This window comes from Ipomoea nil, unplaced genomic scaffold (assembly GCF_001879475.1).
Source record: "Ipomoea nil cultivar Tokyo-kokei standard unplaced genomic scaffold, Asagao_1.1 scaffold1936, whole genome shotgun sequence".
In the NCBI taxonomy this organism is placed as follows: domain Eukaryota; kingdom Viridiplantae; phylum Streptophyta; class Magnoliopsida; order Solanales; family Convolvulaceae; genus Ipomoea; species Ipomoea nil.
Genome location: NW_017618364.1, coordinates 385,852 through 530,030, shown reverse-complemented (window position 1 = coordinate 530,030; position 144,179 = coordinate 385,852). Strand labels below are relative to the sequence as shown.

General features: G+C 36.0%; 9 protein-coding genes and 2 long non-coding RNA genes across 18 annotated transcripts; 4 read left to right on the top strand and 7 right to left on the bottom strand.

Annotated features, from left to right (window-relative positions):
* Positions 1-11,741: 11,741 nt before the first annotated feature.
* LOC109146656 lies at positions 11,742-12,599 on the bottom strand. Its single transcript, XM_019294309.1, has one exon. It carries the CDS (start codon positions 12,597-12,599, stop codon positions 11,742-11,744), a length of 858 nt encoding a protein of 285 aa, XP_019149854.1.
* A 1,722-nt stretch (positions 12,600-14,321) lies between these two features.
* LOC109146800 (S-adenosylmethionine decarboxylase proenzyme-like) lies at positions 14,322-17,018 on the bottom strand. Its single transcript, XM_019294445.1, has 4 exons — positions 16,912-17,018; positions 16,661-16,730; positions 15,964-16,124; positions 14,322-15,877 (listed from the first exon to the last, which is right to left on the bottom strand). The coding sequence occupies exon 4, from the start codon at positions 15,644-15,646 to the stop codon at positions 14,591-14,593; it is 1,056 nt and encodes a 351-aa protein (XP_019149990.1). The 5' UTR covers positions 15,647-15,877; positions 15,964-16,124; positions 16,661-16,730; positions 16,912-17,018; the 3' UTR covers positions 14,322-14,590.
* A 21,092-nt stretch (positions 17,019-38,110) lies between these two features.
* LOC109146749 lies at positions 38,111-58,546 on the top strand. Its single transcript, XR_002048499.1, has 3 exons — positions 38,111-38,120; positions 41,524-41,531; positions 58,450-58,546. It is a non-coding gene; the product is annotated as an uncharacterized LOC109146749 (long non-coding RNA).
* Positions 58,547-74,480: 15,934 nt separating this feature from the next.
* On the top strand, positions 74,481-101,191 carry LOC109146753 (putative F-box protein At1g47765). The gene is made up of 2 exons (XM_019294397.1): positions 74,481-75,812; positions 100,927-101,191. Exon 1 carries the CDS (start codon positions 74,509-74,511, stop codon positions 75,757-75,759), a length of 1,251 nt encoding a protein of 416 aa, XP_019149942.1. The 5' UTR covers positions 74,481-74,508; the 3' UTR covers positions 75,760-75,812; positions 100,927-101,191.
* On the bottom strand, positions 76,130-77,675 carry LOC109146759. Its single transcript, XR_002048503.1, has 2 exons — positions 77,610-77,675; positions 76,130-76,280 (listed from the first exon to the last, which is right to left on the bottom strand). It is a non-coding gene; the product is annotated as an uncharacterized LOC109146759 (long non-coding RNA).
* Positions 81,971-83,395, bottom strand: LOC109146758 (zinc finger BED domain-containing protein RICESLEEPER 3-like). Of its 2 annotated transcripts, none has more exons than XM_019294403.1 (2): positions 83,309-83,395; positions 81,971-82,752 (listed from the first exon to the last, which is right to left on the bottom strand). In XM_019294403.1, exons 1-2 carry the CDS (start codon positions 83,342-83,344, stop codon positions 82,186-82,188), a joined length of 603 nt encoding a protein of 200 aa, XP_019149948.1. In that variant the 5' UTR covers positions 83,345-83,395; the 3' UTR covers positions 81,971-82,185. The 2 variants fall into 2 exon arrangements, with proteins under 2 accessions (XP_019149948.1, XP_019149947.1); XM_019294402.1 differs by having other exon boundaries at positions 81,971-82,755; positions 83,312-83,395.
* Positions 99,664-100,932, top strand: LOC109146655 (F-box protein At1g30790-like). Its single transcript, XM_019294308.1, has one exon. It carries the CDS (start codon positions 99,664-99,666, stop codon positions 100,930-100,932), a length of 1,269 nt encoding a protein of 422 aa, XP_019149853.1.
* Positions 101,192-101,322: 131 nt separating the features above from the next.
* On the bottom strand, positions 101,323-104,631 carry LOC109146756. 4 transcript variants are annotated; one of them, XR_002048501.1, is made up of 9 exons: positions 104,206-104,631; positions 102,706-102,786; positions 102,549-102,608; positions 102,443-102,452; positions 102,309-102,352; positions 102,102-102,144; positions 101,936-102,007; positions 101,728-101,829; positions 101,323-101,641 (listed from the first exon to the last, which is right to left on the bottom strand). XR_002048501.1 is itself a non-coding variant. In XM_019294401.1 (8 exons), the coding sequence occupies exons 1-8, from the start codon at positions 104,560-104,562 to the stop codon at positions 101,522-101,524; spliced, it is 879 nt and encodes a 292-aa protein (XP_019149946.1). In that variant the 5' UTR covers positions 104,563-104,626; the 3' UTR covers positions 101,323-101,521. The 4 variants fall into 4 exon arrangements, 1 of the variants encoding a protein (XP_019149946.1); XR_002048500.1 differs by lacking the exon at positions 102,443-102,452 and having other exon boundaries at positions 101,985-102,007; positions 104,206-104,630; XM_019294401.1 differs by lacking the exon at positions 102,443-102,452 and having other exon boundaries at positions 104,206-104,626.
* Positions 104,632-121,211: 16,580 nt separating this feature from the next.
* On the bottom strand, positions 121,212-124,556 carry LOC109146654 (putative late blight resistance protein homolog R1B-14). Its single transcript, XM_019294307.1, has 2 exons — positions 121,688-124,556; positions 121,212-121,571 (listed from the first exon to the last, which is right to left on the bottom strand). The coding sequence occupies exons 1-2, from the start codon at positions 124,554-124,556 to the stop codon at positions 121,561-121,563; spliced, it is 2,880 nt and encodes a 959-aa protein (XP_019149852.1). The 3' UTR covers positions 121,212-121,560.
* Positions 124,557-127,717: 3,161 nt separating this feature from the next.
* Positions 127,718-129,120, top strand: LOC109146754. 2 transcript variants are annotated; one of them, XM_019294399.1, is made up of 2 exons: positions 127,718-128,780; positions 129,031-129,120. In XM_019294399.1, the coding sequence occupies exons 1-2, from the start codon at positions 127,745-127,747 to the stop codon at positions 129,066-129,068; spliced, it is 1,074 nt and encodes a 357-aa protein (XP_019149944.1). In that variant the 5' UTR covers positions 127,718-127,744; the 3' UTR covers positions 129,069-129,120. The 2 variants fall into 2 exon arrangements, with proteins under 2 accessions (XP_019149944.1, XP_019149943.1); XM_019294398.1 differs by having other exon boundaries at positions 127,718-128,801; positions 129,031-129,115.
* Positions 129,121-138,123: 9,003 nt separating this feature from the next.
* On the bottom strand, positions 138,124-143,451 carry LOC109146751 (putative late blight resistance protein homolog R1C-3). Of its 3 annotated transcripts, none has more exons than XM_019294395.1 (4): positions 143,365-143,451; positions 143,213-143,278; positions 138,669-141,599; positions 138,124-138,547 (listed from the first exon to the last, which is right to left on the bottom strand). In XM_019294395.1, exons 3-4 carry the CDS (start codon positions 141,529-141,531, stop codon positions 138,537-138,539), a joined length of 2,874 nt encoding a protein of 957 aa, XP_019149940.1. In that variant the 5' UTR covers positions 141,532-141,599; positions 143,213-143,278; positions 143,365-143,451; the 3' UTR covers positions 138,124-138,536. The 3 variants fall into 3 exon arrangements, with proteins under 3 accessions (XP_019149940.1, XP_019149939.1, XP_019149941.1); XM_019294394.1 differs by having other exon boundaries at positions 138,669-141,578; XM_019294396.1 differs by lacking the exons at positions 143,213-143,278; positions 143,365-143,451 and having other exon boundaries at positions 138,669-141,268; positions 141,370-141,493.
* Positions 143,452-144,179: the final 728 nt, after the last annotated feature.

Genomic DNA, 144,179 nt, shown 5'->3' with positions numbered 1-144,179 from the left:
AATTAATGTCTAACAACAACAATGAACATTTTTTACTTTATACTACTTATTCCCTTTCAATTCTCATGTATACCAAACATTGGAATTGAAATTTCCAGTAATTCTATTCCTGTAAACCAAACACTGGAATTTAAATTCTCACTTTATTCCCAGTAATTCATCTCTCATGGAATTGCACTTTCTTTCACACGTAACTCCCCATCTCCAACCAAACGCCCTGTAAGTTACCGTGATTTATATTCTCCCAAATACTCTGTCGAGCCAAGGGTGTGAGGAGTCCTTGGGTTGGGGATTCAATCTTTAGGGGAAGACGAAAAAAAATAAAATTAAATGTATAAATTGACACAAGGATCTTAATCGGATATGATCATATTGTTACCTTAATTAGTACATTGTTACTATAAAAATGAACTTATTAATATTATTATTATTATTATTATATTAATAATTAATAAAGCTAAGGTTGGTTTAATGATAGGTGTACTGGCATACACGTGTTGTGTGAACGTCGTCATCATAACATTGACCTGGTTCAAACCTTATCTTCCATCGGTTCGATTACACTTATGATGTTGTTGTTTCTTGGATCAGCAAGGAAGAAGGAATCCATAGCAGTTGTGTCTGTTAAGTGATGATCATGAATCATTGTACTTAAACGCTCTAATGGATCGGAACAACAAAAAGCTGCCAATTGATTAACAATTTGCACTTTAACCATGCATGACTCATTCTTGATTACTAACAGATACAACAAGTGATTGAGTGAGTGTAATATGATTTCTGTACTAAAAAATTATGGATCTAATTTTTGTTAATATTCTCTCGATCGAGTCCGTCATACAAGACATTTCTAGTATATTTTACCTCTCTTGTGCAATTTACGAGTTATTAAACATGAGCAATGTTTACTCAATGCATACCATCTTGAAAAAATCGCTAGGCGCTCGGGGGCGCCTAAGCGGCAATTAAGTGTATTTTTTATTTATTAAATTTTTTTAAAAAAATTTTAAACTTTTTAAAACTTGATAATTATAAACTATTTAATACTTTAATATATGAATCTAAAAACATATACAGTTTGAACAATTTAGGATTATTTCGCTCAAAACGATGTAGTTTTGAGTGAAATAACTTATTTAAAAAAGAATGGATCAACAATAGCTAATCGGCCGACTAGACGACTTAGTCGGTGCCTAGGATGCCTAGTCGGCGCCAAGGAGGCCTAAGACGGCGCTTAGGCGGTCTAGTCAGCTGCCTAGACTACCGATTACGGTGATACACTAGGCGGCCGGCTAGCGCCTAGCGCCTAGTTGCCGATTAATTTTTTTTTTTTAGTTTATTCATTTTTACGTTATCAATATTACAATTATTCGGTTAAATATCTTTTACATAATTAGTAAGTTTTTAAGTTCAAAATTACAAACAAATGAATTCGTTTAACTCGAGACATGTAATACGTACTTTTTAGTTAAATATAATTATCCTTTTATACAGAATTATAGATATGTATTATGTGTCCCGAAAAGATTGACAGGGTGAGTAAGACATGATTCTCATACTAAAAAGTCAAAAATTTAATTTTTACTGGATTGAACACGTACTAACACTATCTCGGTTGAACTCGTAATTTTTGGTAGGGTTAGTGAGCTTTCAAGTCTATACGGAATCTTTCAGCAACGATGCATGCACTTGGACGACTGGTTTTGGTACGGTTAGTGCTCTTCTTTCTTCACACATCCATACACCCCAATAAGCCATGCATACCCAACAACAAAATTATTAAAATTTGAAACCCTGACAAATGTTTATTGGTTTCTTTTCCTTGTCAATTCTATGATGCCTTTTTTTTTTTTTCATATTTACATTGCTATCTGAATGTATGTCGAGTTTCGATCAGATCTCATTCAGTCTACTTCAATCAAGACAAATCAAGATAAATCTCTCAACAACGTAACATTGTTACATACACATGAGTTTGAACTCCTAACATCATATTTAAGCGATTCAGGCTACTTCAATGATGCTTTTAGGCTATTGTTCATGCATTATTTTGTTTCTCTGTCCTTGATTAGATGATATTAATGCCAATCAACTCAATCAATTCAATGTAACGTAATTTCTACTCACTATTTTTTTTCTTATCAAAGCAAAAAGGAGGTCAAAAATGGGGTAGGACAAATTGACCATAATCTTAATGAAGATTTTGCTCTTAGTGGGTGGCTGGGTGGTACCCAAATGAGTGGGAAATTATTGTTCTTTTACTATGTGGGTTTCTTTTTCTTTTCTAATAAACAGGGAGTGAGCTTGTAACTACACAGTGGTTATACATATAGTTAGAGATGAAAATGGGTCGAGTTGGTCGGATGACTACGTTTACTATTTATTGTGAGAACGTGAGGACTATTCTAGATTATTAAATAAAAGTGATGTATGATTGAGATTAAAAGGAACAAATCACACTGATTAAGGAAATAAATCTCTTTAAAATATTATAAAATATATGATTAGGGGTAAATCAGTCTTATTAGAAATTGTACATTACTATATATACAGAATATCGTGCATTCTTAAATCAAATGTCATGCATCGATAACTCTCTGGTTGTGCATTTCAAACGTCGCCAAAAAATCCTATGATGCACCGCATTAATGCACATCTCTCCAACCTACGATGCACAACTCACAACACACCCAAATGCACAACCGTACTATCCAGACATATGTACATATACACCAACATCCAAATATAGGCAATATTATTCTCAAAAGAATGAGCAAACAAAAAATATTAATCACTTTCCATGGACGAACACTCCATCGATGATGAAGAAATCGCGGCTCCAAATCTCAACGATGATGATCCAAGAAAATAGGAAACAAATTTGGCCAAGCATTACCCATGTGTTCACACTTTAAAAGACACTATTACCCCCACTTTAATAAAAGAATCAATCCATGTCATCCTAGGAAATCAAATCTGCGCCATCCAAATTAAAAAATGACTGCACAAGATTAGTCCTTACGTTCTCATATTAAGGAATTAGATGGCTAAGATCTACCCGTGAGAATCTGTGATCTAATTCAGGTTGTCCATTGGGTTAGATCTTATGGCTAGGATTTAATATTTTTTTCAAATAATTTTTTCTTAATTTAAGTGGCAGGGGTATGAGAGTAATTTTGTTCAGCTTTTCCTTGCATGGAGTTTCGAAATATGTTATGCTCCTTGATTTTAAGTCGTTTTTAAAGTTTTTCTGGTCGTTTTTCTTCTTTTGGTTTTTTCGGGCATCGGTGGTGACTAGTCAGCATGACTTTTTTTTTTTTTTTTTTTTTTTTTTTTGCGGTGGTTCATTAGATTATGCTTTTGATTAGGTTTGTTGATAAATCAATGAATTTAGTATGGTGTGGATCGTAGGCTATTGAGCTATGCATTGGGGCGCTAGGTGTGATGCATCATAGGTTTGTTTTATCAAGATGGAGGGTATGGATGTATGTGGATGACAATTTCAATCCGCCCTGCGGATATCCATCCGAATCCACCCCCGCATGGATCGTTTTTTTTTTTTTTCTTTTTTTTGTGATAGTAGATGGTGGGTCGAGAATAAGTCTTAAGTAAACCCGTTGTGGATCGGGTTGGATTCAGATTCTATGTACAAAACCCGCCTAGAACCCCACCCAACCCACCATGTGTGTGTATATATATAAAATTGTAAAATAAGTACTAGTATATAGTTATTTATAAAAGTTTCTATAACTTATTTGGTAACTTTTTACTATTTTTATATCTAAATTACTACGTTTATTTTTAAAAATTAACAATTGAATTATTATATTTAAATATTTCTATTATTTTATGTTTTAATATAACTAATGAATTTTTTGATGTGTAAGAAATTTTAAATATTTTTTTAAAAAAAATTACAAGATGATAAGTGGTGGGTACCCGAAGTGGGCACCCGCACCTGGTGGGGTGGGGGTGGGTGTTGAAAAAGTCCATTGTTGAACATAAAATATAAATAAACATAAATATGCAATCCAACTATCAGCTTAGGCTTTTAGTTGAGATGAAGCACATGCTTCAATTTTCACCCGATGTGGATTGTGGTCGGGGTGGGTAGAGAAAATATAAAATGAATCATGTGATGGATGTAATACTCCCCAACCCACTCTCGACCCATTGTCATCCCTAGATGTATCCACACTTTAATATATATATATATATATATATATATATATATATATATATATATATTTTGGTTCCTGTGAGGTCAGATCTTCCCGTGCGGTCAGTGCGGCATACACCACTAGGTATGCATAAATGCACCATACAGTGTTCTAAAATACACCAGAATGAAATGTCAAAAAATACACCACACAAAAAAAAAAATACACCACACATAATGGTGTATTTACGAACACTGTATTAAAATACACCACACACACACACACACACACACACACACACACACACACATATATATATATATATATATATATATATATATATATATATATATATATATATATATATATATATTGAAAGGTTCCCGTGCGGATGTGCGGTGGATTAATGTGCCTGAGATTTGTACTCAATGTGCGTGAGTGTTGTGCTTAATGTGCCTGAGATTTGTACTTAATGTGCGTGAATGTGTAAAATGCAGCAGAAAATATTGATGTCAGCTTCTTCCCCATCCCCAGTAGCCATTTGCCCCCTCCCTGATGATGATGATGCGGAGGCGAGCTATGGTGGTTAAAAATTATGGGAATAATATAACATAAATTCACACTTAGCTGCTGTGCAAATTTTACTGTGCGTGCGTCATTTATATAAACATTCAACTGCACTGAAGGTAGCTGATAATCCAGAATCCATGGCCAAATTGAAGGAAGAAGTAACATGAAGCTTGGGCGTTAATGTGCGTGAGTTTCTGTTCTACTTCCTTCTGAGCTCGTAATTCTGAAATACGCACACACATTAAGCACAAATCTCACGCACATTAAACACAATACTCAGGCACATTAAGTACAAAACTCACGCATATTAACATGACGCAATTAAGTACAAATCTCAAGCACATTGAGTACAAATCTCACGCACATTAAGTATAAACTTCACGCACATTAATCCACCGCACATCCGCACGGGAAGCAACAAATGCACCTGATCCCTTCCCTATATATATATATATATATATATATATATATATATATATATATATATATATAAAGAGAGACAAAGAAGGGGGGTAATGCTTCACATTATATATTAATATTGCATGTTGTTGCTATATACACCACTCCTATATATTAAAAGGTTGTACAAATAATTCACATGATTCTTGGCTTTTGGCAATTTAAAAAGAGGAACATATATAATACAAAGCATCCAATCTAGTTGACACTCCCCAACCCCACATTGTCCCTTCCCATTTTCAATCAATAAAATGTTAACCCCTAGTGTAGCATGCCTCATCAGAGGTCTTGTACTTGAAGATGTTGAGAATCTATCATCAATCCAGGCCACCACTTTTAGTTTGATTGCCTCTAATATAATGTAGCCTCAGCCCCCTGGAATTCAATATCATCCACTCATTACTTGGGATATCATGAAGGGAGCCCTCTTTAATTCCTTTGGGTACAATGTTGTTATATTATATATTCATTTCACTCGCCATATATAAGCGGATTTTGGGCAAGTTGTCCTATTCTTATTGAGATGTAGTTCTCATTTGGAAACAAAAGAGCATGAATGCATGATAGATGTTGGGTGGTTGTTTTGACTGTTATACGAAAATAAAGTTGCATATTCACTACTAGCTATACATTTTAGTGTAGTAGTAAGTACTTGATCTGGACAATTAATAAAATTTCATTAAATACATATTGCTTTGAGAATATATAAAAGTTTTATGATATATAATGTATTTGTACAGTTTTTTTTAGATACAAAGAAGAGAAATTTTTTTTTTAAAAAAAAAAAAAAAAAAAAAAAAACTATATGAATAATCTAAGTGAAACAACTCTCATATGGCATCAGATGCCAATCGAGAGCGAATTCCCTTAGAGAGTTCATCATCAAAGATCGGCCTTCATGCAAGTCCTGCAACCCTAGTTGAGAGGACGCAAAGTCAGAGACCATCCAATCTGTAAACCTATTTGTCTCATATAAATTAAATATGATTAAATGGACCAGGCCATTTGAGCATATCAATTTGAGTTGTCAAATTATAATTTGAAGTTTCACAACCCACTTAAATTAAATATAATTGAAAATTCGCATAGAATGAACAATAAAGTTAGCTATTCGTGAACGGGTAAAAATCCACTAACTCACCAAGAGATAACCCAATGAGGCCTCGTGCGTCAACCTCTATAGAGGTGTATACAAATATTTCTATTAAGCATATTACCTTTATGAAAAAGTAATTGCCTAATTAATTAACTACTAGAAATAAGAATTAGGCGTACAAATTAAAATAATCTAAACCATTCAAATTCACACCTCTTATGTATGTAAGAAGATGCATTCTTGGCTATTGCCAGAGGGAAGGGGTACATAAGGAATCAACAATAAATGCTCAATTATCCATAGGTACTATCCATAGTTGAATTGATGAAAAAGCTAAGGAATCTTGAATTGGTTACCTAAGTAAAATATAATGTGTTTTTGGCCTTCCAATGTGCTCATGCCCTGCATGTATGTGACCAAAGTGAGTATATATTCCCATGCCATTTGAACCTTTCAAGAAGTCTCCTTTAAAAAGCTTGGAAGATGCCCTCATCACAAGCCTAACAGTCTTCACATTTTATTCCTTTCTAATATATATATATATATATATATATATATATATATATATATATATATATATATGGATGCACTCAGGTGCGAATAAGTGCCCAGGAAGGAATATATGGGAACGAATCAGCACGCGATACGTGTCCAAATCTAATAGCTTAAAAAAATGCGGTGGCATTTTCGTAAATAATTGAACATCGAAGTGCAAGTAAAATCACTTACAAGTGCACCTACTTTCACCTATAAGTGCATGTAATTTTGTCTTGTTAACATTCACTTCCCGCAAACATTCATACACCTGGGTGAACCTACTTATAACTATAGGTGCAACTATTTATAACTATAGGTGCAACTACTTATAACCATAGGTGCACCTATTTTCACCTATAAGTGCATATAATTTTTCCTTGTTAACGTTCATTGATCTGAGTTCAGCGGGTAGTAATACCCTTGAAAACTACACACAAACATTCATGCACCTAGGTGCAACTACTTATAATTATTTGTGAAACTACTTATAACTATCTGTGCAACTACTTAGAACTATAGGTGCAACTACGTGTAAATTTTTACTTGCACCTATAATACATTTTACATGCACTTGTAATACATTTTACTTGCACTTAGATGTTCAATTATTTACGAAAATGCCACCACACTTTTTTTTTTTTTAAATCATTGTTTCTCCTCCATTAGATCTGGACATGTGGACGGACATAATCTATTCCTATTTCGCGCCTGGGCGAAGCATTCGCACCTGAGTGCGATTCTATATATATATATATATATATATATATATATATATATATATATATATATATATATATATAAGTGTATTCAAATGCGTACAACTATATTATAGAGGACCGTGAGAACAGATGTAGTCGTGTGCCATTAGTCTGTATGTCGTGTGCATGACCAAATGTAGTTGTGTGTCATAATTTTTATGTCGTGTGCATAGATTTGTTAATTAATAGAGTATGGGTTCGAAGGCTGATGTTTACATGTATTCTAGTGTACCATTGTGTATTAAATTGTGTGCATGCGTGATACTAATTTGTGGTGTGCCCGTTATCTATCCGCACAATCATAAAATATATATATATATATATATATATATATATATATATATACACCTCACCACCTTGCCTTTATATGTAATCCCACCTAATAAAGTTGAGAGAATACTTCTAAACACTTGTAATAATTCCCTTTTTTCTCTCCGCAAGAATTTCATGCACCTTTTCAAAACCTAATGTCCAATGTAGATGACAACAAATGATATTTATGATGTGTAGCTTAGATAATGTATAGATAATGTATTTGGTGAGTTTGGTTTGTTTCTATGGACTTGGTATAAGTAGGCCAGTCAAGTTGCGTTGAAGGCTTCAACTAAGATCATTGGATCGAAATCGTTCTAACGACTAATTGTAATTTTTTTTTTAAATTGTTATGCTGAAGTCATAAGTCAATGAACTTAGCTAGCTTAATTAAGTCACAAAGTAAAGAATTGATATACAATATTTATAGTACAACAAAAATAAATAACACACCGAGACAAAGAGAAACTCAAAAGTAAAACGTATAACATTAATTTAGTTAGACTTAATTTTTGTGCACTCATATTAAATTATTATATTCAATTATGGAACTCATTTAAGGAGTAAAATTTGTAATGTTAGTTGTGCCAAATTATTTATATTAAATTATGTATCATTTGACATGGTGATTAATTCTTAGTAAAGTTAATTAATTCATAAAAATAGACAATAAATGAATTGAATATGATAAATTGTGATTTTTTTTTTTTAATGTAACATGAGGGGGCCGGGTTACCCCAAAACACACAGCCTAACAATAATGCAACATATATAGGCACCCTCCTAATCTGAGGAATGCCCAAAACATTATCTGATAAAGGGTCGTAGCTTATAAGGACAACCAAACACCTACAATCACCAATCATGCTAGAGCAAAAGGTATATATATATATATATATATATATATATATATATATATATATATATATAGTACTGCTGACTCAGTCACAATATATATAGTACATGTTCATACTTTTTCAATCTATTGAAGTAAAAAGAGTCAATATTCCATTTAGAATAGAACATGTGACCTCCCATTGGGAGAGCTACATTCATACTACTCGACCACAAACATCCACGGGATTCTATAAAAGACCCTAATGGATAAAATAGATTTTTTCATAAGTAAATATATATATGAATGATATATATAAGGTGTTAGGTATTTGCAAGGAATTAATAAATAAGCAGGACAACACAAGGATTTACACGTGACATAACTATTGATTTCATTCATTCTTTTTATTCTCTTATTTATTTATTTTTTTATCATACAATGTCATAGAAACAAAAATTTAATTAAAGTTAAATTAAAAATGGAGAAAAAGATCCCATATTGAGTGCACTTGATCAATAATTTCCAGCTGTTACATCTCAATAATAATAATAATATTAACTAATCCACTATTTAGTTTGATTTAACGTCCATTAAGATATTTGCATGGATTCCAGCACTGCCTATCCCCTTTAAGAATGTGATTAGATGTATAATAATAGCAAATCATTATTAGTCAATGGATTCTCAACAGTAGATTATATAGTGGCAAATGTTGTTAATAGTGGATTAGTGCCCGGAGACGATTGAATAAGGTAACTTGTGAAACGTGTTACAATTGGTCTATAAAAGCAAACATAATAGTAGTTTTTGCTCAGCTTTTGAAGAAATCATAACTTATGTTGAGGAGAGAGGGGAAGGAGAGAATGTTTGGGAACTGTCGTCGGTAAAAAATGATTTTTTGTGGGGCCCACATGAGAGAGAAAGTGGAAAAGAGATGCGCAATTCCGTACGTGAACTGCACAGACCGCGTCCAACCGGGCGCATGCAGTGCACGCGCCAACTGACGCGTTAATTGCTCTATTTTTTTGTTTTGTTTTATTTTTTTGTTTTTTTGTTTTTTTTTTGTTTTTTGTTGTTTTTTTTTTCATTAGACGTGCTTTTTTTTTTCTCCCTCTCTCTCCTAGTCGGCACCTCAAAAACCACCAAAAAATCATTGCTATTGAGGTTGCCCTAAGTTTTTGCATACTTTTTTTTTTTTTGTCTTTAGTAGGATTTGAATCTTTCAAACCCTACACCCTACAACTGCAAGCAAAGTATTAATTAGAATCAAGCGTTTGCAATTACGCCAAAAGTTATATAGCTAGTAGCGCAGCAAATGTGTAACTTTTTATATTTGCGTAGAAGTCAGCGTCACGTTTCGATAGCAAGATTCTGCACTCGGCCCACCAAGTCTCCGCTCAACCCGAACGAAACTTATGAATTTATTTTGAATTGGTTGACCAGTTGAGTTGTGTATCAGGACACTACATGTGCAAATATGGAAGCTTATAAGACAATCATTTGTGAAAAATAATAATGATTTAAATATGTAGATATTTAATTGGTTGAATTAATAATTAAGACCGTTGGTCATATGTAAGTACAATATTATCCAGAAATTAAGCCCTACTTCGCTCATCACTGCCTCTCGAGGGTTATCCCTGGAGTTAGGCACATGCACATACATTATTGATGACAGATCTATTTTTCTACTTAATTTGGCTCCAAATCTTGTCCTAAACGATGTGATTTAACCTTAATTGATGGAAATGAAGTGATTTAAAACATGATGCTTGGGATAAGGATGAATTGAGAGAATAAGCTAAGTATCCAAACGGGGTTAGTTCTTTTGCTTAAAACTTAGCATAACATCCCATTAGTTTGCGAGCAATAGTTATGCTATGCAATCATGGTGCACACAGTTGCAAAACGACGTCGTTTTGATAAAATACGCGCGTCCCATTTAAAAAAAAAAAAAAAACAGTTTTGATTCCCCTCAACAGCATTATTGTGGATATATAGTTATGAATTATTGTGGATATATAGTTATGAATTTGTGGATATACAGTTATGAATTTATGGATATTTAGTTCATTCATTGTGGATGTTTAGTTCATTCATTGTGGATATTTAGTTCATTCATTCTGGATTTTGTGTTATTCATTCACTGTGGATATATAGTTATGAATTTGTGGATATAGTTATGAACTTGTGGATATATAGTTATGAATTTGTGGATATATAATTCAAATTATGCACACAAAAATGTTATTGTAGGGAATCGAACCTGAATTTTTTTTTTAAAAAAAAAAGTGGGACACGCATTTTTAGTCAAAACGACGTCGTTTTTGCAACCGTGTGCACCATACATGGTACACACGGTTGCATAGCATAATTTGCGGTTTGCGAGGCCCGATCAAAGATTTTGTAGTCTAATAGTATAAATTTTAGTTTTTAAATTTGAAGCTGTAGATTTATTTATTTATTTCTACAGATCTAATAAAAATCAATAAAGTTAGGCCCTAACGGATACTAAAAAATGTTGGTGTAATTGTTTATTGAAATGAATAGTTTATATTGTTTTGATTTTAGTATTTTTTTTTCTACTTTACCCTTTATTATATCAATTACTTTTCCTAAATGCCCCTACATTTATCCGTGTAAATTTTAGTAACAGAATATTTCGTTAATTATTTATTATTCTTTTTTTGAAAACCAATCTGCAGATTGTATTAATGAATCAAAGTTGTAATAGCGCCAGGGGGAGATAAAATCCCAGTACATAGCATGATCCTGAGTAAAAGCTAAGGAAGCTAAAGTGTGAGCATGTAAATTAACCTGTCTATAGAGACATAATTTAACAAAATACGACTAAATAAAGACATAAGTGTTCTGCATTGGTCAATTGTGACCCCAACATATACGAATGAATTGGTGAGTCTTGTTGCCGCATAGTAGTACTTAGTACCATGCAATCCGTGAGTAGACATACTGATGTGTCGTTCCTTCCTAGCAGCCAGGACAGTGCCTCCTTATATGTCTATGCCTCCGCCATAAATGGTGAGAAAGAGCCCTCTGGTGAAATTAGTACAATACCGTACGTGGCCTCTCCAGTGTCCCGACGAAAACCTGCGTCCACATAGCATCTGAGGCTGCTGCCGTTCATATCCGTTCCGGTGGGTGGCGCCGGAGACGGCGGTGCCTGGCGGTGTTGCGCAGCGCCCACCGCCGTACGCCTGCAAAGATACAGCAGCCACTCTCCCGACATCGGCTGGCCGCATCATAGACCCCGTCCACACGGCTGAGTTGCGGCTCCTCCAAATATGGTACAACACGGCTACCAATAACCGGGTTTGCTCCTCCGTTAAGACCGCCAAAGCCCCCATTAGCCATGTTGAAAAAGAATCTGTAATAATATTAGTGATAGGCGATTGTGTTATATTCCAAACAAGTGTAGAATATTCATAGAGCACTAAAGCATGTAACACATCTTCATGATCTAAAGCAAACATTGGGCATGTTGGGTCCACCTCTACCCTCTTTATAATCAAATTAGTGGTAGTGAGTAAAATATCACATATGGCTCTCCACAAAAATGTCTTCCACTTGGGAGGGACCTTTAATTTCCACATCAAAACCCATTTATCAAACACCGCTAGGTTACTCTCATAATACCCCACAATACGCCTATAGGCGTTCTTCAGTGTGTATGTCCCTTTTGGGTCACTCATCCAATACCATAAGTCCTCGTAGTCAGGACCAATAGGAATCATACTTATCCGGTTCACATCTTCAGGAATAAATAGAACACATAAAATATGTGGATCCCATGTATCTGTTTGTAAATCAATCAACCTGGCCACTCGTGCTTCTCTTAACTCTTCTGGCATATCTGTTTGAATTAAGGGGCTAGGATTATCCGATAACCACGGATGTCCCCATATTAAAGTCGTCTGCCCATTTCCAATTATTTATTATTCTTTACTTACTCATTATATTGATTTTCATAAGAAAGGTGTTACGTTCGAACCACATCCCAATCAAAACTGACATAATTATTAAACATATACTATGAATATGTTAGAGTGTATTGAAAGAATACAATATAAAATTTAACATGAGTTTTGGTCAATAAATTAGAACACCTAATTTAGGGGAAAGAAGATTTGGTTCTATTTTTTAAGGTGCATTGCGCCAATGCACTAAATTTATAGTGAAGCACACTAGGTGACTATATCAAATGAAGAATTCATTTTTTACAGGTGTGGCAACAAGAAGAAGCATGAATCGCGCCAATTAATAGAGTTTTGTATTGCAAAAAATATGCTTAGTTACTATCCAGTGAGGGTGCTTCCCTCTAAAACTGTTATTGTACCAGTTAATCTAATATTTCTGCCCCAGGCCATAATTATGCATTCTTGAAATATTTACTTTTTTTTTTATTTATTGATATGTATCATCTAACAAGAGTTCTTAACAAACTTGTGAATTGTATAAGCAATATGAAACGGGAGATCTCTAACACTCTTCTGATTAGTTACCTTCTCAACAGCCACTCTCGAGTCCCTCTCAAGCATTACATCACGACAGTTTTTGCTCCAAACATGTTTCATCAAATAGTAGATCTAATTTCATATGTACTATAAAACATTTTGTATGCCTCTTTTTTCCTGTCCTTCATATTCATTTTCTATAGTGAGGGAGAGGAGGGGGGTGGGTGTATTGACTAGGACGTTACACAGACAGGTCTGACCATTCTGCCTTATATGATATATATATATCTCACTACTCAATAAAACTGAGATGAGCATTTACAGGCATTTGGCTACAAGCTTCTGGCTTTCTTTTGAGTATAGGATTGCATAAAACACCAATTGGTCTCTCTACCACCTCCAACCCCCCCCCCCCCCCCCAACACCCACCTACCCACAGAAACTGCCGTTCAAAATGCATGACAGATATATATCCATAATGGTCAAGCCCATCGCATACAATTTTTCTAATGCAGCTTAAATCTTATGTGTAATTTGTAAAATATTACAAATAAATGAAATTTATTCAGTTTACACTTTCAAATATGACTACGAGTGAAATTTATTCAGTTTACACTTATAAATAATGGCTACGAATTTCTATCATCACGGGAAAAAACAAATACTTCATCCAAAATGACAAATTACTGTGTGGACCATAACAAAAAATACATTTTTAATATATTAAATGTACATTATTTTTGTATATGTACATTATACAATATAATGTACATTCAGTACAAAAATAATGTACATCCCTGAATATAATGTACATTATTTTTGTACTAAATATACATTACTTTACAATATACAAAATATGATCCATACAACTTATGTGGATCATGGTCCACACAATAATGATTGATCCAAAATGGATATATATATATATATATATATATCACATTTACCCACAAGTAAAAGTGAATCAACATAGAATCATAACCTTTGACAGTGAAAGTAAAAGGTGACAAAATGTAGTCTTTTCACCTCAGAAAAGATAGTGTAGTCACAATACACAAAAACTCACTACTTTCACGGTTTCACCACCCCCCCACTAAAACTCTGCAGGAATTTTGAGCCTCAGATAACATTCATCACCACTGTATTGGAAATTCATTGAAGCAAAAGCCTTGGATTAAATGTGAACTATGCTTGGTATATAGGCCCAACAAGAAGCCCATGACAGGTATACCAAATACAAAGAACTGATGGGCTAGGCCCATTATACAGTCTAGATGAGCTTATGAACTCTTTATTTAACTGACAAGACAAAAAAAAAAAAATAACAGACAGTAAAAAAAATAAAAGAAAACCCAAAGTAATCACTCCTTTTCATCTTTCTCTTCCACTTAAAGGGAGCAGCCTTTCAGAACAGGCCTGGATGAACAATAGGCATAAGTCCTAATGAACTTCTGGTAGACGATGGAACCGCCAGTTCCAAGGTTTTCACTGCATTTCTCACCGAGCCAGTAGCCGTTCAAGTCGATAGAGCAAACGGATTCGAGTAGGTTACCAGAAACATCACTGTGGACAGCGATGGAGAATTCCTTTGGCATGAAACAGGCCAACACTCTCTTGATCAAGAGCGCCAGGTTCGCAGTTTTCAGGTCATATCCAACAGCTTCAAAGCTAGCATAACTAAATCCATCTTCAGGAGTAACGTGGATGGTAGAATGCGCGGGTCCTTCAATAGAATTCATGGAATACCCGCAAGGGTCAAACTCAAAATCGCATATGTCAGAGCGAGGGAGGATCTTCCTAATGCCGGATTTAACGGTCATGAGGGCTGCAGAGCTAGATCCATGCTTGTAAAAGACAGAAGCCTTCTCCTTATCCAAACCAGTCATGCACATTTCCAGAGTGTAAACAGGGTTCTTGGCCGGGATAGTTTCATCCGAAGCAAAGTAAACGTGCCATTTCTGTGATATGGCAGGACTGCCCAAAATATAAGCCTTGCTTCCCGATCTAAGCTTTCCGAAATAGCCATCCAGTGCAGCAACTTCTTCTGAGAAGCAACGGTGAGGAGATGGCTGAGCCCCTGGGAAAATGAAGCACCCACGGGTGTATCTAACAGTTTGTACTTTCAGAGAAAGGGAACCCGCCAACTTCAGGATGTTCGGGATTGCTCGAAGCAATTTGGTTGTCCCACAGGTTTTGATAATTATCTTGTGAGCATAAACGAAGAGGCTTGATTCAGAGAGGACATAGGAGTCCACATACTTATTTGACAGTGCAGAAACTATTGTGCACTCAGCAGGTTCCAGGAATTCATCCAACTGTGCTTTGGAAAGAGCTCGAAGGCCCTTCCAATTCGGATCATCAGCAAAGACGCCATGCTTACAAAATGAAATTTCAAGCCTCTTCTCGTAACCTTCAAATCCAATAGCAGAGACTGGCAAGGCCATTTCTAAAATGCAGTTGTTTGCAACAAGACACAGTTTCACCGAAGACCAAGTAGAAAGACACCCAAAAAAACAGAAAACAAGAAAGTAGCACGAGAAAGAAGAAAAGGAATGCGGGTTGGAAAATAAAAAATAAAAGGGAAAAATCGAAAAAGAGAATGGCTTTAGTAGCACCACGTCAAGAGACGTGATCACAACACCAGTCTAGAAATATCAGGATGGTTTGCGAGCGCACTGCAGAGAAGGATCAAACAGAAAAATCAATATCAAACCGAAAAACAAAATCAAGTGTCATTGATCAAGTAAACCCAGACACTTACGTTGGAGTAGGCAGCACATCTGAATTTCTTGATTCCTCCGTGTGGTCGAACGTCTTCAATGCTGTAACCGAGGGGAGCTTCGTAGAACAACGATTTACTACTACTACTACTACTAGATATCTTCTTCCCACCTTTGGATTCCATTAGATCATTCAGTCTACCTGTCAATGTTCATTTCAATTTATTAATCAGGTGTCATTAGATCATCCTCGAAAAATAACAATACAAAATGCTTCTAACAATACATAGTGAAATATAAACAAGACAACAAAATGCTTCTATCAGTTCACATTTACATCATTCATATTAGGGCTATATGCCTACATGTATGTATCATATATTTATTCAAACATCTCATAAACAATACATGATCACCTTATAGTCAAGTCTAATTTCTCAATTCAACCACATAAAAATAAGTCTAATGATGAAATATAATAATCAATAAAAATGAATAGGAATCATTTTAATTCAAAGAAATTTAAAATCAAATCTCAGTAAACTTCAACTATCCAAACTAAAACATCCAACAACCAAATCTAAAGCCCTACAATCATCTTTTTACATACCAAGGCATCAAAAAAATCCTAAAATTGAATAAAATAAAACGATCAAACACCAACCCCTGAGATAAACAAACAGCATTTAAGACAAAGCCAATCCACAAACCAAATAGAGAAGCAGAAACAATACTTACAGAATTAAAATTTGAATGTTTATGGAAAATAATCACTCCCCAAGGCAATTACAGGTGCACCCCAATCAATCTGCAACAACAAAAGATTAAAATCAGAAATTATACCCAAATCCACACGACCCACAAACGCAAGAAACACGCATTTCTCGTAATCAATCACGAATCACAGGAGAGATTAAAGTTCAGGCAGAATCGTGGCAGAGAAAGATGTTATAACAATGATTGAATCAGACAGAGAGTAAATCGGAAACCTAGATAATCAGGGTCGCGGCTTTTGGAATCGCGGAAAGACAAAGGAGAGAAGGCAGCGGGTTTTTCAACTTTGGAGTTTCGAGAAAATATAGAGAGTATCGCGTCAATAAGATTCGTAAATTATATACGGATGCGAGAAATCTTCGGCCCTTCTCTTGTTTGATATTGCAGTTGTGCCCCTTGCCTAGCCGCCATTAGCGCCTACAATGAATTATTGAATTTCTTAATATTATCTCTTTTGTATTGACTTCAATGCCCTCCGGAGATTCCTTATTATCCAACACCATGTCTATGTGCATGTGACGTGGCGGGATAAAAATAAAAGGCAAAATATATTTCATTTAATATACATTAAGTATCTCATGGCTATGTTAAATAAATTTTAATGTGCTATAACTCGAATGCGGAAGCACAATTAAGAATGAATTATAGAATGTGGAAATACAATTAACAATGAATCGTAGGTAAATTAAATCAATCAACTAAACAATTGTCGTAGGTAAATTAAATCAATCAACTAAACAATTGTCATGATCATGGATTTTTCATTAAATAGAAAAGATAGAACTTACTTGTTCTATTGGAGATGTAATCTTAGAGACTTGAAACCGTAAGGATCCCTAGAGTTTTCTTGAGTATTTATAGATGTGATGAGAAATCCTCTTTCAAAAGAAATGGGTAACTAACCAATAAGGTTGGCGTGGTGGTTCAGCACCTTGTCCCTTAAGCATGAGGTTGGGAGTTCGATCCCCACCCATGTGAATGGAGCAAACCATCACTTACTGTGCGTCCCGTAGGGATGGGGGATTAGTCTTCTGGCTATCGGCTGGAGGGATACCTTTGGGTAACTTCTTTTTAGAAATAGATGGGGGATTAGTCTTCTGGCTATTGGCTGGAGGGATACCTTTGGGTAACTTCTTTTTAGAAATAGAAATCCTACCTTTGGGTAACTTCTTTTTAGAAATAGAAATCCTACCTTTGGGTAACTTCTTTTTAGAAATAGAAATCCCTGTAGGAATGTGAAACCTTCTTTTAGGAGACCGATAACCTTTTTTTCCCTGTAGGAATGTGAAACCTTCTTTTAGAAAATCGATAACCTTTTTTTCTATTATACATCTTTTAGGAAACCGATAACCTTTTTTTCTATTATACATCTTTTCTTTTCTATCTACATTTACATCTATCTATCCACATCTACATCTACATTTACAATCTACAATCTACAATTCTAATAATCTACAATTCTAATAAGAGCCAATAATATTAGGCGTTTAACTGCAACAGAAAAAATGTCTTTCTTAAAATGAATGGTTTATATTATTTTGATTTTAGTATTTTTTTTTAATGATTTTCCTTATTTACCCTCTATTATATTATTTTCTTCCCTCAAATAACCTAAATTCCGTTAGAGTTAATTCCATCAAAGGTCCCTTGTCTTTGGTGGCAATTCCAATTTTAGTCCCAGACAATCGATTTTGCCATTTAACATCCTAAATTATTATTTCTTGGACACTTTTAGTCCTTTCGAAAAAAATTTCAGTAAAATCCTATTTTTAGTAATGGCATTTTAGTTTCTTCATATTTTGTTTTTAGGTTTACCGGTTTTCACCGGTTTTATTTATTGATTTGTCATAAACAAATCGGTTCTTCTAATTTTTAGGATTCCATCACACAATTCAAAGATTCAAAAATAAAACGTGTTCATTTAATTAGATGTATTTAATTAGACATCTAATTCTATAAACAAAAAACTTAATATTTCAATTATACTTTTGCATTATTGGTATAGAATTAGATGTCTATAATGCCTTTATTTAAAAAAAAAATATTCATTATAAAAAATTTAAAAGAAATATAATTTCATTAGTTATATTATCTTTATTTTCTACAATTCAAAGATTCATTATTACCTTCAAATTTATTAATTTATTATATTCATTACATTGTCCGGTCTTATTTTTACATTATCTTGTAATTAGATATCAAAGTTATAATACAAAATATGTTATATATATTTAGTTACCAAGTATTTTATATAAATATAATAAATATTAATATTTTGTTCAGTATTTTCACATGATAACCTACGACACACATCTCACAACGCATGAAACATGTAGGAGAAAAACTACCACTGCCAAATATCAATATATGCTTGTAAGATAAAGAGTTAATAGTCCAACTAAGATCTCATCATATACACAACAAGGCAAATCTAAAGCTTCATACACCATAATCTCATTGCACCATGAATCCATCTATACTACCACCAGTAACCCAATTGCACATGACGCACTACCAAAAAAAAAAAAAAAGGGACATGTACTGAAGATGAAGACAATGACAATGCTACCCAAAAGAGAATTAAGAAGAATTAGAGAAATTAAACTAAGAGTAGTATTTATTTAGACTATCGTTTTTAGACTAAGTATTTAGACTAGCGTTATTACAAAGTTGTAAACATTTATTTTAGTGACAATATAATCAATCTCTCATATATTATCTTGCACTTATATACTTTAAATTACAGATTTAAATAAACAAATTCAATATTTATTTATCTATGCATGAACATCTCCGATATAATATTGCATTGATATACTTTGAAATACTTATTTAAAAATAATCATTGGGCATTATTCAATGCGCGCAAAAGATCTAGTAACCCTTATAAACTTAAATTTTAACAGAATGAGAGGGGGAGCATTTCACCGTGAGTACCTTATGGAATTACAACCTTTATTATATAAATCAGTGTTAAGAAATAATTATTTCTAACACGCTAGACTAATCTTAAACTCGTAAAGCCTCTGCATAAATCACTAAAAGAGATAAGTCGCGAGTCGTTATGTCAATTTACAGATTTCCAGCCCGCATGGGTAGTTCAGTTGGTCAAAGAGGGTGAAGTTCGGGAAGAATGACCAGGGATCGAGTCTCACTAGCGGCAGTGTGGGATCAACTTCTCAAAGTGAGAGGGTCTCAACTAGTAAATTAATAACAGTCTGTGCATCTCACTTACTGCGCTTCACTGCTCGACAATAATTGACACTTAGTGTGAAGTTTTTGAAGAGTTTTTTTAGGTGTGACTAGAAAATAGAAGAAGAGAGGGGAAGGGAAATTAAAAGGAAAAAGAAAGGGGGAAAACTAATATATGAAAAGTAAAATTAAATTAAAAATATATACTTGCAGTTTAACGTGCCCAGAGGGCCCCCATTTGGGCGCAGAAAGTGAAGTTAACGCATTATTAGGGAGTTGCTTTTTGTTTTAGTGGGATCCATAAATTTTGAAAAAAAAAAAAAAAAAAAAACTCAACTCCTCCTGCCACACCCCCACTTCTTCTATCTCTTCAATCTCTCTCCTCCACCTATGCACTCCCAGCAAAAATCATGTAAAGTTCTTCTAATGTGGTTGCTCTTAGTATTGTTTCATTTGACTTTGATTTACGAAAAAAATGTAAACTAATCTGATTGTCTGATCTATAGCTGATTTGTGATTTGTTGAGGCCAATAGGCAATTTTATATAGAGTTGTGGTTACTAATCTAATTACATGTCTTGTTTTTATAATTGTTTTTATAATTGGTGTCTAATATTATTTTTATTTATGATAAAATATTATAAATTTATGAAGTGATAATGTTATGCGATTGATTTATTGAATGAATATGCAAAAGAAATAGAAAATAATAATTTTTTTTGTATGTTACTGGCCCTATTACATTGTAGTATCTGTTCATATACTTTCTCAACCTACTGAAACACAAAGAACCAATAACGCCTCCACTGAGGCTCGAACTCATAATCTTCCAAATGAAAATCCAACCCGGGTACCATTAGACCACATAGTCTTGGTAAATAATAGTATTTTTTTAGTTTACGAGTTATTAATAAATAGATAATTCTTTTTTGAAAGTAAACTGCTGTATATATTAATCAATCAAAGCCGAAATAAAGGAGGGCGGGTTATCCTCCCACAACATCGAGTTTGCCTGCGCAGAGGCTGTCTGAGCTAACGAATGAGCTAAAATATTTAAAGAACGAGGAATTTAAATAACAGTGCAGGAAATTAAAAAAGACATCAAATCCCGACATGCTGAAACAGCTAAACCATCATAAGTGCGATCCTCCGTCGCTGAATTGCCAAGTGCGTGACATAAATTCGAACAATCTGACCGTAATTCCACGTCCGTGACTCCACGATCCCTAAGCCAGGACAGTGCCTCCCTACATGCATACGCCTCCGCCATAAAGGGTCCATGACAAAGTGGCAAGGGGCCATTTTTGGCTGCAAAAAAATTTCCATTTGCATCCTGGAGCAAGACACCGTACGCCCCCTGCTGTGTTGTGGCCGAGAAGACTGCATCAAAGAAGCAAAGCAGCCGCGACCCGGACTGCCTAGCGTCGGCAGCTTCCTGCCGTGAGTCGGACTGCCCGACGGTGGCAGTAGCAGCGCAAGGTGCTGCTGTCTCTCCCTTTGGTTCGTGGCCGAGTTCCAAGCCGCCATCGTAGCCATTGCTCGTTCATACACAAGCCGTGGTCTACCCACCTTATACTCCCACACCGCCGTATTCCGTTGCATCCAAATATTGTACATAATGGCCACCATGCAAGAAAATTGTTTCGCATCAATATTTTGGAGCAATAATTCAAGCCACACACCAAAGTCATCATCCACCATACTCTGCACAACAAATCCCGAAATATTCCACACACTTTTAGAAAATTCACATTGTACCAAAGAGTGTAAAACATTTTCAGAGTTTAGAGCACACAAAGGGCATGCTAATGGGATATCTACCCTCCTATTATATAGGTTCATGGTGGTGGGTAATACTCCTCTCACAGCTCTCCACAAGAAAACTTTCCATTTCGGGGGTACTTTGAGGTTCCAAATTTTATTCCAAGATGTGAACCCATTTTGGGTATGTCTATGGTTCCCATTAAATTACGATAGGCAACTTTTACCGTATAAACCCCTTTGGGGTCCCCATGCCAATACCACATATCATCATAGGCTGGGCTAATTGGAATAGCCAAAATCTGCTCCACCTCCACCACCGAAAATAGCTCATTAAGCAACGGTGTGTCCCAGGTAGCTGATGCTGGATCAATTAATCCTGAAACTTTAACTTCCCCAAGGTGAGCAGGCTTTTCTGATAATATTCTTGGCTCAGATCCACGCATCAACCACGGGTCTCCCCAAACTAAAGTTGAGTCTCCATTTCCAATTCTTCGTCTAACATTTCCATTAATGAGTCCCTGGGCAGCCATTATACTTCTCCATGGAAAACTTGGGTTATTCCCCACTGAGGCATTCAAAAAATCTGTATTCGGGTAATACCTTGCCTTAAAAATTCTTGTGACCAGAGAATTGGGATCTGTCAAAAATCTCCAGCCCTGCTTACCCAGCATAGCCACATTAAAAGCTCTCAAATCCTTAAAACCTAGGCCCCCATATTTCTTTGGTACACTCAACTTGTCCCAGGCTAGCCAATGTATTCCCCCTCCATCCCTTCCATTGCGCCACCAAAATCTATTCATAACACGTTCCAGGTTCTTGCATAATGAGTCAGGTAACAAAAACACACTCATAGTAAATGTTGGCATTGCCTGCGCCACTGATTTGAGTAAAATTTCTTTACCCGCCCGAGACAAAAGCTTTTTATTCCAAGAGCCTATTCTTTGCCTCACTTTATCCTCCATATAAGCAAACACTGCCCGCTTATTCCTCCCCACAAAAGCCGGCAGCCCCAAATATTTTCCAAAGTTATGTGCCTGATGAACCCCAAAAACCACCGCCACCACATTTCTCTCCACTTGTTGAGTGTTCTTACTAAAACATATATTCGACTTATTATAATTAATAGTCTGGCCAGAAAGCTTCTCATAATCAGTAAGACATCGTTTAACTGCCTGTGCCTCACCAACATTTGCCTTAAAGAACAGGAGGCTGTCATCCGCAAACAAGAGATGTGAGAGAGCTGGAGCACCTCTCGCCACCCTTAAACCATGAACCTCTCCTCTGTCCTGGGCCTGGTGTAACAATAATGATAACCCCTCTGCACAGATAAGAAACAAGTATGGGGATAGAGGATCTCCCTGACGGAGTCCGCGAGATGGGATTAATTGTCCTCCAAACACACCATTAATCATAATATTATACGAAACAGTAGTGACACATTCCATGATAAGATTTACCCATCCAACCTGGAAGCCTAACGCCAACATCATGTTCTTCAAGAATGTCCATTCCATCTTATCATAGGCCTTTGCCATATCCAGCTTCAATGCTCCCCATCCCACCTTACCCAGCTGTTTCCTATTAAGGAAATGTCCAACCTCGGCAGCTATCAAGATATTATCAGTAATCAACCTGCCAGCAATAAAAGCACTCTGCGATACAGAAATAATATCGCCTAACAGGGGCTTCATACGATTAGCAATTACCTTTGCAATAACCTTGTAAACAACATTACTCAAGGCAATCGGGCGTAGATCCGTGACTATCTCGGGGGACTGTGTTTTCGGGATTAGCACAATATTCGATTCATTAAGCCCAGTTGGCAAAGACCCCGTATTCAGGCACTGCAACACACAACTAGTCACATCTGGACCAACTATGTCCCAAAATTTCTGATAAAATCCCGGATTCATTCCATCCGGTCCCGGAGCTTTGTCTGGGAACATAGCAAATAACGCATCTTTCACCTCTCCTGGGTCAAACGGCCGGTTCAGCCATTCATTATGGGTGTGGGTAACCCGAGTTGGGATAGAGGCAAAAAAGTCCGCTCCATTACTCACATCGGGGTTAGCAGCAAAAATATTATTAAAGTAATTCATCACAACTGCTTTCATAGCTTCACCATCTACCCAACCCCCCAACTCATCTTTAAGGCGTAAAATAGTATTCTTTCGTTTACGGGCAGAAGCATACCTGTGATAGAAGCGAGTGTTCGCATCCGCCCCACGAAGCCAATGTTGCTTCGCCCTCTGCCTCCAGAATACATCTTCTTGCTTCTCCAATCTTACTAGTTCAGACTCAAAAGTCAATGGAAAATAAGGCTATTTTTCAGGAAAATGACTTCCCCTTTTTTTGAGGGGAAGTCATTTTCTAAGCCTCACATCTGCTCTCTACCAACACCACGCTGCCACACCTCTTCTGCACTCTCATCTTCTTTCTAGTTGGTTCTTCTTCATCTTATTGCCATCATCTCGTCGCCGTTCACCACCACCAAAATATGTTTCCTTTTTTTTTTTTTTTCAGTTTTGATTTTTTCTCTCCGATGGCAGATCTGGCGGATCTCAGCCACCGGAGATGGTTTCTGGTTGTGGGAACGAAAACCCACAGCCGGAAGCCTCCTCGCTGCTTTTCGCATCGTTGAGCTTCTGAAGAAGCTCGTCCTTCTTGACTGACAGTGCTTCGTGCCCAATTGCCTAGCCGACCAACCATTGAATGCCTTGGAATTGATGAAAGAGAATCTGGTGGTTGCCACCATGAAAGGTAGTGGAAGCAACCGGAAATTGGGGATGAATGGGTTTGCAGCAATGGAAGAGGACATGATAAAAATCTAGAAATTAATCTTTAAATTTGTGGCCCAAACTGTAGAAACCTTACTTATGGAGTTTTATAATAATAATAATAATAATAATAATAATAATAATAAATCATTATTATTCTAAATATTTAAAATTAAAAATAATTTTACTCATTTTTCATAAAATGAACCAAACACATCAAGACAATTTTTCAGAATACAACCAAACACTAGAAAGAAAAATGTTTTCCGGAAAATGACTTATTTTCTAGAAAACATTTCCAAAAGTCATTTTCCTGCTTCCCAAACGGACCCTTAGTTCTACAATCCAAAGCGAAGTGGTCAATGAACTATTATGGTGACAATCCAAATTGCCATTTTGCTCATCTCTAAATTAAAGAAAATAAATAAATAAAGGGAAGCCGTTTTAAAGCTAGGACAAAAATCAGATTCGAATTTATCATGGAGGTCTTGTAGGACAGGACAAAATTTTGGTGGGTGTGGGTCAAATATGTGACAAAAAGAAATAGCCTGAAGAAGACCACATTGTCCGCAAATTATGATGTGGAAACGTGTTCACGATGCGCATGGTGAACACAGAGGTATATTCATAATTTCTATGCTGTAAATCTATGATTTCTATGCTGTAGAAATTATGAATCTACATTACGGTATAAAAATTATGAATTTACAGTTTAGAAATTATGGAGATCCATAATTTCTATGCTGTAGATTCATAGGATCTACAGCTTAGAAATTATGGATCTATCCCGTGTTTACCATGCGCATGGTGAACACTATTCCACAGCATAACTATTACACTTTGTCCTTGAAAACCTACCTGAGTATTAAAATGCAGTTTTTTTTTTTTTTTTTAAAATGACATTCACATTCTAGTGAATCAAATTAAGACCTTGTTTAGTTATTGATGGATCTCTTAAAATTTAGTGAAAGTAGCCACTCCCAGAGTCCCAGACCCTAGTGTTATATTCATGTCAAAATGTTAGAAGTAACTTTTATAATTAGTAATTTAGCTCAATTTTTTTATCGTTCTTTTCAGTAATGTTTTGAATTTTACATTTTCAAAAGAAAAAAAAATCTTTTCAAAATACAGATTTTTTAAAAAATTTAAATAAAATAAAACTATTATTATTTGAAGCCTTAAAGGCTCCGCTTATGTGCCCATCCAATGTGGAAATATCAAATATGCAAGGACAACAAGAGAGAGGGGCATTGAGCTCCTCTTATAATGGAGTTCATCAACACCCTTCTTTCATTTTGTTTTTGATGTGGGATTCTTGATCTCATACAAAGCGACCAAGTTCCCTTTTTGTTGTTACTGTTACTGTTACTGTTATTATTACTATTACTATTACTATTTATCAATGTTGCAAAACACGCTAGGCGTCCCCTAGGCGCCGATTTTTATTTATTTATTTATTTTTATTTTTTTAATTAAAAATAAAATTAAAAATTAAAATTTTTTAAAATTTAGTAATAAAACATAAGGTTTCCATAGTTATTTCTTAGAAACTATTTACGAAAGTGGTTGTAAAAGTGTTCAAAAGATTGTTTAAACCATCTAAACAATTAACTTTTATCAAATGTCCTTTTACAAACGAACCACAAATACAATTCGCTAGTCAAAATTATTATACACAATATACTATCAACTAATTGTTAACTGCTTGTCGAACAATATCTAATTCAACCGAGTTTCAGTAATACCTTATTTGAAAATTCTAGATCTCATGTTTAAACGACTTAAACTCCTCTTACTCTAACCAACACTAATTTCAATAATGCTTACTCCTCGGCATAATTTCATCGAATACTCACTTAGCGTATGACATGTCAACTCTCGTGATGAAATAAGCGGGGCTCAAATACAACTCTTTCTAATGAGGTATGGATTTTTTTTTTTTATTCTTTTTTGCTTCACATTTCCTCCCAAAAGCATCTTCTTCCTAAACCCCTCTCCTTCACCTATAAAAAGGAAAAGATTATTCTATTGTTGTGCTCATTATTAATACTACTACACTACTAGTTCTACATTTTACGAATGTGGAATGCGACGTCAGAAAGAGATAACATTTGAGCAAAGGTTGCTTTCTTTATTTAAAATAATAATAATTAAAATCTTAAGTAAAAGTATATATATGTATGGTACTAATATTAAATTTATTATAGTAAACATTATATTATTTGATTGGATGTGACTTAATTCCATCATTATTGTATGGACCATGGTCCATAAAGCTGTATGAACTATACTATCAAATAATGTAATATAAATAATGTACTTTTAGTATATTAAAAATGTACTTATATTCATAAAAAGTACATCATTTGAGTACTTAAAGTACATTATTTTGTATAATGTACATTCAGTACATGCATAATGTACTTTTAATATATAAAAAATGTACATTTTATTATGATCTACACAGTATTGCGTGGATCATGATCTATACAATAATTTACCGACTTAATTTGATAACTCATAAATCATAATGTAGTTATAATGTTATATATGTAGCAAGTTCATGGGTTTCAATCGTTATGCTATGGACCCGTGTCCAGCATGCATGGTGGACACGGTAACGGTGTCGTTAGTGGCACAGTTATCTTCTACTTTAAAAAAAAAAAAAAATTCAGACTGCTTCTTTATAGGAGTATATGTTCATAATTTTATCACTATATGTTCATAATTGTAAGTTCATAATGTCAGAACTATGTGTTCATAATTCCATAACTGTACATTCGTACTTCCATAACTGTACATTCATACTTCCATAACTGTACATTCATAATTTCCTAACTGTACATTCATAATTCCATAATTGTACATTCATAATTTTCGAAACTCTATGTTCATAATTTTATCACTATATGTTCATAATTGTAAGTTCATAATGTCAGAGCTCTGTGTTCATAATTCTATAACTTAAATTCATAATTCCATAACTGTACATTCATAATTCTATAACTGTACATTCATAATTCCATAACAGTACATTCATAATGCCACAAACGAATAGCGCGGTTAACAGTGAGACAAAATCATTTTTTTAAAAAAACTGAAATGCTGTGTTTTCCCTAAAAACGACATTGTTTTGGACTCGTGTCCATAATTCCACAGCATAATTTGCGCATGGGTTTCCAATAATTGATATAAATAATATATTTTTATTAAAGAGGGTATTCCACAAATTTCACATCAAATATTTTTTTAAAGAGGGTACTCCACAATTTTTACGTCCATGGGGCCTTAAAGAGGGTATTCCACAACTTTCACATCAATGGGGCCATAATATTTTTTTAAAGAGGGTACTCCACAACTTTTACGTCCATTGGGCTTTAATTGTTATAAATTAAATTGATTTTTGGGAGGTATATTCAAATGTCTGTCATTATAATGTTTATATCATAGACTAGCTAGAGTTTTCAATCTTAGTCTAAAACAGCATGTAAAAAAAAAAAATACTATTAACTCTATTACAATGTAGTATCTGTTCATACACACTTCTTTCTCAACTTACTGAAACATAAAGAGTCAATGCCCCACAACGGAGTTCGAACTTAAAACCTCTCATTTTAGGGATTACAACTATGCCGCTTGACCACATGCAAGACCTTTAGCAAAACAATATTATTTTAAGGTAGCATTTTTAACAACTATTCTCACTCTTCACTGCACACTACAATCATAATGCACCTGTAATATAATGCTTATTTACATTAAACTTTGTTTTTATGGATATATAAGAAAAAACATTATAAAGTTTCTATAAAGTAAATAGAAATATATATGATTTACTTGCAATTTATAGTGTTTATGTACATTAAAGTTTAGATTTATAATCATATATAACAAATATTATGAACATAGTATGTGCTGAATTTAATTAAACATGATCCACATGTATATTATAGTTTAATGTTTATGTACATTAAACTTTATTTCTATGAACATAGAAAATGAACATTATGAATCTACTACACAATAAATAAAAATAGACATAATGTACCTATAGTTTAATTTTATGCACATTAATATTTATGTTTATGAACATATAAAACAAATATTATAAATATAGTTCATGACGAATGTTATTAAACATGATGCACAAGAACATTAACAACTTAATATAAAATAAGAGTTAATTCCCAAAATGGTCCTCTGACTATGGTCTTTTTCTCAAATTGGTTTCTTGACTTTTAATTGCACCCAAAGTGGTCCTCTGACTATTGAATTTAAGCCAAAAATGGTCCTCCGTTAGTTTTGGTGTTAAATGAGTGTTAAAATGAGAGGTAAAACTGGTAATTTAAGGTTCTCACTATAGTCAAAGGACTACTTTGGGTGCAATTAAAAGTCAAATGATCAATTTGAGAAAATGCCATAGTCGGAGGACCATTTTAAAAATTTTATCTTTATAGTTCAAACATGATTTGTACTCATTTTGATTAAAAGGAGTTGATCTTGTACTTATTTTCATTTTCTAAATAAACAATCTTTTTACTTTAATTGTTAGCTAGAAAATTATTTTTAAAAAAAATAACTTAGAATAATAATTTTGATTATTAGCCTAGTACTTATATATAGTTGTACAAACTAACATTAACTTTGGATTAACTCTATATTATTCAGGAATGCTTGACATTATGTATTTGGATTTTGATTTTCTATGATCATAAATAGGTATACATATAATGACAAAACTATTGTGAAAAATTACAATCAAATGGACAACAGATATAAACCATTGCTTATAACGGATAAGAAACATAATAAAAAAAAATCATTGTCTATTACAAAAATACAATATTGGCTTATAGGGGTAGAACCAAAAATGTTGGTCAGTGGAGGTGAAAAATAAAATAAAAAACTTCAAAACGTAATAAAAGAATATTTATAATAAAATATGAAATGGTTGTAATAAATTGTATATCATCGCTATTAATATTATATTCATAAATACTTTTTAATTCAATTAGATCAACTCTATGTATTTTATATTAATTTAAATACGATAATACACAATTGAAACTTTTCAAATATATTAACTAGATAGTTAATAAAAATGAAATTTTCTTTAAAAATATTAACTAGATAGTTCAAATTGAATTGAGAAAAATAAATCAGAACACTGAACGGACATTAAGATTTGTAATCACATAATGCGAATTAAACGCAATCTTAAATTCTCTCTCTAGATTCTCTCTAGGGTTTTTGCAGACCTACTAGGGTTTTCCTAGGTTTTCAGACAATTTTTGTTCTAATCCTCCCTGAAAGATGGCCGATGATGTTGTTATGGATGGCGAGGTCAACCGACGTGATGAGAGGTTGGCCGAGATGGAAGAAGCGCGAGTTAGGGGATTATCGGAAGGTGTTGAGAGGCGCCGGACGATGGATGGAATGCATGATGCAAGGCGAACTGTTAGTGGGGGCAAGTAGGGAGGGAATACGGAGCCAGTGCTGGGTTGCAGCCGACACAAGGGTTTCGGGAAGGTAGGGAAACGGGGGAACGTAGCGAAGGTTTGGGGCGTGGGGGAGGTGTGTTGGCAGGTGGTTTAGGTGGCTTGCATGGGGGTGGCGTGGGCGGTTTGGGTGGAGTTGATGTAGGCAGTATGGGTAGAGGAGGGAATAGAGGCAGAATGGGTACGGTTCACCATGGGAGGGGGGATGGGGGGTCTACACGGCAGCAAGGGGTAGTGGGGGGTGTGGCGGAGATGACGGATAGATGGGCGGAGATGACGTTGATGGAGGAGGAGGGGGTGGTGTTTATGCCGGAAGGTGGAGATGCGGTGGTAGAGGGAGATGGGGAGGAGGAGGAGGAGACTTGGAGGATTGTCGGGCGGTTTTTGACGCAGAAAATGATAAAACTGGACTTTATGAGGCAGGTTCTGGCGTCTGTTTGGCAACCGGTACGTGGAGTGCAGGTAACGGAAATTCAAAGGGGTTTGTTCTTATTTGTTTTTTTCCATAAGACGGATATGGAATACATGCTGAATGGGGGACCCTGGGCTTTTGAGAATAATGCTCTTGTGTGTCGAGAGGTGTTGGATGGGGTAAATCCTGTGGATGTAGAGTTGGATATGATTGACATGTGGGTACAGTTGCATGATATGCCAAAGGGATACACGTCGCATACAATTCTGGAACAGGCAGGGAATTTTTTGGGCTCTTTTGTTAAACATGATGACCGATTTGAGGGAGCGCCATGACTAACGTTTCACCGTATTCGGGTGTCAATCTCGGTTGATAGGCCACTCAGAAGAAGGATGAGGTTGATGAAGAGAGATTGGACTACAGCATGGGTAAATTTTAGGTATGAACGGCTGCATAAGTTTTGCTACTTTTGTGGTTGTATGGGTCACTTGCATACTTTCTGTATACACGCTAGAGAGGCTGGAATTCCGGTCGAAAGGTACCTGTACGGCCCGGATATGCGAGCTGGTGGATCCCGCAGCGCTCCTAGAGCGGTTGGGGATAGCTGGCTTGTTCCGGTTGGCGGGAAACCACGACCATTGGGAGTCAAGCTACGTGTGGTAGAGGGGGGACAAGGGAGTGGGGGTGTCACACCCATGAGTATGTCTGAGGATGAGGTGGTGGTGGCTACGGCAAAGCGTCGTAGGCATGGGACGGAGGGGGGAGAAGATAGTGGAAACGATGAGGTAACAAATGCGGCTGGTTCAAAAAACTTGTCCATGGCGGGAGCTGGTGTTCAGCCCCGTCCATCATCATGAGTACATTGAGTTGGAACTGTCGTGGCTTGGGCAATCCACACACAGTTCGACAGATTGTGGGCCTAGCGTCCAGTAAGAAGCCGGATTTTGTGTTCTTGATGGAGACCAAGGTACCACGGATACATGCAGAACGGATCCGGGTTACGCTTGGGTATGAAGGTTTGTTTTATGTTGATAACGATGGTTTGAGTGGAGGAATGGCGCTTTTATGGAAGAAAAATAATACGGGTGAGGCTTTTAAGCTACTCGCAGAGTCATATTGATGTGGAAGTGAGCTTGTTTAATAAGTTATGGCGCATGACATGTATCTATGGTATCCCCGAGCGTGGTAGGCGGGAGGAGACATGGGATTTGCTTGGTACTCTAAAGACTAGATCCTTATTGCCCTGGGTGGTGATAGGAGACTTTAATAATCTTCTATATCAGCATGAGAAGAAGGGGGGAAATCCGTATCCTAATAGTCTGTTACGGGGTTTCGGAGATGCTGTGGATGACTGTGGTTTGATGCAAATGCCAATGAGAGGCCACCAATTTACGTGGCAGAAGGGAAAGGGGACGCCGAATTGGATAGAGGAAAGGTTGGACAAGGCTTTAATAACGAATGATTGGGGTCTGCTAAATGAGAATGCATGGTTGGAGAATATTCGAACCCGGGCCTCGGATCACTCGATCCTTTTCCTCAGTATTAATGCGATTTGCATGCCAAGGGGAAGGGGCCGCGGAGATTCAGGTTTGAAATGGCTTGGCTATTAGATGAGGGGTGCAAAGAAGTAGTAGAAACGACCTGGCAGGAGGGAAAGACGGAGGGATTGCTGCATTGCCAGCAGTTGTGTGGAGAAAAATTAATGCGGTGGGGGGAGACCAGTTTCATAAATTCGGGAAACGAATTAACCAGCTACAACAGAGGCAGGATTCCATACAAGATAGAAGGGATTTGGTAGCGCTAGCTGAGTACCAACAGATTGGGAATTCCCTTAAACGAATCGAGGCCCAGGAGGATGTGTTCTGGAGGCAGCGAGCTAAGCAGCACTGGCTACGCGGGGCTGATACGAATACAAAATTTTATCACAGGTATGCCTCTGCACGTAGGAAAAAGAATTTTATTTCTAGTATTAAATGTCATGCTGGTAACTGGGTAGAGGGGGATGATATGCATGCTGCTATACAAAGTTATTTTGACAATATTTTTGCCTCTAGTGGATTGAGTTGTGATGATCCACTTTTTGGGGTCCTAGCCCCACGAGTAACGTTAGAACAGAATGTGATGCTTGACCGCCCTTTTGAAACTAATGAGCTTAAACAGGCTCTCTTTTCAATGTATCCGGATAAGGCACCGGGTCCGGATGGGTTAAACCCGGGTTTTTACCAGCAATTTTGGGCGATAGTGGGAGAAGATGTATATGGCTTTATAACGAATGCTTTCAATTCCTGTGTATTCCCCGAGGGATTGAATGATACTAACATTGTTTTGGTACCGAAGAAGGAGATGCCTGAGACAGTTGCAGATTTAAGGCCGATTGCGTTGAGTAATGTCATTTACAGAGTTATGGCCAAGATGATAGCAAATAGGATGAAAACACTAATGGGAGGATTAATATCAGAATCCCAGAGTGCTTTTATCCCGGGAAGGCTAATCACTGACAACATTTTAGTAGCAGCAGAGGTGGGCATTATCTGAATAGAAATCAATGTGGTAGAGTGGGGTGGAGTGCTTTGAAGTTAGATATGTCAAAAGCCTATGACAGAATGGAGTGGAACTTTCTTGAAAGGATGCTGACTGTTATGGGTTTTAGTGAGAAGTGGATAAAGCTCATTATGTTGTGTGTAACGACTGTTAATTATACTGTAATGGTCAATGGTATAGCAGGAGGGCACGTAAAACCAACCAGGGGACTCAGGCAGGGAGACCCTCTCTCTCCGTATTTATTTATTATTTGTGCAGAGGCTCTATCGATGATATTACAGTATGAACAGTTGGCAGGCTCAATACATGGGTGCAGAGTTGCAAGGGGGGCGCCACCTGTATCGCACCTATTTTTTGCGGATGATAGTCTCCTATTTTTTAAAGCAAATATCCAGGAGGCGGGAGTTATAAGACAGTGCCTTGCAAGGTATGAGAAATTGTCAGGCCAGGTGGTGAATTATAATAAATCTAATATATGTTTTAGCAGAAATACCCAGGAGGCTGACAGGGTGCACATAGCGGATTGTCTGGGGGTGGTGCAAGCACCTAATTTTGGGAAATATTTGGGCCTACCTTCCTTTGTAGGGAGAAATAAGAGAGCTGTTTTTTCGTATGTGGAGGAAAAGATCAGGCAACGAATTGGTTCGTGGAGTAAAAAGTTACTTTCCCAGGCTGGAAAGGAAGTGTTATTGAAAAGTGTAGCGCAATCTATGCCTACCTATTCGATGAGTGTTTTTTTGCTACCTGAGACAGTTTGTCAGTCAATTGAGCGAACTATGAATAAATATTGGTGGGGGAATGGAAGAGAAAGGGGAATACATTGGAAGGCATGGGATAGGTTGTGCATACCAAAGAAGTATGGTGGTATGGGTTTTAAAGAACTAAGGGCTTTTAATCTAGCTATGCTGGGTAAACAGGCATGGAGTTTTTTGACGGACCGAGGATCACTCGTGGCTAAAATTTATAAGGCAAGGTATTATCCCACAACCAGTTTTACAGATGCAACTATTGGTAATTGCCCAAGTTACTGTTGAAGAAGTATAATGGCAGCTCATGCAATGGTAGTCTCAGGGGTGCGAAGGAGAATTGGGAATGGGCAGACAACTTTAATATGGGGACATCCGTGGTTACGAGATAATCCTAGCCCGTTGATTCAAACAGAAATGCCACAGCAATTGAGAGAGGCACGAGTTGCAGGATTAATTGATTTACAAACTCATACCTGGGATCCACATATTTTGTCTGACTTATTTATTCCTGAGGATGTGGAGCGAATAAATATGATCCCTGTGAGTCCTGAGTATGAGGACTCATGGTATTGGATGAGTGACCCCAAGGAGACATATACAGTAAAGAATGCCTATAGGCATATTGTGGGTGATTATGAGAATAATCCAGCAAATTTTGATAAATGGGTTGCAATGTGGAAAATAAAAGTCCCCCCAAGTGGAAAACTTTCTTGTGGAGAGCCATATGTGACATTTTGCCAACAACCCTTAACTTGATATTTAAAAGGGTGGAGGTGGACCCAACATGCCCAATGTGTGGTTTAGATCATGAAGATGTGATGCATGCTTTAGTACTCTGTGAATATTCTAGACTTGTTTGGAATATACCACAATTGCCTATTACTAATATTATTGCAGACTCTTTTACAACATGGCTAAAAGGGGCTATGGCGGCCTTAACGGAGGAGCAGACCCGGTTAATGGTAGCAATATTATATTATATTTGGAGAACCCGGAATTCAGCTGTCTGGAAGGGATCAATGATGCGGCCTGCCCAATTAGCCAGAGCAGCCACCGTAACACTACAGGCATACGGCGCTGCCCATGTCCGCCGAACCGAGCTGGCAGCGGCAACGGAGCACTTAAACGGTGTAGGAGAGGGCGGTCTACGGTGTTACATGGACGCGGGTTTCCGGCACGACACGGGCGAGGCTACGTACGGCATGATAATAATAGCGCCAGATGGCTCTTTTGTGGCAGCAAGGAATGGCAAATTACCGATTTGTTTTTCACCACTTATGGCGGAGGCTCAGGCATACAAGGAAGCACTATCCTGGCTACTTGAACGAAACAACACATCAGTAAGTTTACTCACGGATTGCATGGAATTGGCTACAATTATCCGACACCATCACACGCCGATCCATTCGTACATTGGGGTCACGATTGACCAGTGCAGAACGTTTATGTCTTTATTTAATCGTATTACTTTGGATTACATCTCTAGACAGGTTAATTTACATGCGCATACTTTAGCTACGTTAGCATTTACACAGGATCAAGCTATGTACTGGGATGCTATCCCACCTGACGCTATTTCGGCTTTGATTCATTAATACAATCGCAAGATTGACCTTCAAAAAAAAGATAGTTCAAATTGATCATTTGACTTTTAATTGCACTCAGAGTAGTCCTTTGACTATAGTGAAAACCCTAAATTACCAATTTTACCCCTCATTTTAACACTCATTTAACACCAAAACTAACAGAGGACCATTTCAGCTTAAAATTCAATAGTTGGATGACCACTTTGGGTGCAATTAAAAGTCAAAGAACCAATTTAAAAAAAAAAATTATAGTTGGAGGACTATTTTGGAAATTAACTATATAAAATAATGTAGTTATGTAAGATGGCTAGGTGAATCCTAGTCCACAATATAATTTGCATTCAAATGCCTCAAACTTCATTAGAGATGGCAATGGGTCGGGAGTGGGTCGGGGAGGGCTATATCCATCACCCAATCCACCTTATATTTTCTCCACCCACCCCCACCCCCACCCCCACCCCCAACCCGCATCGGGTGGACTTTTTCAAAATCCACCACCACCACCACCGGGTGCAGGTGCCCAATACGGGTACCACTTATAATCTTATTTTTTTTAAAAAAAATATTTAAATTACTTACACATAATAAAATAATAAAATTTATTAGTTGTACTAAAACATAAAATAATAGAAATATTTAAATATAATAACTAAATTGTTAATTTTAAAAATAAACTTTGTAGTTTAGATATAAAAATAGTAAAAATTTACATAAAGTCATAGAAACTCTTATAAATAACTACATGGTGGGTCGGGTGAGGTTCTAGGCGGGTTTGTACATAGAACCCGAATCCAACTCGATCCACCACGGGTTTACTTTTTTAAGTCACACACCCGACCCATCACCCACTACCACCCAAAAAAACTCGACCCACACGGAATGGATTCGGGTGGATATATGCGGGGTGGATTGAAATTGCCATCCCTAAACTTTATTCCTCAAACAATTGTGTACATAAATGTTTTTTCCTTTTTGGACCTTGAGTTCATAATTAGCCATATTTCATTTTGAAAATTGCGACCCCTTAATAAAATTACTGCATAACTTGACATTAATTAAAAAATGAAAAACTTTTTATTGTCATGGATTACTTGTAAATTGGCTAACTGGCCTATGATTAGTTAATAAAGATCTACAAAATAATTAAATATTAAAAAACATCTAGTAAAACAATTACACATCAAGTAGTGATTAATTATATTGAACATCTTATTTATAGGTGTGCTCTTTTTATGAAAATGGAGTCAATGAAAAAATAACCATTTTTATCAAAGAAAAAAGGTTCATTTTGATTTTAAAAAAAATGTCTCTCGAAATATTTACTCGGAGGACAATCCCTCTCTCATATTCAGTTCTTTCACTCCCCATCTTCTAAGTGGTGTCAAATGAGCGGACTAGCTCACCATAACTCCGATTACTATTTAGATTGTACGGATTGAAAATGGCGCAATCAAAATTTAAAATAAGTTAAGTCGAGTCAAACAATAAAAAATCTTGACCCAAAGCGACCCATAGCTCAAAAAATTATCTAAAAATTTCCCATTCATATTTTATTTTAAGGATAATATCTATCCACTTGATTATTCTATAATTGGAAAGTTTTGATACTTTTGTCGCGTTCGTGCACCGTAGATCACTAAGGGATGAAAGTATCTTTATCAAATGTCTTATAGCGCAGCGCAGGATATAAACATTCTGAGAGGTATGGCTCAACCACTTTATTAGTACTACTCTACAATATGTTCTCCCATGTATTCTTTTCCTATTTTTGTTTTTTCTTTTTTTTTTTTTTTTTTAATGACGAGAAAAACTCACTATTATGACTCTATCTATATATTTGAGTCTACTTATGATTCCCAATCCTAGTCTCTCTCTATCTCCTCTTGTATATATACTTATGTCCGGTACTCTTGTAAACTATTACTGTTAATACAATTCCTTACAGCTCTCATCTGGTATCAGCTAGCTAGGGTTTATTCCCCATGGCCAACGATTCTGTCAATTCCTCCGAACGACCGTTTCCAATGCTGCTATCTCATCGGTCACTGCCACCGTGAACACCCTGTCCACCGCTCACCACTTTATCAACGTCAAGCTGACCTATCGGAACTTCCTATTCTGGTGAGCTCAGGTTGTTCCTTTTCTCAATGGACATGATCTAACGGGTTTCGTTGACGGATCAAACCCTTGTCCTCCAACCACGATTTCGACCGGCGAGGAAGGGGCGTTGCCGCGGCCGAACCCTGACCGCTCCACATGGGTTCGTCAGGATCAAACACTCATCTCCATGCTCATTTCCTCTTTATCTGATGAAGTTATGGCCTTGGCGATCAGGCATCACACGAGCCATGCGGTTTGGACAGCCGTTACCTCTGCCCTGGCTTCATCATCGCGGTCTCGCACATTGAACCTCCTCGGGCATCTTCAAACTCTTCAGCAGGGTGATGCCTCTGTTGCAGATTATATTGGCCGAGCTTAGGTTCTCATAGAAGATCTTACTCTCGCTGGCCAGCATGCCTCTCTTGAAGAACAAAATCTATACGTTTTCAGGGGGTTACAGCCCGAATTCTGAGGTCTCGTGTCTTCTCTAAACGTCCGCGACACACTGGTTACTCTACACGAGCTCTCGGACCTTCTCGGCACCGAGGAATTCGTTGCCGGCGGTAGGGGACCGAACGCATCATCGGCGGCTTTCTCCATCCAGAAATCTGGCAGCAGCATCATGGTAAGGGCAGCTCGTCGCGGGGCGGCGGGCGTGGCTCCGGGCAGTCAGGCGGTCAACTTGGGCAATCCCGTGGCGGTGGTGGCGGCCGTCGCGGCAATGGTGGTCGTCGCCGTGGAGGTAGAAACGGCAATCGTCAACCTAAGTGTCAGCTTTGTGGGATCCTAAGGCACACCGCGATCATGTGTTACAAACAGTATGAACAGGATCCGTAGGCCAATATAATTTATCAGGGAGCTCTTTTAGATTCGTCACCGGACTCTCATACTTGGTTCCCAGATAAAGGTGCAACGAATCATGCAACTCCAGATATAGCAGCACTCTCTATCTCGGACGAATACAATGGTAATGACACACTCCGTGTCGGTGATGGTACAGATTTGCCTATTAGTCATATTGGTCATGCATCCATTCATACCCCCTCTAGGTCGTTTCATTTGTCTAGTATACTTCATGTTCCCACTTTATCTACCTCTTTATTATCGATTCAAAAATTTGCTACTGATAATAAAGTATTTTTTGAGTTCCACCCATCCTTTTATGTTGTGAAGGATATCAACACCAAGGAGATTCTTCTTCGGGGCAATAGTTCTGGTGGGTTATACAAACTACTAGTTCTTACTTCGTCACCTTCCGCGTTTCTTTCAGCTCTTGCATCGGTCTCTTCCCTCTTATTCATACTTGCGTGATTTTTGGGTGTTTATGTTTTCCTAACCTGCGTCCTATAATCGCAACAAACTACAATTTCGGTCGTCTCCTTGTGTCTTTTTAGGATATCCCCCATATTTTCGTGGCTATCGTTGTTTAGACACTAATACTAACAAGGTTTTTATCTGTCGCCATGTGCGATTCGATGAGACTGTCTTTCCTTTTGTTGCTTCTGTTGACTCGCAGGTACCCGCACCACGCCCGGAGCCATGGGTGTTGCGTCGGTTGTGTCTCGTGGTAAGCCGAGTACTGTCTCGGCCTTTGATGATCAACCTGCCGTGCCCGTAGCCAGGTCCGACCAACACTGCGATCAGCCCGCCTCTGCCAAGCCGTCCGTGACCGAGTCCGAGCGGACAGTCACGGACCAGCCACCTGCTCGGCCGAGAGGTCGACCCCGTGGTCGATCTTGTCCCGTTACCACACCCGTTCGGTCTCACTGGATGAATACGCGGAGCTCGGGGCCGCATGATCATGTTGCTCTATCCACTGATGTCACTACTGAGCCTACATGTTTTACTCAAGCGGTCAAATTCCCAAATGGCGGGATGCAATGGATTTGGAATTTAATGCATTGGTGCACAACAATACATGGCGGCTCGTTCCTTTTAAATCAGGTATGAATATGGTTGGCTGCAAGTGGGTATTTAGAACCAAGAGAAAAGCTGATGGTTCGGTTGAGCGTTACAAGGCTTGATTAGTTGCTAAGGGATTCAATCAGGTTGCCGGTGAGGATTTCTTTGAGACTTTTAGTCCCATGGTTAAACCGACTACGATACGACTTATCTTATCCTTAGCTATTTCTCGTGGATGGACTATTCGACAGTTAGACATTCACAATGCTTTCCTAAATGGAAACTTTGCTGAGACGGTTTATATGCGCCAGCCCCCTGGCTATGAAGACAAAACGATGCCCGGGCACGTTTGTCTCCTTCAACGTTCTTTGTATGGGCTTAAATAAGCTCCCCGCGCTTGGTTCACGCGTTTGCATGATTTATGGTTTCTGTTGGTTTCTCACCTTCCAAAACTGATGTCTCTTTATTTATATATTCACGTGGCAATACTCGTCTATATTTTCTGGTCTATGTGGATGATATTTTAGTCATGGGTTCTGATTCGGCTCTTGTGACTGATCTTATTGGCAAGCTGGCTTTTGAATTTAAAGTTCGTGATATGGGAGTGCCCTCGTTTTTTCTAGGTATTGAGACTATTCCGTTGTCTGGTGGCATGCTTCTGTCTCAACAACGGTACACGAAGGATATTTTCAAACGAGCAGGTATGGTTGATTGCAAGCTTGTGGCCACCCCGATTTCAATTACAAAGGCCGAGACCGGTGCCGTGGTGCCATATGCTGATCCCACTCAATATCGCAGCTTTGCAGGTGCTCTGCAATATCTTTAGGTGACTTGTCCTGATCTCTCCTATGCAGTCAATCGTTTGTGTCAGCACATGCACTCTCCCTCTACTGCGGATTGGGCGGTTCTCAAGAGGGTGTTACGGTATGTAAATGAGACACTACATCTCGGTCTTAAAATTACTCCTTCTTCCTCTCTGGATATTCATGCATATTCTGATTCGGATTGGGCTGGCAATCCTGATGATCGAAAATCTACTAGTGGTTTTGCTGTGTTTTTGGGGACCAATCTTGTCTCATGGGTTTGTCGAAAGCAGCGTACTGTGGCTCGTTCCTCAACTGAGGCACAATACAAAGGACTCGCTGATGTTTCTACAGAGGTTACTTGGCTTGTCTCTCTGATGAAGGAACTCGGGTTTGCGCCATCTTCTGCGCCCAAACTCTGGTGTGATAATCTGGGTGCTACTTATCTATGTGCTAATCCGGTGTTTCATGTTCGCACCAAACACATTGAGATCGACTAACACTTTGTTCGTGATAAAGTAGCAAAGAAGGAATTACAAGTCAATTTTATTTCTACCAAAGATCAGATAGCGGATATTTTTACTAAGTTTCTTTCGTCTGTACGTTTTAATTTACTCCGTTCCAAGCTCAATGTTTTGGCTGACCAAACTTGTTCTTGACGAGGAGTATTAGGACTCTATTATTCATATTAGACTAGGACTATATTATTCGTGTTAGACTAGGATTCTATCTAGCATCTCTATATATTCGCTCCCTGTACTCTCAGACATTATTCATTAAATACAGAAAATATATTCTCCTCTTTTTTTTAAAGCATTAAAGATGCCCTTAAACAATCACCAAAACATTTGTCCCACATGGACCTTCTCAAGTAAGGAAAACAAGCTTATATACCTATGATCTTGGGTGAGTTGCATGCTTTTCTTCCTTGGTGAATTATTTTTCTTTTATTACAATGGAGTAAATACTAGCCAAGGTCCCTCGAGTTTGGTGGTTTCACCACTTATAGTCCCTAACTTCTGTAATTACCATCCATGGTCCTTCGAGTTGCAACGTGCTACCGTCCTTCCGTTAGTTCCTGCCGTCTAAACCGTCAAAAACAGGGGTAGAAATGTCATTTAGCAAAGTCAACGTAACATCCACCCTCCCTAGCCCATCTACGCCGGGAATCTCGTCGGAAACAGAGGGTCCACAGTCTTCTTTGTCACTAGGTTCACAATTTTTGTCCTTGTCATTTCTTTAATCTCCACAATCTCACGCTCATCCCCAATTCGATTTTGCCTTCTCCTTCTTCTTCTTCTTGTCATAGCTTAGGTTTTTTTTTTTTGATTTCTCAATAATTATTGCAAAGTAAATTTTAGAAATTTTTTCAAGAAAAAGTTTCTTTAGACAGGATTTAATCAATGTCTGCTTCCACAGTGTCAATCACCGCCAATCCGTCCTCCGTCGCCCGCCGTCGAGAAAAGGCAGCCCGCTGCTTTGGACATTGCCGAATCCAACTTAGCGACCGCCGTCGCGTCTCCATCCACTGGCAACAATAAATAGGCCGCAGGCGAGGCTGCTATCAAAGATCTAAGTCAACATTCAATCTGAACGGAATTTTTGCCTTTTGTTAATCATCGTCGCCGCCACTCCCTTCTTTACCCCCTCACGTCTCTATGGGTTAAGCTCACAAGACCCTTGTGTGTAAAGGGTTGGGGTGGAAATCTAAGCCAAGAAAATGTAACCCAGTTGGCGCATTCCACTTAGCATTGAAGAAGTCATTGATTTGCCACCAGAAAGGGAACCCACAGAAAAAGCCCCTGGTGGTTTAGAGGTTTTGCAATCAATTTCTTGAAATTAGAAAGAAGAACAATACGAATAATTAAGTGGACTTTGTGTAAGATGAAGACATATATGAGCGGTGGCTGGGGGGAATGGGGTTCGAGTTTTTACCCAAGCTGCCGCCTCAAACGGCGGAGAAACCGCTCTTCAGCCGTACTACAGGACATGACTACGAAAGAGCGCAAATTATGCCGTGGAATCGTGTTCACCGAGAATGGTGAACACAAGTCAAAACGACGTCGTTTTTAGGCAAAAAAAAAAAATCGCGAATGTGGAGTTAACGGCGCGTTACTGATCAAATTATGAATTTTCTGTTATGAGATTATGAATTTTATGAAAATTCATAATCTCATAACAGAAAATTCATAATCGCATAACTGAAAATTCATAATCGCATAACTGAAAATTCATAATCGCATAACTGAAAATTCATAATCGCATAACTGAAAATTCATAATCTCACAACTGAAAATTCATAATCTCATAACAGAAAATTCATAATCTTATAACAGAAAATTCATAATCTCATGGTTCCAAAGTGAATGTGTAGGCATGGTTCCAAAGTGAATGTGCAGGCATGGATTCATAATTTATGAATGTCCGTGATTTCGGACGGGAATATGTAGGCATGGTTCCAAAGTGAATGTGCATGCATGAATTCATAATTTATGAATGTCCGAAACTCCGAAATTATGAATGTAATGAAAATTCATAATCTCATAACAGAAAATTCATAATCGCATAACAGAAAATTCATAATCTCATAACTGAAAATTCATAATCTCATAACAGAAAATTCATAATCTCATGGTTCCAAAGTGAATGTGTAGGCATGGTTCCAAAGTGAATGTGTAGACAGTCACGTAATTAATTAATTAAAAAAAAAAAAAAAAAAAAAAAGATAACGGTGCACTAACACCGTTGGAACCGTGTTCACCATGAATGGTGAACACGGTTCCATGGCATAACGTCTGACGAAAGAGACGGTGAGAAGTTACATGTCTGTCGTCGAGAAAAATGGGCTGATCTGAACTATATTCAATGTGCCATCGTCAAACCGATCGAATGCCGTCGGCAAACCGATTGAATGCTGTGGTCAAACGAAAAATAAGATCGGTGGAAGGTATTTTGTGATTTTTTAATTTGTGAATGCATGTTAATTATATGGAAAATGACATATTTACCCCTACTTTTGACAGTTTAGACACTAGGAATTAACGGAAGGACGGTTGCAGGTCAGTTTTCGCAACTCGAAGGGTCACAGATGGTAATTACGGAAGTTTGGGACTATAAGTGGTGAAACCACCAAACTCGAGGGACCTTGGTTGGTATTTACTCTATTACAATGGCATGATAGGAGAGACTAACGTTTGAGGTTTAGATTTGGGTCAAATTTTTTGTGTACTAAAATGTATAATTTGGTGTTGAATCTTGAAATTATATTGCCTAAAACCTCGTACAGGATATAGTTCGACGAAATTGAAAAGCCTGAGTTATTAAAAAAATAAACAAAAAATTCTTTATTTTTCTAAATTACAATGAAAATCAACATACTCGCCTTACAACGGGAATCCATTTAAAAATAAAACAAAAAACAAAAAACTTTAAAAAATCACTCCCCATGATAGCAAATTATTCCATGGATCAAGGTCTACCTTGCATTGTAAACCTTAGTTCAAAAATAACATTTAAATTCTGTATCTATAGTTGACACATTTTGTACCTGCAGTTGATAGTTTCTTTATCTGTAGCTATCATATTATGTGTCAGCAATTATCAAGTCAGATTCTGTATCTATAGTTGACACATTATGTACTTTAAGTTGATAGTTTTTGTACATGTAGTTTCATATTATGTGTCAGCAACTATCAAGGTATTTGTTTATATGTATAGAAACTGTTAACTGTAAGTACAGAATGTAGTGACAAAAGGTATAGAATTTTTGTAGTAGGGTTCACAATGCAATATGAATCCTAGTCCATGATATAACAATTGCTCCATGACATGGGAGCCCAATATTATCATACCAACCCGACTCGGAATTTTAACAAGCCCGTAACTTTTCTAAGCCCAATCATTTGCAAATTAATGAAATTATTGTGTGGACCATGGTCCACATAGTGTTGTGTGGATCACAAAAGAAAGTACATTATTTGGGTACTAAATGTACATTATATAAAATAATATATTTTTAGAATTTAAATAATATATTTTCTCTAAATACAAAATATATTTTTAATATACTAAAAGTACATTATTTTTGAATTAAATATATATTATTTTATAATATATAAAATATGGTCCACTCAGTATTTTTGAATTAAATATATATTATTTTATAATATATAAAATATGGTCCACTCAGTTTATGTGATGGTACACACAACAATGATTGTATCGGAAGAGTAACGGTCTATAAAAACATATGTATTTGTGTAAAAGGACAAAGGGAGAAATAACTTAAAATTGATACAATTATTTAAATTTGTTGTATTGCAGGTTTGTTTGCAGGCCTTTAGCTCGCGAAGAACAATAAGAACAAGAAGAAGATAAAGAACAGAGAAAAGCGATTTCTTATTCATCATTCCACTCTGTACATCATTACATCAATATATATAACAGCTATTACAAGATCATACCATAAATATAAAGCCGTTACCAATCATATCATTAATGCTAGAATAATGTCCATAATTAGATTTTACAACACTCCCCATTGGACATTATTTTGTCATAATCTTGCCTCATTGAAAGCTTGCTAGGAAAACCCTGTGGGAAATACCTAAACAAGAAAAGAGTGCAAGGTATACCAATAGTATATTTAAAAACATTCATGTCTCGTTAAAAACTTCACTATGAAAACCACGTGGAAAAAACCTAGTTGAAGAAAAGAGTACATGATATTTCCAGAATCATATATGGTATGGGTTGCCTCATTAAAAACCTTAGCTTAAGAAAACCCTGTGGGAAAAACTTAGTTAAGGGAAAAAGAGTACAACTGTAAACCTTCAAGGCATAATCTTCAGGATTTTGGAGTTCGTCTATTTAAGTATTTATATATTTGCAACACCCAATTGACATTACTATATTATACTCGTGCCTTGTTGAAAACCACACTAGAAAAACCCATTGGGAAAAACCTAGTGAGGAAAAGAGTACATGGTATGTATATGCTACAAAAAATATAATTATTAGTCCTTTTAAGATCCAATCTACAGAATTGATTCGAGTGAATATACACGCTGCAAAAAGTGCAGCTATTAGTCCTTTTAAGACCCAATCTACAGGATTGATCAATAGAGTGACTCGAGTGAATGTACTTCATGTCTCCCCCTGAAGATAACAATCTTCAAATTCTACATTGCTTAAAGTAAAATCATTGTTTCAAAAGGGTGTGGAGAAGGGATATGGTACAATCTTTAGGATTGTCTTTTAGAATTGATAATATTTTCTCATGACCATCTGGACTAATAAAATTATTTATAGTTTATATTTTGTTGCTCCCCCTAAATATAATAATTTTCTTTACCTACGCATATCAATCTTATGGATATTTTGTAGGTATACATTTGCTAACTTATCACTGGAGCAAATCTTCTGGACAAATATTTTATCACTCCTCTGGAGTTTATATCATGAAAACTATATACGTTTATTTATCCAAGTATGATGACTTCATGTCAAAAAATATTAATATGAATATTTGTACCTTGACTTGCTATCCCTGATCTCATCTCATAACTTAACAGTCGCTATAACAAAGGGAGAGCATAGTAGAGTAATGATGAGATGAAAATGTACAAAGTACATCTATAAGAACAAGTATTATCATTTAGGCATTAAGATGCTTTAAAGCTTAAATTGATTTATAATATATAAATCCAAGTCATGTCATTTAACATAATGTCAATATTCAAATGACTTCTCAAAAGACGTATTTTATACCTTAAGGATATTAATGGATATTATTTAACATCATTTCCTTTTCTTTCTAGGAGAATCACCAAATCACTCTTTACAAATTACAAAAATATGATGTGAATTTGGAAATTTTCTGTCTCAAAGAAAAGGTATTCAAAAAATGATATTTTGAAGCAACGGACTTCTGGTCCTGAATTATCCTTTTAGGTTAAAATGGTCATTTATCTACTTCGGGAGATTATTTGGACATAGACTAAATTGTATGTAAAATTCCTTTCAAGGAAATGCTCGATCTACAGGTCGATGTAATACTTGATTTTCCATCTCCTTTATTTTACAATAAGCCCATTAATAAGTACCTAATGGTACATATTTATTTCTATAATTTCCAATTTTAAGAGGAAATTACTCAATCAATTGCTTCACTATTTTAAGTTTGAGTAAAGTAATTATACTTCAACAAACGTGTTGTGATATTTACTCTCTTTCATTTTTGAAAAGCAATTGTACTTCAACAACAAACGTGTTGTGATGTTTACTCTCTTTAATTTTTGAAAAGCAATTGTACTTCAACAACAAACGTGTTGTGATATTTACTCTCTTTCATTTTTGAGAAGTATAAATCCGTCAAAGATTTTCATATAAACATTAGTGTCTAATGACCCAAAATTTCTAGGTCATGACTTTAATAAGCTGCATATCTAAATTTATTATTTTGCCAATTATGTAGCGGAACTTTTAATGATATTCATTATGGGAGAGTATACTTGATTCTGGGTTTCTACGTGAACCCTTAGGCCACAGACTCGCTTTATATCTCACCACCTTATCATTTTTGCTTTTCCTTTATACAAACACCATTTGTAACCTGCATGCTTAATACTTCAATGGTGTACAAAAAAAACATATTAGCGAGTTGAGCTATTTATGCCTTTAATTGCTCTCTTTATACGTTAATCAACCTAGGCACTTCTGGCACCTAGTTCTGGATCCAGATTGTCATATAATATGAGCAATTTGAAGGCAATTGTTAAATTTGTTTAAATTAAATTAAAAGGACTTAATTTTAAAACTTTAAAAAAATAGGGGCCAAGAATGTTATTTTCCTAAAATTTTATAAAAAAATTGTTTTAATTTTCATGAAATGAAAATGCTTCACACATTATATGTTATAATTCATAGAAGCTTTGACTGAAATGATACAAACACGGGAGACGCACATCAATTCTGACACATATAATTCATATGATATAATTAAAGTATGTTATATCAATGGCAAATTTTCTGCAAAATTTGTGAACTTGGCATGAAACATAAGGAAATTACCGTCGTATGCAGAAAAAGAAAAAGAATATAACTTTCTTGATGTTTTATATTTTTATATCCAAAATTCAAATTATTGACAATTATGAACTATTAAAGGGCTAAATTTATTTTAATTAAGTTACAAGGACTAAATATATAAAATAAAAAAAAATTTAGGTGGAAAAATGTTATTTTCTGTAGTTTTTATATTAAATTTTGTCAATTTGTATTCAATTTTTTTTTTTTTAATTTTCGCCAAAATTGCTCAATACATCATAACGTATGGCAGCTAGCATTGACTATTTTGATGTAAGTTATGTCTGACTGGGTATTAATTATTAAGTAATTGGTATATAATGAAGAACACAAAATGACATCTTTATAATAATTATTTTATTTTAAGACAGTAAAACGGACTAATTAATTAATAAATGAACAATTAACGTGTTAAATTCGTTTAAATTAAGTTAAAATGACTAAATTTCAAAAATATAAACAATTAAGAGGCCATGAATGTTATTCTCCTTAATTTTTATAAGAAACCGTGTAAATTTTCATCAAATCAAAATGCTTCCCAAATTATATGTTATAATTCATGGAAGCTTTGACTGAAATGATGCAAGCACGGAAGACGCACATCAATTCTGACATATATAAGACATAATTAAAGTATGTTATATCTATGTCAAATTTTCTGCAAAATTTGTGTGCTTGGCATGAAACATAAGGAAATTACCGTCTTAGGCAAAAAAAAAAAAAAAAAAAAAACATAATATACTTGATGTTTTATATTTTTGTATCTAAAATTCAAATTGTTGACAAAGTAATGTCGTTCTAACATAAAAAAATTGATTCGAAATGATAAAATAAAATATGGAATTTGACAAGTGTATAATAATAGGGATTAAAAGTACAACCTTATTGTTTATGAACCATTAAAGGGCTAAATTTATTTAAATTAAGTTACATGGACTAAATATATAAAAGTAAAAAATAAAGGAGGAAAATGTTATTTTCTTAAATTTTAATATTAAATTTTGTCAATTTGTATTCAAATTTTGTTTATTTTCGCAGAAATTGCTACATACATCATAACGTATGGCAGTTAGCATTGACTATTTTGATGTAAGTTATGCCTGACTGGGTATTATTAGGTAATTGGTATATAATAAAGAACACAAAATGACATCTGTATAATAATTATTCTATTTTTTGACAATAAAATGGACTAATTAATTAATAAATGAACATTTAAGGTGTTAAATTTGTTTAAATTAAGTTAAAATGACTATATTTCAAAATTTTAAACAATTAAGGGGCCAAGAATGTAATCCTCCTTTATTTTTATAAAAAATTGTGTTAATTTTCATCAAATCAAAAGGCATCCCACATTATATGTTATAATTCGTGGAAGCTTTGACTGAAATGATGCAAGCACGGAAGACGCACATCAATTCAGACATATATAAGACATAATTAAAGTATGTTATATATATGGCAAATTTCTCCAAAATTTGTGTGCTTTGCATGAAAAAATTACCTTCATCCGCAAAAAAAAAAAAAAAAAAAAAAAAAAAAAAAAAAAAAGAAAAGAAGTTATAATATAATTGATGTTTTATATTTTTATATTAAAAATTCAAATTGTTGACAAAATAACGTCATTCTAACATAAAAAATTGATTTGAAATGATAAAATAAAATCATATGTTAATGGAATTTGACAAGTGTATAATAATAGGGATTAAAAGTACAACCTTATTGTTTATGAACCATTAAAGGGCTAAATTTACTTAAATTAAGTTACAAGGACTAAATATATAAAAGTAAAAAATTAAGGGGGAAAAATGTTATTTTCTTAAATTTTAATATTAAATTTTGTCAATTTGTATTCAAATTTTGTTTATTTTCGCCGAAATTGCTACATACATCATAACGTATGGCAGTTAGTATTGACTATTTTGATGTAAGTTATGCCTGACTGGGTATTATTAGGTAATTGGTATATAATAATAAAGAACACAAAATGACATCTGTATAATAATTATTCTATTTTTTGACAATAAAACGGACTAATTAATTAATAAATGAACATTTAAGGTGTTAAATTTGTTTAAATTAAGTTAAAATGACTATATTTCAAAATTTTAAACAATTAAGGGGCCAATAATGTTATCCTCCTTTATTTTTATAAAAAATTGTGTTAATTTTCATCAAATCAAAATGCTTCTCACATTATATATTATAATTCATGAAAGCTTTGACTGAAATGATGCAAGCACGGAAGACGCACATCAATTCCGACATATATAAGACATAATTAAAGTATGTTATATTTATGTCAAATTTTCTGCAAAATTTGTGTGCTTGGCATGAAACATAAGGAAATTACCGTCATAGGCAAAAAAAAAAAAAAAAAAAAAAAAAAAAAAAAAAAAAACAAAAACAAAGATAATACACTTGATGTTTTATATTTTTATATTCAAAATTCAAATTGTTTACAAAGTAACGTCGTTATAACATAAAAAAATTGATTCGAAATGTTAAAATAAATTCATATGTTAATGAAGATTGGCATGTGTATAATTAATATTATGGACTAAAAGTGTTACATTATATTTATTAACAATTAAGGGTTAGATTTGTTTAAATTAAGTTAGAAGGACTAAATTTCTAAATGTAAAACAATTAGGGGGCGAAAATGATATTCTCCTTTATTTTTATAAAAAAATTTGTTTATTTTCATCAAATGTAAACTCTCCAAACATTGTAACGAAGGTAAGCTTTGTCTAAATTGATGCAAGTCATAGTTGAAGCACATCAATTCTGACACGTATACTACAATAAAGTATGCCATATGTATGACATATTTTATGCAAAATTCAAGGTGTTTAGCAAGGAACGTAAGAAAATTACCGTCTTATGTTAATGGGGTTTGACATATGTATAATACTATAGACTAAAATTGCACTATTATGAATTATGAATAATTAAGCGGCTAAATTTTATAAATTAAGTTAAAATGACTATATTTCTAAAAGCTAACAATTTAGGGGTCAAAAATGTTATTCTCCTTAATATTTATTAAAGAAAATTTTGTTAATTTTCATCAAATGAAATTGCTCCAACATTATAACGCATGACAACTTTTGATTGAACCCATATATTAATAGAATTTGACAAGTGTATAATAATAGCGACTAAAAGTACAACATTATGATTTATCTAAAATTAAGGGGTTAAATTTATTTAAATTAAGTAGCAAGGACTAAATTTCTAAAAGTGAAAAATTAAGGGGGCAAAATGTTAATTTCTTTCATTTTTATAAATAATTTTGTCAATTTGTATAATAAATTTTGTTAATTTTTTTATTAAAAAAATGTTAATTTTTATAAAAAAAATTTGTTAATTTTGATCGAATGAAATTGTTTCATACATCATAACACATGTCGGCATTGACTAAACTGATGTACGTCATGCCCAATTGGGTAAAGGATTCTACACTGCCCTCGTCAACACCCATCTCTTTTGTCCGACTAGGTTTTGTCCATTAGCTATTTTGAACTATGTCTAATAGATGCATGAATTAGAAGTGTTTGATAAAATTAATTATTAAGTAATTGGTATATTATAAAGAACTCAAAATGGCATCTTTATATTAATTATTTTTTTGACAGTAAAATGAAATCTAATAATAAATTAATAAATAAACAATTAAGGTGTTAAATTTGTTTAAATTAAGTTAAAAGGACTAAATTTCAAAAAGTTAAACAATTAAGGGGCAATAATGTTATTATTCTTAATTTTTTATAAAAATTGTGTTAATTTTCATCAAATCAAAATTCTTCACCGATTATATGTTATAATTCATGGAAGCTTTTATTGAAATGATGCTTGCACGGCAGACGCACATCAACTCTGACATAATTAAAGTATGTCATATCTATGGCACATTTTCTGCAAAATTTGTGTACTTGGCATGGAACATAAGGAAATTACCGTCATATGGGGGAAAAAAAAAGGTAATTTTTTTGATGTTTTATATTTTTATATCTAAAATTCAAATTGTTGACAAACTTACGTCATTCTAACATAAAAAAATTGATTCTAAATGATAAAATAACATCATATGTTAATGAAATTTGACAAGTGTATAATAATAGGGATTAAAAGTACAACCTTATTATTTATGAACCATTAAAGGGCTAAATTTATTTTAATTAAGTTACAAGGACTAAACATATAAAAGTAAAAAATTAAGGGGGAAAATGTTATTTTCTTTAATTTTTATATTAAATTTTGTCAACTTGTATTCAAATTTTGTTTATTTTCGCCAAAATTGCTCCATACATGATAACGTATGGCAGCTAGCATTGACTATTTTGATGTAAGTTATGCCTGACTGGGTATTATTAAATAATTGGTATATAATAAAGAACACAAAATAAAATCTTTATAATAATTATTTTATTTTAAGACAGAAAAACGGACTAAATAATTAATAAATGAACAATTAAGGTGTTCAATTCGTTCAAATTAAGTTAAAATGACTAAATTCCAAAAATTTATAGAATTAAGAGGCTAAGAATGTTATTCTCCTTAATTTTTATAAAAAATTGTGTAAATTTTCATCAAATCAAAAGGCATCCCACATTATATGTTATAATTCGTGGAAGCTTTGACTGAAATGATGCAAGCACGGAAGACGCACATCAATTCAGACATATATAAGACATAATTAAAGTATGTTATATATATGGCAAATTTTCTGCAAAATTTGTGTGCTTTGCATGAAAAAATTACCTTCATCCGCAAAAAAAAAAAAGAAAAAAAAAATGGATAATATAATTGATGTTTTATATTTTTATATTCAAAATTCAAATTGTTGACAAAATAACGTCATTCTAACATAAAAAATTGATTTGAAATGATAAAATGAAATCATATGTTAATGGAATTTGACAAGTGTATAATAATAGGGATTAAAAGTACAACCTTATTGTTTATGAACCATTAAAGGGCTAAATTTATTTAAATTAAGTTACAAGGACTAAATATATAAAAGTAAAAAATTAAGGGGGAAAAATGTTATTTTCTTAAATTTTAATATTAAATTTTGTCAATTTGTATTCAAATTTTATTTATTTTCGCCGAAATTGCTACATACATCATAACATATGGCAGTTAGCATTGACTATTTTGATGTAAGTTATGCCTAACTGGGTATTATTAAGTAATTGGTATATAATAAAGAACACAAAATGACATCTGTATAATAATTAATCTATTTTTTGACAATAAAACGGAATGATTAATTAATAAATGAACATTTAAGGTGTCAAATTTGTTTAAATTAAGTTAAAATGACTATATTTCAAAATTTTAAACAATTAAGGGGCCAAGAATGTTGTCCTCCTTTATTTTTATAAAAAATTGTGTTAATTTTCATCAAATCAAAATGCTTCCCACATTATATGTTATAATTCATGAAAGCTTTAACTGAAATGATGCAAGCACGGAAGACGCACATCAATTCTGACATATATAAGACATAATTAAAGTATGTTATATCTATGTCAAATTTTCTGCAATAATACACTTGATGTTTTATATTTTTATATTAAAAATTCAAATTGTTTACAAAGTAACGTCGTTCTAACATAAAAAAAAATTGATTCGAAATGATAAAATAAATTCATATGTTAATGAAGATTGTCATGTGTATAATTAATACTACGGACTAAAAGTGTTACATTATATTTGTTAACAATTAAGGGTTAGATTTGTTTAAATTAAGTTAGAAGGACTAAATTTCTAAATGTAAACCAATTAAGGGGGCGAAAATGATATTCTCCTTAATTTTTATAAAAAATTTTGTTAATTTTCATCAAATGTAAACGCTCCACACATTATAACGCATGTAAGCTTTGTCTGAATTGATGCAAGTATCAATTCTGACACGTATACTATAATAAAGTATGCCATATGTATGGCATATTTTATGTAAAATTCAAGGTGTTTAGCAAGAAACGTAAGAAAATTACCGTCTTATGTTAATGGGGTTTGACATATGTATAATACTATAAACTAAAATTGCATTATTATGATTTATGAATAATTAAGCGGCTAAATTTTTTAAATTAAGTTAAAATGACTATATTTCTAAAAGTTAACAATTTAGGGGTCAAAAATGTTATTCTCCTTAATATTTGTAAAAGAAAATTGTGTTAATTTTCATCAAATGAAATTGCTCCAACATTATAACGCATGACAACTTTTGATTGAACTCATATATTAATAGAATTTGACAAGTGTATAATAATAGCGACTAAAAGTACAACATTATGATTTATCAAAAATTAAGGGGCTAAATTTATTTATATTAAGTAACAATGACTAAATTTCTAAAAGTGAAAAATAAAGGGGGCAAAATATAAATTTCTTTCATTTTATAAATAATTTTTTCAATTTGTATATAAATTTTGTTAATTTTTTTATTAAAAAAATTTTAATTTGTAAAAAGAAAAATTTGTTAATTTTGATCGAATGAAATTGTTTCATACATCATAACACATGTCGGCATTGACTAAACTGATGTACGTCATGCCCAATCGGGTAAAGGATTCTACAGTGCTCTCGTCAACGCCCATATCTTTTGTCCGACAAGGTTTTATCCATTAGCTTTTTTGAACTATGTCTAATAGATGCATACATGAATTTGAAGTGTTTGATAAAATTTATTATTAAGTAATTGGTATATTATAAAGAACTCAAAATGGCATCTTTATAATAATTATTTTTTTTTGTGACAGTAAAATGAAACCTAATAATAAATTAATAAATAAACAATTAAGGTGTTAAATTTGTTTAACTTAATTTAAAAGGACTAAATTTCAAAAGTTAAACAATTAAGGAGCCAATAATGTTATTCTTCTTAATTTTTTATAAAAATTTTGTTATCTTCATCAAATCAAAATTCTTCACAAATTATATGTTATAATTCATGGAAGCTTTGATTGAAATGATGCAAGCACGGGAGACGCACATCAATTCTGACGTATATAAGACATAATTAAAGTATGTCATATCTATGGCACATTTTTTGCAAAATTTGTGTACTTGGCATGAAACATAAGGAAATTACCATCATATGCAAAAAAAAAAAAAAAAAAAAAAAAAAAAAAAAAAAAAAAAGATAATTTTTTGGATGTTTTATGTTTTTAAATCCAAAATTCAAATTGTTGACAAAATTACGTCCTTCTACATAAAAAAAAATTGATTCTAAATGACAAAATAAAATCATATGTTAATGAAATTTGACAAGTGTATAATAATAGGGATTAAAAGTACAACCTTATGATTTATGAACCATTAAAGGGCTGAATTTATTTTAATTTAAGTTACAAGGACTAAATATATAAAAGTAAAAAATTAAGGAGGAAAATGTTATTTTCTTAAAATTTTATATTAAATTTTGTCAATTTGTATTCAAATTTTGTTAATTTTCGTCGAAATTGCTCCATACATGATAACGTATGGCAGCTAGCATTGACTATTTTGATGTAAGTTATCCCTGACTGGGTATTATTAAATAATTGGTATATAATAAAAAAACACAAAATAACATCTTTATAATAATTATTTTATTTTAAGACAGAAAAACAGACTAATTAATTAATAAATGGACAATTAAGGTGTTTAATTCATTCAAATAAAGTTTTTTTTTTTTTTGAAAGTCAACCTGGCGGTTGTATTTATAGAAGAGTTAAAATAGAGTCTGGTTGGACATTGTCCCAGTACATAGCAGTAGCGAAATTAAATGCTGTAGTAGCTAAAGTATGAGCTAATAAATTATGTAATCTAGAAATGTAAATAACTGAGCAGTAAGAAAACGTAGAAATATAGGTTCTGCAACTATCGATAGCATAACCTAGATACGAACGTGATGTGGTTGGTGATCCAGATAAATAGCACTGTAGTAGTTGACAATCCGTATGAATTTGTATAGATAGCTCATTCCTCCTTTTAAGCCATGATAGTACTTCCTTGCATGCAAAAGCCTCGGCCATGAGCGGGGAGTGGCAACCTATTAATGGGGCGCTGAAAGCCGATATATAGCGGTCATTGGCGTCGAGGAGTACCGCACCAACAGCTGTTGCATTCGTTCCACGGTGGTAGCTTGCGTCCATATAGCACTTCACGGGTGTCGTTATTTCGCCATGCATGAATTCCGGCAAGTTGGCGTGCGGCGGAGACAGTGCGGTTCCAGCAGGTTCGTCGACCGGTGCAGGCTGTCCGGCAGTAGGATGGTGGGCAGCAGTTCGGGGCTGTGATGAGGTAGAATAGTGGAGGTCCTTCCATGCTTTCATTGTAGCTGTTGCAATTGTTAACAATTTCGTTGGCCTTGGTAGACAGGCATCCCATACTGCTCCGTTTCGGGCCCTCCATAGGTGGTATAAAATTGCAGCTACATAAACAATTCCATCAAAGTCTAGAACATTCAAGATTGCACTAAACCATTCATGGAAAATATTTGTGACAATATTGGGGAATGGAAGGTTGGATTTAGCCCAAATGGAGTGTGCATAGTCACACAAAACTAATGCATGCATGGTATCTTCATTCACTCTCCCACACATGGCACACATTGGGTTAACATCCACTCTCTTTATAAGTAAGTTACTGGTAGTAGGAAGGATATCACAAATAGCTCTCCATAGGAATGTCTTCCATTTTGGTGGAATTTTTAATTTCCATAGGTCTAGCCATTCATTAAAAATTCCATTGGAATTACTCTCGTAATTACCAACTATATGCCTGTAACCACTCTTGACTGAATAACATCCATTAGGATCACCATACCAATACCATATATCATCATACTCAGGGGCAACTGGTATATTTTGGATTCTGGGTATATCACTTGGTTGGAAAATATCAGCTAGTATATGCGGATCCCAGGTGCCCGTATCCTGATCAATTAATCCTACCACTCTGGCCCCAGACAGGTGCTGTGGCATTTCTGTGTGAATCATAGGATCCAGTTCATCCTGCAGCCAGGGATGCTCCCATATTAAGGTAGAATTCCCATTCCCAATTCGCCTTCTTATACCGCCACATATTAGGCCCTTAGCCGCCATAATACTGCGCCAACAAAAGCTTGGATTATTTCCTATAGTCGCCTCCAGGAAAGTATCCTTTGGATAATATCTAGCTTTATAAATCTTGGCTACCAATGAGTCAGTGTTGGTGAGCAGCCTCCATGCCTGTTTTCCTAACATTGCCAAATTAAATGCCCTTAAATCTTTAAATCCCAGTCCACCATATTTCTTTGGGACACACAATTTATCCCAGGCTTTCCCGTGAATGCCACGATTCGTACCAGACCCCACCAGTACCGGTTCATAACACGTTCAATAGCTGTACAAACAGATATGGGTAAAAGAAAAACACTCATTGAAAATGTTGGCATTGCCTGAGCCACACTTTTCAACAAAACTTCCTTACCGGCCTGTGATAACAATCTCTTGTTCCAAGAACCAATCCTCTGTTTGATTTTAGCTTCTATGTATGCAAATGCAGCCTTCTTGTTCCTACCCACAAATGAGGGTAACCCTAGGTATTTCCCAAAGTTGGGGGCTTGAGCAACACCTAGTATTTGTGCCACCATATCCTTATAATTCTGTCATGTATTCCTGCTGTAACATATACTGGACTTATGATAATTTACCTTCTGACCAGATAAACTCTCATATAACTGTAAACAATTTTTTATCTCAGATGCTTCCTGCTCATTCGCTCTGAAAAACAATAGGCTATCATCTGCAAAAAATAAATGAGAGATCGGAGGTGCTCCCCTAGCAACCCTGCAGCCATGTATTAAACCTCTATCTTGCGCCTGTTGCAATAGCACTGAAAGTCCCTCCGCACAGATAATAAACAAATAAGGAGATAATGGGTCCCCCTGGCGGAGGCCACGCGTGGGTGTAATGGATGAACTACGGGAGCCATTTATCATAAAGGTATACGACACAGTGGTCACACACAACATAAGCAACTCAATCCATCTATTATCGAAGCCCAAGGCTAATAACATTCCACGGAGGAAGGGCCATTCCATACGGTCATAAGCTTTGGCCATATCAAGTTTGAGTGCACTCCAACCTACAGCCCGACACTGTTTCCTATTCAAATAATGCCCCACTTCTGCAGCTACAAGAATATTATCAGTAATCAGCCTGTCAGGAATAAATGCACTCTGTGAGCCAGATATTATACTTTCCATTAAGGGCTTCATTCTCTGTGTAATCATCTTTGCCATTATCCTGTAGATCACATTGCTCAATGCTATCGGGCGAAAATCTGCTACCACTTCAAGGGTTTTCTTTTTTGGGATGAGCACCACATCCGTATTATTCAGATCAGAGGGGAAGACCCGATTATTAAGACAATCCAGTATAAATGTCGAAATATCGCTACCAACTACATCCTAGAAATGTTGGTAGAAACCTGGGTTCATACCATCCGGTCCAGGAGCTTTGTCAGGGGCAATCGCAAACACGGCATCCTTAACCTCAAATACCTCAAAAGAACGTAACAATGAATCATTCTGAATCTGGGTTACACGGGGATACTCCAGAAAATAAATTGTCACCATCCACAGGATCACAAGAGGAAAATATATGGCTAAAATAATCCAAGATAATCGTACTCATAGCATCCCCTTCCACCCAATCCCCATTATCATTCATAAGTTTATAAATAGTATTTTTCTTCTTACGATGAGAGACGTACCTGTGGTAGAATTTTGTATTAGCATCTGCATTCTTAAGCCAGTGTTGCTTGGCTCTTTGCCTCCAGTAAGCATCCTCCTGGATCTCCATACTGCTCAGAATTCCTTCCAGTCGTTGGAATTCAGCTAAGGATGCTAGATCAGTGCGACCCCTAAGATGTAATTGTTGTTTCCGTAGGAGCCTGATCTTTTCACCGAATTTATGATACCGGTCACCGCCCCATCTGGATAACCTATTCCCACAGTGTGCTATACAGTCTTCGATTCCTTCACTCATCCCTTCCTCCCATGACTTTTCCACCACATTCCTGCATCCATCATCATATATCCAGGCCATTTCGAACCGGAACCCTCTCCTTCCACCTCCTCCGTTTTGGAACGTTCCATGGACACTCAAAAACAGCGCAGAATGATCAGATTTCCTCATCCGATTATTAATAACTCTGGCCCCAGGAACAATCTCGCGCCAATCATTAGAAGATAATACTTTATCCAATCTTTCTTCAATGCAAGCTGGCGTACCCTTTCCCTTCTCCCAAGTAAAACGGTAACCCTCCATAGGCAACTGAGTCAAACTTCATTGATCAATAGTCTCCCCAAAGCCGCGTAGGAGATTATTAGGATGAGGATTACCCCCTCTCTTCTCATGCTGAAACAGGCGATCGTTAAAATCTCCAATCATAACCCATGGTAAGGTGGACCGAGGCGCAAAGGATTTTATCAATTCCCATGCTTCTGCCCTCCTATGGCGCTGAGAGTAGCCATAATAACACGTCATTCTCCACTTTGGAAAACTGGACATATTTACCTCAATATCAATATGGTTTTTGGAGTAGCTCAATAGACTTGCCGTATTATTCTTCCACCACAGCAGTGCTAAACCACCACCACCCTGCGGTGTCGGATCAACATAAAAAAGACCATCAAAACCAAGAGTGACACGAATTCTTTCAGCATGTATTCGTTTCACCATGGTTTCCATAAGAAAAATAAAGTCAGGCTTCTTCTGGGACGCAAGGTCCGTGAACTCTCGACTGTTCGTGGATTGCCTAAGCCACGACAGTTCCAGATGATGGTACTCATAATGACGGGCGGGTCTGGGAACCAGTACCCGCCACAGACAAGTTTTTTTGGATTTCTGTCATAACCACATTCCCTTCGCCCCCATCATTGAGCTCGTTCAAATTAAGTTAAAATGACTAAATTTCAAAAATTTATAGAATTAAGAGGCCAAGAATGTTATTCTCCTTAATTTTTATAAAAAATCGTGTAAATTTTCATCAAATCAAAAGGCTTCCCACATAATATGTTATAATTCATGGAAGCTTTGACTGAAATGATGCAAGCACGGAAGACGCACATCAATTCTGACATATATAAGACATAATTAAAGTATGTTATATATATGGCAAATTTTCTGCAAAATTTGTGTGCTTGTCATGAAAAATAAGGAAACTACCTTCATCCGCAAAAAAAATAAAATAATAAAAAATAAAAAATAAAATAAAAAACGATAATATAATTGATGTTTTATATTTTTATATTCAAAATTCAAATTGTTGACAAAATAACGTCATTCTAACATAAAAAATTGATTTGAAATGATAAAATAAAATCATATGTTAATGGAATTTGACAAGTGTATAATAATAGGGATTAAAAGTACAACCTTATTATTTATGAACCATTAAAGGGTTAAATTTATTTAAATTAAGTTACAAGGACTAAATATATAAAAGTAAAAAATTAAGGGGGAAAAATGTTATTTTCTTTAATTTTTATATTAAATATTATCAACTTGTATTCAAATTTTGTTTATTTTCGCCGAAATTCCTACATACATCATAACGTATGGCAGTTAGCATTGACTATTTTGATGTAAGTTATGTCAAACTGGGTATTATTAAGTAATTGGTATATAATAAAGAACACAAAATGACGTCTTATAATAATTATTTTATTTTTTGACAGTAAAACGGTTTAATTAATTAGTAAATGTACAATTAAGGTGTTAAATTTTTTTAAATTAAGTTAATATGACTAAATTTCAAAATTTTAAACAATTAAGGGGCCAAGAATGTTATTCTCCATAATTTTTATAAAAATTTGTGTTAATTTTCATCAAATCAAAATGCTTCCCACATTATATGTTATAATTCGTGGAAGCTTTGACTGAAATGATGCAAGCACGGGAGACGCACATCAATTCTGAAATATATAAGACATAATTAAAGTATGTTATATCTATGGCAAATTTTCTGCAAAATTTGTGTGCTTGGCATGAAACATAAGGAAATTACCGTCATATGAAACAAAAAAAAAAAAAAAAAAAAAAAGATAATATAATTAATATTTTGTATTTTTAAATCCAAAATTTAAATTGTTGACAAAAATAACGTCATTTTAATAGAAAAAATTGATTCTAAATGATAAAATATATTCATATGTTAACGAAGATTGACATGTGTATAATTAATACTCTGGACTAAAAGTGTTACATTATATTTATTAACAATTAAGGGTTAGATTTGTTTAAATTAAGTTAAAAGGACTAAATTTCTAAATGTAAAACAATTAAGGGGGCGAAATGATATTCTCCTTAATTTTTATAAAAAATTTTGTTAATTTTCATCAAATGTAAACGCTCCACACATTATAACGCATGTAAGCTTTGTCTGAATTGATGCAAGTATCAATTCTGACACGTATACTACAATAAAGTATGACATATGTATAGCATATTTTATGTAAAATTCAAGGTGTTTAGCAAGAAACGTAAGAAAATTGCCGTCTTATGTTAATGGGGTTTGACATATGTATAATACTATAGACTAAAATTGCACTATTATGATTTATGAATAATTAAGCGGCTAAATTTTTTAAATTAAGTTAAAATGACTATATTTATAAAAGTTAACAATTTAGGGGTCAAAAATGTTATTCTCCCTAATATTTATAAAAGAAAATTGTGTTAATTTTCATCAAATGAAATTGCTCCAACATTATAAGGCATGACAACTTTTGATTGAACTCATATATTAATAGAATTTGACAAGTGTATAATAATAGCGACTAAAAGTACAGCATTATGATTTATCAAAAATTAATGGGCTAAATTTATTTAAATTAAGTAACAAGGACTAAATTTCTAAAAGTTAAAAATTAAGGGGGCAAAATGTTAATTTCTTTCATTTTTATAATTAATTTTGTCAATTTGTATAATAAATTTTGTTAATTTTTATATTAAAAAAATGTTAATTTGTATAAATTTTTTTTTTTTTAATTTTGATCGTTTCATACATCATAACACATGTCGGCATTAACTAAACTAATGTACGTCATGTCTAATCGGGTAAAGGATTCTACACTGCTCTCGTCAACACCCATCTCTTTTGTCCGACTAGGTTTTATCCATTAGTTTTTTTGAACTATGTCTAATAGATGCATGAATTAGAAGTGTTTTATTAAAATTAATTATTAAGTAATTGGTATATTATAAAGAACTCAAAATGGCATCTTTATATTAATTTTTTTTTTTGTGACAGTAAAATGAAACCTAATAATACATTAATAAATAAACAATTTAGGTGTTAAATTTGTTTAACTTAAGTTAGAAGGACTAAATTTCAAAAAGTTAAACAATTAAGGGGCCAATAATGTTATTCTTCGTAATTTTTTAAAAAAATTTTGTTAATTTTCATCAAATCAAAATTCTTCACAAATTATATGTTATAATTCAGGGAAGCTTTGATTGAAATGATGCAAGCACGGGAGACGCACATCAATTCTGACATATATAAGACGGAATAAGGGTCAAATAGGTCATCGAACTGCACACGATAATGCAATTAGGTCACTGAACCTAAAAACCCAACAATTAGGTCCCTAAACTAACCAATTTCAAACAATTCTTCCAATTTATAGGTTTCCAACAAGTTAACAGGTCATCCTCCCAAATTAATTATTTTTAAAAAAATAAAATTTAAAAATTAATTATTTAAATAATTAAAAAAAAAACAGAATTCAGCCGATCTGTTTTTTTTTTTTTAAAAAAAAAATTTAATAATTAATTTTTAAATTTTATTTTTAAAAAAATAATTAATTTGGAGGATAACCTGTTGACTTGTTGGAAACCTTCAAATTGGAAGAATTGTTAGGAATTGATAAGTTTAGGGACTCAATTGTTGGTTTTTTAGGTTCAGTGGCCTAATTGTATTATCATATACAGTTTGATGGCCTATTTGACCCTTATTCCTATATATAAGACATAATTAAAGTATGTCATATCTATGGCACATTTTCTGCAAAATTTGTGTACTTGGATGAAACATAAGGAAATTACCGTCAAATGCAAATGCAAAAAAAAAAAAAAAAAAAAAAAAAAAAAAAAAGATAATTTTTTTTGATGTTTTATATTTTTAAATCCAAAATTCAAATTGTTGACAAACTTACGTCATTCTAACATAAAAAAAAATTTATTCTAAATGACAAAATAAAATCATATGTTGATGAAATTTGACAAGTGTATAATAATAGGGATTAAAAGTACATCCTTATGAATTATGAACCATTAAAGGGCTAAATTTATTTTAATTTAAGTTACAAAGACTAAATATATAAAAGTAAAAAATTGAGAGGGAAAATGTTATTTTCTTTAATTTTTATATTAAATTTGTCAATTTGTATTCAAATTTTGTTAATTTTCGCTGAAATTGCTCCATACATCATAACGTATGACACCTAGCATTGACTATTTTGATGTAAGTTTTGCCTGACTGGGTATTATTAAGCAATTGGTATATAATAAAGAACAGAAAATGACATCTTTATAATAATTATTTTATTTTAAGAGAGAAAAATGGATTAATTAATTAATAAATGAACAATTAAGGTGTTAAATTCGTACAAATTAAGTTAAAATGACTGAATTTCAAAAATTTATAGAATTAAGAGGTCAAGAATGTTATTCTCCTTAATTTTTATAAAAAAATCGTGTAAATTTTCATCAAATCAAAAGGCTTTCCACATCTTAATTATAATAAAGCCATATGGTCTTGTGAAAATTAAATGTTGATATTAATGGTTAAATGTTGGTATTAACAACATTTAATTTTCACAAGACCATATGGTATATATATATATATATATATATATATATATATATATATTTATATATTTATTTATTTATATATATATATATATATATTTATATATTTATTTATTTATATATATATATATATATTTATATATTTATTTATTTATTTATTTATATATATATATATATATATATTTATTTATTTATATATTTATATATTTATTTATTTACTTATTAATAATAAAGAAATAAATAAATAAATAAATAAATAAATAAATAAATAAATATATATATATATATATATATATATATATATATATATATATATATATATGAATATGAATATGAATATGAATTGCAACTATGTTAATATTAGGTTATGTATTTTTAATAAATAATATTATTATAATGTTGTCCAATGTTCATTCCGTGCATCGCATGGGTAGCATACTAGGAGTAGACATACTCAAGATCAAATACGTATACCGCTAGCTGCGATTAATAATAGTAACTTTTTGTATCAAACTATTTTCAATTATTAAATTAAATATTGTAAATACAATATCATAATTATTTTGTCATATACTTAATAAAAATGTAATTTTAAATAATTAAATTGTGGTTCATGTTTTCTTCTTCTGTACTTCAAATACCATTATTAAAAACATTTTTTACCTATTCTAACATTACAAACAAATCTTTAATATTTAGTCTGTGCATCGCACGGGACAATACTAGTTATATGTTATAATTCATGGAAGCTTTGACTGAAATGATGCAAGCATGGAAGTCGCACATCAATTCTGACATATATAAGAAATAATTAAAGTATGTTATATATAAGGCAAACTTTCTGCAAAATTTTTGTGCTTTGCATGTAAAATAAGGAAATTACCTTGATAGGCAAAAAAAAAAAAAAAAAAAAAAAAAAAAAAACGATAATATAATTGATTTTTTATATTTTTATATTCAAAATTCAAATTGTTGACAAAGTAACGTCATTCTAACATAAAAAATTGATTCGAAATGATAAAATAAAATCATATGTTAATGGAATTTGACAAATGTATAATAATAGGGATTAAAAGTACAACCTTATTATTTATGAACCATTAAAGGGCTACATTTATTTAAATTAAGTTACAAGGACTAAATATATAAAAGTAAAAAATTAAGGGGGAAATATGTTATTTTCTTTAATTTTTACATTAAATTTTATCAACTTGTATTCAAATTTTGTTTATTTTCGCCGAAATTGCTACATACATCATAACGTATGGCAGTTAACATCGACTATTTTGATGTAAATTATGTCAAACTGGGTATTATTAAGTAATTGGTATATAATAAAGAACACAAAATGACGTCTTTATAATAATTATTTTATTTTTTGACAGTAAATGGACTAATTAATTAGTAAATGTACAATTAAGGTGTTAAATTTGTTTAAATTAAGTTAATATGACTAAATTTCAAATTTTAAACAATTAAGGGGCCAAGAATGTTATTCTCCATAATTTTTATAAAAATTTGTGTTAATTTTCATCAAATCAAAATGCTTCCCACATTATATGTTATAATTCGTGGAAGCTTTGACTGAAATGATGCAAGCACGGGAGACGCACATCAATTCTAACATGTATACTACAATAATGTATGCCATCTGTATGGCATATTTTATGCAAAATTCAAGTGTTTAGCAAGAAACGTAAGAAAATTACCGTCTTATGTTAATGAGGTTTGACAAGTGTATAATACTATAGACTAAAAGTGCACTATTATGATTTATGAACAATTAAGCGGCTAAATATTTTAAATTAAGTTAAAAGGACTATATTTCTAAAAGTTAACAATTTAGGGGTCTTAAATGTTATTATCCTTAAGATTTTTAAAAGAAAATTGTTTTAATTTTCATCAAATGAAATTTCTCCACACATTATAACGCATGACAACTTTTGATTGAACTCATATATTAATAGAACTTGATAATTGTATAATAATAGCGACTAAAAGTACAACATTATGATTTATAAAAAATTAAGGGGCTAAATTTATTTAAATTAAGTTATGAGGACTAAATTTCTAAAAGTGAAAAATTAAGGGGGCAAAATGTTAATTTCTTTCATTTTTATAAATAATTTTGTCAATTTGTATAACAAATTTTGTTAATTTTTATATTAAAAAACTGTTAATTTGTATAAAATAATTTGTTAATTTTGATCGAATGAAATTGTTTCATACATCATAACACATGTCGGCATTTACTAAACTGATGTACGTCATGCCCAATCGGTTAAAGAATTCTACACTGCTCTCGTCAACACCCATCTCCTTTGTCCGACTAGGTTTTATCCATTAGCTTTTTTGAACTATGTCTAATAGATGCATGAATTAGAAGTGTTTGATAAAATTAATAATTAAGTAATTGGTATATTATAAAGAACTCAAAATGGCATCTTTATATTAATTATTTTTTTTTTTGTGACAGTAAAATGAAACCTAATAATTAATTAATAAATAAATAATTAAGGTGTTAAATTTGATTAACTTAAGTTAAAGGACTAAATTTCAAAAAGTTAAACAATTAAGGGCCAATAATGTTATTCTTCTTAATTTTTGTAAAAATTGTGTTAATTTTCATCAAATCAAAATTCTTCACAGATTATATGTTATAATTCATTGAAGCTTTGATTGAAATGATGCAAGCACGGGAGACGCACATCAATTCTGACATATATAAGACATAATTAAAGTATGTTATATCTATGGCAAATTTTCTGCAAAATTTGTGTGCTTGGCGTGAAACATATGGAAAGTACCGTCATATGAAAAAAAAAAAAAGATAATATAATTAATATTTTATATTTCGAAATCCAAAATTTAAATTGTTTACAATAATAACGTCATTTTAATAGGAAAAATTGATTCTAAATGATAAAATATATTCATATGTTAATGAAGATTGACATGTGTATAATTAATACTATGGACTAAAAGTGTTACATTATATTTATTAACAATTAAGGGTTAGATTTGTTTAAATTAAGTTAGAAGGACTAAATTTCTAAATGTAAAACAATTAAGGGGGCGAAAATGATATTCATTTTAATTTTTATAAAAAAATTTGTTAATTTTCATCAAATGTAAACGCTCCACACATTATTACACATGTAAGCTTTGACTGAATTGATGCAAGTCATAGTTGATACACATCAATTCTGACACATATACGACAATAAAGTATGCCATATGTATGGCATATTTTATGCAAAATTCAAGTGTTTAGCAAGAAAAGTAAGAAAATTATCGTCTTATGTTAATGGGGTTTGATAAATGTATAATACTATAGACTAAAAGTTCACTATTATGATTTATGAACCATTAAGCGGCTAAATTTTTTAAATTAAGTTAAAAGGACTATATTTCTAAAAGTTAACAATTTAGGGGTCAAAAATGTTATTATCCTTAATATTTATAAAAGAAAATTGTGTTTATTTTCATCAAATGAAATTGCTCCACACATTATAACGCATGACAACTTTTGATTGAACTCATGTATTAATAGAATTTGACAGGTGTATAATAATAGCGACTAAAAGTACAACATTATGATTTATCAAAAATTAAGGGGCTAAATTTATTTAAATTAAGTTACAAGGACTAAATTTCTAAAAGTGAAAATTAAGGGGGCAAAATGTTAATTTCGTTCATTTTTATAAATAATTTTGTCAATTTGTATAATAAATTTTGTTAATTTTTATATTAAAAAAATGTTAATTTGTATAAAAAAAATTTTAATTTTGATCGAATGAAATTGTTTCATACATCATAACACATGTCGGCATTGACTAAACTGATGTACGTCATGCCCAATCAGGTAAAGGATTCTACACTGCTCTTGTCAACACCCATCTCCTTTGTCCGACTAGGTTTTATCCATTAGCTTTTTTGAACTATGTCTAATAGATGCAAGAATTAGAAGTGTTTGATAAAATTAATTATTAAGTAATTGGTATTATACAAAGAACTCAAAATGACATCTTTATATTAATTATTTTTTTTGTGACAGTAAAATGAAACCTAATAATTAATTAATAAATAAATAATTAAGGTGTTAAATTTGTTTAAATTAAGTTAAAAGGACGAAATTTCAAAAAGTTAAACAAATAAGGGGCCAATAATGTTATTCTTCTTAATTTTTGTAAAAATTGTGTTAATTTTCATCAAATCAAGATGCTTCACAGATTATATGTTATAATTCATGGAAGCTTTGATTGAAATGATGCAAGCACGGGAGACGCACATCAATTCTGACATATATAAGACATAATTAAAGTATGTCATATCTATGGCAAATTCTCTGCAAAATTTGTGTGTTTGGCATGAAACATAAGGAAATTACCGTCATATGCAAAATAATAATAATAATAATAATATACTTGTTGTTTTATAATTTTATATCCAAAATTAAAATTGTTGACAAAGTAACGTCATTTTAACATACAAAAAATTGATTCTAAATGATAAAATAAAATCATATGTTAATGGAATTTGACAAGTGTATAATAATAGAGGTTAAAAGTACAACCTTATGATTTATGAACCACTAAAGGGCTAAATTTATTTAAATTAAGATACAAGGACTAAATTTATAAAAGTAAAAATTTTAGGGGGCAAAATGTTATTTTCTTTAATTTTTCTATAAAATTTTGTTAATTTGTATACAAAATTTTGTTGATTTTCGCCGAAATTGCTCCATACATCATAACCTATGGCAGCTAGCATTAACTATTTTTGATGTATGTTATGCCTGACCGGGTAAAGTATTCAACACTGCTCTTGTCAAAAATCATCTCCGTTAACTTTTTGATGTATGTTATGCCTGACTAGGTTTATTCCATTAGCATTTTTGAACTATGCCTAATAGATGCATGAATTAGAAGTGTATGATAAAATTAATTATTAAGTAATTGGTATATTATAAAGAACACAAAATGACATCTTTATAATAATTATTTTATTTTTAACAGTAAAACGAACTAATTAATTAATAAATGAACAATTAAGGTGTTAATTTTGTTTTGATTAAGCTAAAATGACTAAATTTCAAAAAGTTAAACAATTAAGGGGCCAAGAATGTTATTCATCTTAATTTTTATAAAAAATTGTGCTAATTTTCATCAAATCAAAATGCTTCCCACATTATATGTTATAATTCATGGAAGCTTTGACTGAAATGATGCAAGCACGGGAGACACACATCATTTCTGACATATTTAAGACATAATTGAAGTATGTCATATCTATGGCAAATTTTCTGCAAAATTTGTGTGCTTGGCATGAAACATAATGAAATTACCGTCATATGAAAAAAAAAAAAAAAAGAAAGATAATATACTTAATATTTTATATATTTTAATCCAAATTTCAAATTGTTGACAAAAATAACGTCATTTTAATAGGAAAAATTGATTCTATATGAAAAAATAAATTCATATGTTAATAAAGTTTGACAGGTGTATAATTAATACGATGGACTAAAATTGTTTCATTATATTTATTAACAATTAAGGGTTAGATTTGTTTAAATTAAGTTAGAGAGACTAAATTTCTAAATGTTAAACATTTAAGGGGGCAAAAATGATATTCTCCTTAATTTTTATAAAATATTTTGTTAATTTTCATCAAATGTAAATGCTCCCCACATTATAACGCATGTAAGCTTTGACTGAAATGATGCAAGTCATAGTTGAGGCACATCAATTCTGACACGTATACTACAATAAAGGTTGCCATATGTATGGCATATTTTATGCAAAATTCAAGTGCTTAGCAAGAAACGTAAGAAAATTACCGTCTTATGTTAATTGGGTTTGACAAGTGTATAATACTACAGACTAAAAGTGCACTATTATGATTTATGAAAAATTAAGTGGTTAAATTTTTTAAATTAAATTAAAAGGACTAGATTTCTAAAAGTTAACATTTTGGGGTCAAAAATGTTATTCTCCTTAGTATTTATAAAAGAAAATTGTGTTAGTTTTCATCAAATGAAATTGCTCCAAACATTATAACGCATGACAACTTTTGATTGAACTCATATATTAATAGAATTTGACAAGTGTATAATAATAGCGACTAAAAGTACAACATTATGATTTATCAAAAATTAAGGGGCTAAGTTTAATTAAATTAAGTTACAAGGACTAAATTTCCAAAAGTGAAAAATTAAGGGGGCAAAATGTTAATTTCTTTCATTTTTATAAAAAATTTTGTCAATTTGTATAACAAATTTTGTTAATTTTTATATAAAGAAATGTTAATTTGTATAAAAAAAAAATTGTTAATTTTCTTCGAATGAAATTGTTCCATACATCATAACACATGTCGGCATTGACTAAACTGATGTACGTCATGCCCAATCGGGTAAAGGATTCTACACGGCAAATTATGCTATGGACCCGTGTCCACCATGTGCATGATGGACACGATCTACATTCATAATTTCTATATTGTAGATTCATAATTTCTATACTGTAGATTCATAATTTCTATACTGCACATTCATAATTTATGTACCGTAGATTCATAATTTCTATAATGTAGATTCATAATTTCTAAACTGTATAGTTATCAAATTATGAATACATAGTTATCAAATTATGAATTTACAGTACAGAAATTATGAATGTGCAGTATAGATATTATGAATCTACATTATAAATTTTATGAATCTACAATATAAAAATTATGAATCTACAGTATAAAATTACGAATCTATAGTACATAAATTATGAATGTGCAGTATATAAATTATGAATCTACATTACAGAAATTATGAATGTGAAATATAAAAATTATGAATCTACATTATAAATTTTATGAATATACAGTATAAAAATTATAAATCTATAGTATAGAAATTATGAATCTACAATATAGAAATCATGAATGTATAGGGTGTCCACCATGCATATGGTTGACACGGGTCCAAGGCATAACACTCCATTCTACACTGCTCTCGTCAAAATCCAACTCCTTTGTCCGGCAAAGTTTTATCGATTTGCTTTTTTGAACTATGCCTAATAGATACATGAATTAGAAGTGTTTGTTAAATTATCTATTAAGTAATTCGTATATTATAAAGAACACAAATTAAAATGACATTTTCATAATAATTATTTTATTTTTTGACAGTAAAACGGACTAATTAATTAAAAAATAAACAATTAAGGATTTAAATTTGTTTAAATTAAGTTAAAAAGGACAAAATTTTAAAAAGTTAAACAATTAAAGGGCCAAGAATGTTATTCTCCTTAATTTTTATAAAAATTGTGTTAATTTTCATCAAATCAAAATGCTTCACACATTATATGTTATAATTCATGGAAGCTTTTACTAAAATGATGCAAGCACGGGAGACGCACATCAATTCTGACACATATAAGACATAATTAAAGTATATCATATCTATGGCAAATTTTCTGCAAAATTTGTGTGCTTGGCATGAAACATAAGGAAATTACCGTCATATGCAAAATAAATAAATAATATACTTAATATTTTATATTTTTAATGTCATTTTAATAGGATAAATTGATTCTAAATGATAAAATAAATTCATATGTTAATGAAGTTTGACAGGTTTATAATTAATACTGTGGACTAAAAGTGTTACATTATATTTATTGAACTCATAATAATATGTTAATGGAATTTGACAAGTGTATAATAATAGGGACTAAAAGTAAAATATTATGATTTATGAAAAATTAAGGGGGTAAATTTATTTAAATTAAGTTATCAGGACTAAATTTCTAAAAGTGAAAATTAAGGGGGCAAGATGTTATTTTCTTTAATTTTTATAAAAAATTTGTCAATTTAATAACAAATTTTGTTAATTTGTTTAAAAGAATTGTTAATTTGTATTAAAAAAATTGTTAATTTTCATCGAACGAAGTTGGTCCATACATCATAACACATGGCAGTATTGACTAAAGTGATGTACGTCATATCCGAACGGATAAAGGATTCAACACTGCTCTCGTCAAAATCCATCTCCTTTGTCCGGCAAGGTTTTATCGATTTACTTTTTTGAACTATGCCTAATAGATACATGAATTAGAAGTGTTTGTTAAATTATTTATTAAGTAATTCGTATATTATAAAGAACACAAATTAAAATGACATTTTCATAATAATTATTTTATTTTTTGACAGTAAAACGAACTAATTAATTAAAAAATGAACAATTAAGGGTTTAAATTTGTTTAAATTAAGTTAAAATGGACTAAATTTTAAAAAGTTAAACAATTAAAGGGCCAAGAATGTTATTCTCCTTAATCTTTATAAAAATTGTGCTAATTTTCATCAAATCAAAATGCTTCACACATTATATGTTATAATTCATGGAAGCTTTTACTAAAATGATGCAAGCACGGGAGACGCACATCAATTCTGACACATATAAGACATAATTAAAGTATATCATATCTATGGCAAATTTTCTGCAAAATTTGTGTGCTTGGCATGAAACATAAGGAAATTACCGTCATATGCAAAATAAATAAATAATATACTTAATATTTTATATTTTTAATGTCATTTTAATAGGATAAATTGATTCTAAATGATAAAATAAATTCATATGTTAATGAAGTTTGACAGGTTTATAATTAGTACTATGGACTAAAAGTGTTACATTATATTTATTGAACTCATAATATGTTAATGGAATTTGACAAGTGTATAATAATAGGGACTAAAAGTAAAATATTATGATTTATGAAAAATTAAGGGGGTAACTTTATTTAAATTAAGTTATCATGACTAAATTTCTAAAAGTGAAAATTAAGGGGGCAAGATGTTATTTTCTTTAATTTTTATAAAAATTTTGTCAATTTAATAACAAATTTTGTTAATTTGTTTAAAAGAATTGTTAATTTGTATTAAAAAAATTGTTAATTTTCATCGAACGAAATTGGTCCATACATCATAACACATGGCAGTATTGACTAAACTGATGTACATCATATCCGACCGGATAAAGGATTCAACACTGCTCTCGTCAAAATCCATCTCCTTTGTCCGGCAAGGTTTTATCGATTTGCTTTTTTGAACTATGCCTAATAGATACATGAATTAGAAGTGTTTGTTAAATTATTTATTAAGTAATTCGTATATTATAAAGAACACAAATTAAAATGACATTTTCATAATAATTATTTTATTTTTTTAATGTAAAATGGACTAATTAATTAAAAAATGAACAATTAAGGATTTAAATTTGTTTAAATTAAGTTATAAAGGACTAAATTTTAAAAAGTTAAACAATTAAAGGGCCAAGAATGTACCAGGACTATGTGGTCTAATGGTACCCGGGTTGGACTTCCATTTGGAAGATTATGAGTTTGAGCCTCAGTGGAGGCGTTATTGGTTCTTTGTGTTTCAATAGGTTGAGAAAGTATATGAACAGATACTACAATGTAATAGAGCCAGTAACTTTCAAAAAAAAGGGCCAAGAATGTTATTCTCCTTAATCTTTATAAAAATTGTGTTAATTTTCATCAAATCAAAATGCTTCACACATTATATGTTATAATTCATGGAAGCTTTTACTAAAATGATGCAAGCACGGGAGACGCACATCAATTCTGACACATATAAGACATAATTAAAGTATGTCATATCTATGGCAAATTTTCTGCAAAATTTGTGTGCTTGGCATGAAACATAAGGAAATTACCGTCATATGCAAAAAAAAAAAAATGATAATATACTTGATGTTTTATATTTTTAAATCCAAAATTCAAATTGTTGACAAAGTAACGTCATTTTAACATAAAAATAATTGATTCTAAATGATAAAATAAACTCATATGTTAATGGAATTTGACAAATAATAATAGGGACTAAAAGTACAATATTATGATTTATGAACAATTAAGTGGCTAAATTTATTTAAATTAAGTTAAAAGGACTAAATTTCTAAAAGTGAAAAATTAAGGAGGCAAAATGTTATTTTCTCTAATTTTTATAAAAAAAATTGTTAATTTGTATACAAAATTTTGTTGATTTTTGCCGAAATTGCTCCATACATCATAACGTATGACAGCTAGCATTAACTATTTTGATGTAAGGTATGCCTGACCGGGTAAAGGATTCAACACTGCTCTTGTCAAAACTCATCTCCTTTGTCCGACTAGGTTTTATCCATTACCATTTTTGAACTATGCCTAATAGATGCATGAATTAGAAGTGTATGATAAAACGAATTATTAAGTAATTGGTATATTATAAAGAACACAAAATGACATCTTTATAATAATTATTTTATTTTTTGACTGTAAAATGGACTAATTACTTAATAAATGAACAATTAAGGAGTTAAATTTGTTTAAATTAAATTAAAATGACTAAATTTTAAAACGTTAAACAAATAGGGGCCAAGAATGTTATTCTCTTTAATTTTAATAAAAAAATTATTTTAATTTTCATCAAATGAAAATGCTTCACACATTATATGTTTATAATTCATGGAAGCTTTGACTGAAACGATGCAAGCACGGGAGACACACATCAATTCTGACACATATAATTCATAATGTATGTCATATCTATGGCAAAATTTCTTCACAATTTGTGTGCTTGGCATGAAACAACCGTCATATGCAAATAAAAAAAAAAAAAGATAATATACTTGATGTTTTATATTTTTATATCCAAAAATCAAATTGTTGACAAAGTAACGTTATTTTAACATAAAAAATTGATTCCAAATGATAAAATAAACTCGTATATTAATGGAATTTGACAAGTGTATAATAATAGAGATTAAAAGTACAACATTTTGATTTAAGAACAATTAAAGGGCTAAATTTATTTAAATTAAGTTACAAGGACTAAATTTATAAAAGTAAAAAATTAAGGGGGCAAAACGTTATTTTCTTTAATTTTTATATAAAATTTTGTCAATTTGCATTCAAATTTTGTTAATTTTCACCAAAATTGCTCCATACCACATAACGTATGGCAGCATTGACTATATTGATATACGTCATGATTGACCGGGTAAAGGATTCAACACTGCTTTCGTCAAAACTCATCTCCTTTGTCCGGCTAGGTTTTATCATTAACTTTTTTGAATTATCCCTAATAGAAGAATTAGAAGTATTTGATAAAATTAATTATTAAGTAATTAATATATCATAAAGAACACAAAATGACATCTTTAAAATAATTATTTTATTTTTTGACAATAAATCGAATATTTAATTGATAATGTATTTTTTATGATTATTTTTAGAAAAAACTTATCAAAGTATTATATTTTTGATAATTTTTAATTAATACTCCGTAATATTTAGCTAATTTAAGAATAAAATATTTGTAAACCCCAATCAAGCATAGTTAATCTTTTGTCTTTTAGCCAAGTTTCAATTAAGACTTTTTGCTGATTTTTTTCCAGTTAAGTGTCAACTGTCAAGTACATCCTTAGTATATGCCTATAAAAGGATTACATGTTAACATTAAAATTCCACTCAGCACGCGCCGCCATGACTTCGGATTCGCCGTCGATCCCGCAGCAATTAGCGGCGAAGCTCGCTAGGACGAGCTCCGGTCCAACCTCCTCTAAAATCGCGGCCGTGCCGGCGGCGTTGGGGGATGATCTGCCGGTGGAAATCCTTCTTGACATTTTCTCCAGGCTGCCGGTGAAGTCTCTCCTCCGTTTCCGGTCAGTCTCCAAGCTCTGGCGTTGCCTGATCGGCGAGACGTGTTTGGTGGGGCCTCACTTCTCCCGCTCCCTCCGCAATGTCCTCCACCACCACTTCCTCATCACCGCTTACAGCGTTGAAAAATCAAAGCTCACTATCTTGTCCGGCGACACCCGTTCCGGCGGCGGACCACCGGCCTGCCTCTTCTGCTTCTCGAATTGCCGGTTCCAGCAGACTCTATTCGGCCGCATAAAAGGATTCGCCTGGCATCCGCACCGAGACAGGTTCATCCGTCGCGAAGAATTCCGGTATCTCTTTAACCCTAGCACTCGACAAATTCTGGAAATTCCTCTGAATACTCTCACTTGGGATATCAATCTCTGTTTATACGCTTTAGGTTTTAGTCGAAACAGGGAGGAATTTAAGGTCCTCAGCATTAACATCTCGGATGGTTATGAATGTCATATTCTCACCATACGAATGAGTGGTATTGGTGAATGGAAAAAGGTTAATTCCCTAATGCCATTTGATATTAAGAATGAGTTTTGCAGCATACGCTACCAGGACTGCGTTTGTGTAGCCGGTGTGATGCATTGGATCTTATGGAAGGTCAAGAAGATTGCAACTTTCAACCTGGAAACAGAGAGTTTTTCAACCATGGAGCTCCCAGTTGAGTTACAGGCTTTCGGGGCGAATGTAAGGACGTTTTATCTGCTCGAGATTGATGGCTGCTTAGCAGTGGTATGCGACGGAGATATTCCGGAATTTGGGTCCTGCAGGATAGATCTTTGGATATTGAAAGAGTATGAGAGTGGGAATTGGATTGGAGACATCATAAATCTGCCTGTTTACTATATGGGGGCGTATTTAACTGGTTCCATCCCCTATTCAGGCGAGATCGTGCTGGCAACCCAGAGGCGCTCTGCAGATTCTGCAATTGTTCCATTGTATGATAGGATTACCAAAAGTTTTCGGGAGGTGGAAATCCCGCTCCCTCCATCGTTGTCTTCATACGATGTGAAGCTCGGGGATGCTATGGTTTACACCGAAAGCCTCTTCTCTTTTAGGTTTCTGTTCATTTCTTTGGATTGAAATGGCAGAGTGGATCTTGAATTCTTGATTGTGGCAAATCAAGCACAAAACTCACTTGAATCGACAATCAAGTAGCCTCTCCTGAAGCTTGTAAGTCTCTCCTGAATATTACCTTGTGATTCATACTTGAATCCATACTGTGTATCATGATCTGTAACAGAAGAATAATCTAGCTTCTTAAGCTCATGTATGTTTTTCTCTCTTCCTCCTGAATAAAACGCCATCAGTATTGGGTTGTAACTTGTAAGAAATCGCCTGAAATGAGATTTAATAGGTTGTATATCCTCATGAGTGTATGGAATCTTGATGATGGCTTGAACATTTTCCTGTTTAATTGAACTTAGCATGCAGTATATGCTGAAGGGTTGGCTATAGTAAAAGAAAAACTGCAAAAAATTGCATTTTTTCAACTAAATTCACATTGCAAAGATTGGTATAGTACATAACTGCACAAATGATCAAGATCAGATAATTTGATGCCCTGGCTTCAAGATCTTGTACACTTGCTGCATTTTAGTAATCTATATCTATATCTATACTATAATTAAAAACAAAATCCTATTTACTTAATTTCCCACTAAAACAATAGTAAATAGTAAAGGTAAATTAAAAAAAGGGACAGAAATATTTCACAATAATACTCTACATCATCATCAATTAAAAATGGAACAAAAATTAGGTAAATTGGAAAAAGAAATAATGAATATTAATAATTGACTGAAAATTAAAAATGGAAAAAGAAACGAAAATTAGGTTAATTGGAAAAAGGAAATGAATATTAATAATTGACTGAAAATAAAAAATGATTCATAATTAACTAAAATGGAAAAGAAAATGGTCAGATCATTGCATTTTAATTTTTCACAATAATATTACACAGTAGAATAAATCAAATCACAATTATATAATAAATCTTTCACAATTTTAAACAATGGAACAGAAATTAAAAATGGAACGAAAATTAAAAATGAAGCGGAAATATATTTCAATAATAATATTCTACATCATCAAGTAAACGTAAATAAAAAAAAATGGAAATGAGATACTTCAATAATAATATTCTACACCATCATAAAGGCATATTTTAAACAATAGTAAAGGTAAACTAAAAATGGAACGAAAATTAAAATGGAACGGAAATATTTCAAAAAAAATATTCTACATCATCAATTAAAAATGGAATGAAAATTAGGTAAAAATTTCATTGCATCTTATAATCTAATTGACTGGAAAAAAAAAAGAGAATAATTGGCTGAAAATGTATCTGATAATTACTAATTGACTGAAAATATAAAAGGATCACTAATTGACTGATATTCTACCATTATATATTTTCACCCGAGTCACTCATCCTGATTGACTGAAGGTGTTAGCTCTAGACGAAGATGGACAAGATTGTGTTGCTACTACTAATGCTGTCTACAAAGAGGTTTCAATAATGTGTAAATACAATCGGTGATATTATTTTTTTTTTAAATTACAAAATTGTTATATATCTAGACAAAAAATATATTTTCCATACAAATGAATTAGGATATCAATTCATTCTTATGACTGAGTTGCTAGAGAACGAAAACATTTACCTAATTTATAAAAAATACTGAACAATGATAAATAAAATCTTCAAAGTTACAGCACCACATGCATATATCTACACATCAGCTATTAATTTGAGCAATTATTTGCTCAAATTCAAGCAATGATAACATAAAAAACACATAAATGATCCAAACCACATCTTTAATTGCACTATATAATATTTGATGCTCTAATTTAAATAATTATATATCGATCTAAATAATCTTAATATATTACAACAAATCCATTCCGTGCCGCACGGGCGAAAATACTAGTTCCAGTAAAAGAAAAAAAAAAGTAAATGACCAAAGAAATATGGCCTTCTTGGTAGTTTTGTGAACAATTATGGGGCTAAATTTGTTTAAATTAAGTTACTAGGACTAAATTTTTAAAAGAAAAAAATTAAGAGGGCAAAATGTTATTTTCTTTAACTTTTATAAATAATTTTGTTAATTTTTACCAAATGAAATTGCGCCATACGTTATAACGCTTGGCAGCATTGACGAAAGTTAGGTAAGCATGTCTGACCGGGTAAAGGATTCAACACTATTCTCGTCAAAATTCATCTCCTTTGTCTTACTAGGTTTTATCTATTAGTTTTTTTTTTTTTTTTTTTTTTTTTTTTTTTTTTTTTTTTTTTTCACTATGCCTAATAGATGAAGGAAAAAGTGTCAAATTAGCCCCCTAAGTTAAGTGGATAGTGCAATTGGGTCCCTTAAGAGCATCTCCAAGGTGCGCCAAATTCTAACGCCAAAGCACCATCGCAGCAAATTTTCTCTCTCTAAGGTGTGTCTACATCGCGGCTGATGGGGTGAGGACCCCGGCCCAAGAAGGATTGGCCCAAAGAAGAGAGCCCAAGACAGGAAAGGTGGGCTAGCATCAGGAGAAGCCCCGAGGGTGCTTGGGCCGAGTCCAGGAATCGGCCCAGGTCCAAGTACGGGGACCTAGCTCAGGATTGCTAAGAAGAGCCCAGCAGGAGCTTGGGCCGAGGGCGAGGAGTCGGCCAGGCCCCAAGCCCGGAGAAAGACTCGGCTCAAGGAGCCGTGGAGATCATCAAAGAGACTCTTAAACAGGGAACCGTTAGGGCATTAAAAGGTCGGACTTGGTCCGGCTATTACGAGCTTGAGAGAGCCGTTGGCCGACTCAGTAAAGGCGACCAACGGCTCGATACTTTAATTAGTCTTGAAGTCGGCTATTAAGGGCCTTCAAGTCAGTGGGGGAGGAGCCGCTATATAAAGGCTCCTCCACTCTTGTAGAAGGGAGACACGAAAGAGAACCCGGAGAGGGAATAGAAGAGATTCTAAACAAGCACTTTCTTTCTTTTGAGACGCACATTTTATTGAAAGGTGTATCATCTAGCTAAAGGTTGTGTTGGACCTCCTTGGGCCTGAAAACCCAAAAACCATCACTGGCGCCGTCCGTGGGAATCGAAACTAAGAGTCGCGTGTCCTCCTGAGCGAGGCGAGTTCAAGAAACGACAAGAAGAATCTCAGTCGAATTAGAAAAGCTACTGACATGGCAGGAAGTGAGGAACAATCGAGCCGACACGATAACAGACTGGGGGCGGACTTGAGAAATCAATTGAATCGGAGAAACACTCGGAGCCGGGAAAACGAGACAACGCCACCGCCAACACCACCAATGAATCAACAGCCGCCTCAGGTGCAGTTTACGCCTGAGCAATTACGTGCGATTGGGCGTGCCTGCACCGAGGTGAGCCGAGGAATAAGAGAACGGTCCATCACTCGCAATCAGCAGCCGTCTCATAGGCCCGATGACCGGCAACAGAACCGCCGGGCCGAGAGCCAGCCGGTACAGTCCATTCATTCTCGGTTGGGTCCGAGCGCCGGACGACAGTCGGCAAGAGAACAACTGGGTCGGAAGGAACCCAGTCGTGCCCCGTTAGCTGCTCGCGATCGGCAAACTGCACGCGAGAAGAACCGTATCAAAAGAACCAGGACTGAGACTCGCCGTGTAGAGCAGCCCGTCCGCAACCACGACCAACCGGCCGAGTCTGAGGTCGGTGAGAGCACGGAATCAACAGGAAACCACACCCGGGAGAGGGTCGAAGTGGCAAACTTAGTCCAAGAAGTGCGAAATTTGAAAGAACAGATGGAGGGAAAAGCCAAGTCCCCAGGACGTACGTTATTAACCGCCTTACCCTTCTCGGACGAGGTCATGGCCTTTAAGATACCGGGTGATTTCAAGTTCCCGGAGCAAGCCACGTTCGATGGGACCGGCGATCCTTGAGAGCATTTGCTGAGCTACCAAGCCAAGATGCAGGTCTTGGGAGTTCGGGACCCGGTCATGTGCTGTGCTTTTCTGCCCACGTTAAAAGGACCGGCACAGAGGTGGCTAGTGGCACAACCGCCAGGGTCGATTCGTAGCTTCGAAGAGCTAGCGGACCGCTTCATGAGCCACTATGCCGCTAATATCAAACCACAAAAAGATCTGACACACCTGGGCGACATTCATCAGTAGGGGTGAGCATCGGTCGGTTTCGGTCGGTTTTCGGTTAATAACCGAAATAACCGAAAATATTTACCGCTCCCATAACCGACCGAAATAACCGAACTACTAAACATAACCGAACCAACCGAAAACCGAAATTTTCGGTCGGTTTCGGTCGGTTATTTTTAACCGAAGTTAATACACTAACGGCCTGTAAATTCATAAAAATATTAGTCTAAACTCAAAGAATATTAACACTAAAGCAATATTACTAGTTAGAGTTGTCAATCACATAAAATTTGCAAAATCAAATGTCCATAAGTCCAAAGTCCAAACTCAAAACATGCTTAGTTCTCACAGTCCATTAGTCCAAAGTCCAAACTCCAAATTCAAAACATGGTTTTAAAATTACAAAACATAAGATAATATTCCATAAGAATTAAAAGTCAAACAAATAACAACATGATTTAAAATATGCTCCAACTCCTCCAATTCTCCAAAAGATCTCACTGCCAAGTGCCAACTGCCCAGTGCTAACTGCTAAGATTGCTCACTGCCTCACTGCCATTTCGCCCAGTGCTAACTGCTAAGACTGCTCACTGCCTCACTGCCATTTCTAAAACAAAAGAAAATTCAAAACATGAATAAAATGATTGCCCAATTAACAAATATATAATGTGCAAAACTAAATTATATTTTACCCATTTCTTCAATTGATTTTGACATCTTATGAGTCAATCACACCATCCAAACTAAGCTTTGACAAATCTAAAAACACATTACAATAAGGTTAGTATATTTTGACATAGAATAGATAAGTAATAAAACATAATATATTATGAACAACAAAATAAATACAAATAAAAAGTAAAGCATACCTAGGTCAAACTTATCCATTTCAGCAATTTCATTCTCTATATCATCCATACGTGCTCCTTGTCTTATCCAATCTTGAGCACAAATGAGTGCTTGCACTATTTTAGGAGTTAAAGAACTCCTATAAGCATCAAGAACACGCCCACTTGTACTAAAAGCTGATTCAGAAGCAACGGTTGATATGGGCATAGCTAATATATCACGAGCCATGGCAGATAAGATGGGAAATCGATGACTATTCTTTTTCCACCAAGCAAGAATATCAAAGTCATCATCATCTTCATCATTATCAAGCTCTTCATTAAGGTACCTATCCAATTCAGACTTTTGCTCTCCACAACCCATTTCAACCTTATACTTCTTAAAATCACTCTTATTCCTCTTTTCTTTCCCCTTCCTTTGAGAGATATCATCGGTTACAGATTGAGAAGATTGAGGTTGAGAAGATTGAGGTTGGTGCATTTTTCTGTATTCTTCAAACAATTCAACCATTGCACTTCTAACTTTAACAGACAAGATAGAAGCTTGATCCTTCAATTGATCCGCAGGATACATCTTTTTAAAGCAAAAATCAACAAAAGTATACTTGTATCTAGGATCAAGTACACATGCAATATACAGCAACATATTCATTTTTTCCACATTCCCCCAATACTTGTCATACTTTTCAACCATTCTTTTAGCCATTGAACTAAACTCAGAATCAGTACTTTTCAACCACTCACGTAAAGTAGAATAAACATCACAAACTTCATCAAGATAAACATTTGCAGTCACATACAAAGAACCAGATATCTTCACAGTAAGATCATAAAATTGTTGCAAGAACATGCTTAATTTCCTAACACTTTCCCAATCTTCATGATTCGGAACACCATCACCAAACAAGAGATCATGTTTATAATTAGGGTCAACTTCTTCAAATCTCTCAAATGCCCTCTCAAACTTTTGAGCTGAATCTAACATCAAGTAAGTGGAATTCCATCTAGTGCTCACATCTAATCTCAACAAAGCTTTAGATTGAATCTTTTCCAATTCAACACAACCTTTAAATTTGAGCAACCTAGATGGTGATTGCCTCACATATCTTATAGCCCCTCTAACTTTAGCAATTGATTCATTCATATCTTTCATCCCATCGGTGACAATAATGTTAATGATATGTGCAATGCATCTCATATGAAGATATTTTCCTTGTAGGATACTAGTACCCAAATTATTTAACTTTCTTTTCAAGTATCCTACGGCAACATCATTAGAACTAGCATTATCAACCGTAACGGTGTAAACATTATCAATACCCCAATCACGCAAACACTTTTCAATTGCTTTACCCACATCCTCACCCTTATGACTTGTAATTGGACAAAAGTTAATTATCCTTTTATGCAATTTCCAATCATGATCAATAAAATGACATGTAAGACACATGTAATTCACCCTTTGCAATGATGTCCAAGTATCAGTGGTGAGTGACACTCTAACAGAATGAGAATGCAACAAACTATTCAAATTTTTCTTCTAATCCAAATAAATATCATAGCAATCCCTAGCAATAGTCCAACGAGAAGGCATTTTAAATCTAGGACAAGCAATAAACATACATTTTCTAAATCCCTTTGCTTCCACAAACTTAAAGGGCAATTCATCTTCAATAATCATTTCAGCTATACCCCTCCTAAGAGCTTCTGCACTATATTTCCCAAAACTTATTGAACTCCCTTCTTCAGTTACTTGACAAAATAACTCAGTTTGTGCAGGATCAGAACTAGTACGTGGAAATTTAGAACAACTTTTCAAATGAGATTTCAATGAACTAGTCCCATTCAATTTAGTATCAGCAAATAGCTCTCTTTCGCAATAATTGCATCTAGCTTTGTTTTCACCACTATCTGTAATAAACTTATGGAAGTGATCCCATACCTCCGACCTTTGCCGTTTAGCCTTCGGCTTACTCTTTTCAACCCCAGTACTTGTAGTTGTTCGGCTTGTTCCACCAGCACCAGTTATACTTTCATCATTTGCTCGTGCTTTGGCCCTTGTTCCTTTTCCTTTCTCAATTGAATCTGAATCCGTTGATGATGTTGATATCTAGTAAAAACAAAAAAAAAAAAAATCATTAAGTATTCTGCTTTAGTATTTCACTTGAATTGAATCAGTAAGTATTAATTACTACACTGCTAACTAATCATCTTATCATAAACTAGATATGTATTAAATTAAACAAATACTATTCTGCTTTAGTATTTTACTACACTGCTAACCACTGCTAACTAATCTACTACACTGCTAACTGCTTAGTAATTTAAACAAATACATTAAGACTACATAGCCACAAATACATTAAGACTACATAACTACATTAAGACTGCTTAGTAAAAAAAAATCAATTAGCTATGAGCTACATGACACTAATTAATTAGGCTAATGGCCATAAAAATGTACATAATCTGTTCATTTCATATAATATAATAGAATGCATCCAAATAGTTATATAGGGGTGAGCAAAACCAGATCATTAAACCTCATTCAGGAGGAAAATCAAAATCCCTAACACCTATGCATCCAAATCAGTGAGGGCCTCACGCAGAACAGAAATGCACAATAGCTATGGCTTATGGAGATTGATAGAACTTAGAGAACTTACACTATGATTTGAAGGAGGACTCGACCGACTCATCACACCTCGCTCAGTGAGGGGAGTTCGACCACTTTGAAGACGAAACTTCTTTTTAATCTGCATGGTCTGAACTGCTGAAGTCGCGACTCGAATGTTGCAGGTCGCGAGTCGGAGTCGGAGGTCGTAGCAGCGAGCGCCGAGCAGGATGAACGATGGAGATTGGAGAGGAAAATGCGGAAATGGAATTAGGGCTCAGGTCGCAGGTCGGCTCATCGTATTCGTATATTCGTATGTGAGAAACGCTGAAACTGAGAATTGAGAGTGAGTCTGATTTGTCTATTAGGGATTATGCATATGACAGATTGGGCCTTGGGGCTTTGGGCTCAGTGGAAACATTAGGGTATTGGGCTACATAAAAATATATGGACATGTCCCCTCGGTTTTTCGGTCGGTTTTATTTTTTTAGCCCAAAACCGATAACCGACCGAAAAACCGAAATGACCGAATTTTTTTTAAGGTCATAACCGATAACCGACCGAAAACCGAAATTTTCGGTCGGTTCGGTTATCGGTCATCGATTTTTCGGTCGGTCCGGTTTTTTTGCTCACCCCTATTCATCAGGATGAAGGCGAGTCCTTGAAAACCTATCTGGCCCGCTGGCAGAAAGAAATCCAGTCTATAGAGGAGGTCGAGGACCAGACGGCACTCACCTTCTTCATCGAGTCCTTGCGGTCCGGTCAGCTATACCGAGACCTGCGGGACAACCGCCCGGCTACCTACGCGGAAGCCATTCATATGGCAAACAAGAGGGCCAACACAGAGCAGGCTATGAAACACAAACGGAAACGTGAAGTCGGCGGATCCGCCGGCGGAAAGAGAACGCGAGCCGAAACCAAGGAAAGGCGCCCGGACGTGACCCGACGACCCGAAGTTAGGCGACCTTACGACAGGCCCGTCGTACACCCTTACCGGCCGACTCCCGAGCGGCCGGTGCATGAAATACAAGCGGTCGCCCCGCCGCCGCCTCCGCCAATTGACGACCGTGCTACAAGCGAGGAGACGGGTAAGATCTCTAAATACTGTCGTTACCATAAATCTTATACCCACAGCACAGAAGAATGCTTTTACCTGAAGAAAATCATGGAGGGTATCATCCAGCAAGGAACCCCGCCTCCTAATCAATGGAGGCGGAGGTCGGCCAATCGAGGGGACGAGGATCCCGCCGCCGCCACCGAGAGCGGACGGGGCAAGCAGTCGGCATCTGAAGAGGACGAGGCCCAGTGGCGCCAAAAGCCGGTTATCAACATGATAGTCAGCGGGCCGGAAGGTGGAGACGCAGCAAACACTCGAAAGGCCTGGGCTCGACAGCTATATGTTGGGACAGTGTATGGGCGCGAGGAGAACTCTAAGAAGGTGTGCCGAGAGCCCATCACTTTCACCGATAGAGATTTACCGGCTGGAGAGACGCCACATCGAGACGCGTTGGTTATAGCCATGGATATCAAGGGGGTAGTCGTTCGCCGAATCCTAGTCGATACCGGGAGCAGCGTCAACGTGCTATACCTGGAGATCTTCATTAAAATGGGATTGACCCGAAAACAGCTAAATCCCGTCAAAACTCCACTTGCCGGCTTCACTGGGGACTCGGTGGAGGCGGAAGGATCCATCACCCTACCAGTTGAGCTTGGCAGTTACCCCGATGTACAGAAACCCAGTATGAAATTCATCGTGGTGAATCTGGCCTGCTCGCATAACGCTATACTCTGCCGACCGGATTTGGAGGATCTAGGAGCTCTGATTTCAATCGAGCACCTCTGCCTGAAATTCCGTACGCCGAATGGGATAGGTACGGTGCGCTGCGATCGGAAAGTCGCCCGAGATTGTTACCTGCAAGCCTGCCGAGGGATGGGCAAGCGCGAGATGCAGGTCCATGAGATCACGGAGAGGCCCCCAAAGAAGACAATGATACCTCGCCCTGAGCCGGCTGTTGAACTGGAGGAAGTCGAGATTGATCCTGAACAACCGGACAGGCAGGTCCGAATCGGAGTCGGTCTCCCTCAGGAGGTAAGAGGAGAAATCATAAAAGTGCTCCGGGAACACCGGCTGGTTTTCGCCTGGGGTCCAGAGGACATGCCCGGTGTTGATCGATCCATTATATCGCACCGACTCGCTGTAGACCCCGAGAATCGACCAGTCATACAAAAGAAGCGGTACTTGGCCAACGATCGGAGAGAGTTCGTAAAAAAAGAGGTAAGCACGCTGCTAGCGGCCGGACATGTCCGAGAGGTCAAGTACCCGGAGTGGCTGGCAAACGTGGTTCTTGTACCAAAACCCCCGGCGTGGCGGATGTGCGTCGATTATACCGACCTCAATAAGGCTTGCCCTAAGGACCCGTTCCCATTGCCGCGAATTGATCAGTTGGTTGATGAGACCGCCGGGTCAGCCTTGCTGAGTTTCATGGACGCCTTCAGGGGGTACCATCAGATCTTCATGCACTCGGCGGACGAAGAAAAGACCGTGTTTCTAACACCGGACGGGGTCTATTGCTATCGAGTCATGCTCTTCGGGCTTAAGAATGCTGGAGCCACTTACACGCGAATGGTGGCTCGACTGTTCCAGCACTTGCTGGGAAAATCAAATGGCCGCGTACGTCGATGACATGCTCGTCAAGATCCGAGAAGAGAGCAAGCATGCGGAAGATCTGGCCGACTGTTTTAAAGTGATGATAAGATACAATCTCCGGTTGAATCCCAAGAAGTGTGCTTTCGCCGTGCAGGGTGGAAAGTTCTTGGGCTATATGGTCACAAAGCGAGGTATTGAGCCTAACCCTGAGAAGGTGTAGGCCATCATCGACATGCAGCCTCCCAGCACCGTAAAAGACCTGCAACGGTTGACTGGCCGACTGGCCGCCCTTAGCCGCTTCCTGAGCAAAGCGGCGGATAAGACTGTGCCTTTCTTCGAGACCATGAAGAAGAGGGAAGGATTTGCTTGGACCGCCGAGTGTCAGCAGTCGTTCGAAGAGCTGAAACAATATCTTTCAACACCTCCGGTATTGTCTACTCCCCAGGCCGGCGAGCCCTTATTTTTGTACTTAGCCGCCTCCTCTAAGGCGGTGAGTTCGGTGCTAGTCCGAGAAGAGGAGCGCGTTTAGCACCCGGTTTATTACGTAAGCCGCTCCCTGAAGGCCGCCGAGTCACGGTACACCGCCCTGGAAAAGATTGTATACGCGTTGGTGATCACCGTGCGGAAGCTAGCACCTTACTTCCAAGCCCACACCGTCCGAGTGTTGACTGACCAACCGCTTGGGAGCGTCCTGCGAAACCCCTCGTCGTCCGGCCGACTGGTGAAATGGGTCGTGGAATTAACCCAGTATGGGATTGAGTACCAGCCTCGGCCTTCCATAAAAGGTCAAGCCTTGGCCGACTTCTTGGTCGAGTGCACGGCGAGCGAAGAAGAGAAGGAACACGCCACTGAGACCAATTTAGGCGAGTGGTGGAAAATGCACGCGGGCGGAGCATCGAGTCGACGACATTGCGGGGGTGGAATTATGCTCATCACCCCGGAGGGATTCCGACTGTACTACGCCTTAAGCTACTTGTTCCCGACATCCAACAACGAAGCCGAATACGAAGCTGTGCTAAATGGTCTCCGACTCGCCAAGACCCTAGGAATCGAGCGATTGAGAATCAAGACTGACTCCAGGTTGGTAGTTGGGCAGATATCCGGCGCGTGTGAGGCTAAGAACCCGCGGATGACTTTATATAAAGAGCGGGCGGTCGAGATGTTAAAAGAGTTTGGAGCCTACGAAATAGAATATATCGCCAGGGCAGACAACGTAGAAGCCGACATATTGTCTAAGATTGCCTTGGAGGGAGTACCGGACCACCTTGTGAAGATCTGCCAGAAGGAGGAGTTGGATTGACCGGGTATCGAGGAAACGACACTAGAAGTCCAGCAGGTGACTGGCAAGGAATGGGACAGGGAGAAAAACCCCGAGATGTTCTGGATAGAGGACATTCGGCGATTCAAAGAAGCAGGCGAATTACCAGAAGATCCGGGGGTCGCCGCCAGGGTCCGACGAAAAGCCCCCTCTTTCGAAATTATTGATGGACAACTGTACAAACGGTCATTCGGAGGTCCTTTGTTGAGATGCTTGCTCAGGCCCGAGGCCGAAAAAATAATGGACGAGGCTCATAGAGGCATCTGCGACGCGCACCAGGGCGCCCACACGCTCGCTCGCAAGTTAGTCGTCCAGGGGTATTATTGGCCGACTATGATGCGAGATTGCATCGAGTGGATATCCAAATGTGGCACTTGTCAGGCGTTCGCCAGAAAGGACACTCGGCCGGCTACCTTCTACACGCCGGTCACCACGGCTATCCCATTTGCCAAGTGGGGAATCGACTTATTGGGGCCATTACCGGTAGCCCCCGGGGGCCTGAAATTTTGTGTCGTGGCTATCGACTACTTCACCAAGTGGGTCGAGGCTGAACCGTTGGCCACTATCACCGAGTACTAATGCCGACGCTTCCTATGGAAGATGGTGATTTGCCGCTTCGGCTTGCCCGAGCATATTGTCAGCGACAATGGGCGACAGTTCGACTGCCAGGCGTTTGCTGACTTCTGCCGCCGACACGATATCCGCCATACCAAGGTATCCGTGGCGTATCCGCAGGCCAACGGGCAGGTCGAAAATGTGAATCGGACCATAGTGGATGGAATCCGAAAGAAATTGGAAGACATAAGAGGAAATTGGGCGGATGAGCTCGACCGAGTCCTATGGGCTTACCGCACCACGCAGCGACGAGCGACCGGAGAGAGTCCATTCTCCCTCGCGTACGGCTTCGAAGCCAAGGTCCCGATTGAAGTGGTCGAACCCACTCACCGGGTCCACACTTATTCCGACACGGAGAATGAGGAAAGTCTTCGAATTGAGAAAAGTTTCCTAGAAGAAAGGAGGGAAGCCGCGAGTGCTCGGATGGTCGAGTATCAACAAGCGGTAAAGAGATATCGCGATCGAAGGATTCGCCCACGAACTTTCTAAGTCGGCGATCTCGTATTATGAGACCGGCAAGCAAGCCAGCCCACGGAAGGTGGCAAGTTCGCGGTAAAGTGGGAAGGACCCTATCACATTGCCGCGGTGGTCCAGGCCGGCACCTACAAGCTCGAAACTCTGGAAGGCAGGCCCGTAGACCGGATCTGGAACGTCATCCACTTGAAGAAGTTCTATCAGTAGAAAAGGTTAGGCCATGTATAGGCCCGAGGGTCTTGAACGACTTGAATAAAAGAATACGAATTACTGTTAACTACCGCCCGGACTCGGCGAGAGAAAGTTAGGAAACAAGGGCCCAGACCCTTAGTCGTTTCCGTGAAAAAGCCAAGAGGAGTCGCCTCGACTGAGGGACTCGGCGAGTATATAAAGAAACTATGGGGCACTGACCCTAAACGTTTCTGAGAAAGAAAAAGCCTAAGGGGTCGCCACGACTGAGGGACTCGGCGAGAGAAAGTTAGGAAACAAGGGCCCAGACCCTTAGTCGTTTCCGTGAAAAAGCCAAGAGGAGTCGCCTCGGCTGAGGGACTTGGCGAGTATATAAAGAAACTATGGGGCACTGACCCTAAACGTTTCTGAGAAAGAAAAAGCCTAAGGGGTCGCCTCGACTGAGGGACTCGGCGAGAGAAAGTTAGGAAACAAGGGCCCAGACCCTTAGTCATTTCCGTGAAAAAGCCAAGAGGAGTCGCCTCGACTGAGGGACTCAGCGAGTATATAAAGAAACTATGGGGCACTGACCCTAAACGTTTCTGAGAAAGAAAAAGCCTAAGGGGTCGCCTCGACTGAGGGACTCGGCGAGAGAAAGTTAGGAAACAAGGGCCCAGACCCTTAGTCATTTCCGTGAAAAAGCCAAGAGGAGTCGCCTCGACTGAGGGACTCAGCGAGTATATAAAGAAACTATGGGGCACTGACCCTAAACGTTTCTGAGAAAGAAAAAGCCTAAGGGGTCGCCTCGACTGAGGGACTCGGCGAGAGAAAGTTAGGAAACAAGGGCCCAGACCCTTAGTCGTTTCCGTGAAAGGCTAAAAGGAGTCGCCTCGACTGCGGGATTCGGCGAGCACCTGAAGAGTTAACAAGGCATCGACCCTAAGTCGTCCCTCAGAGTTAGCAGGGCCCGATGCCTTAGAAATATTTCTTCGATTTACAGAACCATAAAAAGGTTAAAAGAGCGTCGAGTCCAAGATAACATGGAAAGAAAGAGAAAATGGGAATTTCATTAAAATTAAAAAAGGCTCGAGAAGGAGGCCAGCCTTTACAAAAGGGACTATCCTAAAAGAATAGCCCTAAACTACTGGGGAGGGGGTGTCGACATCGACCCCTTCAACTTGTGCCCCCGCCGTTTGTCCAGGTGGAGGAACAGAAGAAGGGTCCTCTGCCTGAGGGGAGGACTCAGTAAGATTGGGAGGAGCCGCCGCAGGGAGAGCCACCGGATCAGCAGCCGCCGCCGGACCTTCAGCCGCCGGGAGAGCGTCTATCACCGGCTTAAGGCCCCAGCTCTCGGGGGTAAAAGAGGAGTCGCGGACCAGCAGGGCGGAGTGGATTTCTATCTGCGCCTCGCGGAAGCCGAGGCGATAGTCGCGCTCGCCCAAATCCAGAAGGAAGTCGTCACCTTCCGGCGTCGCCAGCCACGCCTTGGCGATCTCCTTCTGCCGGGCCTCTATCGCCGCCTTCACGTCCGCCTCGAAAGACGCCGACTTCTTGTAGTCTTCCACCGAGGTCGCGGCGATGGTCGCCACCTTGTCTCGCTCCTCCTCCCACTGACGAGTGACCCTTAGCATCTCGGAGTTATGCACCTCCACCGCCTTGGCGTGCTTAGCTTGCTCCTCCAAGAAGGCCTCCTCCGTTTGGTGCACCCGGACAGCCATAGACTTCAGCCCGGTCTTGTACTCCCTCAGTCGCCTACTCATCTTCATTTGGAAGGTGAGGTTCTGCAAGGCGACAAGAAGTCAGATAGTGAAAGAAAAAAAAGAGAATGGAAAAAGGGGCGAGTCGGAAACACTTACGCGGTATGATTGGCGTAGCGAGGCCTCAATGATGACCTCGTCCCCCAGGCCGCCAGTCACCGCCACGTCCTTGGGGAGAAGGACGTTCGCGGCCCACTTGCGGACGGAAGAGTTGCATTGCCAGATCTGGGCATCCTCGTCCACCTCGTGGCTCAACCGGATCTTCTTCGGAGCCGGCATGTCCGTCTGCTCGGTCGGCCGTTTGGAGCTCGGACTTTCAGATTGAGGAGGAGGCGGTTGTCGAGTCGGCGACACGACGGGCGACGGCGTCAGGTCGACCACGTTATGTGGTAGTGGAGGAGTCGACCTTGGAGCCGGCGACGGTTGAGAGGAAGAGGCAGCAGCAGTGCCGGAAGCGCGCTGGGTCAACCGACGCCTCATCTTTTCAGCTCTGTCCGTCATCTCTGGTGTCGGTACAGCAGCCTCGTCGGAACTGGAGGAGTCAGAGTCGTACGGACCTGCGAAAGAAAGGAAAGTCATAAGTATTCCGAGTCGGAATGAGACAGAGTAAAAAGAAGCGGGAAACGAGAGGCAATGAAAACTACCTACGGTGGCCGCACCCTCCGGCAGCAAGCCACGCTTAGCCATGGCCCGGACTCGGGACCAGTACTTGACGGAGTACGGCCCAAAGCCCTTCAAGAACTCGCCGCCCTGGACCGCATCGTTGGTAGGGACGGCACGCCGAGAGCAAGGCTTGAATAGAGCGGTCGGCCACAGGGTCGGAAAGGTGAAGGAAGAGAAAACAGGTCGGACAAAGAAATAGAGGAGCTTCCAGTCCTTAATGGAGTTGGACAACCCCTCGAAAAGCTGTCGCCCCGGACGAGCGGCAACTTGAACAAAGCCCGGCGAGTGTGAGCCGACCTTGTTCACGGTAAAAAGATACCGGAACAGGTCTAGATCCGGCTCGCACAACCACCAGTGGCAGAGGTTGACGAAACAGGTGAGGAGTCGGTGAAAATTGGGCACTAATTGGCCCGGAACTAAGTTGTAATGACGATAAAAAAAAAAAGGAGAGGAAAGGACACGGAGGAACTCGGAAGCCAAAGGCAACCGAGTGCAAATGAATGCCGACATAACCCTCGGGTGGGTCGTAAATTTGCCGACCTTCCAGGGCGAGGACTACGGCTGAAGGCCCAAGAAGATATTGGGCCATTTCTAGGTCCGCCGCAGTAACGACGGACAGTGGCCCGGAAGGACGGACGATTGAATCGAACTTGCCCCGCGGCCGTCCGGTGCCGCCCGGCAGAGCCGCCACCGTCGTTAGAGGAGCGGGGCTCATCGGAGTAACCGCCCCCGAAGAAGAGGGGGTCGGAGGAAGAGAAGACGTCGATGGAACGTCCGCTGGAAGTTCCATACGACGGGGAGGAGAAGAAGAAGACGAAGAAGGAGAAGAAGAATATGGGGAAGTCGCCGCTGGGTTGTCGACCGAGTAACGACGGGAAGAAGAAGAGTGCGAAGAAGAAGACATTACCTAAGTTAGATGAGAGATCGGAGGAAATGCAGGGTGGCCGGAGAAGCTCGAGTTGAGGTTGAAAGGAAAGACTGGAGAAGGGGATGGAACGAGAGACGAAGTGGCTATTTAAAGGGGGAGGAATTCCAAAGGACGGCCACGTGCCACCTTCTCGTTGGAAGAAGCGGAGGTGACAAGATGTGAAGAGACGCCGCATTTAATGCCTCAAAAGGCGGGGCGACGGTTCAGGCCTAGGGCTAGCCTGCAAGCGGCGCGTCTGCCCTAGGCTAAGGCCGAGCGTCTGTGACCCGGCCTGCTAAGCCGGAAGCCCATTGTAGGCCATGGCCTCTGGGCCCACTGGTACGAGCTGGAAACTTCTAGAACGACCCGGTAGAACCCGGCCCATCAGATGATACAGGTCTAGTTCGTGAAAGAGACTTCGGTCATGAGGTCGGCAATCAGATTTGGCGACTCCCGTGCCAAGAAAGTCTCGCCGTAAAAGGACCAGGAATCGGCCACATAGACCGGAGGTCGGTCCAAAAAGTGTAGAAAATAAGAGTAAAAGACAAGCCAGAAAACGCGCAGTTTATTTAAATAAGTACGGGAAAGTACAAGGCCTAGAACTCGGCCAGATGCAAATTACATGGAAAGGCGGATCAAGGCTTGGCTTCCCTCTCTGCCGACTGGCGAGCAGTCGGAGGGCCTTCCAGGAAGTACTGGGGGCGGAAAGGCAGAGGACTCGGCTCAGGCTCCGGCATCTCGTCCAGATACACGGCTGGCTTCCCGTCATCGATCATTTGCAGAGGCCTCTCCAGAGCACTCGGCGACATGGCGACACCAAAAAGGGGAGGAGCCTCCCACTTCTCTTCTACCTCTGGTTCTGGATCCTCCACCACCGGCTCCATCTCCATATCGATAGGCTCCCTACACATCAGGTCCAGCATGTCTGGGGCACCACAATGGGGTCTGAAGCCGAGTCGCCCACCAAACGTCCTCCATTAGCCAGCTTCTTTTGCTTCAGCTTTTCCAGTCGAGCATGCTCCTGGTTGCGGATGGACCAGCGGCGATCACCATCTCTGTAACTCATAGCGCCGTGCTTTCGCAAATGAAGGGTGTTGCGATTGGCATCAACCGTGAAGGGTCTTTATATAGCCCAGTGGAAGTGAATATCTAGGCGGTAATCATAGAAGGAATCGTAACTGACATAACTGAGCCGGATTAGACGGATGGCGCGAATCTCTGTCAGAGATTAGTTCCATCAAATCCGCCCGGGAAGAGCGAGATTCGCACGTCACGCAGAGAAGATTAGATTCACCCGAGATACGGGGAATCTTGCAGATGTCAGACTGAGAAGGGCCTGATGATGTGACCGACTCCTTGACCAGTCGTCCGGATGGGTACGCGACAAAACACGAAATATAAGATAGGGCAAAAAATAGCATTTTTATTAAGAAGAAGGGTACAAGCAGTAAGGAGCTTATTACAATAAGGAAAATGAAAATGCTCCTAAAGAAGACCCTTCTGAAATATGAGGCCGACTCCGGCCTAGATGATCACTCGCCAGGCGAGGAAGAGCCGCTCCCGAAGGATCCCCCCGATGGTCCAGGTGGAGATAGACAGAACGAGTCCCAGAAGGCTGGCATAAGTGGTGGCACAATCGGCTCCTCATCATCTGGATACGTCTCCAGGTAGCGGACGTAATCCTCATCATTCATTAGGCCCGTAACCAGCCCGTCCAAGTCATCCAGCGGGATGGAGAAGGTCATGCGGAAAGTTAGCTGCTCTGGAACGGCCACTTCAACGAAGGACCCGTCCTGAGAAGTCACTCTGGCAGTTGTGGGAGTAGGCGGATGGTGTGATGACGGGGCGACCTCGCGTCGAGAAGGAGTCGGCGGCTGAGGAGCCGAGGGAGTGGCGCCGGCAGGAGACCTTTGAGAAGCCGGGCGAGGAGTCTTCCTTTTATGCTCTCTTTCAGGACGAGTCCGCATTGAGGGTAGCGGACGCCAGGGAGACCCAAAGTCAATTCGTTTCCCCTTCAGAGGTGAACGACCCATGTTGGACTTATGCATGAGATAAAGAAAAGGGGAGGCCATTTATAGGTGCCAAGTCAAGCTGGGAGGATCCAAACGGTCCCACAGAATCCGGAAGAAGGGTAGAGAATCCGGACGTTACAAGGGCCATTCAAGGCACGGATACGGTGATTGAAGGAGACAGACAGTTACTACTTTTCCAAACCCAGGTTAGTGGACCGGGGATGGAAAAGTGAGGGACTAGTTGATGGGGTGAGGACCCCGGCCCAAGAAGGATTGGCCCAAAGAAGAGAGCCCAAGACAGGAAAGGTGGGCTAGCATCAGGAGAAGCCCGGAGGGTGCTTGGGCCGAGTCCAGGAATCGGCCCAGGTCCAAGTACGGGGACCTAGCTCAGGATTGCTAAGAAGAGCCCAGCAGGAGCTTGGGCCGAGGGCGAGGAGTCGGCCAAGCCCCAAGCCCGGAGAAAGACTCGGCTCAAGGAGCCGTAGAGATCATCAAAGAGACTCTTAAACAGGGAACCGTTAGGGCATTAAAAGGCTGGACTTGGTCCGGCTGTTACGAGCTTGAGAGAGCCGTTGGCCGACTCAGTAAAGGCGACCAACGGCTCGATACTTTAATTAGTCTTGAAGTCCGCTATTAAGGGCCTTCAAGTCAGTGGGGGAGGAGCCGCTATATAAAGGCTCCTCCACTCTTGTAAAAGGGAGACACGAAAGAGAACCCGGAGAGGGAATAGAAGAGATTCTAAACAAGCACTTTCTTTCTTTTGAGACACATTTTATTGAAAGGTGTATCCTCCAGCTAAAGGTTGTGTTGGACCTCCTTGGGCCTGAAAACCCAAAAACCATCAGCGGCATAACGCCATTCTTTTTGGCGTTAATGAACAGTGCCGCGCCAAATATGGCGTTGCACTGTTCATCCGCGGCAAATGAAAAAGGAAGAGAAAAATTACCCTTTTGCCATTGTTTCTTTTTATAATTCCAAATGTATCATTTATTTGTTTTATATGTAATTTTTTATTTTGTTAAATACTTATATTTAAAATTTGTATTATTAAATAAAAATTATACCATTTTAAAGATCTCATTGAGGCAATCGAAACAAGACTAATATTGAATATATATTAATTAAAATTTCAAATACATCAAACATAACTAGAACATAATAAAAGTTAAAATACATACGACATACATCAAACATGAATAGAACATAATAAAAATTAAAATATATACGACATAATATTAATATTAGAAAATACAACACAATTTTGAAAAAAATATATAATAAAATTAATAATTTCCTAGTCCACTCCCACTCTCTCTGCAACAATTTGTAGTTGTTGGCGTCTAATCGACTCACGCACAGCTGGATCTTCTATCAAATTTAAATTCATTTTTTAAGATTTTGTTATCTTCTTTTCGTTTTGCCAATGCCATTTTTTCTTTTCCCAATGTTATTTTGTTCGCTACATTATTTTGAGCTTTAAACAAATCAAGCTCATATTGTTTTTGGAGTAGCTCATGATTGTGTTCGAACATTCTTTTTAATTGTGCAGTTTGTTGTTCCATTGTGGTAATAAATTGATTGCGCTCATCCGAGAGTTTTTGCTTCATCTTTTCCTTCTTCCTTCCCATAGGACGTTCACCTACATTGTTCATTTCATTACAATGTTCATTAGTTTCAAAATCATCATTGAAATCAACAGGAAATGAGGAAGATCCTATTGACTTATCGGTTCCGAAAGATTGTGATTGTGATCCTTCCGGAGTTCTTTTTCGACCTCCAACATTTAGCAAGCTCCCAGTTCTGCAAAATTTCTGCATGTCTTTGACAATAGGCCATACATGATCAAACTTAAATCCGCTTTTGAATTTGAGCTCTTGCTTTACTAACTCCTTTGCTCTATCAAGCTGTTATAAATAAAATATAATTCAAATTAAACAACGCAATTAAAACAAAAAATAAGATAAAACTAAATAACACAAATTTACAAACTCACAATATCTTGTTCAGATGCACCACTTGGGTTCATGTTCTCTATCTGTTGAATGCATCCTCTTAGTTTGCTGACCGATGTTGATATATTTGCCCAACGACTATACAGCGATCTTGAAGTTCGATCAGTACAAATGTGTGCCGGTAGCATTTGATTATATTCTTGTGCAATGTGTTCCATAAATCTGTTCCAGAGCGATCATTGTCCTTTTTAGGATCTTGGGCAATATCCACAAATATAGTACAAAGGAGTTTATCTTCTTCATTTGAGTATGAAGAAGTTCGGATTGAACGTGAGGGTTTTGACATATTTCAATGACTGTTAAACTAGAAAGAAATGTAAAGAGATTTTGATATTCAAAAGATATATGGTGTTACTTCTAAAATCGAATTGTAGTATTTATAGAGATACAAGCATACCAATGAACGGATGTGATATTTGCGTCTAAACAATTAAGATAAAAGCTGATTCAATGATACACGTGATATCTTTTATTGGAATATGTGTGGAAAAGGTCAAGCATACTAATGAACGGATGTGATCTTCGCGATCTAATCTAACGGTTCTAAACAATTCAGATAAAAGCTAATTCAAAGATGCATGTGATATCTTTTATTGGAATATGTGTGGAAAAGGACAAGCATACCAATGAACGGATGTGATCTTCGTGATCTAATCTAACGGTTCTAAACAATTCAGATAAAAGCTAATTCAAAGATGCATGTGATATCTTTTATTAGAATATGTGTGGAAAAAGACAAGCATACCAATGAACGGATGTGATCTTCACGATCTAATCTAACAGCTCTAAACAATTCAGATCATCCCTATAAAAACGTTCTGCATCACCAACAAATTGAGCATTCATCCCCTTATCATCTATCTCTAAACATACGAATTCAAATACGAATTCCAACACTGAAAAACGTCCTATGCCATTTTCTTCATCATCATCATCATCTTCATCATCCTCATCATCATCATCGGATTCTGAGCACAATCTCGCAAGTGCAATACTAGCACAAACACTATTATTAACCAATGCATATACTAGCCACAACCTTGTCATTGCTTCCTACATGGAAAATATGGATAATCAACCCCAAGATATGGAGGTTCGACTTTTGGTCATAGAGTGATTCATCGTGATCGTGAAGAAGCAGATCGAAGATTATGGAATGATTATTTTTCAGAGTATCCAAAATATTCTGAAGCAATGTTTCGTAGACGATTTCGAATGAGTCGAAATTTGTTCCTACGAATTGCCAATGCTGCTAAAGGCCATGACAACTATTTTGTGCAATGGAAGGATAGAATTGGTAGACTGGGCTTATCTACTTTACAAAAAGTTACAACGGCGTTTCAAATTTTGGCGTACGGAATACCAGCAGATGCAGCAGATGAATATATCCAGATTGGAGAATCAACTGCAATTGAAAGTTTGAAGAGATTCGAGCAATTGTAGAGGTATTTGGGGAGCGACATCAAAGAGCACCTAATGCTAATGATGTTGCACGGTTGCTTCAAATTGGGGAAAAACGTGGTTTTCCATGGAAGCTTGGAGTTTAGATTACATGCACTGGACTTGGAAAAATTGTCCAACTGGCTGGGCTGGACAATATGCTAGGCGGAGTAGAGAACCAACTATTATTCTTGAAGTTGTAGCTGATTATGATTTGTGAATTTGGCATGCACATTTTGGCATGTCGGGTCTAATAATGACATTAATGTCTTGGAGGCATCTCATTTGTTTGCAAATCTTGCAAACGGTGTAGCACTTCCTTATCATTATGTTATTCAAGGACAGGGGTACAACACATGATATTATTTAGCCGATGGTATATATCCAAAATGATCCATATTGGTACAAACAATTCATGAACCTCGAGGGCCAAAAAAGAAGTTATTTGGGATGATGAAAGAATCGTGTAGAAAAGACGTAGAACGTGCATTTGGAGTTCTCCAATCACGATTTGCAATAGTCAAGGGACCGACACATTTTTGGGATAAATGTGTATTGCATGATACAATGTCATAGTGCATTATAATGCACAATATGATCATTGAGGATGAATGTGATGAGCAAGCAGATATACAAGGTTGGGAGGAAGCACCGGCTCCTGAAGTTGATATTGCTAGAGATGAAAATATTATATTTCAAGAATTTCTTGCTTGGCATAGACAAATTAAAGATAAAGAATCTCATTATGCACTATGTAATGCATTGATTAAGCATTTGTGGGAACGATATAGTAATTCCGATAATTAAATGTACTAGATGCTATATGCTATGTTATTATTGGAATAAATTAAATTTTTAATAATATTGTTAAATTTGATTTTTTAAAATAATTAATGTTATAAAAAAATTAATATTAATAAAAATTATTATTTACATCATAAGTTATATTTTATATTAAACTAATTTAGTTCGAACTAAATTATATTAAACTAATTATATTCAAACTAATAATTGAGAAATCAAATTATTTTAGTATAAAAATTTGGTGTTTTGGTGTAAATGGGTTGGAGATGAATAAAATTTGGTGTGAGAATATGCTAAGAATATTTCTTATGATGTGACATTTGGTGGTGAAATTTGGTGTTTTTGTGTGAATCGGGTTGGAGTTGCCCTAAGTGAAAAAAGCTCCATTCAAGTCCCCCTAAACCAGTAAAATAGTTCAAGTAAGTCCAATTTGACTTGGTTAAGTGCTTCTCAAAATTTGAAGGTTTTTCAGAAAAAGTGAGACCCACTGACTTTAAACCCAATGCCGCATGGCTCGCGTGAAGGTCAAAATGCCGCCCAGTTGGCGCGTGCATTGGGCGCGTTTATGACAATCTTTAACTCTTTAAAAAAAAAAAAATAGAAATCAACCTTTGTTTTTTTTTCTTTTTTTTTTCTCTTTTTTGTTTTACTATATTCTCTTTTCTAATCACATCTACAAAACCTCCTCAACAAATCACACTAAAATCTCCACTATTGAGGATGCCCTTACTCCTTAGCCAAGTTTCAATTAAAACTTGGAAAAATGACACTTTTTCCCCCTGAATTATATACTTATAGCACTTTTTCCTTCTGAATTATTCAGGTAAGCACATTAGCCCCCTCAATTATTTTAAAAGTGACGATTTTTCCCCTGATATATTAAATTGACACTTCTATCTTTAAAATAAACATTTTATTTATTTTTCTTCTCCAACAAATAATTGCGTATACGTAGGGATGACCACGGTTCGATTCGAATTGAACCGAACACTATAGCAATCGAATTAAAAGTTTCCGGTTAGGATTCAAATTATGAATTAAAAAAACTGGATCCTGAACTGTGAACCGGCGGTTCCGGATCCGGTTCGCGATTTTGAACTTTCTTTATTTTAATGTTTTTTTTTTTTTTAATTTTAGAATAGTCTAAATTCAACAATAAATGTATTTTTTTCCAGTTCCAAACATGAACCAGCCGTCCCGGTTCGCGATTTTAATAAACTTTAAATATCGGGTTTCGATTTTAAATTGTAATTAGAATATTTCGATTTGGTTGCTATAATGTCTGTTTGGTTTGAACAAAATTATGGTCATAATTTGTTGGAGAAGAAAAATAAATGAAATATTTATTTTAAGGGTAAATATGTTCATTTAACAATTCAGAAAAAGAAACAAACACTTAAAATAATTCAGGTAAAAAAATGCTGTAAGTATATAACTCGGAGGAAAAAATGTTATTTTCCCTTAAAACTTTTTGCTGATTTTTTCCAGTTATAAGTTTCAACTGTCAAGTACAACCTCAGTATATGCCTATTAAAAGGATTACCTGTTAACACAAAAAATTCCACTCAACAATCAACTCGCGCCGCCATGACTTCGGATTCGCCGTCGATCCCTCAGCAATTAGCGGCGAAGCTCGCTAGGACGAGCTCCGGTCCAACCTCCACTAAAATCGCGGCCGTGCCGGCGGCGGTGGGCGATGATCTGCCGTTGGAAATCCTTCTTGAAATTTTCTCCAGGCTGCCGGTGAAGTCTCTCCTCCGTTTCCGGTCAGTCTCCAAGCTCTGGCGTAGCCTTATCGGCGAGACGTCTTTGGTGGGGCCTCACTTCTCCCGCTCCCTCCGCAATGTCCTCCACCACCACTTCCTCATCACCGCTTACAGTGTTAAAAAATTAACGCTCACTATCTTGTCCGGCGACACCCATTCCGGCGGCGGCGAACCCGCCTGCCTCTTCTGCTTCTCGAACTGCCTGTTCCAGCAGGCTTCACCCGGCCGCATAAAAGGAGTCACCTGGCATCCCGACCAAGAAAGGTTCATCCGTCGCGAAAATTTCCGGTATCTCATTAACCCTAGCACTCGACAAATTCTGGAAATTCCTCTGAATACTCTCACTCGGGATATCAATCTCTGTTTATACGCTTTAGGGTTTAGTCGAAACAGGGAGGAATTTAAGGTGCTCAGCATTAACAACTCGGATGGTTATGAATGCCATATTCTCACCATACGGATGAGTGGTATCGGTGAATGGAAAAAGGTTAATTCCCTAATGCCATTTAATATTAAGAATGAGTTTTGCAGCATAGGCTACCAGGACTGCGTTTGTATTGCCGGTGTGATGCATTGGGTCTTATGGAAGGTCAAAAAGATTGCGAGTTTCAACCTGGAAACAGAGAGTTTTTCAACCATGGAGCTCCCAGTCGAGTTACAGGCTTCCAGGGGGAGTGGAAGGCATTTTTATCTGCGCGAGATTGATGGCTGCTTAGCAGTGGTATGCCTTGGAGGAGTTGGAGATGTTCTCCCATTTGCCTCCTGCAGGATAGATCTTTGGATATTGAAAGAGTATGAGAGTGGGAATTGGGTTGGAGACATCATAAATCTGCCTGTTTACTATATGGGAGCGTATTTAACTGGTTCGATCCCCTATTCAGGCGAGATCGTGCTGGCAACCCAGAGGCGCTCTGCAGATTCTGCAATTGTTCCATTGTATGATAGGATTACCAGAAGTTTTCGGGAGGTGGAAATCCCGCTCCCTCCATCATTGTCTTCATACGATGTGAACCTCGGGGATGCTATGGTTTACACAGAAAGCCTCTTCTCTTTTAGGTTTCTTTGGATTGAAAGGCAGAGTGGATCTTGAATCGACATTACAGTAGCCTCTCCTGAAGCTTGTAAGTCTCTCCGGTTCTGTTTTTTTTCATAGACAAGAATATTACCTTGTGATTCATACATGATGATACTCTAGTCTGCAATTCATACTGTGTATCATGGCTAACAGATGAATAATCTTATTAAGCTTATGTATGTTTTTTTTACCTCTGCCTCCTGAATAAAACCCCATCAGTATTGGGTTGTAACTTGTAAGTAATCGCCCGAAATGAGAGTTAATAGTTTGTATATCCTCACGAGTGGATGGAATCTTGATGATGGCTTGAACATTTTCCTGTTTAATTGCATTGGGTTGGCTATAGTAATAGAAAAACTGCAAAAAATTGCATTTTTAACTAAATTCACATTGCAAAGATTGGTATAGTACATAACTGCACAAGTGATCAAGGATAATTTGATGCCCTGGCTTCAAGATCGTGTACACTTGCATTTTAGTAATTACAGTAATAAAAAAAAAAAAAATTGACCAAAGAAATATGGCCTTCTTGGTAGTTTTGTGCATATGAATCTCTCTAATCTATCAATTGTGCAAAATGAAAAGAAAATATTTGGGTTCCCTGTTATATTGCCAAATCCACCCATTTTGGCAGTCTCAATGAAGCCTTCATCCTAAACTTGGCAAAGAAGATCGCGTACAGAATGTGTAGCAATAACACGAAGAAAGCAGAGTTGATAACAAGCTGCAAATAGACGAGCGAGTTAGGTGAGGCGTATGCTTCTATGATGAGTAGAACAGGAATAACTTGTAAAGAGGAATCATGCGTACCAGAGTCCCGAAAATAGTGTATATGACATTCATTGTTGGAATTGAATTACTGCCCATGGATGTGAGCACATATGAGAGGGAAGCATGGATATTTATGGTAATCTACAAAGCCCAGACAATGAACAACACAAGTGAAACCACTGAACATTGAGAAAGAAACAAAAAGAAAAACAGAGAGAAAAAGGGAGCTTTAAAGATCACAATTTACCAACTGGAGTATGTTTTCTCCTATTAAAAATGAGGTTAATAGCACATACCCTACAGCACCAATTGCCCGAGCCTGCAAAACAAATAGGCTCCAGTCATCACAAATCACACGATGAACAGAAATGACAGATTTTAAAGAAGGGAAGAGAGTGGAAAGGAAACACTACAAGTGCACACAAGAAGATTGATCGCGTCCAACTAGCGCGCAACCTGACGAGATTACAATGGAAACAACATTATCTAAGGAATCAGTAAAATTTCACCGGGGAAGAATAGAATCAAGTCCAGTATAATGAATAGAATATCAAGGCTACATAGAATCGTCAAAATAAAAAACATCAAAACATTTAGAAATCAAGGCTATGATTGCATACCTCCATAAAGAACCCATGGTAAAACCAAGTAACCCATGCATTAGCTGGATAGGGGAATGGGGGGAAGAAAATAAATCAGTGACCCGAACATATCATTCAGCAAATGTATAGTGAATTGTATACAAATATAAGACCTGCACCAAGCTGTATAGCCAACATAACTAAGAAAAGATAACGGAATTGCAGAGTCTGGAAATTTCACTACATACACATCTTCATAGTTCTATTATCATTGCTCACCATATAGTTAACTGCTTTCACTGGACCAGACAGGACAAACAGTAGCACAACGGTTGCCACCTAAGAAGATGAAAAAATTATATCATATTTAGTCCATACATATAGATTAAAAACAAAAACTGCATGAACAGAATGCATTATAAGAGTGGAGACAAACCATTGTTTTTCTTCCAGCCACAACACCCCATCTTATTGAGGATATTACTATGGGAAGTGCAAAGAAACACCCAAAGTAATTCTGTGAAAAAAATAACATGGTAAGAATGTAAGCAATTAAATCAATGGCATCTCTGTGGCTCTCCCAAATGGGAGGTCACAGGTTAGAACCCCAGTGGGGGCATTGACTCTTTGTGCTTCAATAGGTTGAGAAAGTATGTAAGGACAGATACTATATTGTAATAGAGTCAATAATACTCAAAAAAAAAAAGGGAGGGGGGGGAGAGAGAGAGAGAGAGAGGAACATACTGTTATGTGAACAAGGTTGCCACAGAAGGACTAAAAATGTGCTTGTTTAAGGTAGAAAAGAAAGGAAAGGGGGAATATCTCGGAATTAAATTAGGTGATGCTATATTTGTTTCTAGGCTCCAGTACCTCATTCATGCATACTGCATACACTAATCATGCTAGCTTAGTGTTTCACTCTTCTTCTCTCAACAAGGTAATGCCAATACGCTCTTAATTTTAAGTAAAGCTGTAGATCAACATTTTCCTATGTCTTTCCCATATTTCTAATAACAATATGTCTTCCCTGTCTTTCTAAGAAATTATGTGTTGAAGATAACTTTGGACTAAATCGTTTCCATTATTAATGAGGTTCTGCCATTCAGTCAATAAAAAAAAGAAAAAAAAAGTGTTTTACTGTGCCCTTAAGTTCTGCATATCTTGTTGACCAAAGAAGTAGAATAGCTAGAGGCAATAGAACTTAATGACAACAATAGTTGATCACTTCAAGATGATCTCCAGTGCTGCTCAAGATTCCATCATAACCCTCAGACCAGACCAGACCAGACCATAAACCTCAATCCAAGATTTTGCTAACAAAAGAGCTTTAGAGCACTATCAATTTTCCCAATTCACATAATCTCCACAATCCACACCGAGATGATTAGGTCGCTAACCTCCTATTGCATGTTTAAATAGAAACTAATATCTGCAATTTTGCATCCTCCTATTATGTGATAACCTAGAAAAGTCCTAAACTAACATTAGGGCAACAAGTGCTTGCTAAGTTGAGTTATTTCAACTCCATTCTACTAGCATAGCTTCTTATGTAAACAAGGCCACACAACATGTTCAAGCAAGGATGAAATGATAAACCACTTGCATGTCTCATTAAGATCAACAAGTAAAAAATAAAACTAACCTAAGAAATGGCACTTGCTATTAACCAAAAGTGCAAAGCTGTAATCTTGACAAAGCCATGTTCCTATGTAGCCAATTAACACCTTACTTAACTCCCTTAGCTAGAATAAGATTAAACAATGAAATAAATAAAATAAAATAAAATAAAATAAAATAACATTTTCAGAAACAATAATGTACTACCTTACCTATAAACATGCAAGCATAAAGTTTAAAAAGAATAAAAAAAAGGAAAACCCATATAAACCCCACATCAGATATTGAACAACCAACAATAACTAACCAGAAATTATACCTCAATTGCAAGAGAATTGCTCAAGAGATAGGCTAACCCAGAAACAGCAGCAAACATAGCAGTCTCCACAAGCCTCAGGGTGTTCTGAAAAACCTCCCCATCTTTCGCCAAGTACTCATATCTCTCATCCGAGCTTTCTTCTTCTTTGCTGCTCCACGTTGGGGTCTGGGTAGTTGATGCCCTGATATGTCCATTTCTGGAATCGGTGAAATCGCAAGAAAGGGATGTTGGTGAACCAGAAGAGAGATAGGGAAAGCGATGCGGACAGAAAGCGGAGGAGAGGGAAGGAAGGACGGTTCTGGAAAGTCGAGAAGGTTTGGTAAGATGGTGGTGAATTTGAAGCTTGAGAAGATTCATGGAGGATTTTTGCGCACTGTGAGAGCTTCATGGAGCCGCAGATTATTTTGCACTCTCTCTGGATAAGGAAGGACGTATTTGGGCCTTTTCGTTTTAGATTCAAAAGTTTATTTGGTTTGGGCCCAATAAAGTGCTGTCCAATAGACCTGGTGAAGTTTATCAATAGCAAATTATGCTGTTCAACCGTGTGCACCATGGTGCACATGGTTGCAAAAAACGACGTCCTTTTGACTAAACACGCGCGTTTCATTTTAAAAACAAATTAGGTTCAATTTTTTGCAATAGTATTTTTTTTTTTTTTGTATAATTTGAATTATATATCCACAAGTTCATAACTATATATCCACAAATTCATAACTATATATCCATAGTGAATGAATAACCCAAAATCCAGAATGGATGAACTAAATATCCACAATGAATGAACTAAATATCCATAAATTCATAACTATATATCCACAAATTCATAACTATATATCCACAATAATTCTTAACTATATATCTACAATAATGCTGTTGAGGGGAATCGAAACTGATTTTTTTTTTTAAATGGGACGCGCGTTTTTAGTCAAAACGACGTCGTTTTGCAACCGTGTACACCCCATGCATGGTGCACACTATTGCACAGCATAATTATTGGTTTATCAATAGTTACTAGTTTTACGCAAATTATGCTGTGGACTCGTGTCCACAATGCATTGTGGACACGAGTCCAAAACCACGTCGTTTTTAGGGAAAACGCGGTATTCCAGTTTTAAAAAAATAATTTTGATTTTGTCTCGGCGTTAACGGCGTTATTCGTTTGTGGAGTTATGAATGTATAGTTATGGAATTATAAATGCACAGTTATGAAATTATGAATGTAAGTTATGGAATTATGAACACAGAGCTCTGACATTATGAACTTACAATTATGAACATATAGTGATAAAATTATGAACATAGAGCTCTAAAATTGTGAACATAGAGCTTCGAAAATTATGAATTTACAGTTATTGAATTATGAATGTAAAGTTACGGAATTATGAATGTACAGTTATGGAAGTATGAATGTACAGTTATGCAATTATGAATGTACAATTATGCAATTATGAATGTACAGTTATGAAATTATGAACACAGAGCTCTGACATCATGAACTTACAATTATGAACATATAGTAATAAAATTATGAACATATGCTCCTATAACAAAGCGGTTTGAAATTTTTTTTAAAAAATGGTGGAAGATAACGGTGCCACTAACGACACCGTTACCGTGTCCACAATGCATGCTGGACACCGGTCCATAGCATAACGGTTGTTAGTTTTATACGCGCATTGCGCGAATGAGTTAATGCCCAATGTTTATAATTAAATAAATATTTGAAAGTATATCAATGCAAGATTATATATGAGAAGTTCATACATAAGTAATTTAATGTCAAATTTGTTTATTTAAATATGTAACTCATAGTATATGAATACAATGTAGTATAGGAGATTCATTATAATTGTTACTAAATTTTTTTAAAGTAGTAACCAAGTATTTTTGTTGCAAAGGGTTCTAATATATTTAATGAATGCACATATATTGATTGTAACAAAAATGAGTGATGGTAAGTATACGGGTGTGAAATGTCATCCTCAGGGGATTGGGATTTATGGCACGTAATATGCAATCACAAGGAACTAGGCACTAGCATAAGGAAATCAACAAGAAGCTAAGGAAATAACAACAAGTTTCAAGGTTACGATAACTAAACAAACTAACACAAACACATATTAACAAGATATAAACACTAAACAAAGAAATAGGACTCAAGCTAGGGAGCATTATCTTCTAGATGCATAACACAATCTAAGGATTGGGGAAATCACACAACCAAGGAATTAAGGGGATGCACGTAAGAATCATAGTCTATACGTCACTCACGTGAGCAAATTAACAAGGATTATAACAAGGAATTGCCCCACTCTCGTGGTGAATCAACTCCAAGTTCTTCAAGAACACAAAGTATCAAAAAACCCCCCAATTTCCCCCATTTTCATAGGAAAAATCGAGTTTATGCAAGGACATCAAGGAGTGACTTGGAATCTTTACCCAACTCTCATTAAGGCCAAGAATCCTCCCAAACATGTTAATGAATGTTGTACACCAAGCATTAACAAAATACAAACACAAATCCTTCATAAACTCAAGAACCCTAGGTAGAAAAAAAAAATTCCCTTTATGCAATAATCACAAACTAAACATCAAGATAAGTAATACAACCCTAACTCAAGTCCATAAACTAACTACTCATGATTAAATAGCATAAAGACACACAAAAACATAAGTAATAAACATGAATCTTGCAAAAGAAAGAGATAAGGAAAAGAAAACTTCACTAAGAAATTGATGGTAAATCTTGAAATCCAAGTGTTGAATCCCTGATTACAAGCTTGAAATATGTTAATGAACCTAAATCTAAGCCTAATCTAACACTAAAATATGAAAGGAAGTGAAAGGAAATGTCTAGGGTTGGAACAATGTCCAAAACCGTAGAGAAATGAGTGAATCCGCGCCTAAATAGTGAACAGAGCACAGAGAGACGCCTTCAGGGACGGGCGTCCGGGGTACGCCACCTGCTTCCTTTTTGAGATCTTGGATGGCCTGATGGATGGGCGTACGCAAGGGCATCTGATTTTTGTGAACATTCCAGTGAGAACTGGATTTGGGACAAAATTAACGTACGCCCTGAGGGACGGGCGTACGCGAGGCAGTACGAGACTCCTGAAAACAGAATTCTATGCACTTGTCTTAACTTCTAGGCTATGTTTCACCTCTAAAACCATTTTATTGGCACTTGTGGTCTTCAATAAAGTTGTATCCCTTTAAGTTGGCTTTCCAATGGTGCAAGAATCACTTCATTTGGACATTCCTAGGTCGAGATATGTTCAAAAAATCGAACAGTGTCCGAAATAAGCGAAAATTACAATGTCTTGATCTTTTGCTCCTCTTTTGTTTTGATTTGCCCAAATGACTAAGACCATTGAATACACCATTCTTAGGCTCTCTTGGAAGTATTTGTCCATCCTCTTAACTTCTCATTGGCTCCCATGGACTCCTAATGCATCCAAAATGCTCCATTTGACTCCAATGTCCACCAAAATGCCTGAAAATACTCATTTTTGCTTCCAAACAAAACTCTTTACAAAATAACACAATTTAATCATAATCTCATGAAATTTGGAATGATCTATAAGCAAAATGACTTAGTGAAAAGATGAAAAATATAGACAAATAAGCACTTATTATATATACAAGATCAATGAATGAATCAACGATACCAGTCCTTTAGGTGTTTTGCTCAGTGTTCATTTAGTTCAACCATTGTTGTTGAATAAATTATTATAGATAAAGAAACTCCTAATTTAAAGAATTTAGATGAAGTAGTAAAAATTTAAAAATTTTAATTATAATGTAACCCAAAGATATTGGACGATTGGTAAATATGATGTAACCCAAAGATCAAAATGCTAAAAAAAGTGTTTGGTTATTCAACAATTTGAAGCAACAATTTGTTCCAAGCCTTAATTTTTTCAAATATCTTTTTACCAACCGTTGAGATAGTTTCTCACTTCAATTTGTTGTGTGATTTGAATACTCTCTTTGTCAACAGATCCATCAAGTTGTTAATATGGTTGGTTTAATTATATTTTTTTTTTAATTTTTTCATGGTATTAATAAAATACTTGGTAAATAAATATATGGCATTATTTTGTATTATAACTTTGATATTTAATTTAAAAAAATAGTGCACAAAAAAATAGTAGACGATGTAGTGAATATAATTAATTGATGAATTTGAATGTAAAGAATTTTTACATTGGAGAAAAATAAAGACAATATAACTAATGAAATCATTTCTCTTAATTAATTTATTGATAATGAATAATTTTTTTTTGATAAAGACATTGTAGGGACAATATAGCGATCATAATCAATTGATGAATTTGAATGTAAAGAATTTTTATATTGGAGAAAAATAAAGACAATATAACTAATGAAATTATTTCTTATTTAATTTATTGATAATGAATAATTTTTTTGAATAAAGGCATGGTAGACACATAATTCTAAATTAAAGAAATGCATATTTATTATTTTTTTGTTGTAGCTACTAAATTATTATATCTCTACTATACTAATAAGAGTAAAATAGAGTACTAATTATGCCAACTTTGATTGGGATGGGGTTCGAACCTAAGACCTTTCTTATTGAAATCAATGAGTAAGTTAACGGTGAACTGACAAAAATTAACGAAGAACCCAACAGGGTAGCTCAAGTGGCAAATGAGCTCTCTTTGTGCGGGAGAATTTTAGGATAACCCAGGTTCGATTCTCACAAGTGACGATTCCATCAATTTGAGATAATTGGTTATGCACCGCGCATTAAAGTACGGGAAGTAACTCTGTTATTCAGTTTCAGTTTGTATACACTGCAATTTCAGTTCAACACAACTAGATCATTTTGATATAATTACAGCTTCATTTTACAATATACATTCAAATATGTGAAATGTTGTTCAGTTTCATTTTATATACACTGCAGTTTCATTTCACCACAACTACAGTATCATTTTGATATAACTGCAATTTCATTTCATTTCATTTGATAATATAAAAATAATACGTGAGGCAGTGTCGGTTTAGATACACTGTACTGTTAGTTTAGATACACTGTAGTGTCAGTTGGTAATTAACATACAAAAAAACGTCCGCTCCGTTAACACTAACGGCGCGCCGTTTCTTTACTTAAAGAAACGGTGCCGTTTTGACCGCGGTACACGTGCACCGCGGTCCACGATATAACGACCCTATCACACTATGCCCAAATTATGTATATGCAGTTAACAGATTATGTATCTAATATATTTATATATAAATAAATTTCAATTTTGGTCCTGTGACTATAGGGGTCCTGTTAATTGCAGTCAACGACTTTTAAAAGTGTTAATTTAGTATCTTAACTATGCAATTTTTATCAATTTTGGTTACTCCAGTCAAATTTCACCGAAAAAACTTAATTCATTAATTAGTGTTTAATCTGAGGGACAATTTCATCTTCATATGTCTGGTAAAAAAAAAAGAAAGTGATATTTGACCCAGTCAATTTCCCCACTTCTCTCTAATCTGCCAAATCGACTAATCTGCCAAATCGATTGCAGATTGAAATCTAAGTTACGAAGAACAACGAAAGGGGAGAAGAGAACTTTGACCAGTAATTTAGTTGGGATGACCAAAATTGATAAAAATTGAATAGTTAAGGTATTAAATTAACACATTTGAAAGTCGTGGACTGTAATTAACAGGACCTCTATAATCACAGATTCACAGGATCAAAATTGAAATTTACTCTTAATATATTATGTACATGTAGTTAATATATCATGTATCTTTAATTTATTTACCAATTGTTATACCATGGACCAAGGTTCTTATTCCAACTAGTATAGTCACTTGGTTCGGCCAGAACCGAACCGAGAGCACCTACTCTCGTGCATCTGTGACCACGAGAGTGGTGCACTCTTGGGTTGCACCACAGTGCGCACGAGAGATGTACTCTCGTGTTGCCTGGTCCGTGTGCTCTCGTGTGAACCTGCACCCCAACGGTCTGAAACCCGAAAGTTCAGCCTGTTGTACAGATTAAACTCATCTGTTACGGAATTAATACTGTTTTAATTCCAATTTTAAATTCTGAGTTTAATCCTACTTAGTGGGTAGCTGTTACAGGTGTTACACAATTGGTTTAATACCAATTAAAGGCCATGTTGAATGCTATCCCTTCCAACAGCCCTATATAAAGAGAGGTAGGGCAGAAGCATTTTACACAGTGAGAAACGAATGAATTCCAGTACAGTTTTCAGCTTCAAAACTTTTGCTTCTACTCTCTTCTTTACCCAACAGTGTTCTTGCTCTTGCTTTGTTTGCCGGGTTCCTTGTTTAGGTGCTTAAACAAGGAATCGAAACACGTTTTATCCTGGGAAACCTAGGCTACAACGCTCCTAGCACTTGTGGGAGGTAGCAAATAAGGTTTTAAGGAAAAGAACTTCGTGTTCGAATTCGTGCTAAACCTATACCCAAACACTCAACCTTTTCCTTCCCAGTTTTTCTGTTTTCCCATATAATATTAATCTTTCCGTAGGATTATTATCATTTTGGGATTTTCAACCATACTACCCAACAGAAGACACATAACATGATAATTACAGACACATGACATGATAATTATAGATACATAATATGATAACTATAGATACATAAATTGTTAACTACAGGTACATAATATGTTAATTGCAACCACATAAGATGTTGATTAACATGTTATGTGTCTGCAGTTAACATATTTTGTACTTGCAGGTAACAGTTTATGTGTTTGTAGTTATCATGTTATGTGTCTGTAATTACTATGTGACGTGCCTTCAATTTGTTTACAAGTACAAAAATGGTTAACTGCATGTAAAAAATGTGTCAACTACATGTACAAAATCTGAAAGGTTATTTTTAGACCAAGGACGGCAATGTAAGGTAGACCTTGGTCTATGAAATAATTTATTTTTATATACTAGTAAGTATATAATATGTTAACGGGAGGTATATAATAGATTAACTGTATGTACATAATTTGAACTAAAATCTACGATGCACATGGTAAACCTTGAACCTGATCCACAATATAATTTGCAAAAGTTTATGGCCAGTCTAGGGCCTAAGAGTCAATGAACTTTAAATGAACAGACGTAATTTTATAAAAATGAAAATAAAAAAAAAATAGAGAAAATGACATTTATATTCTTTTAGTGCTAAGTTACAAATCAACATTAAAAAGAATGACTTATCTTGCTTCGAGAGGAGTAGTCAAACAAGTAAAATATGATTCTTGTAGTTGAATGTTTACCAATTCAATTATTGTCATCAATGATCAAGCTTCTTTTGAAATATCTTTTAAAAAAAAAGTATTATGTCTTGAATTTTTTATTTTTTCGGTTAATATAAAATAATACTAAATGATTGAAATCGCTTAATGTGGCTACCATATAAAGGAGAGGATACATTTAATGTCAATTGTTTGGAACTGTACGTGTCCACCTTGCAAGATGGATATGGTTCTATGTTTATAATTACAAAATTTTATGTTCATAATTTTTGAACTTTATATTTATAATTATTGAACTTTATATTCACAACTAGTTTTTTTACGCCCATTGCGCGATTGGAATAATGCCCAATGTTTTTTTATAATAAGTACTTTAAAGTATATATCAAGGCAAGATTATATTGGAATTGTGCATCATAGATAATTGAATGTTGAATTTGCGTATTTAAATAGGTAATTCTAAGTTTACAAATGCAAGATAATATAGTCAAGATTGATTATAATTGTCAATAAAATAATTGTATAGGTATGGTTGAAACCAAATACGAGACATAAGGGATAACAAATAAAACTTAGGGCATAAAATATTAAATATATACTAATATTGAAGAGCTAATTGCTGATTGTCAAACAAGGACATTGCGAGGTAGTTTCCCAATTCAATTTGTTGTGTGGTTTGAATACCCTTTTTATCAATAAATCCCCCAAGTAAATATGATTGGCTTAATTATATTTTTTTATTTTTAAAAAACAATCATCATACATGTAAATCTAAACAGCTAGTTTTTTCAAATATCTCTTTACCAACCGTTGATATAATTCGCTGGTCAAATCCGCTAATATAATCCGCTAACGCTAACCGCTAACTGCTGATTGTCAAACAAGAACATTGCGAGATAGTTCTCACTTCGAGGATACATTAGAAAATCTTAAGGAAAAATTAAAATCTAATCAATCTGAGCCATTCATTTGACAGTTGTTATATTATAGACCGCGGTGCATAATCGATTATGCACCGCGGCCCATATACGGCGCCGTTTCTTTAAGTAAAGAAACGGCCCGCCGTTAGAGTTAACGGAGTCCGTTTGTTTGGTGTATTAAACACTAACTGACACTACAATATATCCAAACCGACACTGCAGTTATATCAAAATGATACTGTAGTTATAGTGAAATGAAACTGCAGTGTATATAAACTGAAACTGAGTAACATTTCACATATTTGAGTGTATATTGTACAATGAAGCTGTAATTATATCAAAATGATCATGTAGTTGTGTTTTAATAAAACTATAGTGTATATAAAATAAAATTAAATAACATTTTCACATATTTGAGTCTATAAATATCGAATGAAAGTATAGTTATATCGAAATGAAACTGTAGTTGTGTTCAACTGAAACTGCAGTGTATACAAAATGACACTGAATAACAGAGTTACTTTTTACAAAAGGGTGCGAAACGGCGGAAATAAACACTGTTAATTTTCATTTAAAAAAAAGACGCGCGGTGCATAATCGATTATGCACCACGGTGCATAATATAATTTGCCTTCATTTGATTAAAAAATTTGACCGTCATTTTTTCTACCCATTATAGGCCTAACTCTCTTGGGCTCTTATTAGTATATATATACGAGATAGTAGATTAATGAGTATGTTAAGAATAATAAATAGTTAACAGAATATTTCGTTACTAAAGTTTATACTAACGGAATTTAGGGTTATTTAAGGGAAGAAAATAATATAATAGAGGGTACGTAAATAAGGAAAATCATTAAAAAAAATACTAAAATCAAAATAATATGAACCATTCATTTTAAGAAACAACTACTACCGACATTTTTTTGTTCCAGTTAAGAGCCTAACATTATTGGATCTTATTAGATTTGTATGTAGATTTGTAGATTACATAACTCTATGTTCATAATTACTTAACTCTATGTTCATAATTTTTTAACTTCATATTCACAATTATTGAACTCTATATTCACAATTACAAAACTCTATGTTCATAATTTTTGAACTCTATATTCACAATTATAATAGTTTTGAAACCGTGTCCACCTTGCAAGGTGGACACCATTCCACAGCATAATTTTCCATTTAATGCACCCATCTAAATGGAGAGGTCATGCTAGGCGGTTTTGCATCACTTGACATATCATTTAATCTATCTACAATCTACAATTCTAATAAGAGCCAATAATGTTAGGCCATTAATTGGAATAAAAAAATGTCGATAATATTGTTTCTTAAAATGAATGGTTCATATTATTTTAATTTTAGTATTTTTTAATGATTTTCCTTATTTACCCTGTACTATATTATTTTCTTCCCTTAAATAACCTAAATTTCGTTAGTATAAACTTTAGTAACGGAATATTCCGTTAACTATTTATTATTTTTAACTTACTCATTAATTTTTATAAGAAAGGTCTTAGGTCCAAACCCTATTTCAATTAAAGTTGGTATAATTGTTAAATATATACTACGAATATGTTAAAATGTATTAAAAATATATATAATATAAAATTTAATATAAACTTTGGTCAAATAATTAGTCCGACTAAATACATAACATTAAAGATTATAAATCAAGAACTTTAAAAATCATTTGATTTTTATGCATTAAAAAAAAAAAACAAATTTAGGTTAAGTTTTTTTTTTTTTTTTTTTTCATTTAATTAATCTTCTTTTGATTATTTAGATCAGAACAAAACTTAATATTTCAATTATACTTTTGCATTATTGGTATGATTTAGGTCATTATGGTATTAATATTTTTTGTATGTATTTTTATAATGCTACAATTGTACATTACTTTACAAATATTATACTATTATTTTTTTATCGGACAAAATTGTTCTTACATCATTGTCAGACCTGTGCAACCTAACTACAAAGTTGTTGATAAATACAATTACACCTGGACTCTAAAATGGTATGACCATTTTTCAAAGATTTGACAATGTTGACATCCCACTGGCTCCAATTGAACAAGTTTACACATCATAATTTTATCAATGCATGAAAACTTCTAAAGAAATTTGTAAGTTAATTTTTACTATATCATTATAACAATATCTATTGTAACTATATATTTTGAATTATTTATTATCATCCTCTATTGACAGGAATTGTAAAAATTGTCATTGACAAACTCTCAAAACAATTTGTCTCAACAACGAATTGAATGTAAATTAAAAAAAAAAAAAATCTATGATTTCATTATTGTTGATGAAAAGTATGTACGTCACTTTATTACTCTTATTAAATTAAATAAATTAGTAGCTACAACAAAAAATAATACATATGCATTTAATTAATTTAGAATTAGATGTTTATTCAAAAAATAATAATTTAGAATTAGATGTCTATAATGCCTTTATTTAAAAAAAAATTATTCATTATAAAAAATTTAAAAAGAGATATAATTTCATTAGTTATATTATCTTTATTTTTCTACAATTCAATGATTCATTACCTTCAAATTTATTAATTTATTATATTCACTACATTGTCCATTGTCTTCTTTTTACATTATCTTGTAATTAAATATCAAAGTTATAATACATAATATGTTTTATATATATATATATATATATATATATATATATATATATATATATAGATATTGGATCCAATGAGACTCCTTGGCAGGTGAAATGGTGAGACGTCATCTTGATCATTTATTTTAATATTTAAACGGCTCAGATTTGGTGCATTTTAACACCACGTGTGCTCAGCATGTATGGACTCAAGGGCATTGTTGTCTTTCTTCGCTATCTTTATTGATTTGCATTAATTAGTCTGCCGGTTATATGGGCGTGTGTTTGCGTTATTTTTGGTCTAATATCACTTTTCAATATTTTTTACTTTATTTGCCGTCCATTCAGTTGCTCTACCATTAGTTTCTTCTCCGTCCAGCCACGCTAGGAAAGCATTCTCCAGTGCCGCTCTTCCCGTTCCGTCCAGGGTGTCTCCATGGATGGTTCTACCAACAGGCATTCTAAGCGTCAAAGGGCTGTTCTTCCGATTCCCGTCAAGGTATTCCGAGTCCCCATTCTTTTGTGTTTGGGTTTCTTTGTGTTTTTTTTTTTGTTGCTTTGCGTTGTTGCGATCTCTGGGGAGAGGACCAGGCCGGCGTGATTTTTTGGCGGTTTTATTTGGAGTGGTTCGGGTTGGGGGGGTTTTAGTCTGTGAGGGTTTTGGCGGTGATGGGCGCTGGGGTGGTTAGGGTTTCGGCTGAGGGTTTTTTTTTTTCTTTATCTATTTGTATTTTTCAGGCGGGGTGGTGCGATTCTTTGGCTGTATTTGTGGGTGATTCGTGTACGGTGGTGGTGTGCGGTAGGGCGGGGTATGGTTCCTGCCGGAATTTTTTTTTTGTTTTTTTTTTTGTATTTGTATTTTTTCGGTAGGGGCTTTACTGGCTTTTTTTTTTTTTTTTTTTTTTTTTTTTTTTTTTTTTTTTTTTTTTTTTTTTTAACCCGTGGTGGGTGGTTTTGGCCTGACGGGTTTGTGGGGGTGGCCGGTGCGGTCTGGCAGTGATGGGGCAAAGGGAGGGGGGTTAGGTAGTGAATGTGCGGTGTGGCAGGGGAGTTGGGTAGTGGATTTGTTTACAAACCTGAACAGACAAATTTTTAAACCAATCACTGTTCTAGTTCCAGTTCAGAATCAGTTTGAATTTATAAATTTTAAAAATTATAAAGGGCATTCTGAGTTTCTATGCCTAAAATGGAGGAATCTTAACAAGGACCTTAGGATCTCGGCTTAGAATAAAATAGTAAATGGTTTGATCCAAACAGTTGCCATGGCTACATCAGGCTACTGGTTTCTCAGAAAATGTTTAACAGTTTGTTCTGACAGAGTGTGAGAGTGATGCGAATTAAGTCAAAATATTATTTTGAGATAGTTTTAACTTCTCTTAGATTTTAGTATTAATCTGATTCAATGCATTCTTTCTCCTTTCAGTGCTCTGCCTTCAGGATTGAATTGTCTTCAGAAGAATTTTTTTCCCATGTAATCGGGGAGATCCCATTTGTAAGTTAAACCAAAATGTGTTTCATTGATTAATACTTTATGCTCAAAACAAATATGTTGAATTTATAATTCTTTAAAGATGAAATTTCTACTCGTTTCCAACTTCTGTCGTCTAACTTTTTATATAATTTTGCATGCTACATACTGTGAAAAGGAGGCCGAATAATTAAAACAGCAAAAGATTTTTGTATTAAGTGTTGATATTTAATATTTAATGTTCATTGCAAAGCATGTAGTCTTTGCATGATTAAGTTCTGAGATGTTATAGATTATTACATGACTACTATTCTATTTCTATGCATTTTGAGATGCAGGTCTTTTAACACTTCATATTTGCTCATCACCCACAGACTCTAAGCTTGTGCGTGTGGCTGTAGAAGTCTTTTTTTTAAAATTTTTTTTTTAAAAAAGTGTAGTGTTTTTTAGATTTTTTTTTTTTGAATAATTTTATTTTTGTTCTAAATTTTTATTTATTGTAGTATTGTAGACCACTTTGTATTGGCAATTAGTGTATGCGTTATTGGGGTGACGTTTGTGCGTAAAACAGTGCATGCTAATTGGTTGGTGCGTTCTAAGTGGTTGGATTCACCAATTCTGGTCTATGTGTTGTTTTTTTAAATTTATGGCGTGTTTGCACTTGTCATGTTCTCAGTTATTGTAATGTTGTAGACCATTTTGTACTGGCAATTAGTTGGTGCGTTATTGGGGTGACGTTTGTGCATAAATTTGTGCATGCTAATTGGTTGGTGCGTTCTAAGTGGTTAACTTGTGCGTAATAACGGTTTTTTGTATTTCCCAATTCTGGTCTATGCGTTGCTGTGGTAAAGTAAGTGTTTAGGAGTGTGTTTTTTAATTTCTACTGTCTTGTTGAATCTTTTGTTGCTAATAGTGCTTCAAATTTGTTATGTCTAGGTGCCACTGTTGTACATACGGTTGATGTAGTGGAGGTTTCACCTTTGATGCCGTCTGTAGATGTTGAAGCACCCCCTGTTCCGCAACCGGACACGAATTCAGAGGAGGAGGATGATGGGCTAGACGCGGATGATTTGAAACTATTTCCGCTTCTGAAGATTCGTGCTTCTCCCAAGCATTTAGTCGAACCGATGAAGCATTCGGATAGGGCAGTGCCCCGAGCCATGCCGTCGTTGTGTGGTTGGACTTTTGGGCTTTTAAAGGCCAGACAGTTATCCGATATCAAAATGGGAGGTTTTGGTAGGGGAGAGGTTATGGGACCGTTCATTCCCGATGTTGACCACGTAGTTCTGGGTCCAGTTAGGGTAATATATGAACTAATTTAAATTCATATAGTGTGTTTTGAGAATTCTTTCTCTATTTTGTTTGTTTTTCCATAGCGTTTTAACTGTAGTTATGGGGTTATTTTTATTTCCATGTTGATTGGTTTCTAATATTATGCTTTTGTTTGTGTTAAGTTCCATGCGACTACTAACGCTCTCTTTTTTTCATAACGCACTGGCCGACAACAACTAACGCACATACCACCACTCATTCACAAACCAAGTACCCTGTCATACCGTCTATTTCATTCATAACGTACTTACAAATTGCTGTAACGCACACCCTTTATAATAATAAACTCAGGCAAAAACTAGTGCTTTCCTGCCATACCCATTATACAACCATGCACATATGACGCAAAACACCGTTGTTCACGAACGCACTACCTGCAAGTCCCCCAACTCAACAAACTATGTAAACATTTCTCTTTTTACTAATAAAACATCCTATAAATATCCCCCATGGTTCTTCATCCCCTAGCTTATTTACTTCATTATAGTCAGTCTAACAATTCAACACCAAAACTGTAAACATTTCGACGCACAGACAGTTTATCACTCAAGCACAGTCCGACAACTTCTGACGCACAGGCCGACAACCACTAACGCACACACGCGACTACTAACGCACTCCTTTCTCGTAACGCACAGGCCGACAACTACTAACGCACACACCACCTCTCAAACAATACCAAGCACCCTGCCATACCGTCTATTTCATTCATATTGTACAACAAATTACTTTCACGAACTCCAATTCTAATAATAAACTCAGGCAAAAAGTATTGCTTTCCCGCCATACCCATTATATTTCCATGCACATATGACGCACCCACCGTTGTTCATGAACGCACTATCCGCAAGTCCCCCAACTAACCAACTGTGTAAACATTTCTCTTTTTACTAAGAAAACATCATATAAATATCCCACATGTTTCTTCATCCCCTAGCTTATTAAGTTCATTACAGGCAGCCAAACAATTCAACACCACTACTGTAAACATATTCGACACACATACCTTTTATCACGGACGCACAGCCAGCCAAACAATAACTTATTCGACGCACAGACCTATTATCACGCAAGCACAGACCTACGAATAATGATTCAATAATTATTAATGATAACAACTCTCATACCTGTGTTGTCATCCATCTTCGACCTCTGCACCCTACTTACAATCAAATATCAAACATAACGACAGTAATATTATACATGTAGAGTATATTTGTATACTCTTTATTTCCATAATATTTGTAATCTTTGATTATGGCAAAGATTCCAATCTATTTATAACCAAAAATACCACATGCATACAATTACATTTACACCCCTATTTAAAAAATGAACTTATTTAGCATTAAATTCCTCATTAATCTCATCCATCCATTTCAATTTAACAAATGGATGGGATGTCATCTCACCATCTCATTTTATAAGGGGGTCTCATGGGATCCGCACCCTATATATATATACCAAGTATTTTATACAAATATAATAAATATTACTATTTTGTTCAATACTTTCACATGGTAACCTACGACACACATCTCACAATGCATGAAATATGTAAGAGAAAAACTACAACTACCAAATATCAATAGGTCCTTGAATTGTGAGATAAAGAGTTAATAGTACAACTAAGATCCCATCATATACACAACAAGGCAAATCTAAAGCTTCCTACACCATAATCTCATTGCACGATGAATCCATCTATGCTACCACCAGTAACACAATTGCACATGACACACTATCAATAATTAAAAAAAAAAAAAAAAAAAAAAAAAAAAAGAAGACATGTACTAAAGATGAAGACAATATGACAATGCTACACAAAAGAGAATTAAGATCGAAGAATTAGAGAAATTTAAATTTGATAGGATATATACCTCGGTATCGACCCCCGGTACGGCTATGCTCTCGTCTATAGTCGGGTCGGGGTCAAACGGTTCGGGTCATGGTCGTAGTCAACGGGTCAAGAACTATATATATATATATATATATATATATATATATATATATATATATATATATATATATATATATATATAAATGCCTCTATCCCTTCATTTTAAGGGGTTCCTTCCCCTTCCTCCTTAGACTCTCTCTCTAGAATATACAACCCTCTCCCTTCTCTCTAGAAAATACTACATACAGTACACACAGTCGACATACGCGGAAATTAGTACTATCAAAATTAAAAGTAGTATTTATTTGACTATCATTTTTAGACTAAGTATTTAGACTAGCGTTATTACAAAGTTACAAACATTTAATTTTGTGACAATATAATCAATCTCTCATATATTATCTTACATTCATATACTTTAAATTACCGTTTTAAATAAACAAATTCCATATTTATTTACCTATGCATGAACATCTCCGATATAATATTGCATTAATATACTTTGAAATACTTATTTTAAAAAAAATCATTGGACATTATTTCATTCGCGCAAAGCGTGTAAAAGAACTAATATTGAAATAAGGGTCGAATAGAACATCGAACTACACACGAAATTGTAATTAGGTAATTCATTTTTTTTTTAAAAATACAATTATGTCCATGAACAACGTAAATCCACGCAATTGAACTATAAGTGATTTGTTGACTTGCTATTTACTAACGTGGCGGTTACCAGATTAACAAATTAATTTTAAAAAAATTATTTTAATAATTTTAAATAAAAACCACCCCCAAACCTCCCTCGTCTTGCCAGAGAGAAGAACATGTCTTCCAATCCAAAAGGGTGAGCTAGATTGAGAATCTACGTACCCGCACGGGTTTAGCTCAATGGTTTAGTGGACAGTATTTGAGATAAGAGACCAAAGTTCGAACTTCGGCGGCAGCAGTGTGGAAGTTCGACCTTCGACGGCCACAATGTGGGAATTATGTCCAAAGTGGACAAATTCCATGTGCGCATCGGCATTTGGCCCTGCCTACTAACCCATTGAGTCCGTGATTTACATCCTCCCACATGCTCGGTCGGATGAGCTTATGTTTATCCCCTAGCCGCCGCTGTTTTCGATCAAGAATGGACGAAATTGTATCTTTTTTGTCCTTTAACATCCGAAATTATAATTTTTTGGGCTTTTGATTCTTTCGATGATTTTTTGACTCTATTTTTGGTAAATGTATTTTTAGCCGGTTCTTTCTCTCAGGTTTAGGTTCCAGGCCTCCCCTGTTTTCAAATCCCTACCGTCTCCTTCATCTCCTTCACCAGCCACGGCCGCCATTGTATTCCAGCCTTCATTGCCATCGTGTTAAAGGGGTTGTAAATCCAAGGGCTACTGCATTGGGGATTCTTAACTCTAAAAACAATGAATACAACACTTTTTTTTTTTTTTTTTTTTTTTTTTTTTTTTTTTTTTTTTTTGTAAGCAATGAATACAACACTTAATAATTGAATTTACACAAATAATGTTTCTGTGACCTTGATCACTTATTCCATGGATCCTTAAAAACACAGAACATGAATGTCTCAAATGACACAAAACATTAATCCTTAAAAACAGAGAACATTAAAAATGTCTCAAATGACACAAACACAAATATTAATCCTTAAAAAACACAGAAAATGAATGTCTAAAATGACACAAACACAAACATTAATACGTGAAAGGTTTAAGGTCACTGAAGTACATTGTACCAAACCAGAAGTGGAAGTTTCATGTCTTTCCTTGATGCAGAATATCATCTGTAGCAGATTGCCTGAGCTCATCAATTTGAAGAAATCCAGTTTTCAGAGCCTGTTACAAGTACACTGACAAAAATAAAGAAGAAAGGAATTACAACAACCATCATTTGGGTGAAAGGGGATGTACTATGGAAAAGAGAAGAGATGAGCATAGAAAACGGAGAAGTATCTATTTTACTTACAACTTCCTAGTTCCAGATCAGAATTCATTATGCGAACATTTAGGTTCTCGTTTCCCAGTCCCTCCATGCCTTCCTGAATTTTCTTGACTGAGCGAGCGACAGAGCTGTTGCATTGATCAATTTCAATTACTTCTAGAGTAGTACTATCTTGGAATTCAAATGGCACCTCTTCAAGATGCCTGCATTTTGCCAAAATCAGTCGCTTAAGTTTGGGAAAAGATTCAGCAGTCGCATTCCATCTCACAATCCTGGATTTGCATATTCTCAAGAACTTGAGTTTGCGGAATTTTCCTTCATCAACATCCCATTGCTCACCATCAAATGCTGCGAACAGTTCAAGAGACTCAAGCCGGGTCAGGTCGGCAATTACTGAAATGCAATCCCATGGCAGGCGAAACTTGTGGAGTGTCAGTTCCTTGAGATTTGGTGGAAAGTCAAATTCAGTGTGGATTGATGCATTCATATGGTCATTGATGTCACATACTTCCAGAGATTCAAGTTGGTCAAGATATCCCAACTCAGGGAATCTATTGCAATTCTTATACCATTCCATTGAAAGTCTGCATCTGAGTTTTTTTAGATGAGGAAGCTTCCTCAACAGATGCTCCTCCTTGCGCGTGTTGAATAGGACCGGGAAGGAAAAGGTTTGGAGATTTAAGGGCTTTGGGGGTATACTAAAAGAATTTCTCCGGTAGAAGCACCAATAACAATAGTGATCTATATGCAAATGTCTCAAACCCTCTATATTCCAAATCATGAATGGTAAATGCAAATCCACACTTGATTTCACCTTGAATGTTTCTAGATGGTGAAGACGCTCTAGAGATGGCTGTCGAACTGAACCCTGACCTTTTAGACAAATAGCAAGGTACCTTAAACAAAGGAGAAACTCCACCATGGACAAAAATGATGTGCCCACAAATACGGACTCCAAGTCCAGTACTCTCACAAGTTTGAATGTGCTAGCTACCCATAAACCAGAGGAAGGATCCACATCCCGTGCAAAGAGGGAATGTGTGCTAAGGTTAGGATTATGTGATGAAAAGCACAAAAGCGTGCCAAGTCTAGGATTAAGTAACATAGCTGAATCAGGAGAAAGATATTTTTCATTCCTTTTAAGCAAACAAAACCGATCATAAGTAGAAGTCAATTCCGAATGTGGACTGGATTGTTCACTGTCTGTTTGCATCAAGAATTTATCATTCTTTGCTTTTGTCAGACAAAAGCTACCTACCAGATCATGAATACGGCATGTTCTGACACTGCCATTGTATCCCCTGGTGGAAACCATTATTAGGTTACTACCAATTAGATGATTCAGGTAGTCCTCTCCTTCATCCTCCGGTACCTTCTTTTCTATTTGTTTCACAAACCCTTCAGCCATCCACAGCTGTATCAATTTGGAGACTGGAATTTCATAGTCCTCTGGGAATGCCCCAAAGTAAAGAAGGCATGGCTTTAAATGCTCAGGTAAATGCTTGTAACTCAATGCTATTACATCCATGCTCCGAGATTCATCTCCCCTGATATGTGAGCTTAAACTTTGAAGAAATTCATCCCACGAGAAGTATTTTTCTTCAATCCTTTTTTGTAGAATACCAGCTACCAAAACAACCACCAAAGGTACTCCACCACATCTTTCTGCTATCTGTCTCCCAAATTCCTTTAACTCTGGAGGGCCAACATTCTTTTTAGATAGCTTTAACTGCAGTAAATCTTGGCTCTCTTCAGTAGTGAAAAAACGAAGAGAATGGTGATCAGCACCAGACCTGGCATATTTTCCAACTTCATATTCTCTGCTTGTTAAGATGATTCTGCTTCCTTCTGTGCCCAAGGGAAAAGCTCTACTTAACTCATCCCATGCTTCTTTTCTCCAAACATCATCCAAGACAATGAGGTATCTTTGTCCTAGCAGTTTCTTGCGTAGCTTCTCAGCTATGTTGTCATCCCAGCTTTTACTGTCTTTGCATTTCTTATTTAAGCTTATGAGCAACGTTTCAACTATATCATTTAAGCTTTTGAATAATGTTTCCAGCATTTCTTTCCAACTGTCATTCTCTTGGAAATTTTCATTTATGTTTTTGAACAACACCTCAGCTAGATCCTGTAGGCTTTTGAACAACTTCTGAACTTCATCATCTGTTCTCCTTATGTCTTTTTTGTCTATAATTTTGCTTTGGCTTATCGCACTTGTTATTTTTTTCCACATCTTAATGTCTTTGTGCCTTTCCACTGGGAATTTGGGAGACATTTCAGTGGCATCATCTCTGACATTATTGTCTTCAAAATTCACAATTAAGCTTTCATACAACGGCTTAGCAATATCATCCCAATTCTTGGTGTTTTCGCACTTCCCCATTATGCTTTTGTGCAGTGTACTAGATATCTTTTTCCAGCTGTTATCATCTTCGCTCATTTTTATTAAACTTTCGTACAACACTTCAGTCGTATCATCCCTAATCTTGTGGCCTTTACACTTCCCCCGCAGGGCCATGCGTAGTGCTTCGGCAGTATCAACCCAGCTTTGCTCATCTTGGCACTTTTTCATTAAAATTTCAAGCACCACTTCATCTGTATCATCCACACTCATATCGTCTGCAACTTGACTAAAAATTTCATGGAATACACGGTTCTTGTCATATTCTAGAGAGACACAGCACCATACCCGAAAATGAAACCAATCAATAACAGGTTTATGGCAAAACACCTTTCTGGCCAGAGTTGTCTTGCCGAGCCCAGCCATACCAGTAATTGACACAACATCTAGCTCTTTTGGTTCTCTAATCAGCAGGCGTGTTATGTTTTCAGTTTCATCCTCAAATCCCACCACAATTTCATCAAAACCGGGAGACGTTGTGATGTCAGGCATTGTCCCAGTGAGTTCAAAACCCTTTCTTTTAATGACCTTAGTTTCTCCTATTACATCATGTATGATATCAGGTTATGATAAAAAGAATGAACATTAACCTCAAAAAGTATATGGCATACCTAACTATTACTTCTTAAAACAAGAAAACCAATGAACTATACTGATTGTTGAAAGGAAAATGACTATTTACATAACTCCTGCACAATGTGACTATTAATGTGTATCTTTTATCATCCAGAGCAATATAGAATTTAATCCAAAGTGGATTTAATAATACCTCTATTAGAGAATATTAAGGGGAGTTGAGAGAGATGCTCTCATCTACTCATTTTGAATTTAAAATGAGTGGTTGAGGTGCTTGGCTAATACTATTCTAGCTTGTATAAATAGCTACTTGTACAGTGTTCTTATTATCAGTAAATACACACAGTTCAGAGCGGAGTGGGGGAGAGTGACCCATTGGGCTTTGGTAGGAGTTGGGAGGCGACGCCGCCGGTAAAGTTTCGCCGCCATTGGAGGTTACACGCACTGCCGCACTCTGGCAGTTTCGAAACCACGCACCGGCGCGTGAGGTGTTTTCTGCGACTTCTCCGGTTGTGGCTGGTACCGGCAATCTTGTCTTGGTGGTACGAGTCCATTGAGGTATGGTGTGTGATAAGGTGTGTTGAAGGAATTGGTTGGGTAAGTTCTATTTCGAACCTGTTGGGGTTTCTTTTGTTTGGGTGCTTTCTTTTGCTGGGTTAATATGGCAGAAAGACATGCTTTTATGTCACAAGGAGATAATAGTGAGACTACCAATAGTGGAGGTGGTCAGTTTCAAGGACGTGGCGGTTATAGTAGAGGACGTGTAGGAGTCCGGGGAGGACAAAGAGTGCTACAATTGTGGAGAGCCCGGTCATTTACGCAACCAATGTCCTAAGCCGTTTCGGCCACAAAGGTTTGCGAACTCTGTCACCAAACCAAAAAGACATGTAGTTGTAATGACCGATGATGAGTTGACCATGTTTAATCAATTAAAAGTGTCTTCCTCGCAACCCTCAACTAGTCAAGAGCCTTTGCCGTCTTCCTCAGCCACATTTGTTCAAACAAGTAATCATATTGCGTGCGTCTCTTCCTCGTCTCGACAATGGGTCATTGACTCAGGAGCCAGTGACCATATGTCAGGTAATTTGGAACTTTTTTCCACATACTCTCCCTTTAAATTTGGAACTACAGTTACCCTGGCTGACGGTTCATCAACTTTAGTCTTGGGCAAAGGTCTGTTGCAACTCCGTCAATGTCCCTTTCTTCTGTGTTGTACCTTCCGAAGTTCCCGTTCAATTTGCTTTCAATAAGTCAAATTACCTGAACTCTTAATTGTTGTGTTCTTTTCTTCCCTGGATACTGTTTGTTTCAGGATTTTTTAACAAAAAAGATTGTTGGTACAGGGAAGGAGACTGGTGGGCTCCTTAATGGGAAGGAGTCTTTGTTTACCTTACAATGTGAGTCTTGTGAACTTGCTAAACACCATCGTGTGTCGTATCCTTCTAGACTCAATAACAGGGTATAGTCCTTATTTCAATTAGTTCATTCAGATATATGGGATCCATATCGTGTGACTTCAATGACGGGGTTTAAGTACTTTGTATCTTTTGTAGACGATTTCTCTAGACACACTTGGTTATATCTCATGAAGTCTAGAAATGAGTTATTTGTTATTTTTTTTGTAGTTTCTGTGCTATGGTCAAAACACAATTCAATAAAACGGTTCAGGTTTTGCGTAGCGATAATGAGTCTTGTTGAGATGTTTTATTTATTGTATTTACTATGCTTTTATTGTATGTCTGTTAGTATCCCTAGGGTTTATTGTATGACTGTTAGGGCCTTTTAGCTTTCCTTTCACTGCCTGTATATTGTGGTCAGTTCTTTGTGTAAATACAGAATATATAGGGGTCGTTTACTAACTTGGAAAAATGGAGGATTTTCCAGAAAAATGGAGAAAATGAGAGTGGAAAAAATAAAAATTGGAGAAGTCGTTTACTAAATTTCTTATTCCAAATGCTTACTCCTTCTCCATTTTCTAACCTCATGTACAATTTTGGAGAAAGAAAATTTGGACTTCTCCGAATGGAGAAGTGAAAGAAATTCGGGTGAACAGTACCCATAGTGGTAGAGGTCCACCGTTCGATTCCTGCTGTGTGCGTTTTAGAAGTCTTCTTCCTTTTCTTTGTTATTCTCCTTATTATTATTTGTTTTTCTTTTTTTCTTTTTTCCTCCTCCCTACAGATTTGTTTTATTATTATTATTATTTGTTTTTCTTTTTTCTTTTTCCCTCCACCCTACAGATTTGTTTATTATTATTATTATTGTTATTATTATTATTATTATTATTTGTTTTTCTTTTTTCTTTTTTCCTCCTCCCTACAGATTTGTTTTATTATTATTATTATTATTATTATTATTATTATTATTTGTTTTTCTTTTTTCTATTTTTCCTCCACCCTACAGATTTGTTTATTATTATTATTATTATTATTATTATTATTATTATTATCTTTTTCTTTTTTCTTTTTTCCTCCTCCGACAGATTTATTATTATTATTATTATTATTATTATTATTATTATTATTATTATCTTTTTCTTTTTTTCCTCCTCTTTATGCACACATATTTATTATTATTATTATTATTATTATTATTATTATTATTATTATTATTATTATTATTGTAGAAATGTACAAATGATATATGGGATGATTGTATTTAATAAAATCAGAAATGAAAAACAGGAGGAATATGGAATGAAAATTAGAAAACTGGAGAAATGGAAAATTGGAGAAATGGAGATGGAAAACTGGAGAAATGGAAAACTGGAGATGGAAAAACAGAGAAATGAAGTAAACGACCCAATAAATTTTCCCCTTTTTTGTTCAGAACAGTAGCGCATGAACAGTAGGTTACTGTTCATCCGGCACTTAAAATCTCAATACAGCTTTTCGTTCCAAGTTTTCACAAGATCTGACGACCCACCGCCAGTCTGCAAGGTCCGGCGACTCCAGCCGACGAAACCCCGTCGCAAACCACCGCCGCACGCGCCACCTCATGCGCCGCCGCGTGAGGCTCCCTCCGGCGAGTTTTTCCGGCGAAACTGGAGATTTCGACCCTTTTCTGGCTTTCCTGGTAATATTATTCCTTTTTTTTTATCAACCATGTCTTCAACTGGAACTGAGGAAACTTCTGGCAATGTTGAAACTGTTATTTCTTGCTCAGTTTTTGTGCCTAATTTATCTGGAAATCCTGTTATTACCTCTGAAAAATTATGTGGGTCACAAAACTATCACTCTTGGTCGGATGCCGTTGAAATGTGGTTTATGGGCCAAGGTGTTATTGACCATTTGGAACAAGGGGTAGAAGATGTTCCAGAAAATGGGAAGACAACTTGGAAAAGGGTGGATGCACAACTTTGTAGTCTCCTATGGCAATCCCTTCCACCTGAGTTAATTCAACTGTTTAGAGTTTTTAAAACATGTGTTGAGGTATGGAATCAAGCCAAATCCTTGTACACTAATGATATTTTACAATGTTACACAGTTGTTGATAATTTGGTTAACTTAAAGAAGGATGGTGTGAGTATGGAAGCCTTCCTTGGAAAAACTCAAAGTTTATTAACAGAGTTTAATAAGCTTTTACCAATTGGAGGGACAGCTACTGAACAAGCTGCCAACCGGGAAAAATTCTTTGTTATTCTTGTTTTGTCTAAATTAGGCCCCGAGTTTGAGAATACTCGAAACCAGATTCTTGGAGATAAGGTTGTGCCAGGGATCCAAGAATTGTTCAAACGCCTTCTTCAAGTGACTTCTTTTCCTGGTGAGATTCCTGCACCCACCACAGAACAATCTGCTCTTGTGATCCAAGGAGGCCGAGGTAACAATCTGGGCAACCGGAATAAAGATCGTAGTGGGCAGAAAAATGCTAGATATTGTGATTACTGCAATAAATCTGGACACACACGAGACCGATGTTGGAAGCTACATGGGAAACCGTTGCATACCCCTACAAATGTGGCTCAGTTCAAACAAGAAGAATCAGGTTCTAAGACTATCTCTCTTGCTGAATATGAAGAGTTTGCCCGGTTTAAAGCTAATGCCCAAGCTGCTGTTGTCACTCCTTTGGCTCATCCCGGAGAGACTCATACTGCCCTTGTTTCTCAATCCGGACCTCTTGGACCATGGGTCCTTGATTCAGGTGCCTCTGAACATATCTGTGGTAATTCCTCTTTATTGACTCACATTACAAACTCTAAGTCTCTTCCGTCTATTGTGTTTGGCTCATATGTACTGCCAACGGGGTGGGTAAAGCAAGACCTCTTTCTAATTTACCTTTGTCATCAGTTTTGTATATACCTACATGTCCTTTTAACTTGATTTCCATTCGTCAACTTACTCACTCTCTAGATTGTCTTGTCACCTTTTCTTCTGATTCGGTTATTATACAGGACCGTCGTTCGGGGAAGACGATTGGCTCGGGGTATGAATCAAAAGGATTATACCGTCTATCCACTCCTGCTTCCGCTGTCTGTAGTGCTACTGTTCCTCCCTCCCTTGCTCATTGCCGTCTAGGTCATCCAAGTTTGAGGAAACTACAACAACTTGAACCGAGTCTATCAAAGTTGCCTTCACTAGAGTGTGAATCTTGTCAATTGGGAAAACATTCAAGAACCTCCTTTCCTGAACGGGTTAATAAAGTATCCTCATCCCCTTTTTCCTTAGTTCACAGTGATATATGGGGTCCTTGTCGTGTCACTTCTTTGTTGGGTTTTAGGTATTTTGTTACTTTTATTGATGACTTTTCTCGTTGTACTTGGGTTTTCCTAATGCAACGACGTTCTGAAGTGTTCAACATCTTTCAAAAGTTTCATAATGAAATTAAAAATCAGTTTGGAGTGTCTATTAAAATTCTTCGGAGTGATAATGCCAAAGAGTATTTCAATACTCCTTTGTCTACCCTTCTTGACTCTGAGGGTATTCTCCATGAGTCCTCCTGTCCAGATACCCCACAACAGAATGGTGTGTCTGAACGGAAGAATAGGCATCTAGTGGAAACTGCTCGGACTATGCTTCTTCACTACAAGGTTCCTTCTTATTTCTGGGGAGATGCTATCCTTCTTTCATGTTACCTTATTAACCGTATGCCATCATCTGTTCTACACGGCAAAATACCTTATAGCATACTATTTCCTCAAGAGCCATTACACAAGCTCCCTCTTAAGGTTTTTGGTTGCACTTGCTTTGTCCGGGATATTACTCCTGGTCGTGATAAACTCTCACCCAAGTCCTTGAAATGTATTTTTGTGGGGCATTCTAGGGTTCAAAAAGGGTTCAGATGTTATTGCCCTGACACACGACGATTCTATGTATCACCAAATGTCACCTTCTTTGAGTACACTCCATTCTTTTCATCTGACTGTGCAGGGGTTGTGGATCCTTTTCCTGAGGTCCTACCAGTCCCCTCATTTGAAGGAGGGATAGAAATACCACTATCTCCGGGTGTCCCACCTCCCAATACATCACAAACCCATACTATTTCTCCTTTCCGGTTCACCTATCATCGTCGGTCAAAATTACCACAAACCACTACTGCTGCAAACATTGAACCTATTGATTCATCTCCTGAGCAATCTCTTCCCTCGGATTCGGTTCCTGCTCCAATCTCTAGTTCTCCCATTGCAGGTCGGGTAGGTAACAGGTCTACTCGCAATCCCTACCCTATATATAATTTTGTCTCATATCACCGTTTTTCCCCTCTTTATAACGCTTTCATCTCCAGTTTATCATCTGTTTCTGTTCCTAAATCGGTTGTGGAAGCTCTTTCCCATCCTGGTTGGCAATAGGCTATGGTAGATGAAATGGCTGCTTTGTATTCCTCGGGAACTTGGGACTTGGTTCCATTACCTCCTGGCAAAACGGTTGTTGGTCGTCGATGGGTTTATAATGTCAAAGTTGGACCTGATGGACAAATAGATAGACTCAAAGCTCGTCTCGTAGCAAAGGGGTATACTCAAGTATTTGGCGTTGATTACACCGATACATTCTCACCCGTGGCCAAGATCTCTTCTGTCAGAATCTTTCTGTCTATTGCTGCTATACATCATTGGCCTCTATACCAGTTAGACATCAAGAATGCGTTTTTACATGGGGATTTAAAAGAGGAAGTGTATATGGAGCAACCTCCTGGATTTGTTGCTCAAGGGGGGGAGACTGACCTGGTTTGCAAATTAAAACGCTCTCTCTATGGATTGAAACAGTCTCCACGTGCCTGGTTTGGACGTTTTAGCACAGTTCTACAAAAGTTTGGGTTAGTTCGGAGCAAAGTGGACCATTCTGTGTTTTACAGGCATCGACAAGGTAAGAGCATTTATCTTGTTGTTTATGTCGATGATATTGTGATCACAGGAGATGATGCAGAAGGAATATTCCAGTTAAAGCAACATCTCTTCCAACACTTTGAGACAAAAGATCTTGGAAAACTGAAATACTTCTTAGGGATCGAAGTTGCCCAGTCAAAGCCCATTTGTATATCTCAACGAAAATATGCTTTGGACATATTAGAGGAAACGGGTATGCTTGATTGTAGACCGATTGATACTCTCATGGATCCTAACATTAAGCTTGTACCGGAACAAGGGAACCCCTTTTCAGATCCAGGAAGATATCGAAGATTGGTTGGGAAATTGTTGTACTTAACAGTCACTCGCCCCGACATTTCTTTTGCAGTTAGCATTGTGAGTCAATTTCTGGCCTCTCCGTGTGATAGTCATTGGGATGCTGTCATTAGGATTCTAAGATACATCAAGAAGTCTCCAGGAACTGGTGTGTTATACAAGGATCATGGAAATACAGAGATTATTGGTTATACTGATGCAGATTGGGCTGGATGCCCTTGGGATAGAAAATCAACATCAGGATACTGTGTTTTTCTTGGTGGCAACCTAATTTCTTGGAAAAGTAAGAAGCAAAATGTAGTGGCTCGATCAAGTGCAGAGGCAGAATATCGGTCAATGGCCTTGGGAACATGTGAACTAATCTGGTTGAAGCATCTCTTGACTGAATTAAAAATTTGTGTGAAAGGACCAATTAAACTAATGTGCGACAATCAAGCTGCTTTGCATATTGCATCCAATCCTGTTTTTCATGAGAGAACAAAACACATCGAGATCGATTGTCATTTTATTCGTGAAAAGATCACATCCGGGGAAATTGTTACCTCATTCGTGGGTACAAATGATCAGTTGGCTGACATCTTCACCAAAGCTTTAAGAGGTCCCAGAGTTGAATATTTGTGTAACAAGCTTGGAGCTTTTGATATTCACGCTCCAGCTTGAGGGGGGATGTTGAGATGTTTTATTTATTGTATTTACTATGCTTTTATTATTTGCTTTTATTGTATGTCTGTTAGTATCCCTAGGGTTTATTGTATGACTGTTAGGGCCTTTTAGCTTTCCTTTCACTGCCTATATATTGTGGTCAGTTCTTTGTGTAAATACAGAATATATAAATTTTCCTTCTTCAAACTTCTTCAACCTGAGTATTTTTCTCATCTTTTCTCAAGTTATATGAGTCGAAATAGAATGATACACCAGTCTTTGTGTGTCAGCACTCCTCAATAGAATGGTCTGGCAGAATGGAAAAATAGACATCTGTTAGAGGTTGCTCGATCGAGCTTTGTTGTTTCAGATGAAAGTACCCAAAGTGTTCTAGGCAGATGCTGTTCTACAACTTCCTTCTTAATTAATCGTTTGCCTTCAAGAGTCCTCCAAGGCCAAGTTCCATATTGGCTTGTTCATACAGCTAGCCCAACGTTCCCCTTACCTCCAAAAGTGTTTGGTTGCACTTATTTTGTTCAGGATGTCCGTTCTCAGAGAGTGAAACTTGATCCTAAGTCTCTAAAGTCCATTTTCTTGGGTTATCCGAGTACTCAAAAAGGGTACCGGTGTTATTCTCCTGATTTGGAACGATACTTAGTTTATGCTGATGTCACTTTCTTTGAGGATACAGAGTTAAGTGGGGGTGTCTAGGATTGTAGTTCTGTTTCACTGATAGATGATTTCCTTACGTACACTATTGTTGTTCCTTCCTCATTGGTTGAGTCTGAAGCTAGGCCCCCTGTTACACAAGTGTATCATAGAAGGCAAAGAGACGTTGATGCACAAGCAATACCACCGGTGAGTCCTGCCTTGCCAGAATCTTCGTCAATGGATCTGGATCTCCCTATTGCCCTTCAAAAAGGTAAACGTCGTTGTGTTCATCCCCTTTCTTCTTTTGTGTCGTATAACCGCTTGTCGTCCTGTTCACGTGCTTTTGTGACTCAATTAGATTCTGTCTCGGTACCAAAGTCCTTAAGCCAGGCTCTGTCTCAAAATGGCTGGAGGCATGCAATGGTAGAAGAAATGGCAGCTTTTGAGGAGAATCAAACTTGGGATCTTGTTGATCTCCCAGCTGGTAAGGTTGTTATTGGGTGTAAGTGGGTTTATGTGGTTAAAATGAACCCTGATGGCTCTGTTGCTAGATTGAAGGCACGCTTGGCGGCTAAGGGTTATGCACAGACGTATGATATAGATTATACAGAGACGTTTTCCCCAGTGGCGAAATTGACTTCTGTTCGTACATTAATTTCTTTAGCTGCTACTAATCATTGGCCTTTGTACTAGTTAGATGTGAAGAATGCCTTTTTGCATGGTGATTTATCTGAGGAAGTCTATATGGACCAACCACCTAGGTTTGTTGTTTGGGCAGGTGTGCAAACTGAAGAAATCTCTTTACGGTTTGAAACAGTCACCATGTGCGTGGTTTGGTAGATTTAGCAGTGCAATCATCAAGTTTGGGATGCAGAGAAGTGCGTGTAATCATACTGTTTTTTATAAGCGTACTATGGTTGTGTTTTGTTGATAGCGTAGGTAGATGACATAGTAATCACAGGCGATGATGCGGGTGGAATTGATGCCCTTAAATCCTTCCTTGGGTCCGAGTTTCATACTAAAAATCTAGGAGTTCTAAAATATTTCTTAGGCATTGAGGTTGCTTGCTCCAGGAGAGGCATATTTCGTTCACAAAGGAAATATGTGTTAGACCTGCTTGAGGATACTGGGTTGCTGGGATCGAAGTCGTGTGAGTCTCCCATGGATCAAGGGGTCAAACTTGTGGCTGGAGAGGGAGAAGCCTTTGAAAGTCCAGAGAGGTATAAGAGGTTGGTAGGGAAGCTTAATTACCTCACGATTACCCGTCCAGATATTGCTTTTTCAGTAAGCGTTGTGAGCCAGTTTATCAGTGCACCAACGCAGACTCATTGGGAAGCAGCTGTCCGAAATCCGAATTGTGAAGTATCTGAAGAGTGCTCCTAGAAAAGGGATTATGTATACCGATTATGGACACGCGGATATTGAGCCGTTTTCTGATGTTTATTGGGCTAGGTCGACAGAAGGCCTACGACGGGGTACTGTGTGTTCGTGGGAGGCAATCTAGTTTCGTGGAAGAGCAAGAAACAGAGTGTTGTGGCACGGTCTAGTGCAGAGTCAGAGTACCGAGCTATGACTCATGTGACGAGTGAAATAGTCTGGGTGCACAATTTCATGAGTGAGGTTAGTGTGGAGATGAAGTTGCCAGTGAAGTTGTGGTGTGATAACTGTATTGCGATATATATTAAAAATAACCTTGTCTTCCACGAGCGGACTAAGCATATTGAAGTTGATTGTCACTTTATACGAGAAAAGGTGCAACAAGGGTTGATCTACTGTACATGTTCGTAGTGGTGATCAACTAGTTGACCTATTTACAAAGGCGCTTTGTAAGAGTCGGGTTAGTTATATATGTAACAAGCTGGGCATGATCGATATCTATGCTCCAGCTTGAGGGGGAGTGTTAGAGAATATTAAGGGGAGTTGAGAGAGTTGCTCTCATCTACTCATTTTGAATTTAAAATAAGTGGTTGAGGTGCTTGGCTAATACTATTCTAGCTTATATAAATAGCTACTTGTATAGTGTTGATATTATCAGTAAATACACACAGTTCAAGTTCTACAGCCTCTTTTCTGCTATCTAATTACATCTTGCAACTTTTTTCTCCGATGCATCAATGCCGATGAAGAGTAGTTATATAACAGGAAACAAACAGTACAGTACTGTGTTAACATCTAATGGAAAAATGAGTAATTTTATGTTCTAGTGGGGACAATAGTTGAAGGAAATCCAAACAGACAGCAGATAATAGTTGAAGAAATGGCAAGGAGGTTTAGACCTTGAGGTTGTTGGAAGCTTTCTATCACTCATGGGTCGCCAATTAATATGAAGAATCATGAGACTTATCACAATCGATTCCAATGAGCATAAATTTTGATGGCAAGTTATGAGTCCACTGTCCAAGTAGCATTTTCTTAATTCACCAATTATCATGGGAGCAAATGATCTTTAAGGGTGGGATTTGAATATTATTGTATCCAGGGACGGAGTCAGAAATTCGGTTGAGGGGGCACGAAAAAGTACAGACGGATTTAGAAATTTTTTTCAGTAAAGGCGAAACATTAAAACAAAAGAGATAGTTTAAAAATAGATAAATAAATTACCTAAGAAATATAGTTGTAAATATTGTTGGATATGGACGTAAAATAAAACATATCGTAGAAAACACATTTTAAATTACACATCTCATTATTAATATAAAAGAATGTTATATATATGTGTGTATTAAATATTAAAAATTATGTTGGTGCCAGGAACGGAGCCAGGAATTCTGTTGAGAGGGGGGGGGGGGGGCGAAATAGGGACGGATTCAGAAATTTTTTTCAGGCGAAACATTAAAATAAAAGAGATATTTAAAAAATAAATAAATAAATTACCTAAGAAATATAGGTGTAAATATTATTGGATATGGGCGAAAAATAAAACACATCGAAACTTTATAAAAATATTTATAACAAAATACGAAACATAATTAATTTGATAAAATAATTTGAATATATATATGTATGTATGTATGTGTGTATCAAATATTAAAAAAGCTATTAAAACGTGATTGAGCCAAAAAAAACTGTAAAACTATAGGATTTGAACCCCTAACCTTTATTTATAATTATAACCAAATGTATGCTCTACCAACTAATCTAACTCATTTCTTATTAACAATTAACAGTTTTTATATACTAATACTAAAAAATGTACTATATATACATACAAAAATTATATATGGGGTGGGTGGGGGGGGGGGGGGGGGGGCAACTGACCCCCCTTTGGCTCCGTCCATGGTTGATGCTAAGATTTGAACCCTTGACATTTACTATTACTAGTACTAGATATATGCTCTACCAACCACTCTAACTCACTTCTTGTTAACATTTAGTAGTTTTTTTTATACTAATACTAAAACTTGTATTATATATACATATATACATACAAAGACTATACATGGGGTGGGGGTGGGGGTGGGGTGAGGGGAGCAGCTGCCCCCCTGCCCCTTTGGCTCTGTCCCTGATTGTATCATGATTTGTATGCACCTTAAATTTGGTTCAGATATATGCATGCATAATTCTTTAAACCTAACAGACTTCGTATAAGCATTTTACTGTCAAAATCCTTGAGAAAAGAAAAGATTAAAGGAAATTCTAGAGCATGGCTTTGCTAGAATCTCTTCTCTATAAAAGTCAAGAAAGGTTCACTCACATTAAACACGCATTGTTGTCTGTTACTACAAGATCAAGGATATTTCAACTAACAAATGTAGTTTCATTTCTAAAGTTGGAGGTGTTTTTGCTTACTACTTTCAAAGCTAAGAATAGAAATGAAAATTGATTAAGGATTTTTAACCTCTAAGGATAAGAGTGGAAAAACAAAGGGAAAAGGTTTATCATTTCCATAATTCCAATCCTTTTCCTCGACTCTTCATTATTATTATAGGAGTTTCTTCAATGTTTTCTCCTAAAAAAAAAAAGTGATAATAAGGGCATTTTTTTTTATCACATTTCACTCTTTTCTTTCTTTTTCCAATCTAGTAGACATCACCACTGTATTTGACAATATGTAAATTATTGAACCTTGTAGAAGCAGATGCAAACACTAATAATTCATTGATATATTGGAGACTAACAGATTTGAAAGAAAAACTTTGTGCAGCAGTTTGGAGACTAAAGGGCTCACCTCAATCCCACAGCGGGCAGCCCCTCCTAGCTCCAAATTTGATAGCTAGCTTGCCTGTTGATGCTGGTTTATAACTGCAAATTAAGACAAGGTAAAGACATCCATTGCGGTTGCTATATATATATATATATATATATATATATATATATATATATATATATATATATATATATATATATAGAGAGAGAGAGAGAGAGAGAGAGAGAGAGCTTACATTTTCTTGAGAGTTTAGACAGAGAGAGAGAGAGGGAAAGCATATGCAGAACAAAGGTGAGTGCTTGGCTCTTTCAAGTTTCAAATATATGGAAATATGTAACAGATCACATGACACATGTGCCACCCTTTGGGGAACTATTTATTTACATAGTTTATTTCATAACTAACAAGGTTTTGTCCGGATGTGGAGCTGCTTCAGGTGCCAGCTGGAAACTAAGAGTTGACTATGATGAACTGCATCTAAGTTAGATACTATATTATGAGTTTGAGTGATCTTAAAGATTGTAAGTCTGTAATGAGATATACTTTACAATATATATATATATATATATATATATATATATATATATATATATATATATATAAAATCCAAACAGAAATCATAAACTCAAAGTCAACTGTTAGAATATAAATAATAAGATAGTATGATATATTAAAATAGAACTATCTGTATTAAAGTTTTATTTCAAATTGAAATATCTTGCAATTAGAGTTTGTATGAGTTATTACATAATGTACACAGGACAATTAGAATATAAATAGCATTTCCTGTGAGAATCCTTAATAAATACAAACACAAAACTCTAAAATGACACAAATACAACATTAAAAACCAGAAATGGAAGTTTCACTGTCAATTTGAACAGAAACCTTAATAAAATGACGCAGAACATCATCAGTAGTAGAAAAACTGTGCTTATCAATTTGAACAGAAACCATTCAAGAAATCCACCTTTCACTGTCAATTACAAATGCACTGACAAAAATAAAGAATGAGAGGTGTTGAGGTTTATTCACTCCACCCTAAAATATCCGGGTTTAATCTGCATTTTTTATTAGCCAAATAAGTGAGTTTTGTGTTGATAATCAAAGTTTTGACTAAATACACAAGAATATTCACAAGTTCAATTCTTGTCATCAATCATCAAACTCATTTTGTCTTCATAATTTTCTTTTTCCGATTAATATAAAGTAATACTACAAGGTTGGAACCACTTAATGCGACTGCCATATAAAGGAGAGGGTACATTTAATGCACCCCTCTAAAGGGAGAAGTCATGCTAGGCGGTTTTGCATCGCTTGACAGATCATTTAATATTTTATTTAGATTTAGAAAGATGAATGAATGAAGAACAAGGTTACAAGGATTAGTATCAAATTATATATGAATGCATGCATAAACATGTAATTCAACTTAAATGAATAATTTTCATATTCATCTATGTTCCATCTTTAACAATGAATACACACTAAAATCCCAATAAACAGAAAGTTTGATAGTAATGAGCACTTAATTATGTGATGACATCCCTACTCAAATGTGGGAGTGCATGGGAGCAGTCTATTTACACATAATGTTTTTCTGGGAACTTGATCACTTATTCCATGGATCCTTAAAAACAGAACATAAATGTCTCAAATGACAAACACAAACCTTATAAGTTATAATACTTGAAAGGTTTGAAGTCACTGAAGCACAAAGTACCAAACCAGAAGTGGAAGTTTCATGTCTTTCCTTGATGCAGAATATCATCTGTAACAGACTGACTGTGCTCATAAATTTGAAGAGAAACCATTCAAGAAATCCAGTTTTCAGAGCCTGTTACAAGTACCCTGACAAAAATAAAGAATAAAGAAATTACAGCAACCATCATTTGGGTGAAAGGGGATGTGCTATGGAAAAGAGAAGAGATGAGATGAGCATAGATAATGCAGAAGTATCTATTTTACTTACACTTTCCGAGTTCCAGATCAGAATTCATTACGCGAACATTTAGCTTCTCGTTTCCCAGTTCCTTGATGTCTTCCTGAATTTTCTTGACTGAGCGAGCGACAGAGCTGTTGCATTGATCAATTTCAATTACTTCTAGAGTAGTACTATCTTGGAATTCAGATGGCACCTCTTCAAGACGCCTGCATTTTTCCAAAACCAGTCGCTCAAGGTTGGGAAAAGAGTCAGCAGTGGCATTCCATCTCACAATCCTGGATTCGCATATTCTCAAGAACTTGAGTTTGCGGAAGTTCCCTTCCTCAACATCCCATTGCTCACCATCAAATGCTGAGAACAGTTCAAGAGACTCAAGACGGGGCAGCTTGGCAATTACTGAAATGCTATCCCATGGCAGGCGAAACTTGCGGAGTGTCAATTCCTTGAGACTTGGTGGAAAGTCGAATGCAGACGGGATTGCTGCATTCATATGGTGACTGATGCGCCATGCTTCCAGAGATTCAAGTTGGTCAAGAAATCCAAACTCAGGGAATCTATGGCAATTCCTATACCATGCTGTTGAAAATCTGCATCTGAGTTTTCGGAGATGAGGAAGCTTCCTCAACAGATGCTCATCCCTGCGCGAGTTGAATAGGACCGGGATGGATAAGGTTTGGAGATTTAAAGGCTTTGGGGGTATAAGAATTAAGTTTCTCCGGTAGAGACAGCGTTGACAATAGTGATCTATATGCAAATGTCTCAAGCCCTCCAAATTCCAAAACATGAATGGTAAATGCAAACCCACACTTGATTTCACCTTGAAAGTTTCTAGGTGGTGAAGATGCTCTAGAGATGGCGGTGAAACTGAATCCCAACCTTTTAGACAAACAGCAAGGTACCTTAAACAAAGGAGAAACTCCACCATGGACAAAAATGATTTGCCTACAATTATGGACTCCAAGTCCAGTACTTTCACAAGTTTGAATGTGCTAGCTACCCATGAACCAGTGGAAGGATCCACATCGGATGCAAAGATGGAAAATGTACCAAGGTTATGTGATGAAAAGCACAAAAGCGTGCCAAGACTAGGATTGAGTGACAGAGCTGAATCAGGAGAAAGATCTTTATCATTCCTTTTATGCAAACAAAACCGATCGTAAGTAGAAGTCAATTCAGAATGTGGACTGGTTTGTTCACTGTCTGTTTGCATCAAGAATTTATCTTTCTTGGCTTTTTTAAGACAAAAGCTACCTACCAGATCATGAAAACGACATGTTTTGACACTGCCATTGTATCCCCTAGTGGAAACCATTATTAGGTTACTACCAATTAGATGATTCAGGTAGTCCTCTGCTTCATCCTCCAATACCTTCTTTTCTATTAGTTTCACAAACCCTTCAGCCATCCACAGCTGTATCAATTTGGAGACTGGAATTTCATAGTCCTCTGGGAATGCCCCAAAGTAAAGAAGGCATGGCTTTAAATGCTCAGGTAAATGCTTGTAACTCAATGCTATTACATCCATGCTCCGAGATTCATCACCCCTGATATGAGAGCTTAAACTTTGAAGAAATTCATTCCACGAGAAGTATTTTTCTTCAATCTTTTTTTGTAGAATACCAGCTACCAAAACAACCACCAAAGGTACTCCACCACATCTTTCTGCTATCTGTCTCCCAAATTTCTTTAGCTCTAGAGGGCCAACATTCTCTTTAGATAGCTTTAACTGCAGTAAATCTTGGCTCTCTTCAGTAGTGAAAAAACGAAGAGAATGGGGATCAGCACCAGATCTGGCATATTTTCCGACATCATATTCTCTACTTGTTAAGATGATTCTGCTTCCTTCTTTGCCCAAGGGAAAAGCTTTACTTAACCCATCCCATGCTTCAATTCTCCAAACATCATCCAAGACAATGAGGTATCTGTGTCCTAGTAGTTTCTTCCGTAGCTTCTCAGCTATGTTGTCATCCCAGCTTTTACTGTCTTTGCATTTCTTATTTAAGTTTATGAGCAACGTTTCAACTATATCATTTAAGCTTTTGAATAATTTTTCAAGCATTTTATTCCAACTGTTACTCTCTTGGAACTTTTCATTTATGTTTTTGAACAACACCTCAGCTAGATCCTGAAGGCTTTTGAACAACTTCTGAACTTCATCATCTGTTCTCCTAATGTCTTTTTTGTCTACAATTTTGCTTTGGCTTATCGCACTTGTTATTTCTTTCCACATCTTAATGTCTTTGTGCCTTCCCACTGGGAAATTGGGAGACATTTCATTGGCATCGTCTCTGACATTATTGTCTTCAAAATTCACAATTAAGCTCTCATACAGCGGCTTAGCAATATCACTCCAATTCTTGGTGTTTTTGCATTTCTCCGTTATGCTTTCATGCAGTGTACTAGATATCTTTTTCCAGCTGTTATCATCTTCGCTCATTTTTATTAAACTGTCATACAACACTTCAGTCGTATCATCCCTAATCTTGTGGCCTTTGCACTTCCGCTGTAGGGCCATGCGTAGTGCTTCAGCAGTATCAGCCCAGCTTTGCTCATCTTGGCACTTTTTCATTAAAATTTCAAGCAGCACTTCATCTGTATCATCCTCACTCGTATTGTGTGCAACCTGACTGAAAATTTCATGGAATACAAGGTTCTTGTCATACTCTTGAGAGACACAGCACCATGCCCGAAAATGAAACCAATCAATAACAGGTTTATGGCAAAACACCTTTCTTGCCAGAGTTGTCTTGCCGAGCCCAGCCATACCAGTAATTGATACAACATCTAGCTCTTTTGGTCCTCTAATCAGCATGCCTGTTATGTTTTCAGTTTCATCCTCAAATCCCACCACAATTTCATCAAAACCGGGAGACGTTGGGATGTCAGGCATTGTCCCAGTGAGTTCAAAACCCTTTCTTTTAATGAGCTTAGTTTCTCCTGTTACATCATGTATGATATCTGGCTATGATAAAAAGTATGAACATTTAACCTCAAAAAGCATATGTTATACCTAACTATTACTCCTTAGAACAAGAAAACCAATGAGCATACTGATTGTTGAAAGGATAATGACTATTTACACAACTTCTGCACAATGTGACTTCACAACTTTTTAATTTTCAGAGTAATATAGAATTTAATCCAAAGTGGATTAAATAACACCTCTCTTCTGCTATCTAATCACATCTTGCAACATTTTGCTCTGATGCATCAATGCGGATGAAGAGTAGTTAAATAACAGGAAACAAACAGCACAGTACTGTGTGAACATCAAATGCAAAAATGAGTAATTTTATGTTCTAGTGGGGACAAATGGACAATAGTTGAAGGAAATCCAAACAGACATCAGATAATAATTGAAGAAATGGCAGGGAGGTTTAGACCTTGAGGTTGTCGAAAGCTTTCTGTCACTCATGGGTGATGGGTCGCTAATTAATATAAAGAATCATGACACTTATCATAATCAATTTCAACGAGCATAAATGTTGATGGCAACTTCTGTGTTTTTTTTTTTTTTTTTACAATGTAGTATCTGTTCATACATACGTTCTCTACCTACTGAAGCACAAAGAGTCAATGCCCCCACACTGGGGTTTCAAACCTGAGACCTCTCATTTGAGAAGTTACAGCTATGCCGCATGACCACAACTCCATAAGGCCTTTGGCTATGCGTAATTCTTTAAACCTAACAGACTTCATATAAGCATTTTACTGTCAAAATCCCTGAGGACTTCTAGAGCATGGCTTTGCCAGAATCTCTTCTCTACAAAAGTCAAGAAAGATTCACTCACATTAAACATGCATTGTTGTCTGTTACTAAAAGATCAAGGATATTTCAACTAACAAATGTAGTTTCATTTCTAAAGTTGGAGGTGTTTTAATTTGTTTACTACTTTCAAAGCTAAGAATAGAAATGAAATGAGTTAATACCATCCGAGCCCTTCAAGTATAGTGATTTTGCCACGTTTAGTCCTAAACTTTCAAATTGACCACCCGTGGTCCTTAAACTTTCAAATTGTTACCATCCGTGGTCCAAGTTAACCATCCATGATCCTTCAACTATCAAATTTTAACCACCCATGGTCCTTCCAGAGGATCACGGCTGGTTAAATTTTGAAAGTTGAAGGACTCTGGGCGGTTAACTTAGACCACAGATGGTAATAATTTGAAAGTCGAAGGATCACGGGTGGTTAGTTTAAAAGTTTAGGACTAAACGTCACAAAATCACCGCAAATGAAAATTGATTAGGATTTTTAACCTCTAAGGATAAGAGTGGAAAAAGGAAGGGAAAAGGTATTTTCCATCCCTTTTCTCCAGCTCTTCATTATTATTATTATGGGAGTTTCTTCAATGTTTTCTCCTTAAAAAAAAAATGAAAATAAGTGCATTTATATCACATTTCTTCTTCCAATCTAGTTGGCATCACCGTTGTATTTGACAATATGAAAATTATTGAACCTTGTAGAAGCAGATGCAAACACTAATTCAGTTCATTGATTGGAACAACAAGCATAACAGATTTGGAAGAAAAATTAAACTTTGTGCAGCAGTTTGGAGACTAAAGGGCTCACCTCAATCCCACAGCTTGCAGCCCCTCCTAGCTAGTTCCAACTTTGATGCTGCCTGCTGGTTTATTACTGAAAATCAAGGAAGTTAAGAGAGAGAATTGCGGCAATTGCGCTTGATAAACACACACACATTGGGAGAGAGAAAGAGAGCTTACATTTTCGAGAGAGAGAGAGAGAAAAAGAGAGAGGGAAAGCATATGCAGAAGTGCAGAACAAAGGTGACTGCTTGAGTGCTTGGCTCTTTCAAGGGTTACTTGTTCAAAGAAAATAAACGAAAAAACCAAAAAAAAAAAAAACTAAACTTTGGTTCACGGAATGTTACAAAATCTAAGGTGGCGTTTGGTTCACGTACATTATATTAAGAAATGTTATATTGCTGTGATATTAAATTGCGAGAAATGTTCGATTTTTGTGTTTGGTTAAAACTGAGTTATGTAATATAATCATGTTTGGTTTAAACGTTATGTAATAAAATATTGTTCTTTTTTAAATTTTAATATTTTTTAACATATTTTTTGTGTATTTCAATAAATTTTAAAATAAAATAAATAAAACAAAGGTAACATATATTAGTACATGATTTAAAAATACATAACTAAGTGTTTGAACTTGAAATCAAAATTACTTTATAAGCATAAGAAATAAAATAAAATATATAATAAACTAACATAAAATATATATTTCATACTAATTAGAATTAAAATGGCAAAAATATGCAAGGAAATCTTACAATACCTAAGATATGTAAGAGAATCATATTCCCTTCAAAATTCAATGTGGAGGGAATGTTTTATTCTCTTGAATAAACAAGATAATTTGAACCAAACATTGAAATGTGACAATCGAAATTTCACATTTCATTGGTTATATTATAAAAATAATTAAATATAATATGTATAATAAGTCAACATAAAATATGAGTAAGATACCATAAATTAAATATGCAAAATGTAATATTTCAAAATTTACA

Coding starts and splice junctions, on each gene's coding strand:
- LOC109146656 (XM_019294309.1), bottom strand. CDS start 12,599: ATGCCAGAAGAGTTAAGAGAAGCACGAGTGGCCAGGTTGATTGATTTA.
- LOC109146800 (XM_019294445.1), bottom strand. CDS start 15,646: ATGGCCTTGCCAGTCTCTGCTATTGGATTTGAAGGTTACGAGAAGAGG.
- LOC109146753 (XM_019294397.1), top strand. CDS start 74,509: ATGACTTCGGATTCGCCGTCGATCCCGCAGCAATTAGCGGCGAAGCTC.
- LOC109146758 (XM_019294403.1), bottom strand. CDS start 83,344: ATGAGTCGGTCGAGTCCTCCTTCAAATCATAGTGTA. Junction 82,753..83,308: donor CTCCTTCAAATCATAGTGTA/AGTTCTCTAAGT, acceptor TTTTACTAGATA/TCAACATCATCAACGGATTC.
- LOC109146655 (XM_019294308.1), top strand. CDS start 99,664: ATGACTTCGGATTCGCCGTCGATCCCTCAGCAATTAGCGGCGAAGCTC.
- LOC109146756 (XM_019294401.1), bottom strand. CDS start 104,562: ATGAATCTTCTCAAGCTTCAAATTCACCACCATCTTACCAAACCTTCT. Junction 102,609..102,705: donor TGGCTGGAAGAAAAACAATG/GTTTGTCTCCAC, acceptor TCATCTTCTTAG/GTGGCAACCGTTGTGCTACT. Junction 102,145..102,308: donor ACCATGGGTTCTTTATGGAG/GTATGCAATCAT, acceptor TAATCTCGTCAG/GTTGCGCGCTAGTTGGACGC.
- LOC109146654 (XM_019294307.1), bottom strand. CDS start 124,556: ATGCCTGACATCACAACGTCTCCCGGTTTTGATGAAATTGTGGTGGGA.
- LOC109146754 (XM_019294398.1), top strand. CDS start 127,745: ATGTCTTCAACTGGAACTGAGGAAACTTCTGGCAATGTTGAAACTGTT. Junction 128,802..129,030: donor TGCCTCTGAACATATCTGTG/GTAATTCCTCTT, acceptor GTTATTATACAG/GACCGTCGTTCGGGGAAGAC.
- LOC109146751 (XM_019294395.1), bottom strand. CDS start 141,531: ATGCCTGACATCCCAACGTCTCCCGGTTTTGATGAAATTGTGGTGGGA.